Source organism: Hyperoodon ampullatus (genome assembly GCF_949752795.1).
Source record: "Hyperoodon ampullatus genome assembly, chromosome: 6".
Lineage (NCBI taxonomy): Eukaryota > Metazoa > Chordata > Mammalia > Artiodactyla > Ziphiidae > Hyperoodon > Hyperoodon ampullatus.
This window is the reverse complement of record NC_136919.1, coordinates 106,113,437-106,257,615: the sequence shown is the minus strand read 5'-3', so window position 1 is coordinate 106,257,615 and position 144,179 is coordinate 106,113,437. Positions and strand designations below refer to the sequence as shown.

The following is a 144,179-nucleotide window of genomic DNA, read 5'->3' as shown; positions in this document are numbered from 1 at the left end:
ATCTCAGACCTGCTTCTGGGTAACTTGCTGGAGACACTGTCATTCGTGATCTAGCTGAGCCTCTGCCTTTACATTGTGCTTTCCTAGGACAGAGTCAACTGGACATGAAAGTGCCCTCGAAACTGTTATGTCCTTAAAAGATGTGAATTGTTTCATAGATCAGAATCCTTTGTTGGGGGCCTCTGGTGTGCTTGGCATCGTGTGCACAGCCCTGCCCTCCAGCAGCCCATAGCCTGGCATGGGGTCCAAGAGATGAGCATTCGCACTTGGGGGGTGAGTTCCTGGTCAGTGGCTGACACAGGGCATCATGCAGAGACATAGTAGTGACCCAGCCTGGGAGGGACAGTAATGCCTTCATGGAGGAAGTGACATTGAGCCTGAAGAAGAGAGGTCTCCTTCTCTCTCTGTTCAATCCCCCGTTGATTCCCTTCAGAACCCCTGTCAATTCCCAGCACTATATTGTTTGTTCTATGTTGTGATCTGTCTCCCCACTGGAACGTAAACTCACTGAGGGCCTTGACTGTCTTGGTCATCATTGTATCACCTGTGCCTCCCAGGAAGGACCTGGTTCATGTGCATGATCCACAGATAACTGCTGGGTCAGCAAATGGATGAGTCACATCAGCAACATTTGATGTCATGACCTGCATTATCTTCTCCTCCTCCTCCCCCTCCTCTATCACCACCATCGTCATCATCACCATCATCATCATCACCACATAAGTCTTACCCAGGCCCCTGAACACAGCAGGGTGTGTAGGTTCATTCTTGGGGCTCTGCCTCCTTGGCCTCAACCAGGGACCATTCAAAACAGAATCAGACCTGATTAGAAATACACTTGTTTTCAAAGTACTTTTTGGAGGATATGCCACTGGGGTCTCTCCTATTTTAGTTGCTTTATAATGAGGATATATGTAAACACTTTGATTAAAGATCTTCTGGATCCACCTTAAACTGGAGACATATACTCTTCTCTGGTAAAATATTAAAGGTAGACATTTCATCCTGAAAAATTCAAAATCAAAAGACAGATTTGTGTGTACGGAAATGATGACAGGAAGGAAGTGAGGTATGTTTACAAAATGGGATAGGATGCTATCCAAAAATTAACTTGGAGTAATATTTACATTTAACTGATGATTTGGGTAGGATGAGATGGCACTAAAAGTGATGTAGAATTTAATTTTCATTATTCTGTGGATTTCCTTCCACTTTGTATGATGGGAGAACTGTCTCTGAGAATCCGACTTCTTTTTCTCAAAAAACCTCTTCACTTATCTTCTTTGTGCAGGTCTTGGGTTTATGGTCAAGGATGTGTGCACTGAAAAGGCACAATAAAGAGATAAATATACCTCAGGTTGGGACGCATTACCACAACCGGGCCTGCTCTTTCCTTTGAGTGAGGTAAATATAGAATATCTTAGAACTTATTTTTTTCTGCCTCAACACAACACAAGTTTATTTCTGCTGATACTGTATATCCAACGTGGGTGAGATGGAGGCTCCCTCTTGGCAGATGCGTCCACAGTCATGGTGGCAGAGAGAAGTGGCAATTTGTACCTGGGCTCTTTTTTTAATATTTTAATTTTATTGGAGTATAGTTGATTTACAATGTTGTGTTAGTTTCAGGTGTACAGCAAAGTGATTCAGTTATACATATACATATATTCAGAATATCTTAGAATTGAGGTGTTTGAGCTGTGTTTCAGTAACAGTTTGGGGATGTTAGGAAAATGAGCACCAACGAGAAACACTTTGCAGTTCATTCTCTTGTGGGTTGCCTCCCAAGCTGTTATCTCAAACAAGCAATAGAAACTATCTTTCTATTTCATTGCTGCACATTCAGGATTCCAACAGGCTGAAATGACAGTGTTTTCTCCAAATTCACTCTGTTATTAGACTCACTGACCTGACAGTGAATAACATGGGTGAGAACAGTGAACTTCCTGTGATGAGCTCTTGAATGAAGATGCCCTGTGGGCAGGACTACAGTCCCGACTGCACACCTGTCTAAATCAGGAAAGCCTGTGAGCTGTACTGATTCTTCTCAGCTTTGTCACTGGGCCTGCCATCCCTCCCCCTACACTTCAGGCCAGGGTTTCAGAACCAGTGCACGTGTGTGATAACCAGCCCCCTCGGCTTTCAGCCCCTGCTCTGGGCTTGGCCTGTGGGCTGTTGGCACAGCTGTGTCCAGTGACTGGAGCCATGTGACAACTGTCACAGTCTAGCATCCAGAAAGAGAGAGGTGTTTGCTCCATCTCTACCCTCTGCTGTCAGGATCTGAAAACTGCAGGAGCCTGGAGGCCAGCTCATGACCAACTCTCTCAGTAGGAGGAAGGGGCTTCAGAGGTGGGCCAGCACAGGCCATGACGGGGGCTAAGCGGGCCGCAAGGGGGGCAGTTCGGGGAGACAGCAGGGGTCTGCGCCCTGCCCCTTTGTTTGCTCTTCTCACCCTTATGAGCGGGTCATTTCCTCTGCTCTGATGATTTGAAGTCTCTGCCGGCACCCACAGGATGGTGACTGAGGCCTCCACAATCCTAAGCATGGATCCCAGCTCCCACCCAGATCTGGGGCCACAGACACCTCTCCCCCACCCCTGCTGCCCCTGTGAGCAAGCTGTTCTTGTGAAACGCAGTCATAGTTTGTTAGGAGGAACTGTTTTATATGGGAATACAAGCCAGTGTTGATACCGATACACACACATGTCCAGTCATGGGTGGAAAGGGAAGGGACAGTAGTTCTGGGGTGTCTTTGCAGACCCGTAGGCCCCTAAGGCCAGTCCCCACAGCCACAGCCAGATGGGTCCTCCTCCCTCAGTTGAATGAGATGCTCCTGCAAAGAAATCCCACAAGTTCCACCAAGGGGCCCAACTCTCATTTCCCTTATACACACCTTTCGCGGGTGCCCCATGAACTTCCCTGCACCCATTCCCCTTGCTCCATCCTCAGTGGGATTAAGAGGTAGCTGCCTCCACCACTCTCCACACTGCAATAATCCCAGTGGGACTAGAGGATGCTCCCGCTACGATGAGGCAGACAGTCCTGTCCCCATGGCAGGCCCTGCGTGCACTGCATCCACTGCAACTGCTGAATCTGCATCTCCTCCTCTGCCTCAAATTCCATGAACCTAGGGTGTGACGGAGGCACAGCCACCCTGAGAAAATGGCCTGGGTTCGGGAGCCCAACAAAGGGAGCCAAGGATGAGGGATTGGGAGAGGATGTGCCTTGGGGCTGTCAAGGCCCTGTGAGGTGCTGTCCACAGCAGAGAGCTGCTCCTGGAACTGATACAAGATCTGGGACCCTTCCTGCCTCACCAGCACTAGAGAGCATTCAACAGCATAGACCCAGGTCGCTGCATTGAACCAGGTCAACGGGACACATGGCTGAACCAGGGGGCACCCTCCTCATGCCCCCCATCCAGAGCCACATGAAGGGCTGACAGTCAGAGGATGGAACAGGCATGTGTTCCCCACAGGGGTCCTTGCCCGAATCCAGGACCCTGGGTTGGGACTGAGAGTTCTGGAACGTAGACCTGGAGACAGGGCTCAGGAGAGGCTGGACGATGTGGATGCTGAGCTTAGAGCACAGGCCTTCCTTTCCTCTGAGAGGCGCTTGTTTGTTTGGTTTTGTTTCTTAAACCAAGGGGATTAGCGTGGAGCAAACACTGGAAGGGCCAGAGACCCTTGGGCTGATGACAGCTGGCTTCCACAGCCTCTTCAGGGATGCCAGGGTACCCACTCAGGCCACTTTTCATGAGGAGAGGGTGTCCCAAATCTATGTCAGTGGTCGCCAGCCAGCCACCACTAAGGAAGCAGCAGGCTGGCGGGTGGAGCTCTTTCCCCGGCCCAGCCCATATGGCCGGAGTTGGACGCCTACTGGACTCACAGCTTCACCCTGCCCCGTCCTGAGACCTTCATGTCAGGGCAAGGGTAGGTCATAATCAGGGGTGGGCAGAGCTCCTGGTGGAGGAAGGACAGAAGACCCAAACTCTCAAGGTGAGGGAGGGGCTTCTGGAGGACTGTAGGGCAGTCCTTCTCCTTTGACCTCTCTGATGAGCACCCGCACGGCCAGACCCTGCCGTCACCCACTCGCCTCACCCTCCATGCAGCCCCTGGGCCCAGGACGCTGACTCACTTTTGCGCCATCTCGTAGTAGATCATCCGGTCAGAGTTGCTAATGTGCTGCCATTCCTGCACGGCCCTGCACAGTCCCTCCTCCAGTGTCATGGTGGGCTTCAGGCAGGCCAGGGATCGAAGCACTGGGCTGTAAGCACTCGGGGTCAGTCTCCGTGCCCAGACCAGCCCCCAACTGCCTGACCCCACCCACCAATGTGGACCACAGATCAACACAGCATGACTGAGCAACAGGAGGGTGAGAGGCAGGTGTCTAGGAGAGCAGAGACAAGCCTTCCCGGCTACTGCTGTCACCGCCTCACACTCACTCGAGGATGACCATCCACTCCCAGGCTAGAGCTGGGACACTGTGCCTTGGGGAGCTCTTTTCCTCTTCAAGGCTGCCTTTTCATAATAAAAATCACCATCATCAATGAGGCGTGGCATGTGCCAGGCAATCTGCTGACACTTCATAGATTAGCCCAAGGAGTCTTCTGCACGGTCCTCTGAGTGAAGTGTGATTGTCCCCTTTTTACGAGGGACCGGAGGTTTAGGATGGAAATGCCTGCCAGGCTCACAACTCTAGTGGGAGAGAGCCCATGCCCTTAGGAGAGCTCTACCATCACCCTATTCCTACTGGAATTCTCCACATCAATGAAGTTGAGGCGTGCATTGAGCGCTCTCCTGGGCCCCGCGCTCCTCCTCCTCCTCCGAAGTGACCTCCCTCGGCCATGTACACTCAAGTGCTGTATGAAAGGAGACGGCAGCACAGGAGAGTGTGGCATCCACTCCTTGGCTCCTCAACTTACACCACGACCCTCTGTGACTGCAAGTCTTCAGGCCATATTACCATGAGAATCAGGAAAAGGAGGACTGAGGAGGAGGTGGGGCCCTAATATTTTACACAGTGCCTGTCCACAAAGGGCCTTTCGGTGCCTAGAACTTACCTTGCAGCAAGCTGGCTAGACTCACAGGGCGGTGGGGTCAGTTGAGATAAGGCACATTTCAGTCATGATGTCATGGACTGGCAGGCTCACCTGTATGACCGACAATGTGCCTTCTCATGGCATGGACGTCGCCCTCACACCTTGCTTCCAGCGTCCCTAGAAACCTAACCTGCGAGTCCATCCCCAGTTCCTCTTTATCTAAAAGCTCCGATAAGCTCACGACCCCGTGAGCATTCACTCACATGAGAAAGCAGGAAAGAGCTTCTGCATCAGGACTCTGGGGAAGGTGTCTCCGGGCCAGCGGCTTGAGGCGCTGCCACCGTCGGAAGTTACTGTACACGCTCTGGTGGTTAGAGCAGTCATCCTGCGAGGCATAGGACTGTTTGGTGTCCAGACTGCCCTCCCTGGAAGTGCCATGTGGCCATGGCCCAGAGTTCACTGGGCGAATGATAGGGACCATCTGGGCAGCTGCTGGTGGAGCTTGAGGAGGAAAGCCTGGGGTCCAGCCTCCCCTGCCAGCCTGAGTAACTCCAACAGCTGGAGCAGTCACAATGGTCTCCATCGCAGGGGTTGCTAAGAATATGGGTGCAGGACATGCTGCACTCCTGCTGAGGGCCCCTGGAGCGCTCCAGCTGAGGGGGCCCTGAGGAACGATAAAGGTCTGAGTCTGGAGGGCCTGCACTGGCCTCCCTTGTGACCTGACTTGGAAAGTGAGGTTGCATGTCCCAGGGGCACTGGGGCCACGGCCACCATTAGCCACCAAAGGCATCCTGGGGAAAGCTGGCTCCTGCAGGCTGCTGCCAGGAGGGAATGCGGGGGTGATGAGAGGTGGCAGGTGCTGCTCCCAGGGTGGCCGGTGCTGGGCGCCAGGAATGGGTGGAGGAAAGGACACTGCCATGAAAGTAGACAAGGAGGCACCGGGGTTCATGGTGACATCCGTTCCCAGCACTGCAGATGCTGTTGAGGCAAAGGAAAGGAGTGAATGGAGGAGGAGAATGGGCAAGTGGGACTGAGGCTTTCTGTGGCATCAGAGTGTAAATCTCCACAGATGAGAGACACTTGGACAAGGGAAACTGCAGTGTGCAAATGTCTTCAAGTGATTTTCATGCCCTGACCTCCAGTTGAGAATTATTCCACTGGTGACCCCACGCCCACCCACCAAGGTCCCTGACCCCTGCCTGCCGAGAAGAAATTGCCTCAGCAAGCACTCACTTGGAGAGCCTCCCTAAGGCACACCCTGGCACCTAAGCCTCACAGGCTGTCTCCCAAGACCTGGAGCTGTGTGGACATCCGCTCTGTGAGAAATGCCCCTCAGCCGGCGTACTAGCAGGTAGGGACCTTCTGCAAGGTAAGTTCTAGGCACCGAAAGGCCCTTTGTGGACAGGCACTGTGTAAAATATTAGGGCCCCACCTCCTCCTCAGTCCTCCTTTTCCTGATGCTCAGTATAAATCCCCTCTTTCTTTCCTAGCCTCACAAAACAAAACAAAATGCTGGAAAATATCTCTAATGGAATCCTGATACAAACCCATAACACTGGCCCAGAAAGCACCTGCATCTCAGAACAACCCACAGCAGATACGTAACATGGGCCAGGTCCTGCCACCCCCTCCCCAGTGCCCAGAGTCACTGTCATCAGTCAGGAGTTCTGTTCCTAGGGGCTTGGGGTGGTCTGAGAAGTAGGCTCGTGTCCCTTAGATTCTGTCATTTCACAGCCAGTGATGGCTGCAGAGGATTAAACAAGGGCCAGGGAATTGTCATGTTACATTGGTCGTGGGAGTATAGGCTGCCTGTGGTCCTTCCCCTTCCAGCTCCCAATAACGGAGAGACAGTCCGAGATGCAGGCATAAGCCAGATGCCATGGTGATCAAGTTGTCTGAAACACATCCCCGTTCAGGAGAACAAGGTACACACCACGGTGCACCTAACTAACCAGAACAGATGTCATAGGATGTTTAATAGTAACACAGAAGATCATCTTCCTGATCCTGGGCTACACTCCTTCCCCCTTTAAAAGAGGAAGCAGCCTTCATAGACATTCCACCCGAAACAACCCCACTCCATACCTGTTCCCTGTCCATGAAGGAGTGACATGAAATAGGAACAAACTCTTCCTCTCAAGGCAGCCTGAGGGGCCACCATGAGATACTGGACAAGATGAAGTAGATCTGAAGTACTGCCATTCCACAAAAGGAAGAACAATTCAGAGCAACTCAGGACCCTGAGCCCTCTCTTGGCTGAAGTTACACGGTTGCCCATCCCCTGTTGAATCCAAGGCAACAGTTACCTGAACTGACAAGTGAGCTCTGGGCTGGGAGGAGTGGACGAGGTGTGGGCTGTGGCAGTTAGAGTAGCCTGCCTAGCTCTCGGAGAGGACACTTCACTGCAGGTGTGGCCACACACAGCCCCATTGAATAGTTTTCTCACCAAGAACATCTCTCCCCACGGCCCCCTGAGATACAGTATGCTCCTGTTTAAATCCCTTTGAAAGATATGGTGAGGCAAGCTTCAGGTACCTCAGGAACACAATACAGGTCTAGGCTTTCCTCATGACCCTCCTTGTGTCACCACCAGGACATCACACACATCCTTACACACACGTTTCAAAGTGGCTTGTCTCCATTCTAGAAAGAATCAGACTGTCTGCTGCCATCCTTTCTCCATAGCCAGGGCAATTCCTCCTGATCCACCTCCAAAGACCCCTCCTCCCCAGGGCAGTCTCAGGTTTCTTCAGGCTCCCCAGTCTCCCCAGGTGAAATGTCCTTGTGCGTCCAGTGCTCTCTTCTCCCTCTACTTCAGTCCAACTATGTGCCCACAGTTAAGTGTAACGTGTGAACCCGAAGGATGTGAGGATGGCAGGGTCTCTGAGAACACACCCCCAGCCTATAGGCTTACCTCCTATTGACGCCATCCTGCAGGCTTGGGCACGGACTACTGCTGCCTGGTAGCCTCAATGAGAAAAGTCAAGACCAGGAGCCAGAGAGCGACCTGCTTCAGCAAACGCTCGGGATCCAAGTCAACGAGGGACACGTTTGAAAGTAAACAGGAAAATGCGGGCTGAACCGTTCTGCGGTGGGGGAGGGGCAGAGGGCACGTGGGTCGGGGTGGCGTGCGCTGGGGGGACATTCCACGAGGGCTCTGGCAGGTAGGCAAGAACCGGAAGTTCCTTCCACCTCCCACAGTGGCAACACAATTGGCGTGTGCCTCTTTAGGCAGTTTATAAACTGTTGTTTTGATTCACGGCACCGAGGTTGAACATGACAGTCCCTTCCTTTCACGTCTTTATCCATCAACCTAGGTTTTTTTTTTTTTTTTTTTTTTTTTTTGCGGCACGCGGGCCTCTCACCGTTGTGGCCTCTCCCGTTGCGGAGCACAGGCTCCAGACGCGCAGGCTCAGCGGCCATGGCTCACGTGCTCAGCCGCTCCGCGGCATGTGGGATCTTCCTAGACCGGGGCACGAACCCGTGTCCCCTGCATCGGCAGGCGGACTCTCAACCACTGCGCCACCAGGGAAGCCCTGGAGCTTTTATAATGAAGGAAAACTTAAATGATTTGCAACCAATAACTTCATACTAGAGGAATGGTGAGGCAAAATATTGTACCCAGGCACTCGAGAAAGGCAGCCTTCCTTGTTGCTTCCTCCCTTTGTTCAGTCATTCAACCAATTATTTACAAGATTCTCACTCATAATTCTGATACAGTATTTGAAGGACTCTTCTCAAGGCTACTGATACAAAAATTGCACTGTGCAAAAACTAGCCAGTCCCAATTCTGCAATCACTTTTGTAATACTTCAAAATCCTACACCCCACAGACAGAGATAATCAAATTAGCCCAAATGTAATTTGGGAAGACCAGTCACAGAAGGGAGTATCTAAAAGTCCTTTGGATCATGATCTCTGACTATTCCTGCACAGAGGCTGGGGGCAGGAATTGACTACTGAGAAAAAACATCTCCGGACATGCATCATAAGCCTCAGAAGACATTTCATCTTCCACTCAATCACGAAACATTAAAGAAACCAAGAGATACCATGTTTGTGTCTTGTGGAGTTTTCAAGTCTGTGCACTTGGAGGCGCTTAGTGCTGTTACATGTGAGGGGTCTTCAGAGGCATCCTGTTGAGTGAGAAATGCTCTAATCTTGCATTTGACCAGAAAGCGGATCTGATGATTGAAGTTTCTTTGGGAAGTATTACAAAGTCAGGTCAGTAAGTTGATCCCGCTACTCTTTTTGTTGTTGTTGTTGTTTTTATTGTCAACTGAAATTCTGCAAGATATTATAAAAAAGGAGGGAGGGAAAGTCAAATTGTTCCCATACTGCCTGTTGAAATTGACCCTGATTGTCAACTCTTTCTCAAAATTATTTTTTAAAAAACCCCAAAACCGTACAAAGGAAACACCTGTGAACACTGAGAAAAAATATTCTAGTAGAGTAAATGCGTTGGAAAAACTCTAGGAACGGAGTCAGGAGACAGTATCTTAAGAGTGCTTCCCAGGTCTGAAATTCTTTGCTAGCATTGTTCTTTAACGGAAACTTCAGGTGTGCTAGGAAAAAGGACCTACTGTTTTTTGAAAGGCATTAACAAGAACCAAGGAACTGCAGTCCAAAGGGCATGAAAGTACTTGCCCCAATTTGAGGCTACTGTGCTTACAGCGGAGCTCTCCAGAACTCTTTGTAGCTAAGTGCATGGGTTTCACGAGTGCAATATAAAACTCACGAGTGCACATCTCACAAGAGCTGGTTTTAAGAAGAGACCGTCACGAAGGTTCCCAGCGAGGAGCGTCGCCAGAGAAGTTCCGCAGCGTGCCCGACCCTCCATTTCTCTCCTCTCCTGCAGAGACCTCCTAGGCCCGCGCACCCCGCGCCTGCACGACCGCGCACGCCTGCGCACGCCCACTGGGGCGGGGCTCTCGGGCACGCAGACCGCCGTCCTCCAAGGGCTCCCGGCGTCTGCTGGGGCAGTTTGCTCCGGAAGACAGGAGCGCATGCGCGAGCGCGGAGGGTGGGGCCCCAATGGCCGTCCGGCGGGGGAGGGGCCTGTCATGGCGGCCTCTAGAGTCAATTATAGGAATCCTGAGGTAAGGGGTACGGGGACTTTTCACCCCTCAGGTGTCACCGCTCTCCGCTGTTGTTCACCCTGTGGGTTATTTGTGCCCTTGTCCGTGTAAGGAGACTCCCCACAATGTGGATTCACGCCCCCATAGAGCTCGATTCCCTTGAGATGTTTACCCCAGGATTATTGGCACCACTGGGGAGCCGGCTGCATGAAGGGTTCAGTGATTGCGGGGCCTACAGTGGGGGCTAAATAGTGTGTGCGAGCTATTAAACAGGTGCCGTTCTAGTCTGTGCGTTGTGAAGAGTACAAAAGCTAGAGGGAAGTTCTTGCGAGTTGAAAACCCTCATCTGGTTCCGAAGGTGTAGCTCAGGTGATTGGAACATGAGTGAAGCTGGAAGGAACACACTCACCGTTTCACTAGTGTCTTCCTTCTTATCATAAAAACATCAGTCACCACTTATGTTCAAACTGCATTCTTTTGTCGGTGATGCAAGCAACTTTGCTGAATGTGGTAATAAACATGTATTTGTAGCCTGGTGTCAAATCATGATTGATTTGCAAGCGTAGATGGGGTCTGTACATATTTCGTTGGTTGGTGGGAATCTGATATGTAGTCAAATGTGTGGGTTGGTTTTGTCTGTGGATATTTGTGTTTGAAGGGAGGTCATGCCTGTGTTTTTGTGAGAGTGTGTAAGAGTGAGTGTTGTATTTGGAGGGTGTTGGGATGTGACGCAGGCCTACTCAAGGAGTTGGTGGTTAGGTGTTTGTAATTTGGTGTTTGGGGAATATGTTTGCATGTGTTTTTTTCACCCATGAATTTGGGGATTTGTGTGTGTCTAATGGTGGATTTGGAAGGATTATCTGCATATGCATAAGGGCAATGTCAGGAAAAGTAGTGGTGTATATTACTTTGGGTGTCCAGTCTGTTAATTTTGTATATTTGGGGAATGTAGGCTGATCATTTGTGTATTCAGGGCATGTTGTATGGTTATGGGGTGTTTGTGGGTGTGCATTTTCAGGAGCTGTCTATGTATATTTGGATGTGTAGAGGGCAAGTCTGTGACTATTTTATGGGGCTGGTGGATGTTGTATAGGTAGGTATGTTATGTTTGTATGATTCTGTATTCTGCAAGATGGCAGAGTTAATTCTGTGTGAGAGGTTGGGAATGTGGGGTTATGTATACGCCAGTAGTGTGGTACTGTATGTGTATTTGGAACAAAGGGCGTATAGGGTGACATTATTGCCTATTTGTAGTGTACTGGGTAATTGTGGTTCTATTTGGGACTTGTGGAGAGTTGTGTGTTAAATGAGTTTGTGTGTGTATTCAAGGGGCATGGCCACTTGGAGGAATATTTGCTGAGGCTGTGCATTTGTAATTTTCAGTAGGAGCCTCTTAGGCTTATGTATTTTGGGAAGTGAGTATATGTGTATCTGATAGAGAGGTGGGGTTCTATGTTTCTACAGGGAAGATGGATAATTGCATTTGTATGTATTAGAAATATGTGATATGGGTATTTGTTAGTACTTGCATATGTGTGAGCTGGCTCCTGATAGCTAGGGATAATTTGATATATGGAAGTTGTTTCATAAATGGTTTGCTGGAGATATTTCCATGTATCTTACTTGTGTATTCTAATCCGTGTGCGTGTCCATCATCAGGTGCATGCATTATCAAAGTTTGTTCATAAAGTATGGAGTTGTTAGGAGTATTCAAAGTGTATTTCTGTGGAGAACGCTAGGGTGTTTATACATGTGTTTGGTAGGAGTAAGAGGTGGTCTGTCTATATATTCAGGGTGAGGGTAGAAATATATATATATATACACACACACACACATATACAGTTTATATGTTGGAGTAGTGGTGGGGAGCTTGTATTCTGGAGAGGTAGCATAATGTATAGTGTTTGGGAGGGGATCCATATGTTCAGGGGTTAGGAATATTTGCATGTGTGTGTCCATAGGTGTGTGAGAATTGTGTATGTATATTAGGAAGACTGCAGAGGTTGTTGCTGTTTTTCTGTTTTGAGTGTGTCTGAGCATTTGGGGTGTATACTCATGAGTAGTTTGTGGGTGTGTGTATTTGTGATTTGTGAGTGTATCAGGAGGCTTAGAGTCCTCTATGTGTCTATTTCAAAATGTAATGCCTGAAGAATTTAGTGGTGTTGCTTGTATGTGTGTTCTCAGTATTAGTGAGGTGGACTTATATGTACAGTTGATCCTTGAACAACACGGGTTTGAACCACACGGGTCCACTTATAGTGGATTTCTTTTTCAGTAAATACTACAGGACTACTACAGGATCCATGGATGCAGAGCCACTGCATGGAGGGTTGGCGCCCTAGCCCCCAAGTTGTTCAAGGGTCAGCTGTATTTGATAAGTATAGATTATTTGTGTCTGTGTGTGTTTTTGAGTTCCTGGGGCTTCTGGGGTATGTATTCTGTGGGATGTGAGAGTTTAGTTTGTTTGTTTGGAAACCAGTAGACTGTGTAGGTTATGTGTGTGTACAGGAATCCTGGAGTATATGTATTTTAGGGCTGTGGGATTGCATATGGGTCTTTTTTGGGGTTGCACATGAGACAGTTGTGTACTTGGTGAGCCTGTGTGTTTAAGTACTCAGTGTGTACATCTGGATGGCATATTGGTTGCACATGTTTGTTTTCAGGCCCATGTTGTGTGTGTATATATAGTTGTGAGAGTGGATTGTGAATATTCAGGGTGAGTAAGGTTTCATCTGTAAAAATTTAGGTAGTAAGAGGTGGTCTGTTTGTGTATTTATTCAGGGTGAAGGTAGAAATGTACGTGTGTGTTCAGGATATATATATATATATATGTATGTATATGTACAAACACATATGTATATGTGGTATCCTTTTGGTTATATATCTGTGGTGGGAGTTGAGGGTTCTACTTGGGGTGTAAGTGGATTCTGTGCACATATTCACAGGAAAAGGTATGGGATGTGCTGGAACTGGTTCCTACTATCTTGGGAGAGTCAATGGTGCATATCTCTTCCCAGCTCTGTGTTTAGTGATGTCAGGTGGGTAGCTTGAAATTGGTCATGCTGGGAATATTTATACCATGTAGATACCATAAGTGAAGTCTTTCCCGCCTTTCTCGGAGAGCGTTTTATCAAGCACTTACCAGCGTACCACTGCTGTGCGTGTTTGCATTATGTATGTATGAAGCAAGGATGTTTGGGCATCGGTGGGTACGTATGGGACACTCATGTGAATTGTGAGTGGGGCTTCTGGGGCTATGGGCCCTTGTATATGTGCATTGACCCTGGTAATTGTGAATCATTGCATTGCTCCTATCAGGTTTGTCTGTTCTTTAGGGCCAGAGAATCCCCATAAATGTTGTTGATTCCCAGTAGAAATCATGCAGATGGATACAGGGGTGTCTGTACCTTAGGCAGGTGGACACTCCTTCAGCATTTGTGTGGTCCTAGCATCTGGGTCCCTAGAAGGGGGGGCCTGGTGGACAGATGGCCATGCAGAGCAGAACCTTCACAGGTGTGTTGTTGGCGTGACAGGCAGCAATCAGAAAGTCATGGGGCTTCCTGGATAGGAGGTCAGATGACCAAGGGCTCTCCCAGGAAAACCCCCTGAGAATCAGTTGGACAGCTACAGGCGTTACTGGCTCTTCTGTGGCACAGTTGACGTGCAAGGACACCCTCCACATGGGGTCCAGAGCCATGTGTCCCTGAGCCCAGCTGCCCCAGGGTGGTGGGAACTGTTGCATATCAGGCTGGTCAACTGTATCACTAGGTCTCAACCAACCTGTCTCATGGAAACCTAAGTCCTCACGGATAGGCAGGACCTCTAGGGATCACTGAGCTGACAAGGACAGAGGTAGGGAGGCTTTGTCACTGAGGGAGAGTTGGGGACTGAGACCTGGAGAGCCTAGGGAGTCCCACTCTGAGGAGATACGGCTCTGATGTTCCCAAACCCTTTAGACATGTTCTCTGTTCTTTTCTGAAGGCTCAAGATGCTTCTAGCAGTGGGAAGCTTATCTCAGTTTCATGTTTCTCTGATAGGATGAACTGACCCTTTTATTCACTCTTCCACATCCAGCTGCAAACCCATCAGAGGGAACCATGTGATCATTGTAGCCACCAGCTGACCCCACAGCCACCTTGTGCCTCCCTTGGACCCACCCAAGCATTACTGAGCCTTCTTTATGGTGAGTCTTGTGGCCTTTTCTCCCTCATTGTGACTCCTCCTGCCAATAAAACATGCTGTGAATGTTAACAAAAGGAAGCCTCCACTAGAATTGGAGTCTGGAAGGCCCGTAGAGGGAGCTCTCTTGCCGTGTCCCTCATCATCAATTACCCCAACAGGAAGAGGTCATTTACTGACCCCAAAGAGGAAGTGCAACCACTTTACTACCCCAGCTGGAGGAGGGAAGCCTTCCTTCCTGGCCAGCAACAAGAAATAGAAAATAGAAATAGCTAATAGAAAATTCCGCAGTTTAGCCAATGAGACGCCGTTGTCACCTGAAGTTTTACTTTCCTCCAGTGAACTTTCATTTTTTCCCTTGATGATGACTTTCTTTCCTTGTCCCACCCTCCTTACTATACAAGTCTTCTGGGACTTCTCTGGTGGTCCAGCAGCTAAGACTCCGCACTTCCAATGCACGGGGCATGGGTTTGATCTCTGGTCGGGGAACTAAGGTTTCCACATGCCATGTGGCATGGCCAAAAAAAAGAAAGCCTTCCATGTTGTGTAACCCGTTGGAGTATCTCCCTTTCTATCAGATGAGATGCTGCCTGATTCATGAATCGTTTAATAAGGCCAATTTATTCAAAATTCAAAGTAAGTCTTCCAATTTACTCAGTTAAATTTTGTTTTTTAATACATTGGTAGCATGCAGAGGTGGCCACTAACAGTTTAATATGTATCCCTCCAGAAATGTTCTGTATAAAAATATGTATGTGCACCTTTCTAAAATCCACTCTTATGATTGCTACTGCTAGCAAGATGATTTTATGATTAAATGCTTATCTTTTTAAAAAGAAAAAGGTAAATATATTGGTGGCAGTGATGGGATGTGAAGCAAATTTCTGATAACATTTGGGACAAGGAGAAACAGGTGTGGTGCCCACAACTCCTCTGAGTTCACTGTGTTTCTGGCCATTCCTGAAGGTTGTTGGTAAGCTCCTCTTGGTTTGAGTTCCATTCTCTTTGCGTTTGTGCTCCCACTCTAATTGGCTTTCCTTTACAGGGCAGGTCAGTTTGGCTGGTAGAGGATTCTCCCTGAGGCCAAACCCCTAGCCTTTCAGATGGAAATTCCCAGGACACAGTAACATCTCTTGGTTATTGCCAGTATATTTTTGAGTGGTAAACCCTAGCCCCTAATTTTGTTCCCTGGATTCCACACTGGGCACTGCTGACAGTGTAGTCTGCACTTGCCCATCTGTTTGGAATCAGCCCCCAGTTTCCATGCTTGGAGCTGTTGGTGGCAGCTATAGTTCTCCATTTTGTTTGGAATCAGTTTGCAGTCCCCATTCCTTGGGATTTGCCGGTTGGATCTTTTTCCTCAGTCCAAGGATCCCTGGAAATTGGTGGTGGTGCATACCAGGCCTTCTTTTGTCCAGGACATAGTAACATCTCTTTGTTACTGCTGACATATTAAGGCGCAGTTTTTGTGTGTGTTCTTTTGGGTTGACAAAGGCTAGCTAAGGAAATGAGCTCTTTTATCGCCAAAGAGTTGAGAATGCCAGCTTCTGGCACACCTGCTTATTTTATATTTAAGAACTATGGTCCTGGAGGTTGTAGATATTTAGAAAGATGGCAAAATTATACTAATATTGATCTAGAATTACAGTGGTCATTGTGGGGCGTGTTCCAGTTAGACAAGATTGTTCATTTAAGGAAAACATAGAGAGCAAAGGTTCACAGATTGCACAGGGAGAATGAGATGCCTGCTTTACTTGGTATGTAAAAGTTTACAGAAGGTTTCAAGATTCCAAAATAGCTTCGTTTAGAGACTTAGAACAAAAAGCTGATGAAAAATTAAAGAGACAAAAGGTACCTGAAACAAAAGACCATAGGACGGATGTGACTGCAGATTTAACTCCTACTGTCCCCCCCTTTCTTTTTTCACCTGAGTACTCTTGTTTTACTCATTTTCTGTCTGAAATACTTTTCTATTCCAAAGAGAATATTTAACAATTGCCATTTAAAGTAAAACTACCTGAGGTTGCAGGTGAGCCCCCTCAGGTGTCCTTTACCCCTTGGTCAAAGACTGAACTGAGAGCTGTAGTCAAAGAATTCTCTAAGCCTAGGGAGGAGCCCCCAACATTTTTTGAAGAATTTAGAGTCACTGTCAGGGCGTATGTCCCCGAACTGTTAGATCTTTATCCGCTTGTACACATGTTGGTAGGACTGGGGGAAGCCCCAGAATGGATGTGGGAAGCAAAATGACATAATCCCTAGGATGATATTCAAGATCCTCAACCTAAAAAGGCTTGCAGAATAACAACTAACCTTTTATAAGCTATTCCTAAAATCTTCCCTGCTCACACTTGGTCTATTATTAATTGGCCTAATAATGATTGATCTATTATTCACTCGTACAAACAAAAGAGGGGTGAATCTGAGGAATACTTTAGAGCCAGTTTGGAAGCTCTCTTTTTACAGCAGTTGGTGTTCCAAGGAATAAAAAGGCCACTCAGCCTGCTTTAACTGCCCTCTTTGTAAATGGATTATCTTCTGAGGTTAGTGGATTGATAAAAGGGCAGAAAAGAGGGTGGGAGGCTGTAGGCCTGACTGAACTCGTGACTATAGCTGAGCATTTTGAAAGGACCCTGGAGCAAGATCACAAACAGAAATCCACCAAGCTCATAGCCTTACAGTTACAACAGCTCTAAGGCAAGAGACACAAAATAACACCTGGCCTCCCCCATTACAACCTCCTAGGGGTCCATGATCAATTCGATGACCCAAAGTTGATGTTTCATTTGTAATCAGTGAGGACACTGGAAAAAGAGGTGTCCTCAAAGGTCCTATGCAAACTCTTCACAAATGCTCTCATATCTGTCTCAAAGCAAGGGCCCCCCATGACCCTATCCCATAGTTAGCAGAAGTCCAGAGGTTCTCTGGTAAACTATTACCAGCAATGACCTTAAACAGCCCAGAGGAGAATATAATGAAAAACTGCCAAATTTTAGTTGATACTGGAGCTATGCTTTCTACTTTAAACCCCACTCTCATATTTTACTTTGAAATCTACATTAAACTCTAACCCTAACTGTAAACATAATTACCTAACCCTTTAACATCCTACCCCTAGCCCTAACCAGAGCTGTGCTTTCTACTCTAAATCCCACTCTCAAAGAACAACAGGTCCCTCTGAGTAAAGAGGATGTTTCCATAGTGGGAGTACCTAATACAGTTCAGAGAGAATTTTTATCTCAACCAAGATTCCTTTTTGCTATGCAATATAGCCCCAGTTAATCTATTCGGTAGAGATCTCTTTTCTAACTTAAAAGGGCCAGTACATTTTGCCTCCAGTGGAGATCTCACCTTAAAATTTCCTGATCAGCCTGAACCTGATCATTTATGTTCCTTACAATCTGTCCTGGACATAAAAGCGGAAGTTCAACAAAAGTTCCCTAATTGGATGGAGATGCCTGCAAATCTGGGGGCTACTTCTGACAGTGTTAACATGAGAAGAATAAAAAAATGTAAACCTATAAAGATTCAGATAGATGTCGCTAAACCTCTCCCTAGGTTTCCTCAACAGCTATTAAAGCCTGCGGTCATACAAGGTCTCATAGCTATTGTAGAAGACTTAATTGCCCAGGAGGTAATCATTCCTGTACTCGTCCCTGCAGCATGCCAATCTTGCCTGGTTGGAAACCTGGCAGGATGGCGATTTGTCCAGGACTTGGGAGCTGTTAATAAAAATAGTTTTTCCCTGTTTTCCTGTTGTTCCAAACCTAGCCACCCTTCTGTCACAAGCTTCAACTGACTTGAAATGGTTTACAGTTGGAGACCTTTGTTCACCTTTCTTCAGCATCCCGGAGACCCAACAGCCAATATCTACATGCCTTTACTTGGAACAATCAACAATATACCTGCACTTTTATGCCTCAAGGGTTCACTGCGACCCCTTCTTTTTTCTCCCAAGTACTTCACCAAGATTTAAGTACCTTCTAGTTCCCTGAGAAATCAGCCTTTTTGCCCTATGGAGATAACCTCCTGCTGTACTCAGCTACTGTAAAGATTCCATAAGGCATTCATAAAAGATTCCATTTATTTGCTGCAACAGTTAGCTGAGAAAGAACGCAAAGGAAAAACTACAATTATCCATAGACGCTGTTCATTACCTAGGACGTAATCTAAGCACTGAAGGAATTCAGCTATCTCCAGAGAGCATTAGGCTGATACAGGAACTTCCTAGACTCACAACTAAGTGCTAGCATTGTGGATTTCTAGGTTTAACTGGTTATTGCAAACTCTGGGTTCCAAATTTTTCTGTTACCTCTTCCACTCTATGAACTTATTAAAGATTTAGTTCCTGAATCCTTTGCTTGGGAAGATAAACATAAGCAGGTTTTTATAAGGCTAAAACAGGCACTGCAAGAGCTGCCTGCCTTAGGGTTACCCAAATGATCAGGTTCAGGTTGATCCGGAAATATTTTTTTTTTTTTTTTTTTTTTTTGCGGTACGCGGGCCTCTCACTGTTGTGGCCTCTCCCGTTGTGGAGCACAGGCTCCGGACGTGCAGGCTCAGCGGCCATGGCTCACGGGCCCAGCCGCTCCGCGGCATGTGGGGTCTTCCCGGACCCGGGCACGAACCCATGTCCCCTGCATCGGCAGGTGGACTCTCAACCACTGCGCCGCCAGGGAAGCCCGATCCGGATACTTTAAGGTGAGATCTCCACTGGAGGCAAAATATATTAGCCCTTTTAAGTTCAAAAAGTGATTTCTACTTAATAGATTAACTTTAGGTTATTCAAAACCTTTCACTTTATTTGTGCATGAAAGGCATAATCAGGCTGCGCAGAACTGTGTGAGCATGGTAGTAAACATAGGCCTATTGTCTGTTATAGCATACAACTTGATTCAGTTGCTTTTGCCTATCTCAGTTGTCTTAAGGTTATAGCCACAACTGCAAATTTAGTGGCAGCCTTGGCAGATTTGACTCTAGAAAATGAAGTTTATTTGCAAACTCCACACACTGTCCACAGTCTTCTTAACGCTGAATTGACAACATTTCACTGCAAGTATCACTAGATTAACTTCCTGTGAAATCCTGCTTTCACCACGTAATCTTTAAACTTTACAACGTTCTCAATCCTGCTACACTACTACCTCTGTCTCACAAAGGTGAGGGCCATGACTGCAAGGTAACAGTGTCCCATGGGAATTCCCTGGTAGTCCATTGGTTAGGACTCCAAGCTTCCACTGCAGGGAGCGCGGGTTCGATCTCTGGTCGAGGAACTAAGATCCCACAAGCCACATGGCGCGGCCCAAAACAAAAACAAAACAAACAAACAGAAAACAGTGTCCCATTTTGTGACACCGTGTCCTGAGTAAAGATGTTACCAAGTCCAAGCTTGCTCTGCTTGCCGCACAACAGGCCATAAATCGGAGATGAGGTGTTGAGGCAAGGAATATGACTCTATTTGGAAAGCCAGCAGACCGAGAAGATGGCGGAGTAAAGTCTCAAAATAACCATCTTATCGGGGTTTGGGTGCCAGTTTCTTTTATAGCACAGAGATGGGGAGGAGATGAGGAGGTAAAGTAAGAAGGCCATAAGTTTTGCGAATAGCCCCTGGAATGGCCAGCCTCGGGGAGGAGATGTGTTAATTTCTTCTTAATTGTAGCCATCCACAGGTGGACGGAGTCCATATGTTTCCCTGAACAAAGGCACTTTGGTTTAACATTCAGACAGAGGGACAGGGTTCCCCGAGGCAGGCCATTATGTACAGGTACAGACAGTATCCTTTTAGTGAGCAAAAGCAGAGGAAGGCAAAGGTTAAAGTAAAAGGAACAGATCCAATGTGTCGTTAGATTTGGCTCTTCCCTGTTACAATTCCCTACTGTCAATGTCCATTCCACAGCCTTGTGGAAAAAAGGGGGTGACGGCCCTTCTAATTGCTTTGTCAGATGGATCTTTCCGGGAGTGTCCACCATTCGTGCCAGTGTTCCAAACGTTGGGTTTTTTTTTTTTTTCTTCCTCTCTGGAAAGTGTCTCCTTTACACCTGTAGCCTTAAAAAAATATTCTCAACCTAAAAGTTGCGAGTTATGGTCTATTTGATGGGAATTTTGAGGGCTTCAAGCCTGGGAGGCAGCATCTCAAGTTAAGGAATTTAGCACTTTTCTATGTATGGGAAGATGCAAGAGTCTGGGCTCACTGAAATCATTCATTTGATATGTACCTCAGCTATCCGGGGCCTGTGTCCTATATTCTCATATCCTGAGTTTCGTCAGGGCTCACCGGCTCACGTTGGAGAGCTGCAGTCGCTAATGACTGATGTGTCAGGAAATATTCCGTTTCTCAGATCCTCTCCTCTTGGTCAGGATTTTGACCAATATTTGGGAGACATTTCAGGATCAAATTTTGTCCCACGGCGCTGGGAGGCTCATCCCAGGTCAGGGGAGAATTCTTGATATGCCACTCCAGGTGCTAGTTTTTGGATTAGGCCCTATTGATAATTAAAGATCTTCTGGATCCTCTATCTAATTATGATCCAGGCAACATTTTCCCTTGTTGCTTCCTCCCGTACCTAGAATCACACTATTACAATTATTTCATGTTATAAATGTGGTCTATTTCCTCAAGATGTTTATCCATAGAAGTATTGTTGGAGGCCTGGTTACATAGTGGGTACTGTAAGAGACACCAATCTTATAAAGTAGACAGGATATAAGTGATGCAGCTAGTAACGTTAACAAAGACACAGCGCAGCAGGGAGACACAAAGAGCAAACAATCTGGAAACAAAGAACAATGATCAGTATAACTACTTGTAATCCAATTGCAATAGCGAGCGACCAGAGGTACCATAACTGACTTAGTGAGCCATCCGCTGTTTCAGTGTACCAGCAGTGCTTACTTAGACATGCATGGCTTAATCTTTGAGACAAGTATATGCTACCGGCAGGATCACCCAGGTAGAGAGAAAAAGATAAATGTTTCAATTCTGCTTACAGGTGTATAATTTAACAAATTACTGTAAGTCATAATTAGTTTAAGGGGAGAGTTTTGCTTACACCTGGAAAACACAGATTTAAAACAGTCATTTTTCAGATAGAAACCATAAAAATTATAACCATAGTCACCCGTTTACCCAGGCATGTGCAACTAATCGTTTTTGTTAACAGCTTTATGAAGCCATCAGGTTTCCCATTAGAATTCTTCAAGTTCTTACCCAGTTCACCTTTATGGTTTGAAAATCAGAAACTTGTATTTATCCAAGGGTCCCTTCTATAAATCTTCTTGAGCATTTTGCAAAGGCATCAGAGTGAAACCATAACTGTGTACAATGGCGAAAGACTTAAGAAGGCACGTTTAAATCTGATTACAGTGCAATTGACAAAGTAACGTGGTTACTGCGGTGACATGCAACACTTTCAGATAATAAAGAGAATTCTGACTGGTAACATTTTACCAGGACATACCAAATTTTAGGAACTCCATATAATCTGTAGAATACCTCTGTCATTTGGCATACAATATAACCTAAGAAGATTTATTGCTTATTTGACAACACTTCTCGTGTAATTCAACCTAATTAGTTAATATCTCTCTTTGGGGTGTCTCAGGGGCCCTTTGAAGCACCCCAAAGTTAGCTAGAGGTCAAAGGAACTTCATTATAATTTGATTTGGGAAGTTTTGTCAAAAAAATAAGAAAAGAGTTTAAAACAGTCAGATAGGATCACATGTCACTGTGAAACAATAGTTATTCACTTAGCCAAAGTAACAATAAAAGATTTCAAAGGCAAGTACAGAACAGATCTCTTAAAAGGTAGAAAAACTTAAAATCTGGTATCAAAGGCAGTCCAAAATCTTAAGAAACCTTGTCTTCTTAACAGAGAGAAAAGCGAAATTCAAGTTGTGCACCGGCTTACTTTTAAAATTTATTTACTCAATTAAACTTATTTTAAACTTAGTCCTGACCACGTACAGAACTCTTTTTTTCAGGGTCCACTTTCCATAAACGTTCTGTCACTTACTTTAGCACAATTCTGACTTTCAAGTGGTCAAATATCTGGAGGGATTAATTTTAGATAGACCTTCCTAAAAGATAAGTATTTTTAAAAGTTCACCTAAAGCTCTTATCTCATTTGCATTTTCTTTCCTTAAAAGTTTCTTCACATCAAGTTATTTCCTTGCTGACAAATTTGCAACAGATATAACAAGATTTTTTTTAGCTTATATTAAACCTAGGCACAATAAAAGTATTATACTTAATGTTGATGACTCTAACAGCATGTCTATATTAATTAGATCAACAAACGAACGTTAATACCAGGTCTTAATTACTTCCCAGTTCACATGAACCTGAAGCTCATTTAGCTCAGTTTCTCTTGTATTTAGAATAGTTTGGCGTGTAAGTGCTTACTTTTCTTTAAGCCAATTAAATAGAGCTCATCCACAAATCAACCTCAGCAATGTTATCCAAAGACAAAGACACATACAAGGACACAAACATACAGAGACGTCATGGTTGTCATTTCAGAATTTCAGCACTGAGTCAGGTACAGCCATGTGAAGCCCGTCAGTTTACAAAAAGAGGTTGGATTCTAATTAGGTTTCTGGCAGATGGAACAAATCGAACTCACTTGTCTAGATGGCTGAATTTTTACAGAAAAGACACTTAGGTTTTTTATTTATCCTTGATAAGTCAGTTTCTAAATTACTTTACCCTCTTTCAAAAAGATGCATTTTAAAAAGATGGCAGAGATGAGAGTTCCTGAGAAGACCAGAAAGGACATTTGCATCTCAAAGATACAGGCAAGTTTTTCCTAGGATGACTTTTTTCCCCTTTGTTTAATATTTACAAGCCTCTTAAGATAAACAGGGAGGGTTTGGGGAGTGGTATCTATTGGAGAGTCAATCAACTCGTTCCCCACTGTCAAAGTTCCCTGGGGCTCCTGTGGGGAAATTAGAATCGGACGCCTCAAGTCCAGGGGAGTCCCCTGCCCTCTTATAGGATGTCAGCACAAGGGAACTTGCCCTGCTGTGGAAGTGGCTCCCGGTCCAAATTGGGTGGCCTGTGGAGTCTTAGATGGTGATACTAAATCAGGCTCCTGTGCTCTGGAGGTTAACACAGAAACTTCTATTTGATCCCCGTGGGTAGGGGAAACAGGAGGTGGTGAATATGATGGCGGCATGGGGGGAGGGTGGGCAGGTGGAACAACTGCCGGTGCAGCTTGCTGTTTTGCAAAACACTTCTAACTGCGAGATCCTATAAAAATTGAGTGAGCCATTTAGGGGCTACCACCCTTCTGATCCTATATTTTGGGTCTGCACCCTATTACAATAGTATACCATGTCTTCCTTAGTCATAGGCTCAGGGCTATCTTATACCCATTTATCTACTATAGGCCCCAAAGGGCTCTCCTTCAGGGTAGATGGAGTATTTCCCATTTTGTACACCAAAACTCAAAAGACGCAAATTCTGGCATCAGTGCACACAAAACCAAGACCAAAACCAACGAACCAGTTCCCAAATCGGTTCTGAGGGGGTGTAGTGGTGTAGAGAGCAGCCGTCTGGTGCAGAAGCCCACAGGCAGCTAGGAGGAGCTGTGTTAGTCCAAAGGCTCCGGGACACATAGTCCATTCTCAGCCCAGAAGGAGCAGCCAGGGGGAACCAGTGGGAGGGCTTGACTAATTGAGCTTTGTGCCTGCTATAAAGCTTATTGTTTAGCTCTTCGCCAGTAAACTATGGAGGGTTTGTACGTGGCTGCATAAATGGGTCTAAGAATGATGGACAAGTGTGGTATTTTTGCCTCCAAAGTGTGGAGAGACCTAAGTAAGACATGTTGGGCTTGCTATAGTGTGTTGGTGGGCTGAATAGTTAACAGCTGAGGTTTAGCTGCAAGAGGAATTTCCTGGCTTTTAGAGGATCAGTTAATGCCCAGAAATTTAATAGTCGTGGACAGCCCTTGAATTTTATGTGGGGCAATAAATAGCCCACCTGTATGTTATAGATGGGTCACCAGCCATGTTAGGGCCTTGTGCACCAGTCTCCTGAGGGGCTGTGGATTAGAACATCAGTATAGTGCCAGATGGTGCAAGGGGACACCAGGTCTTGCCAGCAAAGACTGTGGGCAATAGCTGGGCTGTTAAGATAGTCAGTAGGCAGACATGTTAAAACATACTGGGTGTCTTCTGAAGTAAAAGTAGACTGCAGCTGGGACTCCTTAATAACTGGTACTGAATAGAACATAATAGCTAGATTGTCACAGCAAAGTAATTCCCTGGAGCCCTTTGGATATCCTTAATGAACTGGACAATGTTGGAAATGGGAGCCTTAATAGTGGGGATCAGCATTTATATTTCAGTAGCTGATTATAAGGCGCCACTCGTTAATAGCAGGCTTTAATAGCGGCCAAATGGGGGAATTGAAAAGGAGAAATGGTGTGTTTAATGACTTCTTCTTTTCATAAATTCTGAATTATGGGCTGCAATCCCACAGCCCCCTGTCATACATGTTATTGGGGGATATTTACTGTCTTAGATGGCAGTCTTATGGGCTCCCAATATTCAGCTTCCACCAGGAAGGCCAGGAATTTGGGTTTGTTCCAAATGGCATTGCAGTACATCGAGGCATCCATAGCTGTAACAGGAAAGGGTAGGGCCAAAGGGGCTACCACCACTAAAAGATTTTTAATAAAGATTGTTTCAATAGTGACATTCAATGGAAGTTGAATGCTTTCCACTCCCCTGACTACTATGCCTTGTAATCTAAATTGTGGCCCTTGCTTATAATTGGAGGGGTTCCCAGGAGGCACTGTAATTCGAGCCCCAGTTCTCAATGAGAGCCATAAGAAAAGTTGTTTATGTGTGTCCCAAGGATAATTAGAGAAGTATATGGGCAAGTGTCCCAGAGGAGGGCCACGCTCCAGGGATCTGCCAGGTCCCTAAGGCAGAGGCCTTGGCAGAGGTCAGGGTACAGGATTCGGAGAGGTGACAGCTGCCCATCACTCCAGTCTCCTGAAGAGTCTGCAGCGCCTGAGCAAAAGTTTCTAACTTGTGCTTGGGCGGTCTCAAGTTTACGTCATTAGGGACCCCCGATCTCCAGAGCTGCCAATACAGGGAGGTCTGTTAGTTATCTCATGAAGGATGGAGCTGTGTGATGGCACCACCCCTTGGTGGAGACCAGTAAGGGTCCCAGAAGTCACTATATCCCTTAAGCGTCCTCTGTTGGGTTCCTGGCCAATGGGGCAGCGGGGCCCATGTGCCTTTACTGGCAACTGAGATTTGGGGCTTCAGAAAAATTATCTTTTTCATAGCCAGCTACAACATGGATGCAGTCCCACGCCTGTTGGACTGTATCTGACGTTTCTTTGAATTGTGACAGCCTGGCTTTATAATTAGGGGGAACACCCTTCTCCCCCTTCCCTTGGACAAATTTTTCCTAGAAAAATTGGCCTTTCTATCATGGTATAGTTACATGTCTCTGTTTCTTGTTCATGCTGGTCATCCGATGTTTCGGTGCAATGGATAGTGACAGGGAACACCTGGAATGGGAGTTTTCCTCTTCCCTGACTCATATGCTGCCACTTCCTGTTCAGGGTGTCCCAGTCAGCCTGGGTGGGGTCAAGGGATGATTTGCAACAGCAGCAAGAAATGCAGCAACATAGGAGGCACTTACCTCAGTGGCATTTGCCTGCTTGGGGTGCCATGATGCCCTTGGTAGAGCTGCCTCTGTCACGGGTTAGGGCTGTGTGGGGAACTCATGGATGTATGTTTGGGGTATAGGATGGTTTGGGGTAATAGGAAAGCTGTGTAGAGACTGTATGTGTGATCTGGGGAGAGATGAGGGGCATGAGTGCCTTTGTGAGTGTACGGTTGGTGTAGCATGGTGTGGCTGGGCGGTGGGCTGGTTCTGGGTGTTTTGAGGCTGTGTGTGCAGGCATTTGAGAAGAGGTAGGGGTATGCATTTTAATGCTTTGTGTGTTGGATCTGTGTGTATTCAGAGTGCAGGGGTTCTACACATGCTCATCCTGTAGGGTAAGAGTTCAGGGAGTGTATTTTTGGTGTGGAGGAATTTGCAAAGATTGGGGTTGTCAGTGTAAATTGGGGTTGCTAGCTATGTGTGTATAATCAGGGGATGTGACAGAGGCTGTTTATAGTATCTCAAGAGGGAGATGGGTGTATGTTTGTATTGGGGGTGTGAGGTCATGATGTGTTCTGGGGGGAGTATTTAGGAGAAGGTTGGAAACATTGTGTCTCTCTGATGGTATTTTGTGTTTGTCTCAGCTTCTGAGGCATTGTACATACGTGGATGTTGACAGCTGTGTGGGGGCTGTATGTGTTCTATTTGGATTTTGGGGGTTGTGTCTTATATTAAGAAGTATGTGAGTTTGGTTTGAATATATTTGGCTATTGTTGAAGGGTTTATGTGTTTGCATTGAGGGGTTATATGGGGTTGGGTGGATTTTTGTGGGGTATGAGGATTTAGGTGTTTGATTATCAGGGGCCGTTGGGGGTGTGTTTTTGTATTCAGGACTGTGGCTGTGATTTTATTGGGGTTTGTAGTGCATGTATATTGGAGCAGGAGTGTTCTGGGCACACAGTCAGGCATCTGCTTATAAGTAGGGAGTTTGTGTGTTTGAGGATGTTTGGAGCTCTGTGGGGCTGTGTGATGGTGGCACAGGTGACAGTGGGCAGGTGGCGTGTGTGCTGGGCTGGAAGGGAAACTCGAGGGCATGTTGGGGACTGTGAGGCACCCATGTGAACTCCCACGTGGACGGACCTTTGTTCCTTCTGATCTTCTATGGCTTGTACGCATCCTGATCTTCTGTGGCAGCTACTCCCCTGGGATGGTCAGCGATACTCTGCTCATTCTTAGCCAGATGAGTCAGGAAATGTCACTTCCTCTGGCAGCTGGATGTGCTTGCAAGTGAGTGGTCCTGGAGTCCAGGGTGCAGGACTGGTGGACAGATGCAGAGTGAGGCTGATTCCCCCATGAGCCCTCTCCTCAGTGAGGTGGCCAGGAGGTCAGGGCTGTATCTCCAGAAGGTCAGACATGGCCAGTCCTCTCTAGAATGTGCTGGAGGGGCCAACTCATTGAACGGACCCTTCCAAGAGATAAACAGACCCCGAGGACAATTCCTAAGGGAGAAGTCTATACCTACCCATCTTCCACTTTCTCCTTTGGATGGCCTCTACCAAAAGATAAAAGCTAAGCCCCCTCACATGGCCCTTGTTGGCCTGGTCTTACTGAGCGGCCAGTCTCTCCCCACATCCTGGCGCACTATGGGCCCTCCTGTGATACCAGCAAGAGGGCCCCCTGCATGTCAGTTCTCACCTCCTTCCCTTGGCCCATGCTGCCCTTGCTGTTTGTCCTGCTCTTCCTCCCCCAAGGCTGTGAGTCACCCTGTCCAGGTGGGAAGGATCCACTGAAAATGCACATTTGAGTAATTACTGCATCACCTGAGTCTCTAGCATGTGCCAGGCACTATGACGCTTGCCAAATCCATAAGAACCCCACAAAGTGGATATTCTGTTAGTTGCACTTTGCAGGTGATGAAGCTGAGGTTCAGAGGTGAGCAACCATGACCAAGTACCCTGTATGTACCAGAATATCAATCAGACTGGTCAATGTATCCAATAATGCCAAACATTAGTCTGATCACTACGCCTAGATGCCAGACTGTAAAGGCACAAAACATGTCCCAGCACGAGAAGGAGCAGTGCCAAGTACCCCAGAAAAGAAGCAGTGTTCATATCTTGCTTTCTTAATCACAGTAACTGGAAATCAACCCACAATTTCCTACCCTGTTAATAGGAGAAAAATACCAATGTGCGTTGTCCTATGAAATTACCTGAAAAGAATATGTATGATCCTGAGTGCTTTGGTAATGACCCCAAATGATCATCATGAAGTTGGGATACTTCTTAAAACACTGCAAGTCTTACACACTGGCATATAGAATCTGTAAAGTCCGTTCTTTGGGTAATGATGGTAGATTGAAGTGGCCCAGAAGGACAGAGACAGCAAATAGAGCAGAAGCTATTTGTCCAGAGATGGCAATGGGTCATAGCCAATGTTCAAGCATTACTAGGGAGGTCATGAAAATAGTAATGGGCATAGAGTGTAATAAGTCAAGGATATCTAATGTAGTTTCCGATGAAAGTTTGTGAAAGACATATAACTAAAAAGATAATAGGCTGGGAGGTGAAATAATACAGAACATTTGATATATTTTTTTAAGGATAGAAGATAGAAATGAACATTAAAGAAGTAGGTCAAATAGAAAAACTGTAAGATGGTAATAACCTCACAATATGATGAGGCAACTTAGATGTATTTTGTTTAAATACATTGGTAAACTATATTTAGAGTAGTTTTACGTTTAAAGAGAATTTGAGCAGGGTATAGAGTTCCCATACACCCCCTCACATCTATTCCCCAAACCAAAGTTTCCCCTATTATTAACGTCTTGCATTAGTGTGGGGCATTTTTTACAATTGATGAGCCAACGTTCATACATTATTATTAACTAATATCCATAGTTTACATTACAGTTTACTCTGTTGGATATCCTATGGGTTTTGATGAATGTATGACAAGCATTGACCATTACAGTATCATACAGAATAGTTTAAGTGCCCTACCTTTTCCAGGATGTCATATAGCTGAAATCATACAGTATGTATCCATTTCAGTTTGGCATCTTTCATTTAGCAATATGCGTTTAGGGTTCCTCCGTGTCTCTTCCATTTAGTACTCTTACAGCTCAAGCTGCCATAACATAATATTATAGGCTTGGTGACTTTAACAACTCACAGTTCTAGAGGCTTGGAAGTCTAAGATCACGGTGCTGGCCAATTCAGTGCCTGGTGAGGGCTCTCTTCCTGGCTTGCAGACAACTGTCTTTTCACTGTGTCCTCACATGGTGGAGAGAGACAGAAAAAACTCTCTGGTTTCTTCTTATAGGGGCACTAATAGAGCCTAATCCTCATGACATCATTTAATCTAATTACCTGCCAAAGGCATCATCTCCAAATACCATCACTTTGTTAGAACTTGAGTTTTGGGGGGACAGAATTCAATTGATAGCCTCATTCTTCTAACAGTATAAAATATGACTAATAAAGAAAGCTCAACATTCAAGTATCTCTTTTCTAGCAATGCATAGATATTTACTTGCTTTTTATAAACCATTTACATATTTTAAGATAAGTGAATGAAAGATTTGAAAAAGTCAGGTAGAACAAGATAAGAAATTGTGGGTACAAGCATGTTGAAACAAAAACACATAAACTCCCCAGTTGCATTGTCTCAAAAATTCAGTTAGAGTTCTAAGGTCTGATTTAGGTTCTCCTACATCCAGCCTTTCCACCTCTGGTTCATGCCATTTGCTCTACCACAACTATAGGAAGGGGTAGTATGCTAAAATTAGGGTATTAAAAAAAAACATTAGAAAACAGATACCTTGCTAAACTGAATGTTTATTTGGTGTGAATTGAGGCTGTTTTTTCTTTAAGATATGATTCATATTAAAACTTGTCAGGACACAGTAAATTAACTAAAAGTAACTTGGGGAGAAGTTTTATTTTTTACTGAGATAAAATTACCCATTTTAACTTGTACAATTCAATAACATTTAGTACATTCACAATGTTGTGCAACCCTTACTTCTATGTGGTTCAAAAATATTTTTAACGCTTTAAAGGGAAACCCTACCTATGCCTTCTTCTACCTAACCCCTGGGCAATCACCAGTCTGCTTTCTGTCTCTATAGATATATCTATTTCGATATTTCATATAAGTGTAAATTATACAGTATGTTACCATTTGTGTCTGGCTTCTTTCACATAGCATAATTTTCAAGGTTCACCCATATTGTACTATGTATCATTACCTCATTTCTTTTTTCTTCCCATCTTTAATGAGGTATAGTAGAGAAATAAAAATATATATGTAAGATATACAACTTGATGTTTTCATATACATATACATTTTTGAAATAATTGCCACAATCAAGCCAATTAACATATCCATCACCTCATATACTTAACATTTTCTTTTTTCTTTCTGTATGGTGAGAACACTTCAGATCTACCCTCTTAGCAAATTACAAGTACACAATACAGCATTGTTAACTATATGCATATTGTTGTACACTAGATTTCCAGAAATTAGTCACCTTGCATAACTGAAACTTTGTACTTCTTGATCAATACCTGCCAATTTTTCCATCCCCTCATCTCCTGTCAACCACTGTTCTGCACCCCACTTCTATGACTATTTTAGAGTCTACATAAAAGTAGATACGAAGTGTCTGTAGCTGTCTTTCTGTATCTGGTTTATTTCACTTAGCATAATCTCTTTCAGGTTCATCCATGTTGTCACGAATAGTAGCATTTCCCTCATTTTAAAGGCTGAATAATATTCCATTGTATACAGGTATACCCTGGAGATATTACAGGTTTGGTTCCAGACCACCAAAATAAAGCAAATATTGCAACAAAACAAGCCACATGAATTTTTTGGTTTACTAATGCATATAAAAGTTATGTGTATGCTATATTACAGTCTGTTAAGGTGCGATAGCATTCTGTCTAAAAAACCAATGTACCTTAATTTTAAAGTAATGCTAATTGGGAAAATTGCACCAGTGGACTTCCTCAATGCAGGATTGCCACAAACCTTCAATCTGTAGACAACGTAGTATCTGCAGAGCACAATAAAACGAGATATGCCTGTTTATATACCACACTCTATTTATCCATTCATGAATCTACAGACACTTAGGTTGATTCAATATCTTGGCTACTGTGAAAAGTAAACATGGAGGTTCATATGTCTATTCACAATACCAATTTCATTTCCTTTTGCTGTATACCCAGAAGTGGGATTGCTGAATTATAAGGTAGTTGTATTCTTAATTTTTTGAGGCACTTCAATACTGTTTTCCTTAGTGGCTGTATCAATTTATGTACCCAGCCAAAGTGTCGAGGGTTCCCTTTTCTCTGCATCCTCATCAACACTTGTTATCTTTTGTCTTTTTGATAATTGCCACTCAAACAAGTGTGAGGTGATATCTCATTGTGGTTTGACGTACATTTCTCTGACAGTTAGTGATGTTGAGCACCTTTTCATACATCTGTTGGGCATTTATATGCCTCCTTTGGAGAAATGTCTATTCAAGTCCTTTGCCCATTTTTAAAAATAAATTTATTTTATTTGTTTATTTATTTTTGGCTGCGTTGTGTCTTTGTCGCTGAGCATGGGCTTTCTCTAGTTGAGGCGAGTGGGTGCTACTCTGTTGTGGTGCATAGGCTTCTCATTGTAGTGGCTTCTCTCATTGCAGAGCACGGTCTCTAGGTGCGCGGGCTTCAGGTGTTGTGGCTCCCAGACTCTAGAGCGCAGGCTCAGTAGTTGTGGTGTGTGGGCTTAGTTGCTCCACGGCATGTGGGATCTTTCCAAACCAGGGCTCAAACCCATGTTCCCTGTATTGGCAGGCAGAATCTTAACCACTGCACCACCAGGGAAGTCCCCCATTGGGATTTTAATAGGGATTGCATTGAATGTGTGGATCACTTTGGGTAGTATGAATATTTTAATGATAGTAAATCCTCCAGTTCATGAACATGGGATGTCTTTCCATATTATCAGTGTCTTCTTTAATTTTCCTCATCAAATTTTTATACTTTTCAGTGTATAGATCTTTCACCTCTTTGGCTAAATTTATTCTTAAGTATTTTATTCTTTGTACTGAAATTAAGAATGGGGTTGTTTTCTTAATTTCCTTTTTTGGGTAGGTCATTCCTCTTGTATAATGACTTCTATGTGGTGATTTTATGTGCTGCAACTTTACTAAGCTCACTTATGAGTTCTCACAGTTTTTATTGCTGTTGTGGAATCTTTAGGATTTTCTACATGTATGATCATGTCATCTGCAAACAGAGGTCATTTTACTTCTTCCTTTCTACGTTAGATGCATTTTATTTCTTTTTCTTGCCTAATTCCTCAGTCTTCCAGTGGTATGTTGAATAGAAGTGGTAAGTGTGGACATTCTTGTGCTCTTCCTGATATTAGAGGGACAGCTTTCAGTTTTTCACTGTTGAGTAAGATGTTTGCTGTGGTCTTTTTTCATATGCCTTTATTGTGTTGAGGTATATTCCTTCTACACCTAAGTTGTTTAGAGTTTTTATCATGACAGGATGTTGAATTTTGTCAAATCCTTTTCTGCCTCTATTGAGATGATCATATGATTTTTCCTTCATTTTGTTAATGTGGTGTATCACATTGGTTGATTTGTGTATGTTGAATCATCCTTGCATCCCAGGAATAAATTTGACTTGAGCATGGGGTATGATAATTTTAATTTATTTGTTGAAATGGGTTTGCTAATATTTTGTCGAGGATTTTTCCATCTATGTTTATCAAAGTTATTGTCTGTAATTTTCTTTTCTTGTAGTATCTGTGTCTGGCTTTGGTATCAGGGTAATGCTAGCCTTGTAAAATTAGTTTGAAAGTGTTCCATCCTATCCAATTTTTTGGATGAGTTTGAAAAGGATTGGTATTAATTCTTTTTCAAACATTTGGCAAAATTCACCAGGGAAGCCATCTGGTCCTGGATTTTCTATCTTGTTTTTTTTTTAATTATTGATTCAATCTCCTTATTTGTTATTGGACTGTTGAGACTTTCTATGTTATCTTGATTCAGTGTTGGTAGGTTGTATGTTTCTAGGAATTTATCCATTTCTTCTAGATTATCCCATTTGATGGCATAATTGATAATGGACCCTTATGATTCCTTTATTTCTGAGGCATCACTTGTATTGTCTCCTTTTTCATTTCAGATTTTATTGAGTTATCTTCTGTATTTTTTTCTTAGTTTGTCTAGCCAAGTGTCTTTCAAATTTATCTTTTCAGAAAACACCACTTAGTTTTGTTTCTATTTTCTATTGTTTTTCTATTCTCTATTTGATTTATTTCTGCTCTAATCTTTACAGTTTCCTTCCTTCTGCAAATTTGAGATGACTTTTTTCTTCTTTTTCTAGTTGCTTGAGGCATAAAGTTAGATTGTTTATTTGAGGTTTTACTTCTCCTTCAATGTATGCATTTATCACTATAAATTTCTCTTGTAGTACTGCTATTGCTGCATCCCATAAGTCTTGGTGTGTTGTGTTCATTTTACTTTGTCTCAAGATTCTGTTTAAATTCCCCTTTGATTTTCTCTTTGACCCAATGGTTGCTCAAGAGTGTATTATTCAACATGATAAATATAGTTAAATTGCTGTTTGTTATATGTGAAGGTTAAGAGAGTAAATCCTAAGAGTACTCATCATGAGGAAAACATTTTTTCTTTTTCTTTTATTTTCTGCCCATATGAGATGATGTTCACTAAACTTACTTTGGTAATCATTTCTTGATGTACATAAGTCAAATCTTTATGCTGTACACCTTAAACTTATGCAGGGCTCTATGCAGTTATATCTCAATAAAACTGGAAGGGGGGGAAAGCGTATATAGTTTAGTTTCCACATATTAGTAAATTTTCTCTTTTTCTTTTTCTTTTTTAAATTTTTATTTTTTGGCTGCATTGGGTTTTCGTTGCTGCCTGCGGGCTTTCTCTAGTTGTCGTGAGCGGGGGCTACTCTTTTCTTCGGTGCATGGCCTTCTCATTGCTGTGGCTTCTCTTGTTGCGGAGCACAGGCTTTAGGCATGCAAGCTTCAGTAGTTGCAGCACTCGGGTTCAGTAGTTGCGGCACGTGGGCCCTAGAATGCAGGCTCAGTAGTTGTGATGCATGGGCTTAGTTGCTCTGCATCATGTGAGATCTTTGCAGACCAGGGATTGAACCCATGTCCCCTGGATTGGCAGGCAGATTCTTAACCACTGTGCCACCAGGGAAGTCCACATTTTCCTGTTTTGTTACTATTATGGCATTTCTAGTTTCATACCATTTTGGTCAGATAAGGTACTTGAAATTATTTCAGACTTTTTAAATTTGTTAAGACTTGATTTTGGACTAACATCTTATCTATCCTGGAGAATGTTGTGTGTGTACTTGAAATGAAGTGTATGTTGGAAGAAATGTTTTGTATATGTCTGTAAGGACCATGTGGTCCATAGTGTTGTTCAAGTCATGTTTGTTTACTAATTTTCTGTCAGGGTGTTCTATCCATTATTGTAAGTGGGTTATTGAAGTCCCTTACTATTCTTGTACTGCAATCAATTTCTCCATTTAATTTCGATATTTGCTTTAGACCTTTAGGTGCTCTGATGGTGGATGCATATATAATTGTTATAATTGTTATATCCTCCTGTTGAGTTGACTCTTTTATTATCATATAGAAACCTTCTTTGTCTATACAGACAATTTTTGACTTAATGTCTATTTTCTCTGTTATGCATATAGGAACTCCCACTTTGTTTTGGTTGCCATTTGCATGGAGTATCTTTTTCCATCCCTTCACTTTAGCCTATATGTATCTTTAAATCTAAAATGAGTCTCTTGGACATGTACCAAAATGTTCATTGCAGCTCTATTCACAATAGCCCAGAGATGGAAACAACCTAAGTGTCCATCATTGGATGAATGGATAAAGAAGATGTGGCACATATATACAATGGAATATTACTCAGCCATAAAAAGAAACAAAACTGAGCTATTTGTAATGAGGTGGATAGACCTAGAGTCTGTCATACAGAGTGAAGTAAGTCAGAAAGAGAAAGACAAATACCGTATGCTAACACATATATATGGAATTTAAGAAAAAAAATGTCATGAAGAACCTAGGGGTAAAACAGGAATAAAGACACAGACCTACTTGAGAATGGACTTGAGGATATGGGGAGGGGGAAGGGTAAGCTGTGACAAAGCGAGAGAGAGGCATGGACATATATACAGTACCAAACGTAAGGTAGATAGATAGTGGGAAGCAGCCTCATAGCACAGGGAGATCAGCTCGGTGCTTGGTGACCGCCTGGAGGGGTGGGATAGGGAGGGTGGGAGGGAGGGAGATGCAAGAGGGAAGGGATGTGGGAACAGATGTATATGTATGACTGATTCACTTTGTTATAAAGCAGAAACTAATTTAAAAAAACAATAAAAAAAATAAAATGAGTCTCTTGTAGACAGCATAGGGTTGGATATTGTTTTTTTTTAATCCATTCAGCCACTCTATGCCTTTTGATTGGGAAGATTAATCCACTTATATTAAACTAGTTACCCATCAGTTAGGACTTACTATTGCTATTTTGTTAATTGTCTTATGTCTCTTTTGCAGCTGCTTTGTCCTCTTTCTCTCTAGCTTTATTTCATTGTTGTTTGATTACTTTTTGGAGTGATTTACTTTGATCCTTTTCTCTTTATCTTTTGTTTATTTATAATAGGTCTTTTCTTTGTGGTTAGCTCAAGGCCACCTAGAAATCGTGTAGTTCTAAACATCTATTCTTTTACTCTCACCCAAATTGTGTGTCCTTATAGTCAGTTCCCTTCTTCTTATATTGTTAAAAATTTTAACTTTTATATCAGGGTTAAAGTACTTTATACACCACCATTACAGTGTAATTATGCTATATTTGTGTGTGTGTGTGTGTGTGTGTGTATGAGTTTACCAGTGAAATTTATGTTTTTGTTTGCTTTTGCATTTCTGTTAACATGTTTTCATTTCAAAGTGATCTCTCTTAAGCATTTCTTATTAGGCAGGTCTGGTAGTGATGAACTCTCTTAGATTTTGTTGACTGTATCTCTCCTTTATTTTTAAAGCATAATTTTGCTAGGTATGGTCATTTTTGCTCACAGCGTTTTTTTTTTTTCAGTACTTTGAATATATCATCCAACTCTCTCCTGGCTTGTAAGGATTCTGCTGAGACATTCAAAAATTGTTTTCTGGGAGTTCCCTCATATGTGCCAAGTCACTTTTCTCCTGTTCCTTTAAATATTCTCTCTTTCTACTTCACATTTAACAATTTGATTATAACGTGATTGGGTGTAGTCTTCTTTGTGTTGATTCTATGCTGAGTCCTTTGAACTTACTTCTACTTCTACACTATTTATTTTCTAGATATCTTATATCCTTTTTGTTCTTCAGTTCCTTCATTATTACATTCTTTTCTGATTGACATTTTTCCTAGTTTACCATTCTGATTCTCTTCTCATTTCTTTTCTGTATATTTTTTTTTTTTTTTTTTTTTTTTTATTAGTTTCTGCTTTATAACAAAGTGAATCAGTCATACATATACATCTGTTCCCACATCCCTTCCCTCATGCATCTCCCTCCCTCCCACCCTCCCCATCCCACCCCTCCAGGCGGTCACAAAGCACCGAGCTGATCTCCCTGTGCTCTGTGGCTGCTTCCCACTATCTATCTACCTTACGTTTGGTAGTGTATATATGTCCATGCCTCTCTTTCCCTTTGTCACAGCTTACCCTTCCCCTTCCCCATATCCTCAAGTCCATTCTCAAGTAGGTCTGTGTCTTTATTCCTGTTTTACCCCTAGGTTCTTCATGACATTTTTTTTTTTTTAAATTCCATATATATGTGTTAGCATACGGTATTTGTCTTTCTCTTTCTGACTTACTTCACTCTGTATGACAGACTCTAGGTCTATCCACCTCATTACAAATAGCTCAGTTTCGTTTCTTTTTATGGCTGAGTAATATTCCATTGTATATATGTGCCACATCTTCTTTATCCATTCATCCGATGATGGACACTTAGGTTGTTTCCAGCTCCGGGCTATTGTGAATAGAGCTGCAATGAACATTTTGGTACATGTCTCTTTTTGAATTATCGTTTTCTCAGGGTATATGCCTAGTAGTGGGATTGCTGGGTCATATGGTAGTTCTATTTTTAGTTTTTTAAGGAACCTCCATACTGTTCTCCATAGTGGCTGTACCAATTCACATTCCCACCAGCAGTGCAAGAGTGTTCCCTTTTCTCCACACCCTCTCCAGCATTTATTGTTTCTAGATTTCTTGATGATGGCCATTCTGACTGGTGTGAGATGATATCTCATTGTAGTTTTGATTTGCATTTCTCTAATGATTAATGATGTTGAGCATTCTTTCATGTGTTTGTTGGCAGTCTGTATATCTTCTTTGGAGAAATGCCTATTTAAGTCTTCTGCCCATTTTTGGATTGGGTTGTTTGTTTTTTTGCTATTGAGCTGCATGAGCTGTTTATAAATTTTGGAGATTAATCCTTTGTCAGTTGCTTCATTTGCAAATATTTTCTCCCATTCTGAGGGTTGTCTTTTGGTCTTGTTTATGGTTTCCTTTGCTGTGCAAAAGCTTTGAAGTTTCATTAGGTCCCATTTGTTTATCTTTGTTTTTAGTTCCATTTCTCTAGGAGGTGGGTCCAAAAGGATCTTGCTGTGATTTATGTCACAGAGTGTTCTACCTATGTTTTCCTCTAAGAGTTTGATAGTTTCTGGCCTTACATTTAGGTCTTTAATCCATTTTGAGCTTATTTTTGTGTATGGTGTTAGGGAATGATCTAATCTCATACTTTTACATGTCCCTGTCCAGTTTTCCCAGCACCACTTATTGAAGAGGCTGTCCTTTCTCCACTGTACATTCCTGCCTCCTTTATCAAAGATAAGTTGGCCATATGTGCGTGGGTTTATCTCTGGGCTTTCTATCCTGATCCACTGATCTATCTTTCTGTTTTTATGCCAGTACCACACTGTCTTAATTACTGTAGCTTTGTAGTATAGTCTGAAGTCAGGCAGCCTGATTCCTCCAGCTCCGTTTTTCGTTCTCAAGATTGCTTTGGCTATTCGGGGTCTTTTGTTTTTCCAAACAAATTTTGAAATTTTTTGTTCTACTTCTGTGAAAAATGCCAGTGGTAGTTTGATAGGGATTGCATTGAATCTGTAGATTGCTTTGGGTAGTAGAGTCATTTTCACAATATTGATTCTTCCAATCCAGGAGCATGGTATATCTCTCCATCTATTTATATCATCTTTAATTTCTTTCATCAGTGTCTTATAATTTTCTGCATACAGGTCTTTTGTCTCCTTAGGTAGGTTTATTCCTAGATATTTTATTCTTTTTGTTGCAATGGTAAATGGGAGTGTTTTCTTGATTTCATTTTCAGATTTTTCATCATTAGTGTACAGGAATGCCAGAGATTTCTGTGCATTAATTTTGTATCCTGCTACTTTACCAAATTCATTGATTAGCTCTAGTAGTTTTTCGGTAGCATCTTTAGGATTCTCTATGTATAGTATCATGTCATCTGCAAACAGTGACAGCTTTACTTCTTCTTTTCCAATTTGGATTCCTTTTATTTCCTTTTCTTCTCTGATTGCTGTGGCTAAAACTTCCAAAACTATGTTGAATAAGAGTGGTGAGAGTGGGCAGCCTTGTCTTGTTCCTGATCTTAGTGGAAATGGTTTCAGTTTTTCACCATTGAGGACAATGTTGGCTGTGGGTTTGTCATATATGGCCTTTATTATGTTGAGGAAAGTTCCCTCTATGCCTACTTTCTGCAGGGTTTTTATCATAAATGGGTGTTGAATTTTGTCGAAAGCTTTCTCTGCATCTATTGAGATGATCATATGGTTTTTCTCCTTCAACTTGTTAATATGGTGTATCACATTGATTGATTTGCGTATATTGAAGAATCCTTGCATTCCTGGAATAAACCCCACTTGATCATGGTGTATGATCCTTTTAATGTGCTGTTGGATTCTGTTTGCTAGTATTTTGTTGAGGATTTTTGCATCTATGTTCATCAGTGATATTGGCCTGTAGTTTTCTTTCTTTGTGACATCCTTGCCTGGTTTTGGTATCAAGGTGATGGTGGCCTCGTAGAATGAGTTTGGGAGTGTTCCTTCCTCTGATATTGTTTGGAAGAGTTTGAGAAGGATGGGTGTTAGCTCTTCTCTAAATGTTTGATAGAATTCGCCTGTGAAGCCATCTGGTCCTGGGCTTTTGTTTGATGGAAGATTTTTAATCACAGTTTCAATTTCAGTGCTTGTGATTGGTCTATTCATATTTTCTATTTCTTCCTGAGTCAGTCTTGGTAGGTTGTGCATTTCTAAGAATTTGTCCATTTCTTCCAGGTTGTCCATTTTATTGGCATAGAGTTGCTTATAGTAATCTCTCATGATCTTTTGTATTTCTGCAGTGTCAGTTGTTACTTCTCCTTTTTCATTTCTAATTCTACTGATTTGAGTCTTCTCCCTTCTTTTCTTGATGAGTCTGGCTAATGGTTTGTCAATTTTGTTTATCTTCTCAAAGAACCAGCTTTTAGTTTGGTTGATCTTTGCTATCGTTTCCTTCATTTCTTTTTCATTTATTTCTGATCTGATCTTTATGATTTCTTTCCTTCTGCTAACTTTGGGGGTTTTTTGTTCTTCTTTCTCTAATTGCTTTAGGTGCAGGGTCAGGTTGTTTACTCGAAATGTTTCCTGTTTCTTAAGGTGGGATTGTATTGCTATAAACTTCCCCCTTAGAACTGCTTTTGCTGCGTCCCATAGGTTTTGGGTCGTCGTGTCTCCATTGTCATTTGTTTCTAAGTATTTCTTAATTTCCTCTTTGATTTCTTCAGCGATCACTTCATTATTGAGTAGTGTATTGTTTAGCCTCCATGTGTTTGTATTTTTTACAGATCTTTTCCTGTAATTGATGTCTAGTCTCATAGCATTGTGGTCGGAAAAGATACTTGATACAATTTCAATTTTCTTAAATTTACCAAGGCTTGATTTGTGACCCAAGATATGATCTATCCTGGAGAATGTTCCATGAGCACTTGAGAAGAATGTGTATTCTGTTGTTTTTGGGTGGAATGTCCTATAAATATCAATTAAGTCCATCTTGTTTAATGTATCATTTAAAGCTTGTGTTTCCTTATTTATTTTCATTTTGGATGATCTGTCCATTGGTGAAAGTGGGGTGTTAAAGTCCCCTACTATGATTGTGTTACTGTCGATTTCCCCTTTTATGGCTGTTAGTATTTGCCTTATGTATTGAGGTGCTCCTATGTTGGGTGCATAAATATTTACAATTGTTATATCTTCTTCTTGGATCGATCCCTTTATCGTTATGTAGTGTCCTTCTTTGTCTCTTCTAATAGTCTTTATTTTAAAGTCTATTTTGTCTGATATAAGAATTGCTACTCCAGCTTTCTTTTGATTTCCATTTGCATGGAATATCTTTTTCCATCCCCTTACTTTCAATCTGTATGTGTCTCTAGGTCTGAAGTGGGTCTCTTGTAGACAGCATATATATGGGTCTTGTTTTTGTATCCATTCAGCCACTCTGTGTCTTTTGGTGGGAGCATTTAGTCCATTTACATTTAAGGTAATTATTGATATGTATGTTCCTATTCCCATTTCCTTAATGGCTTTGGGTTCGTTATTGTAGGTATAGTCCTTCTGTTGTGTTTCTTGCCTAGAGAAGTTCCTTTAGCATTTGTTGTAAAGCTGGTTTGGTGGTGCTGAACTCTCTCAGCTTTTGCTTGTCTGTAAAGGTTTTAATTTCTCCATCAAATCTGAATGAGATCCTTGCTGGGTAGAGTAATCTTGGTTGCAGGTTTCTCTCCTTCATCACTTTAATTATGTCCTGCCACTCCCTTCTGGCTTGTAGAGTTTCTGCTGAGAGATCAGCTGTTAACCTGATGGGGATTCCCTTGTGTGTTATTTGTTGTTTTTCCCTTGCTGCTTTTAATATGATTTCTTTGTGTTTAATTTTTGACAGTTTGATTAATATGTGTCTTGGCGTATTTCTTCTTGGATTTATTCTGTATGGGACTCTCTGTGCCTCCTGGACTTGATTAACTATTTCCTTTCCCATATTAGGGAAGTTTTCAACTATAATCTCTTCAAATATTTTCTCAGTCCCTTTCTTTTTCTCTTCTTCTTCTGGAACCCCTATAATTCGAATGTTGGTGCGTTTAATGTTGTCCCAGAGGTCTCTGAGACTGTCCTCTGTTCTTTTCATTCTTTTTTCTTTATTTTTCTCTGCATCAGTTATTTCCACTATTTTATCTTCCACCTCACTTATCCGTTCTTCTGCCTCAGTTATTCTGCTATTGATCCCATCTAGAGTATTTTTCATTTCATTTATTGTGTTTTTAATCGATGCTTGATTCATCTTTAGTTCTTCTAGGTCCTTGTTAACTGTTTCTTGCATATTGTCTATTCTATTTCCAAGATTTTGGATCTGGGAAATAGAATCTTGGATCAGCTTTACTATCATTATTCTGAATTCTTTTTCAGGTAGACTGCCTATTACCTCTTCATTTGTTAGGTCTGGTAGGTTTTTATCTTGCTCCTTCACCTGCTGTGTGTTTTTCTGCTTTCTCATTTTGCTTATGTTACTGTGTTTGGGGTCTCCTTTTTGCAGGCTGCAGATTCGCAGTTCCCGTTGTTTTTGGTGTCTGTCCCCCGTGGCTAAGGTTGTTTCAGTAGGTTGTGTAGGCTTCCTGGTGGGGGGGACTAATGCCTGTGTTCTGGTGGTTGAAGCTCGATCTTGTCTTTCTGGTGGACAGGTCCACGTCTGGTGGTGTGTTTTGGGGTGCCTGTGGCCTTATTATGTTTTTAGGTATCCTCTCTGCTAATGGGTGGGGTTGTGTTCCTGCCTTGCTAGTTGCTTGGCATAGGGTGACCAGCACTGTAGCTTGCTGGTCGTTGACTGAAGCTGGGTGCTGGTGTTGAGATGGAGATCCCTGGGAGATTTTCGCTGCTTGATATTATGTGGAGCTGGGAGGTCTCTTGTGGACCCGTGTCCTGAAGTTGGCTCTCCCACTTCAGAGGCACAGCACTGACTCCTGGCTGCAGCACCAAGAGCCTTTCATCCACCCGGCTCAGAATAACAGTGAGAAAAAGTAGAAAGAAATAATTAGTAGAAGAAAGAAAGAGAGATTGAAAGAAAGGAAGAAGGGAAGTAAGGAAGGAAGGAAGAAAGAAAGAAAGGAGGGAGGGAGGAAGGATGGAAAGAAAGGGAAGAAAGGAGGGAGGGAGGGAGGAATGAAAGCAAAAGGAAGAGTGAATGGAAGAAGAGAGGGAGGGAGGGAGGAAGGAAAGAAAGAAAGAAAGACAGGAGGGAGGGAGGGAGGGAGGAAGGAAAGAAAAAGAAAGTGGAAAGAAGAAGGGTGGGAGGGAGGGAGGGATGGAGGAAAGAAAAAGAAAGAAGGAAAGGAGGAGCGGAGGGAGGGAGGGAGGAAGGGAAGGGAGGAAAAAAAGAAAGAGCAGGTAAAGTAAAATAGAATAAAGTATGAAATATAGTAGCGTTATTAAAATTAAAAAGTAATTATTGAAAAACAACACGGACCGAAAGAACCCTGGGACATATGGTGGAAGCAAAGCTATACAGAGAGAATCTTACACAGAAGATTACACATACACATTCACAAAAAGAGAGCAGGGGGAAAAATCAAAAATCTTGCTCTCCAAGTCCACCTCCTCGATTTGGGATAATTCGTTGTAAAAAGAGGAAAAGGGCGAAAAGTCCGAAATCTTGCTAAGTCCACCTCCTTAATTTGAGATAATTCGTTGTAAAAAGAGGAAAAAAGGGGGGGGGAAAGTCTTAAATCTTGTCCTCAAGGTCCACTTCCTCAATTTGGGATGATTCGCTGTCCATTCATGCACTCCACAGACGCAGGGCACATCAAATGGACCGTGGAGCTTTAATCCGCTGCCTCGGAGGCTGCACAGAGAGATTTCCCTGTCTCTGCTCTCACAGCTCCCGGGTCTCAGCCTTGGACCTGGCCCCGCCTCTGCGCGTAGGTCGCCGGAGGGCGTCCGTTCTTCGCTCAGACAGGACGGGTTTAAAGGAGCCGCTGATTCGGGGGCTCTGGCTCACTCAGGCAGAGGGGAGGGAGGGGAATGCCCTCTCCTCGCGCACCAGGCAACAAAAGGGAAAAAAAGTCTCTTGCCTCTCCGGTAGCTCCAGACCCTTTCCCCGGACTCCCTCCGGGCTAGCACTAACCCCTTCAGGCTCTCTTCCTGCCGCCAGCCCCAGACCTCTCCCTGCGCTCCGACTGAAAGCCGATACCCGGGCCTCAGCTCCCAGCCCCGCCCGCTCTGGCGGCCGAGCAGACAAGTCTCTCGGGCTGGTGTGTGCCTGAGGGCACCGATCCTCTGTGCCAAAATCTCTCTGCTTTGCCCTCCACACCCCTGTTGCTGTGCTCTCCTCCGCTACTCCGAAGCTTTCCCCCTCCGCCACCTGCAGTCTCCGCCCTCGAAGGGGCTTGTAGTGTGTAGAAACCTTCCCTCCTTCACGGCTCCCTCCCACTGGTGCAGGTCCCGTCCATATCCTATTGTCTCTGTTTATTCTTTTTTTCTTTTGACCTACCCAGGTATGTGGGGAGTTTCTTGCCTTTTGGGGGGTCTGAGGTCTTCTGTCAGCGTTCAGTAGGTGTTCTGTTGGAGTCGTTCCACGTGTAGATGAATTTCTGATGTATCTGTGGGGAGGAAGGTGATCTCCGCGTCTTACTCTTCCGCCATCTTCCTCCGGCTCCTCTTTTCTGTATATTTTTGAGGTATTTTTCTTAGTGCTTATTCTAGGGGTTGAAGTAAACATTTTAATTTTATGAAAAAACAGATTTGAATTAATAACATTTTCATTTGATAATAACAAAAATTCTGCTTATTTACATCCCGCATCCTTGTTTACACTGCACTTGTCACAAATTACATCCTCATGTATTGTGTGCCCATTAATATCCTTATAATTACTATTTTATATATTTGTCTTTTAAATCAACTTTTGAAACGAGGTGTTACAAACCCTAAATGCAAATATGTTGGCCTTTTAAACTTAGTGGAGTTACCTTTACCATTATTCTTTAATTCTTCATATGGTTTCAAGTTACATTTCATTTCAGCCTGAAGGATTCCTTTAACAGTTCTTATTGAGCTATCTACTAGTAATGAACTTCTTCAGTGTTTCTTTATATGAATGTCTTAATTTTCCTTTATTTAAAAAAATTCTGGTAAAATATACATAACATAAAATTTATCATCTTAACAATCTAAGAGTGCAGGCCAGAGGCATGAAATATATTTACACTGCTGTGCTATCATTACCATCATCCATCCACAGAACTTTTCATCTTGCAAAACTATAATAGTCTGTACTCATTAAACAACAACTCTCCATTTCCCTTGCCCCCACACCCCTGGAAACCACCATTGTACTTTCTGTGTCTGTGAATTTGATTACTCTATGTATTTCATATAAGTGGAATCATACGGTATTTGTCCTTTTATGACTGGCTTATTTTACTTTGCATAATGCCTGAAGGTTGATCCATGTTGTAGCATGTGGCAGAATTCCCTTCCTTTTTAAGACTGAATATTAATTTATTGTTTGTATATACCACATTTTGTATATCCATTCATCCCTCAATGGACCCTTGAGTTTTTTCACCTTTTGCCTATAGTGAATAATTCTGCTATGAACATGGGTGAACACATAACTCTTTGAGTTCATAATTTCAATTCTTTTTGGGTATTTAATAGGAACTCAAATTATGGGATCATATGGTAATTCTATTTCTAATGTTGTGAGGAACCACCATAATGTTTTCCTTTCTGTGTGCACCATTTCACATACCCACCAGCAGTGTACAAGCGTTTTTGCCAATGCTTGGTATTTTCTGTTTTTGTTTGTTTGTTTTTTAATAGTAGCCAGTGGGTGTGAGGTGGTTTTTGTTTGTGGCTTTGACTTACATTTTCCTAATAATTACTAATGTTGAGAATCTTTTCATGTGCTTATTCACCATTTAATATACCTTCTTCAGAGAAACATCTGTTGAACTCCTTAGCGAAAGTTTTAAATAGACTTTTTTTTAAATATTGTTGAGATGAAGCAGTTATTTATATATACTGGATATTAACCTTATCAGCTATAGGATTTACAAATATTTTCTCCCATTCAGCAGGTTGGTTTTATCCTTTGATGAAAGATGTATTTTAAAATTTTGAATAGGCAAGTTTATCTATTTCTTTTATTACCTCCACTTTTGGTGCCATATTCAAGAACTCTTTGCCAAATTTCATGTCATGGTTTTCTTCCCAACACTTTCTTCAAAGAGTTTTATAGTTTGAGGTCTCACATTTAGGTCTTTGATTCACTGAGTTAATTTCTGTATGTTGTGTAAGGTAAGGATCTACCTTCATTCTTTTGAGTGTGGATATTGTTTTTCCAGTACCATTTATTGAAATTGCTATTGTTTCCCCATTGGGTGGTCTTGGCACTCTTGTTGAAAATCATTTGGTGATGTATATACGGCTTTACTTCTGGGTTTCTATTTTATTCCACTGGCCTATTCTCCTTCCTATATGTGTGTTTATGCCAATACTATTTTGATTACTGTGATTTTGTAGTAAGTTTTGAAATCAAAAAATGTGAAACTTCAAATTTTGTTCTTTTTCCGCATTATTTTGACTATTCAGGCCTTTTAAATTCCATATGAACTTTAGGAAGAATTTTTCTATGTCTCAAAAAACCCCACTCTGATGTTTAAAGAGATTGCATTTAATCTGTACATCACTTTAGGTTGTATTGACATATTAACAACATTAAGTCTTTCAATCTGTGAACACAAGATGCCTTTACATTTATTGGTGTCTTCATTAATTTCTTTCAGCAAAGTTTTCTAGTTTCAATGTACATGTCTTTTATCCCCCTGGTTAACTTATTCCTAGTATTTTACTATATTTCATGATATTTCAAATGGTATTATTTTTTTTCCTTTCCTTTTCAAACTTTTCATTGTTAGTGTATAGAGACATAACGGATTTTTGAGTGTTGATTTTATATCTGGCAACTTGTCTAAATTCATTTATTAATTCTAACAGGGTTTTTTTGGTGCATGTGTGTGGTCTGTGAACAAATATAATTTTATTTCTTCTTTTTCCGATTTAGATGCCTTTAATTTTTTATCTTGCCTTATTTATTTAGCTAGGAATTCCAGTACTGTGCTGAATAGAAGTGATGAAAACAGGCATCCTTCCTTTGTTCCTGATCTTAGGGAGAAAGATTTCCCCACTGAATATAATAGCTGTGGGTTTTCCGTCTGTGACCTTTATTATGTTGAAGTCATCAACTTTTATTCCTGGTTTGTTGAGTTTTTTTTTAATCATAAAATGGCATTGAATTTTGTCAAATGTTTTTTCTGCATCAATTAATAGGATCACATGGAGTTTAGTCCCTTCAATCTGTTTACATGCTATACCACATTGATTGATTTTCATATGTTGAACCAACCTTACATTGCAAGAATAAATCCCATTTGGTCATGATGTATAATCCTTTTAATGGGCTGTTTCGTCTCTTATTATTTTTTAAAGGATTTTTGCATCAGTATTCATAAGGGATATTGGCCTGTAGTGTATGTTTCTTGTAGTGGCTTTGGCTTTGTCATTGATGTAATGTTAACCTCATATAATGAGTGAGGGTACATTCTCTCCTCTTACATTGTTTGGAATAACTTGAGAAGGATTGGTATTAATTCTTCTTTAAATAGTTGGTAAAATTCACCATGAAGGTAACTGGTGCTGGGCGTTCAGCTGTTGGGAGATTTTTGATAACTGATTCAACATCTTAACTTCTAAATCTGTTCAGATTTTGTATTTCTTGGTAGGATGTGTGTTTCTAGGAATGTGTTCATTTCATCTAAGTTATCAAATTAGTTGGTATACAACTGTTAATAGTACTCTATTTTAAGCCTTTTAACCTCTATAAAATTGGTAGTAACGCCCCTTTCTTCATTTCTGATTTTACATATTTTGCTCTTATCTCTTTTTTTAATAGTCAGTCTAACTAGTTTTGTCAATTTTGTTTATCGTCTTCCTCTTTTTACAGCTATTTTGAGGCATAACTGACAAAACTGTAATATGTCTAAAACATATAACGTGATTATTTGATATACGTATATGTTGTAAAAGGATTCTCACAATCAAGTTAATTAACATACCCATCACCTGTCATATATTTACTTTTTGTGTGTGAGGACACAAATTCTATTCTCTCAGAAATTTTCAGTTACAGAATACAGCATCATCAGTTAGTCACCATGTTATACATTAGCTCCTCAGACCTTATTCCTTCATTTTATCCCTCATCTTACAACTGAAAATTTGTAACCATTTACCAACGTGTTCCCATTTCCCCCCATGCCCAACTGCAGGCAACAATTTCTACTCTCTGTTTCTATGATTCCACCTTTTTTTTTAAGATTCCACACATAAGTGATACCATGCGGTATTTGTCTTTTCTCCATCAGGCTTGTTTCACTTAGCATAATGTTCTCCAGGCTCATTCATGTTCTTGCAAGTGTCAAGATTTACTTTAAGGCTGAATAATATCCCACTGTGTATGTTATGTGTGTATATTTGTGTGTGTGTGTGTGTGTGTGTGTGTGTGTGTGTGTGTGTATCACATTTTGTTTATCCATTCATCTATGAGAGACAGGCAGGTTCTTTCCATACCATTAGTGTGAATAACATTTCAGAGGGTTTTTTTTGTTTTTGTTTTTGTTTTTTTCCCATACCACGTGGCCTGTGGGATCTTAGTTCCCCAACCACGGATTGAACCCAGGCCCTCCCCTCAGCACTGAGAGCATGAAGTCCTAACCACTGGACAGCCAGGGAATTCCTAAAAAATATTGTTTCTTTTTGCTATATGAGCAGAAGTGGAATTGCTGGATCACATGGTATTCTTTTTTTATGATTTACTTTATTTTATTAAATAATTATTCTCTTTCCTTTATTTGACATGGGCTTACCCAACATTTAAAAATGGTATTGCTCTTTTTTTTTTTTTTTTTTTTTTTTAGTTTCTGCTTTATAACAAAGTGAATCGGTCATACACACACATCCGTTCCCACATCCCCTCCCTCCTGCATCTCCCTCCCTCCCACCCTCCCCATCCCACCCCTCCAGGCGGTCACAAAGCACTGAGCCGATCTCCCTGCGCTATGCGGCTGCCCCCCACCATCTATCTACCCCACGTTTGGTACTGTATATATGTCCATGCCTCTCCTCCGCCTTGTCACAGCTTACCCTTCCCCCTCCCCATATCCTCAAGACCCTTCTCAAGTAGGTCTGTGTCTTTGTTCCTGTTTTAACCCTAGGTTCTTCATGACTTTTTTTTTTCTTAAATTCCATATATATGTGTTAGCATACGGTATTTGTCTTTCTCTTTCTGACTTACTTCACTCTGTATGACAGACTCTAGGTCTATCCACCTCATTACAAATAGCTCAGTATTCTAATTTTATTTTCCTGAGGAATCTCCATACTGTTTTCAGTGCTGGTTGTACCAATTTACATTCCCAACAAGAGTGCACACATATTTCCTTTTCTCCACATCCTCACCAGCATTTATTTTTTGTCTTTTTCATAATACACATACTAACAGGTGTGAGGTGATATCTCATTGTGGTTTTGATTTGCATTTCCCTGATGATTGGTGATGTCAATCAGCTTTTCATATACCTGTTGCCCAAATGTTTGTCATCTTTGGAAAAATGTCCTTTTAGGTCCTTTACCAAGTTTTAAATTGGGTTATCTGATATATTTACTGCTGAGTTTTATGAGCTCCTTGTATACTTTGGATATTAACTTCTTTTTAGATATGTGATTTGCAGATATTTTCTCACATTCCATAGGTTGCTTTTTTTGTTGTTAATGGTTACCTTTTCTGTTCAGAACCTTTTTAGTTTGATGTAGTCCCACTTGTACATTTTTGCTTTTGTTGCCTTTGCTTTCGGTATCAAATCCAAAAGAACATTGATGAGATTAATGTCAAGAAATAGAAATAGAAATAGAAAATCTAAATTTTCTATTAAGAATTTTAAGGATTCAGGTCCTATGTTCATGTCTTTAATTAATTTTGAGTTTATTTTTATGTCTGGCGTAATGTGGCTTTTGCATGAGGCTATGAAGTTTCCCCAAAAACCGTTTATTGAAGAGACTCTCCTTTTCCCATTGTTTATTCTTGACTTCCTTGCCGAAAACTAATTGACTATATATGCATGGGTTTATTTTTAAGATCTCTATTCCTTTTTGTTGATCTCTGTTATGCCAATACAGTACTTAATTGATTACTATAGCTTTGTATTTCAGTTTGAAGTCAGGAAGTGTGATATCTCCAGTTTTGTTCTTCTTTCTCAAGATTGCTTTGGCTTTTTGGAGTCTTCTGTGCTTTCATACGAGTTTTAGGATTTTTTTTTTCTATTACTCTAGAAAATGCATTGGAATTTTGATAGAGACCGCATTGAATCTGTAGATCATTTTGGATGGTATGGGCATTTTCACAATATTAATCCTTCCAATCCACGAACACAGAATATCTTTCCATTTGTTTGTATCTTCTTCAATTTCTTACATCAGTGTTTTATCTTTTTCAGTGTACAGATCTTTCACCCCATTAGATAAATTTATTCCTAAGTATTTTAGTCTTTTTGATGCTATTGAAAGTGAGATTATTTTCTTAATTTTTCTTTCTGATAACTCATTGTTAGTTGATATTCGTTGTTATACAAATGCAGCTGATTTTTGTATATTGATCCTGAAACTTTACAGAATTCAGTTATTAGTTCTAACAGTTTTTTTTTTTTGCAGTGTCTTTAGGGTTTTCCACATATAATATCATGTCACCTGCAAACAGAATCATTTTACTTATAACTTTACAATTTGGATGCCTTTTATTCATTTTTCTTGCCTAATTGCTCTGGCTAGGACTTACAGTCATATGGTGAATGAAAGTGGTGAGAGTTGCATCCTTTCTTGTTCCTGATCTTAGAGGATCCTATTCCTTGTTTCAGCTTCTCAGTGTTGCATTTGATGTTAACTGTAGTCTTGTCATATATGGCCCTTATTATAATAAATTACATTCCAGCTATACATAATTTGCTGAGTTTTTATCATGAAATAATGTTGAATTTTATCAAAAGCTTTTTCTGCATCCATTGCGATGATCATATGATTTTATCCCTCATTTTATGAATGTGCGATATCACAGTTATTGATTTTCATGTGATGAACCATCTTTGCATCCCAGGAATAAACCTGCTTCCTCATGGTGTATGATTCTTTCAAAGTGCTGTTGAAGTTTCTTTGCTAATATTTTGTTGAGGATTTTGGCATCTGTGTTCATCAAGGATGTTGCGTGTTAATTTTCTTTTCTTGTAGTGTGCTTGCCTGGCTTTGGTAATAGGGTAATACTGGCCTTGTAAAATGAGTTTGGAAGTTTTCCCTCCTGTTCAGTTTTTTGGAAGAGTTTGAGATAGAATGGTTAATTTCTTTAAAGTGCTGGTAGAATTTACCAGTGAAGCCATCTGGTCTTGGAACTATTTTTGGTTGAGAGGTTTTTTATTTACTGATTCAATCTCCTTACTAGTGATTTGTTCATATATTTTATTTGTTTATGATTCAGTCTTGGTAGGTTGTATGTTTGTAGGAATTTATCCATTTCTTCTAGGTTATCTAATTTGTTGGCATAAAATTGCTCATAGTAATTTCTTATGATTCTTTATCTTTGTGTTATCAGTGGTAATATATCCCCTTTCACTTCTGATAATATTGAGTCTTCTCTTTTTTGCCTAGTTAGTCTAGCTAAAGGCTTGCACATCTTTTTTTTTCTAATCTTTTAAAAAACAGCTCTTAGTTTCAGTGATCATCTCTTGTATTTCTAGTCCCTGTTTCATTTATATCTGCCCTAATTTTTATTTCTTTCCTTCAGATAACATTAGGCTTAGTATGTTGTTTAGTTCCTTGAGGTTTTTTAGTTGTTGTTTTTGTTAGGTTGTTTATTTGAAACCTTTCTTTTTTCTTAATGTAGACTTTTATCATTATAAACTTCCCTCTTAGAACTGTTTTTGCTGCACCTCATAAGTTTTAGTATGTTGTGTTTCATTTTCAGTTGTCTCAAAATATCTTGTCCGTTGCCATTTGATTTCTTCTTCAACCCTTTTGTTCAGGAGCCTGTTGTTTAACCTCCGCATATTTGTGATATTTCTGGTTTTCCTTCTATAATGGATTTTAGTGTCATACCATTGTAGTCGGAAAAGATACAGTGATTTCAGGTATATTATGACCTAAGACATGTTCTATCATGGAGAGTATTCCGTGTATGCTTGGGAAGAATGTGTATTCATCTCTTCTGCATATGCCTGTTTGGTCCATCTGGTATTATGTTTGGTTTAAGTCCAGTGTTTCCTTATTGATTTTCTTTATGGATGATTATCTATCCATTGTTGAAAATGGGGTATCGAAGTCCCGAAATACTGATTTGCTGCCTCTTCCTGGCTTCAGGTCAGTTACTGTTTGCTTTATATATTAGGGTGCTCTGATGTTGGAGGAATAAAAATGTCTAATTGTATGTCTTCTTTATAAATAAATTTATTCTTTATCTTTATATAATGACCTTCTTTGTCTCTTGTTACACTATTTGATTTCAAGTTTATATAAGTATAGCTACCACTGCTCTCTTTTGGTTTCCATTTGAATAGAATATCTTTTTCCATCCCTTTACTTTCAGTCTAAGTGTGTCATTAAAGATGAAATGAGACTCTTGTTATCAGGAGACAGTTGGGTCTTTTTTTAAATTCATAAAACCACTCTATATCTTTTAATGGGAGAATTTAATTCATTTGCATAGAGAGGAATCTTTGACAGGTAAGGCCTTACTAATTCCATCATATTAATTGTTTCCTGGCTTTTTTGTCATTCTTTTATTCCTTTCTTCTTTTCTTGCTGTCTTTCTTTGTGAATTGATAATTTTGTCATGGTATGCTTTGATTCTTGTTTCTGTCTTTTGGGTATCTACTAAAGGTTTTTGATTCTTTGTTATCGTGAGGCTTTCATACAACATCTTAGAGTTATGACAGACTATCTTAAGATGATAACTTAATTTTGAATACATACAAAAGCACTACAATTTTATCCTCTTCTTATTTTATGCTTTGAAATCACAATTCACATCTTTTTATATTGTGAATCCTTTAAGAAAATATGCAGTTATTTTTGTCTTTGAACTTTTATACTAAAGTTATAAGAGGTTTACACATCACCATCACAATATTAGAGTATTCTGAACTTAACTGTATTTTGGCCCATGAATTTTATACTTTCATGTGTTTTCATTTTCCTAATTAATTAACATGCTGTCATTTCAGATGGAAGAACTCCTCTGAACAACTTTTGTATAAACTCCTTCAGCTTTTGTTTGTCTATGAAAACTCTGTCTATCCAATTCTAAAGGACAAGTTTGCTGGATAGAGTATTCTTGGCAGTTTTTTTTTCTTTCCACACTTTGAATATATCATCCCAATCCCTTATGGCCTGCAACATTTTTGCTGAAAAATCTGTTAATCTTATGGGGATTCCCATGTATGAACAAGTTGCTTTTCTCTTGTTGCTTTTACGATTCTGTCTTCTGATAATTTCATTATAGTGTGTCTCTGTGTAGGTCTCTTTAGATTAAGCTTCTTTGGAGGCTTTTGGGCTTCCTCAATCTGCATATCTCTTTCCCCACATTAGGGATGTTTTTAGGCATTATTTCTTTGAATATGCTTTCTGCCCTTTCTTTCCTTCTCTTTCTTGAAGAACTGTAATGCATATATTGGTCCACTTAATAGTATCCCTTAAGTGATCTTCATGTTTTTCTATTCTTCTTTCTTTTTGCTCTTTTGATTGGATGACTTTGACTGCCTTGTCTGATTCTTGTCTGATTCCTTCTTCCATTTGGTCTCGTCTGCTGGCTAAGCCCTGTATTGAATTTTTCAGTTCATTTATTCCTCAAATCTATGATTTCTGTTTGGTACTTTTTAATATTTTCTGTCTCTTTGTTGAAACTCACACTTTGTTCATGCTTTATTCTCCTGACCTCAGTAAGCATCTTTATTTCCATTATTTTGAACTTGCTGTTGAGTAATTCACCTATTTCCACTTCATTAAGGTCAGCTCCTATAGATCTGTTTATTTGTTTGAAACATCCCCGTTTCTTTACTTTCCTTGACACTCTGTGTTGGTTTTTGTATAAAACAGCCACTTTTCCCAGTTTTGACAGATTGGCCTTGTGTAGGATATGAACCTCCTTAATCAGCCTGGCCTGGTTGTTGAAATCATTGTCTTTGTTCTTAGTGGCTTCCATAGTTGAGGGTGTTCTAAGACCCATCAGTGTCCTCAAAGATGTGGTTAATGCTCATATGCCTGTTTAGGCTCCTGGACAGCTGCTAGTTGCCTGCCGCTTTAACTCCCTGATGCAGGTTAATTGGAAGCCCAATTATCAGGCAGGAGCTGCAAAAGTCAGAATATGACATATGTAGTCTAGCCCCTATCAAGAATCCAGGAGCTGGATGTTTTTGCTTCCTCACTCTGTGCTGAGCCAAGGGAAATAGTTCTGTGTCCAAGTAAAACTGCCTTTGTTTTTAGTGGTCCCAGGGACTCGTGAATGCCGAGCCCTTTCAGCTCCCAGAGCTAGGTGATTTGGGGACTAGTCCCTTAGGTGGCAGTTGAAAACTGGGGTGCTAGATATGTGGACAAGCTCCTTCTGGGAGAGAAGATAAAAATTTGGTCTTACTTGGAGCTAGGGGAGATAGCAGGGAACATGCCCACCAGCTTTACCAGGCTCACAAAAGGATCCCAGTGAGCTTCCACATGCAGACTAACTGGAAGCCAGAACCACAGGCAGCAGCTAGGAAAATATACAGCTTCCTTCCAGGCAGAAATTGGGAGATGGGCATTTTTTTGTCCTCTCCCTCCATGCTGGGTCTGGGTGTATAGATATGGGTAGTCCTCACCCATTTAAAAACTCCTTCTTTGTTTGCTATAGTACTGTGGGACTCATGAATGCAAGACCAATTGACTTTCAGTGGTAGGTTATTTTGGGGTCCATCCCTCAGGTGGCAGTTCTTAAAGTCAGGGTTCTAAATGTGTAGACAAGCTCCTTCCAGGGCCATGCAGGAGACTTGGCTTTATTGTTGAAGCAGTTTAGAGGGAGAGTGCAGAGTAAGTACCCACTGGCTCTTTTGGGCTCTGGGCAGGATTCCAGTCAGCTGAAATGCAAGCTGATTAGAAGCTGGACCCTCAGACAGTAGCTGGGAAAGTATGTAGTCCCACACCTTCCAGGAAGAAATTGGGAGATAACCGTTTGTGTGTGTTCCCCCTGCTCTGGGCTTGGGGAGATAGCCAGAGGGAGTGCTCAAGCACCTTGTAAAAACTGCTTATTTGTTTGCTATAATACTATGGGACTTGTGAAGGGAAGCCCTTTTGGCTCTCAGAGCTAGATGATTTGTGGGCCCATCCCTCAGGCAGCAGCCTTAAAAGTTGGGACATTAGAAATACGGTCCAAACACTGCACTAATTGGGAAGAGGCTGGAGTTGGTGGTTTCAAAAAGATTTTAAGGCAGTGTTCTTGGGTGGGGTTTATAGTAAGAGTGTGTCTCATCCTTTCCTATACATTTCTGAGTGGGTATTTTCTCAGTTTCCCAATGTGTAGGAGTTACTAAAGTAGTTTCTTGATATATTTCAGAAGGAACTGATCTGTGTGTAGGTGTATATTCAGTGCATCCATGGAAGGAAGGAAATTCAGGAGTCTCTTGTGTGACCATCTTGAGATACCTGTTGATCTTTTCTAATAACAAGCTCTTGGTTTCATCAACTTTCCATACTGTTTTTCTGTTTTATTTATATATGGTGTAATATTTATTATTTTTCCCATCTGCTGTCCTTGGGTTAAGGTTTTTCTGCTTCCTTAAGGCAAAAAGTTAGATTGTTGATATGAGATCTTTATTCTTTTTTAATGTAAGCCTTTACAGCTATAAATTTCCTTCTCATCACTGCTTGTGCTGCATCCCGTATTTGTTTTCATTGGTCTCAAGGTATTTTGTAGTTTCTCTTGTAATTTCTTCCTCGACCCATTGGTTGTTTAAAAGCGTGCTGCTTAATTTCCACATATTTGTGAATTTTCGTTTCCCTTTTGTTACTGAGTTCTAGTTTTATTCCATTGTGATAGCAAAAGATTCATTGTGTGATTTCAGTAGTTTTTTTTGTTTTTTGGGGTACGCGGGCCTCTTACTGTTGTGGCCTCTCCCGTTGCAGAGCACAGGCTCTGGACTCACAGATTCAGCAGCCATGGCTCACGGACCTAGCCGCTCTGTGGCATGTGGGATCTTCCCGGACCAGGGCACAAACCTGTGTTCCATGCATCGGCAGGTGGACTCTCAACCACTGCGCCACCAGGGAAGCCCTGTGATTTCAGTAGTTTTAATGTTTATTAAGAATTGTTTTGGGCTTCCCTGGTGGCGCAGTGGTTGAGAGTCCGCCTGCTGATGCAGGGGACACGGGTTCGTGCCCCGGTCTGGGAAGATCCCACATGCCGCGGAGAGGCTGGGCCCGTGACCCATGGCCGCTGAGCCTGTGCGTCCAGAGCCTGTGCTCCGCAACGGGAGAGGCCACAACAGTGAGAGGCCCGCGTATTGCAAAAAAAAAAAAAAAAAAAAAAAAAGAATTGTTTTGTGGCCTAACATATGGTCTATTCTGGAAATGTTACATGTACACTTGAGAAAAATGTGTAATTTACTATCATTGGGTAGAGAGCTGTGTATATATGTGTCTGTTAGCTCCATTTGGTTTATACTGTTGTTTAAGTCTTCTGTTAACTTACTGATCTGTGTGGTTGTTCTCCACCATTTCTGAATGAAGGCTATCAAAGTCTCCAGCTCTCACTGTATCTCCCTTCTGTTACTGTTTGCTTCATCTATTAAGGAGCTCTGGTACAAATGTTTATAATTTTTATTTTTTCTTAGAGAATGGATCCTTTTCTCATTATATAAATTTGTTCTTTGTCCGTTGTAAGAGGTTTGACTTAAAGTCTAGTTTGTCTGATATTAGTATAGGCACCTTGTTCCCTTTTGGCTACTATTTGCATGTGATATTTTTCCATTCTTCACTTTCAAGCTCTGTATGTCCATAAATTGAAACTGAATCTCTTGCAGACATCATAGACAGCTTATAGTTGGATTCTGTTTTATATCCATTTTGCCAGCTTTTGCATTTTAATTGGTGAGTTTAATCCATTATACTTAAAATAATTACTGATAGGGAAGGACTTTTTTTGTCATTTGTGATATTTGTTTTCTGTATGTTTCATAAAATTTGGGGCCCTTCCTTATTGCCTTCTTTTGTGTTTATTTGATTTTTTTTTGTAGTGACACATTTTGATTCCTTTCTCACTTCCTTTTCTGTATACTTTGTAAATCTTTTCTTTGCAGTTATCACAGGGATTACATACAATATCCTAAAGTCATAACAATCTGTTTTAAACTGTCAACAACTTAACTTCAATATCATATAAAAATTCTCCTCCTTCACAGCACCACTCCTCCAGTCTGTCATTGATGTTAAAAAATACATCCTTATATATTGTGTACTGATTAACATAGAAATTATGTTAATTTTTAATTTTTATATTTTTAATCCTATAATATATAAACAGTGCGATTCCAAACCCAAGTTTCAGTACTCATGTTTTTTATATTTCCCTATGTATTTACCTTAACCAGAGAACTTTATATTTTCTTCTAGCTTTGAGCTACTTGTCTAGCATTTTTTCATTTCAGCTTGAAGGACTCCCTTTAGTATTTCTGGTAGGGAAGTTCTAATGATAATAACTCTCTCCAAGTTTTGTTTATCTTGGAATGCCTTAATTTCTCCTTTATTTTGAAGTACAGTTTTGCCGATATAGGATTTTCAATTTATAAGGTTTTTTTTTTCCCTTCAGTACTTTAAATACACATCCCAGTGCCTTCTGGACTGGAAGGTTTCTGCTGAAAAATCTGCTAAAAATTTTGTTTGGGATCATTAATACATGATGAGTCACTTGTCTATTGATTCTTTCAAGATTCTTTGTTTTTTTATATCCAAGTATTTCACAGTTTGGGAAGTTTTTGTCCATTATTCCTTCAGATGGGGTTTCTGCTGTTTCCTCGCTCTTTTTTCTTCCTGGATTCCCATAAAGTCTTTATGGATTCCCATAATTCCATTAGGCTCTGTTCACATTTCTTCATTCATTTTTCTTTTTGCTCTGAGAACTAATAATTTCAAATGATTTGTCTTCAAGTTTGCTGATGTCTTCCTCTGCCTGTCTTCTTTTGAACCCCCCTTGTGAAATTTTCAATTTAGTTATATTTTTAGCTCCACACTTGCTTTTTTAAAATAAATTCTGTCTCTTTGTTGATATTCTTTGTTGATACATCATCTTCCTGATTTCCTAGGCAGTTGTTTTCAAGAGTTCATCTAGCAACTCTGAAGCCTATGTTTCTTTAGGGTCATTTTCTAGAGATTTATTATGTTCCTTTGAATGGGCCACATTTCCCTGTTGTTTTCTGCGTTTTGTGAGCTTTTGTCAAAAATTGCATATTGAAAAAACCAGCAACCTCTCCCAGCCTTGTAGATTGGATACTTGCAGAGGAAGACCTTCACTCATCAGCCTAGTGTAAAGACTTAAGGTCTGCTCACATCTTTTCTGAGGATGTGCCTTCACTGGGCGTGTGTGTGAAGCCCAGCTGCAAGCCCCCTAATTCTGCCACACACACAGCTGGTTTAAAATGTTTCATTTCCCTAAGAGCCTCACCCCTGGCTTCTTGGCCCTTAAATGTTCTGTTGTATTCCTCTGTCAGTAATCTCTGCCCTCCAGGTGTGTGCAGGTGTACAGTTGCCATGAAATTTTCATGGGCCATTGATCCATCATTGCTTTCACAGCCACCAATCTGATATACAAAATATTCCACTATTCCTATCTCAGCTCTGAGTCATGTGAGGCAGAAGTCACACTCTCAGACATTGCCTGGCATGCCACACATTGCAATCAAATTGCACGCTTTTACTTTTCTCCCAGTGGAGGACCAGTAATTGGGCAGCTTTCACTCTACTGCACCATATTGAGTCAGGAATGGGTTAGGTTAAGAGTGAGCAAAAATGTCACGAAATTTGCTATCATTTTGAGAGGGACTCTTTCTTGATTGGGCATTCACTTTGTTGCTTCAGATTACTGACTGGTTTCTAGAGCTCCCACAAAGCTATTTGTATTCTATTGTTTAGTTCACTGTTTTCATGGGGTTACAGACCTGGAGCTTCCTACTCTGCCATCGTACCTATATCAGTGCTCTCCTTCACTTTTGGAAGATGGTTTTACCAGATAGAGAATTCTTAGTTAACAGTTTTTTTTCTTTCAACACTTAAATATGAAATCCACCAGCCTCTTCCCTTGACGCTTTCAAAATTCTCTTTGTTGTTAGTTTTTGCAATTTTAATATAGTGTTTTTGTGTAGATCTCATGTTGGAGTTCATTGAGCTTCTTGGATATGTACTTTCATTTATTTTATCATATTTGAGGAGTTTGGGGCAATTATCTGTTCAAATATTTTCCCTGACTTTCTATCCCTTTCTCTCCATTGCAGGATTCCTATTATGGATATGTTGTCATACTTGATGATGTCTTGTAGGTCTCTTACATTCTGCTCATTATTCTTCAGTCTTTCCTCTTTCCACCCCTCAGAGTGGATTGTCTCAATCAGTTCTTCTTCAAATGTGCCAATTCTTTATTCTGCCTGCTTAAATCTGCTAATGAATCCCCCTAATGACTTTCTTATTTCAGTTGTGGCACTTTTCAACTCTAGAATATATATTTGATTCCTTTTAGTAATTTCTTTCTCTTTATTAGTATTCGTCACTTGATGAGGCACCATTTTCCTGATTTCCTTTAGTTCTTTGTCCAAAATTTCATTTAGTTCTATGGGAATATTTAAGAGAGTGAGTTAAAGTCTTTTTAATGCCTGGACAGTGTGTATATGTGTATGTCCATGTTGTGTGGAAAATGTATATATATACACATATATATATATATATACACACACACATACATATATACATATGTATATATATATACACACACACTAATACATATATATACACACACACACACATACATTTTCTTCCTCATGCATGGATCATACTTTGTTGTTTATTTTCATACCTCATAACTCTTTGTTGAAAACTTATATGTTAAATAAGATAAAGTAGAAATTCTGGAAATCAGATTCTCCCTTCCCATCAGGATTTTCTCTTACAGCTGTTTGTTGCTGTTCTTGGTGGTGGTGGTGGTATTGCTCCTGTTTGTTTGAATCTAGCTTGCACTTGGGAAGATGTAATGGTTATTACAGGTTGGAAGTAACTTTTATGATATGAGAAGCCTATACCATTTTTTGTGACTTTATTTTAAATTAATATAAAATGGTGTTGCTTTTTTTGGATGTATTTTTATGTTTCATGCTACTAACGTTTAAGTTTCAAACATTTGACAAAAGTGTATTAAGGACTTTTCATAAGTATTTGATTGAGAGTATTCAGTGGTGATATTGTGTTTATTGTATATACATGGGTCTCTTCCTGGGCTCTCTATTTTGTTCCATTGGTCTATATTTTTGTATTTAACCCAATACTGTTCTGTTTTAGTTACTGTAGCTTGGTAATATGTTTTGAAAGCAGGAAGTGTGATCCCTTGAGCTTTATTCTTCTAAAGATTGTTTTGGCTATTTGGGGTCTTTTGTGGTTCTGTATGAATTTTTGGATTGCTTTTTCTATTTCTATATTGAACACCATTGGGATTTTAATAGGGACTTCATTGAATCTGTGGACCACTTTGGTAGTATGTACATTCTAACAATAGTAATCATGAATATGGGATGTCTTTCCATATTATCAGTGTCTTCTTTAATTTTCCTCATCATTTTTTTATACTTTTCACTGTACAGATCTTTTACCTCTGGTTAAGTTTATTTCTAAGTATTTTATTCTTTGTATTGAAGTTGATATTGGGATTGTGTTCTTAATTTACTTTGCAGATTTTTCTTTGTTAGTGAGTAGAAATGTAATTGATTTCTGTATGTTGGTTTTTATGTATTTCCACTTTAATGAATTCTTTTTTTGTGGAGTTTGTAGGACTTGCTACCAATAAAATTGTGTCATCTACAAAGATAATTTTATTTCTTCCTTTCTAATCTGAATGTCTTTTATTTCTTCTCCTTACTTAATTTATCTGTCTAGGACTTCCAGAACTATGCTGAATAAAAGTGGCAAGATTGGACATCCTTGCCTTCCTGTTCATAAAGGAAAGCTTTCACTTTTTCATTATTGAGTTTGATATTAGCTGTGGACTTTTCGTATTTGGCCTTCTTTATGTTAATTTCCTTCTATTCCTAGTTTATTGAGGATTTTTATCTGAAAGAATGTTGAGTTTTTTCCAAATCCTTTTTCTGCATCTGTTGAGATGATCATGTGGGGCTATTGTTTTTTTGTTTTTTTTTCATTCTGTTAATGTCATGTATCATATTGATTGATTTATGGATATTGAACCATCTTTGAATCCCAGGGTCATATGTATAATGCACTTGGTCATATGTATAATCCCACTTGGTCATGTGTATAATCCATTTAATGTGCTGTTTAATTTGGTTTGCTAGTATTTTGATGAGGTTTTTAACATCTGTGTGCATCAGGGATACTTTATCTTTTCTTGTAGTGTCTTTGTCTGGTTTTGGTATCAGGGTAATGCTGACCTTGTAAAATTAGTTTGTAAGAGTTCCCAGTTTTTCAGTATTTAGCAACAGTTTGCTCTGGTTTGAATATGGCCTTCCAAAATTCATATGTGAAAACCCTAATGCCTGATGTGATAGCAATAGTTGGTGGGGCCTTTGGGAGGTGCTTAGGTCATGAGGGCAGAACACTCATAAAGGGGATTAGTGCTTTTTTTTTTTTTTTAATAAAAGGCTCCAAAAATACCTCTAGCGCCTTCCATGATGTGAGAACACAGGGAGAAGTTACCGACTATGAATCAGAAAGAATACTCTTATCCAACTGTGATGATGCCATAATGTTAGACTTCCAGTCTCCAGAATGGTGAGCTATTATTTATAGGCTACTCAGTCAGTGTATTTTGTTATAGTATCCCAAATGGACAAAGCAAGAGTTTCAGAAAGATTGGCATTAATCTTCTTCAAATGATGATAGAATTCTTCTGTGAAGACATCTGATCTAGAATTCATCTGTGAAGACATCTGATCTTGGGCTTTCCTCTGTTGAGAGATTTTTGATTATTGATTCAATCTCCTTACTAGTTATAGATCTCTTTAGGTTTTCTATTTCTTCTTTACTTAATCTTTGCAGGTTGTGTGTTTCTAGGAATTATCCATTTCTTCTAGGTTATCCAATTTCATGGCATACAATTAATCATAACAGTCCCCTATAATCCTTTTTATCTCTGTGGAATCCATTTTATGTTTCCTTTCATACGTGTTTGATTTTATTCGGATCTTCTCTCTCTCTCTCTGTTAGACTAGCTAAAGATTTGTCAATTTTTCTTTTTCTTTTTAAAAAACTCAGCTCTTTGTTTCATTAATCTTTTCTATTGTTTTTCTAGTCTCTATTTCATTTATTTCTGCTCTGCTCTTTATTTCCTTCCCTCTGCCAACTTTGGGCTACTTTGGTCTTCTTTTTCTAGATTCTTGAGGTATGATGTTAGGTTGTTTATTTGAGATTTTTCTTTTATCTTAATCTAGGGATTTATGACTATAAACTTCCCTTATAGAACTGCTTTTGATGTATCCCATATGTTTTGGTATGCTGTTTTCATTTTAATTTTTCTTAAGATATTTTCTAATTTCTCCTTTGTTTTCATTTTTGAAAACAAAATAATCTTTCTCAAGATTATATTATTTAATTTCCACAGATTTGTGAATTTTCCAGCTTTTCTTATATTGGTTTTTAGTTACATTCCATGGTGGATAGAAAAGATACTTAGTATACTTCAGTCTTGCTAATTTTATTAAGACTTGTTTTGTGACCTAATATGTGATCTAGGAGAAAGTTCCATGTATAGTTGAGAATAATGTGTAACTACTGGGTGGGATTTTCTATATATGTCTATTAGGTCCATTTGGTTTATAGTGCTATTGAAAGTTAGCTGTTTCTTTATTGATTTTATGTCTGTATGTTCTATCCGTTATTGAAAATGTTCCTGTGACACTTCACAAATTCATATCAGGGATTTCTCATTGACTCCATACTGGTGCACAGTGAAGCTATAAATAGTATTTCCTCCAGGCATACTTTTTCTTTAAGCTACAATGCAAAGAGACAGAATGACAGGTGTTTCCCTTCAATTACTTAGAATTTGACACTCCCACCCTTTTGTTTCTGTTCTGTTTTTTTTTTAATATTTATTTATTTGGCTGTGCCAGGTCTTAGTTGTGGCACGTGGGATCTTTGTTGTGGCATGTGTAATCTAGTTCCCTGATCAGGGATCGAACCCAGGCCCCCTGAATTGAGAATGCAGAGTGGTTTTGTTTGTTTTTTTGGTTTTTTTGGAGTATAGTTGCTTTACAATGTTGTGTTAGTTTCTGTTGTACAGCAAAGTGAATCAGCTATACATATACATATATCCCCTCTTTATTGGATTTCCTTCCCATTTAGGTCACCACAGAGCACTGAGTAGAGTTCCCTGTGCTATAAAGTAGGCTCTCATTAGTTATGTATTTTATACATAGTATCAATAGTGTATATATATATCAATCCCAGTCTCCCAACTCATCCCACACCCCCTTTCTCCCTTGGTATCCTTACGTTTGCTCTCTACGTCTGTGGCTCTATTTCTGCTTTGTAAATAAGATCATCTATACCAATTTTTTTCAGATTCCACATATATGCATTAATATACGATACTCGTTTTTCTCTCTCTGACTTACTTCACTATGTATGACAGACTCTAGGTCTATCCACATCTCTACAAATGACCCAATTTTGTTGCTTTTTATGGCTAATATTCCACTATATATATGTAGCACATCTTCTTTATCCATTCCTCTGCTGATGTATATTTAGGTTGTTTTTATGCCCTGGTTATTGTGAATAGGGCTGCGGTGAACATTGGGGTGCACGTGTCTCTTCTTTCTCTTTAAGCTACAATGCAAAGAGACAGAATAACAGGTGTTTCCCTTCAATTACTTAGAGTTTGACACCGACCCCCCTTTGTTTCTGTTCTGAACACTGGCCACTAAATAGTTAGTTTGACACAATGCTTGCCAATGAAATACCACCTGAGAGTTTCTGAGAAAGTACTTGTTTTCCTGATCCAGCATGGCTACTTCCAACTTTTGTTGTCCTTTACAGGTCAGTCATGTACACTTGACAGCAAAAGAACAGTTTCCAAAGATGATATGGCAGGGCGATAAAAGTTACCTGGGTCCTTCATCACATCATTGAGCTGTCTCTCCAACCCTGGATTTCTTATTAGGTGAGAATAAAGTCCAATATATTTAAGCCACTGCCATATAATTTCCTCTATTCTTGGTGAAGAATGACCCACCTGGAAATGGCATTTCAAGGTGCAGACCCTAATATTTAAAATCGGCTGAATGGGGTAGAAGAGAATATTCAGTTATTCCAGGCAAGAAAATTGGAGATCTTTATTACAAGGTGATGAAAATGTGTGATCAAGCAGATACCTACGTATCCTGGGACACAAAATATAGGATAAGGAGAAAAAACCAAAAAGTCTAGAATTTTAACTTGGGTTTGTTATATTTTGCTACTTTCTATGCAGTCCTCAAAGGCAGGGATGATTTCAGACTTCAGCCAATCAGTCTGTCTAAGACATGGAAGAATGAAGTATAGCTTTGCTAAGAGAACATTCTCTAACTGCAGGCTGTAATGTATATTGACTCAAAGAGTCATGATTTGGAGTTCTGTGAGTTGAAATAATAACAGCTAACATTTATATGATACTTTCTTCATGCTAAACACTATTCTAACCACTTTACATTTATTAACATATTTAATCCTCACAACAGCCCTGTGAGATGGGTGCCATTATCTGCAACATCCTTCCCCTATTTACAGATTTCTAAATGGAGGCCCAGAGAGGTTAACTACCTTGCCCCTAAGGTCACACATATAAACTAGGATTTGAACGCTGGTTATCAGGCTGCAAATTCCATGATCGCCAAACCTACCCTATAGCACTTCTCTTCCCCAAACTGAAAAGCTTAAAGTGTGGCTACAACCCATATTTACAGGCTATAAGATGAGAATGCCCACCCATTCTTAAGCGAACACCTGGGACTGTTCATAATTACCTCAAGGCAATTCAGTTAAGGGAATAGGGGATGAATCATAGAGGCCAGCTGATAAATGCAAAATCTTAACAGGCTTAAAAATGTTTAGAAAAAAACAGTTGATGACTGTTACATGTGGGATGCACTAGAAATACAAACTGGGATCTGGCACATGAGTTTAACTCAGGTCACATTTGGCTTGATGTGAGGATGCTGAGAGCCTTGTGAGGGAGAAAAGTTTACCCCATGCTCCTACAGAGACCACACACTCTGAATTCTCCTGTAAGGGAGATTGGGGTTCATCATCTCCTCTACAGCAGCAGTGGCAGTAAGCTACAGCTACCTAATGCCATAGCTCTTGGTTACTCTTTTTTCAGGACTTCTCCAATGCTAGAGGTTGCACTGCCCAGTGCCTCCACTTCCTCATCAGCAGTCACTGCTGAAGCATACCAGGGATTAGGAATACTCCATCTAACACTACACGTGGGGTCATCCTTGCTTCTAGCTAAAAGGTGATTCATCTCTAGAATCTCATCTGTTTCTTAGGACTACTGCCAATACCAACTGCATTAGGTCAGGCTCACCAGAAGCAAAAGTTAGATGGGGACACATGGGACAATGATTGAGAGAATGCTCTCATAAACAGGGGAGTGGGGAAGACAGGATAAGGCATGGGGAAAAAACAAAACAAAGATGTGATCTGGAAAGTAACATCAGCTTGGTCCCCAAGGGACCTCTGGAACATGAATGGCAAACAGAGTTGGTCCCCCTGGAGAGAAGAGGGCTGTATTTGACACCCCCACCACACCACCAGTCACTAGTTTCTGGCTGATACCATAGATGTGTGAGTTACTGAGTGAGGCAGTATGTGCCTACTGAGGGGCAATTCCCTGAGAAGGCAGCAGCTGTGAACCATTAGTACCAACACTCACAGCCACCAGGGAAGAGGTGCCCCACCCCAGTGAAGGCACCTACGGGCCTCCAAGAGCCTCCACTACAGAGATTTAAAAGGAAGGACAAAAACCAGTGGAGCTCAAAGAACTTTAGAGGTAGGGCCAAGGGGCAAGCACTATCTCAAAGTTAGCCTAAGCTCCCCATTCTCAGTCCCCACTGTGGACCTGGGCCTCTCATGAACAGGAAAGGTCCAGGCCCTGCAGCCATTGGAGTAAGAGATTCATGGTCTAAAAGCATAACTGAGTATCCAGTTCTTTTTCCAAAGGCTCATATAACACACTATGTGGGAAACCCTATATCCTGGAGCCACATGTCCCTTTGTGCCACCTCCTCTCCTCCTGGACCATTTCTTCTGAGAGGGCTTTGCACACTTCAGTCTGGTTCCTTCTGTGATGGAACAGGGGTGAAGGGCAGGGTGGGTGCTGATTCCAAACCGCCACCCTTCTGGGAGACCCAGGAAGGAATAAACAGTGGCTTGGTGAGGAAACCCAGAAGCTTCCTAAGTAAGCTGAAAAGACCCTTTATCCTGTGCTTGGCTGGGCCCAACCATAGACCAGGCCTTACAGTGCCTCTAAGAGATTGTGAGTACTTAATAGAAAACAATTTCTTCCTCTCTTTCTACCATTTGAAAAAAGAAGTTGACTGGATTTTAGTTCATTTGTTTCCATACAGAAGAGAATCAGCACCATAGTTACTTAGAATAAGGAGGTGCCATTTTCTCTGTTTTGACCCCAGAACACAGCACACCCCACACACACTAGTACACACATGCATGTGTGCACATACACACACAACTTCCCTGTGTCTTAGCTCTGGCTCTGGGAGATGCAGCTAAGGCCAAGAGACTCTATTGTAAACATGGTGCTTTTAAGGCCCTGGTCCCCATCTCCAGGTGGTCCCAAGCTATCCCCACCAGAGCTGACCCAGGGTCCACTCAAGGTCTAGACACTGCCAGTTGAGCTGTTGGAGCCAGTGACCGTCTATTCTTCTTCCATCTATCCACTCAAGATTTTCTAATTTCCTAAAACTGAGAACTCTTTCCTTTTTTCCATGGAAATCCCCCTGAGCCAACAAAGCCTTCGGGCCTAGGGAGATTGACCCTGCATGATCACTCAGTGCCTGAGGCAAAGGGATATGGCCAGTCCTGGGCAGAGCCTTGTCAAGATTTGGGACATTGGGGCACTGGGGATTAGGGTGAGGGAGCAGGGCTAAAGAGACAGTGCCCTGGACTGGATATAAAGCTGGGTGCTCCAGATCTTCAGTCCATGACTAGAGGACTAGGGAGGGTGTGGCTGAAGGTCCTGAATCCTGGGGCTGGATCACTGGCACATAAGCATAGCGAACAGGGTGGGGCCAAGGGTTGCAGGGCTTGGGGGTGTGGGTGGGTGCCCTTCACTGGCATTCTGGAAAGCTGAGTGTGTGGCTCGGGGCTCTCATCCAGCTGTTGGAGGACTTAGGAAGTCTTGAGATTGAAGGCCATTATAATATTGCTCTCCCTTCCCACAGAACCAGAGTCCAGAACAAACACACACTGACTCCTCCCACGTCTCCCAAGAGGCTGACTACCATGGGGTTCTCAACATTTGAGTGAATGAGGTATAGCTGTCGAAAGAAGTGGAGAGAGAACCATGTGGGAAATGAACTGGAAGGCGTTTCCCCCATCCTAGACAAGTATTTCCTAGAGGATTATGTGTGGGTTCTCTATCACGATGTGTGCACTTGGCAGTAAAACACAAAGACATAGTCTAGGCCTGCAACCCCTTCAAGGATTTTGGCACCTGGTGACCCCAATCAATCCAAGACCTGCTTTTCACAGTTTTTTTAACTGTTGTAAATGGAAAAATTTCCACCTAAAATAGTTCTAACAGATGTCAAATTTGTATGCCTTCTTCCATTTCCTTGCTTCTGTCCACCTGAAGCTGATGGAAAATACCATGAACCTTAAATAAACACAGTATACCAGGCCTTTGCAGACCTACATGATTCTTTCTTCATCAATCAAAAATGAGATGTATTTTATGAACCGTCTATAACACTGGGCAGCAAACTACAGCCAACCAGGTGTTTTGTAAATAAAGGTCTATTAGACCACAGCCACACTCTGTCTTCATGCTGTGTCTGTGGAAGCTTTCACATACAACAACAAAGGTGAGTAGTTGCAACACAGAACATAAAGGCTACAAAGACTAAAATATTGACTACCTAACCCTTTTACAGAAAACTACTCATTCCATCTGGTCTAAGAGGCTAGCTTTCAATACTAACAAGAAGAGCTACCATGAAACCCCTTCCTAACACTTAAAACCCCTCAGCAAACTATTCAATAAATTTAATTTGTTCTGTGTGTGTGTGTGTGTGCATGTGTGTGTGTTGCTAGACCTAGAAGCTCCTGTGAAATGGCCTTGATAATCACTCACAAGTGCTGACCCTGCTGGACTTTCACTGTGAAAGTTTACATCCTTTCAGTCAGGGGTCCCACCATGGTTGGTCTCTAGTTCAACTCATTGAACTATCAGTCAGTTTATTTTGTTAAGCTAGGCTGTCCACGTTTTCAAAACTCGTGGCAGGTATGTACATTTCTGGCCTGCAGTTTCCAAGAAATATTTTGTTGTAATTCTAAAGTTCTGACAGCTGAGCTTTCAGTATTGCACTACTGTCTACTTGTCTGTGATTTGTCTGTGACGGGGAAAGAAAAGCAGCCACTGCCTTCTCCTTGGCCTGTTTATACTCCCGGCTAGGCATAAAGTCTAAGGCCAGTGGTAAACAACACATCATTACATGTGTGCCGTTCAGTATCTTCTGTATAAAATATGGTGAATGATTTAAATACAGTTAACGCTGCCCTTATGGGAGCCATAGCCTCTAATAAGACTATTCATTCATCATAATTTTTGTGCCTATCTAGTAATGTGGCAAATTTTAACTAAGCGTGGTTAAGGGGACTTACCTGGTGATGCACTGGTGAAGAATCCACCTGCCAATGCAGGGGACACGGGTTTGATCCCTGGTCCAGGAAGATCCCACATGCTGTGGAGCAACTAAGCCCATGTGCCACAACTACTGAGCCCGCATGCTACAAGTGCTGAAGCCTGTGCACCTAGAGACCGTGCTCCTCAGCAAGACAAGCCACTGCAATGAGATGCCCGTGCACCACAACGAAGAATAGCCCCCGCTTGCCACAACTAGAGAAAGCCCATGCACAGGAACAAACACCCAACACAGCCAAAAATAAATAAATAAATTTAAAAATAAAAAAAATAAAACCATGCTGTTGCTATAAAAAAATAATTTAAAAATAAGTAAATAAATAAAAGTGATTAAGAATTACAAAGTCCACTTTGGGAAACCCTAAACCTTAGCATGGTTTTTAACACCCAGAATTCCTCAATAAAAGGAAAAATAAAAAATAAAATGTTACCATAGTAATGCTTTTCAGTTAATCATAAAAATTTTCAGGACATAGAGTAGAATTAATCAGTTGGTAAATTCTTTTATAATCTACAGCTGCTCTTGTGCCAATTGATTTTTCAGACCAATAAGTACTTCAGTAATTGAACATGAACTCAAATGTTTCAAAGGAAAAAGGAAAAAAAATCCATGTCTAATGGCTCCTTAAAGAGGCTTTTCCTTCTGCATCTGCAGTTCTGAGGAATAAAAGTATAGCAGTGAGTTAAATGAATGACCATAGACAGTGGATTACCACAGAAGAAAGAATGCTATGCATTCACTGCTTTAAAACAATTTAAAGAATTTTAAGACTTGGTCCATAAATGTAAAAGGGAAGATATTTTTCATATTAGAAAACTTTCATAATATATTGTCTCCATGTTTTTATCACAATATACAAGTAATGTTAGCATAATGTACTTTATATAAATCTGGCATAGTTTCTCACAAAAAGCCTAATTAATTGAAATATCTTCAATTTCCTATGTATGTTGTTCTGGTCAAATAAAACAAAAAAATAAGTTTAAGATAAAAATATAAACATGAATTTTCAAACTAGTCAGAAAACCAGTGGTTTAGTGATTTGTACACAGTGCAACATATCATCTGAACCTATAGAGCTACTTTACAGAAAGTCTATGTAAATTTAAAAAATGTGTTCCTTGAAGATTTTAACATCAAGATTGACACATTGGTCTTTAAAATTTTTTGAATTTAACATCCAAGATCTTTTACTGAAACCTTGAAAATCACTAATGAACATGTTTTGGCTAAAGTTTCCTATGGCAATCAGAATTTTAACATTGAGTAAACAAACATACTTATTTACCATGCAATAATTTTACTTCTATTCTTTCCTACAAATATCAGGGGTCAGCAAACTTGTTCTGTAGAAGACCACACAGTAAATATTTTAGCCTTTAAGGACTATACCATTTCTGCTGCAAATAATCAACTCTGCTGTTGTAGGATGAAAGCAACCATAGACAACAAACAAACAAACAGGAGAGACCATGTAACAACAAAACTGTATTTACAAGGACAGGTAGTGGGCCAGACTGGACCCACAGGCAGGCACATGCCAACCCCTATAGGCATAATCTTTGATCTTTAAAGGCTTAAATTCTGAAATTTACATTATCAATGTAGAATTTACATTATCTTAATATAAGTTAATTTTATTCATGATTGAAAATTAAAGCTTTAACTATCTTACATTATGCATGATTATAGAATGTCTACATACATACATACACTGGAGTGATGATACTGAGAAGAAAAAAAGGTTAAATATGAAAAAAGGGAGGACATGAAAACTATGACTTTATGTACACTAGCTGTTCATCATATGAAGAATAAATAAATATTGTTGGCTTTTGTATACTCAGGAAAAAACAAGCTTAATTTTGTCTCACAAGAATACTTTCAATTTCCAAGAGTTCTTTTGTGCTTTGTTTCTTCCTATAACCATACTCCTCATGCTTTTTTCTTTTTTTTTAGGTTTTATTATATTCTACTTTGTAACGGCTGTGTTCCCGAACTATGAAGTACAATTTCAGTGATATACTACTATTGGCTTAGTTTTGCAGGATGAAGAACTGCAGACATGTCAAAATGATGGAAAACATCAAATTAACTGAAGTTTATTGGAGGGTCCTCTCATCATACCCATGTTCAAGAAAGGCAACTGATGTATGTTGTCGTGAAATGGTAAGTAATCCCCCACCTGTTGGGGCAGGGGGCAATGGTCAGAACATTCCGGCACACAACTGTTTAGTTACAAAGGGTCTCCATGTGTCTTCAGAATCTCTCAGGGTGATGACCTCTCTCCTTCCTGCTAGCTGAATTGTATAGGCTCCTATCCTAGCTTCAAACACTCCTTAGATTTGCACAAGCATACCAGCTATAAGATTACAATCAGTAGCCCATAGATTGTGGAGACAGCTCATTTGTGGAGAGAGAATTTCATTTGCTATCATCTATCTACATCCTTGAAATTTCCCTTTAGGATAATTCATAAACCTAACAAAAATCTCACCACCACCACCCATTTCCTTTCCTGCTCTTTCCCACAAATAAAAGAACATGGGACTAAAGAAGGTAAGGGAGGAGAGGGAGAGGGAGAGGGGGAGAGAGAGAGAGAGAGAGAGAGAGAGAGAGAGAGAGAGAGAGAGAAGCAGCAAACTCATAAGGCCCTAGAATATTACCTTGAAGCCAAAGCCGGCCATAGTGCATCCATATGCAGAGGGAGATAAAGTAATGAGGGTTTCCATAAGAGAAAGGAGGGGGAAAAGAGGGAAAGGATAGAAATATAAAGTGTATTAGTCAGTGTTCTCCAGAGAAATGCAACAACAGGATGTGTATATAGAGAAGAATTGATTCATTTAAGGAACTTCACTCGATTTTGGAGGCACGGTGAATCCAAAATCTGACGGGAGAGGCCAGCAAGCCTGGAAACTCAGGAAAGAGTTGTGGTTTGAGTCCAAAGGCAAAATTCCTTGTTGCTTGGGGAAGATCAGTCTTTGTTCTATTATGCCTTCAACTGATTTGATGAAGCCCACCCATATCCTAGAGGGTGAACTGCTTTACTCAAAGTCCAACAATTGAAATGTTAGTCTCCTACAAAACATACCTTCACAGAAACATCCAGAGTGTTTAATCACATATCTGGGCACTGTGCCCCAGCCTAAGTGACGTAAAATTAACCATTAGCAGTGAGGAGAAAGGCCTGTGCATTGGGAGACAGGAAGAATCTTTTGTTTCTGATTACTCTATTCCATTGTGCATTCCTACAACGTAGCAGGAATACGTGAATTCCAACTAACTCAAATACTGTAAAATTCATAAAAGAAAAAAGGCCTAAAATGTGTCCTAAAAATTCTTCTCTAACTCTAATGGGATGGAGTACATCCAGGATTAGAGCAGGAGTCTCTACAGAGTTTTGTGGCTTAAAATTTACCTTGGTTCTAGGGCTTCCCTGGTGGCGCAGTGGTTGAGAGTCCGCCTGCCGATGCAGGGGACACGGGCTTGTGCCCCGGTCTGGGAGGATCCCACATGCTGTGGAGCGGCTGGGCCCGTGCGTGTCCAGAGCCTGTGCTCCGCAACGGGAGAGGCCACTACAGTGAGAGACCCGTGTACCGCAAAAAAAAAAAAAAAAAACTTACCTTGGTTCTCTTTTAAAACTAAACTTTTAGTTTTGAGATAACTGTACATTCACATACAATTGTAAGAAATAAAATAGAGATCCTGTGTACCCTTCATGGTGTTCTCCAGTGGCAACATGTTGCAAAACTATAGGACAAGTATTTAACAAAAATATTCATATTTATACAATCCATCAATCATATTCAGGTTTCCAAGTTTCATATATAAGAATTTGTGTGTGTGCATGTGTATAGTTACCTCATGCAATTTTACCACATGCATATGTCCATATATTTACCACTAAATACACAACAGAGTTTCATTACCACAGAGATCCCTCATGTTGCCCTTTCAGTCACACCCACCTCTCTCCTGTCCCCCTAACCTCACCTTTAACCCATGTTAAACATTACTATTTTCTTCATAATTTTGTCACTTTAAAAAATATTATAAAAGTGGAATCATATAGTATGTAACCTACTGGGATTGGCTTTTTTCACTCAACGTAATTTTCTGGAAATTCATCCATGTTGTTGCTTTTATCAATAGTTCACTCTTTCATTGCTGAGTTCCTAATATTGAACCAGCTGTGCATATGTGGAATTAATTCTACTCGGTCATAAGATATCATGCTATTTATACATGGTTTGATTTAATTTGCTAACTTGTTTGAGAATTCTTGCTTGTATCTTCATGAGAGATACTGGTATGTACTTTTACAGTTTTGTACTTTGTCTGCTTTTGGCATCAAGATACAATGGCCTCATAAAATAAATTAGGAAATGTTCCCTCTTCTGTTTTCTGGAAGAGCCTGTATAAAATTAATCCTTCTTCAAATGTTTCATAGAATACTCCAGTGAAATCATCTGGGCCTGGATATTTCTCTTTCAGGAATTTTTAAATTATAAATTCAGTTTCCTTAGTGGTTATGTAACTATTCAGATAATCTATTTTATCTAGAATTTTGGAATGTGGTTTTTGAGGAATTGTTCCATTTTCTCTAGACACAGAATTCGTGAGTATAGTAAAACTGTTCATAGTAATTCCTTATTACCCTTTTAATAGCTACAGGGTCTATGGTGATATCCCATTTCATTCTTTCTTTTTTAACATCTTTATTGGAGTATAATTGCTTTACAATGGTGTGTTAGTTTCTGCTTTATAACAAAGTGAATGAGTTATACATATACATATGTTCCCATATCTCTTCTCTCTTGCATCTCCCTCCATCCCGCCCTCCCTATCCCACCCCTCTAGGTGGTCACAAACCACCCAGCTGATCTCCCTGTGCTATGCGGCTGCTTCCCACTAGCTATCTATCTACCGTATGTTTGGTAGTGTATATATGCCCATGCCACTCTCACTTTGTCACAGCTTACCCTTCCCCCTCCCCATATCCTCAAGTCCATTCTCTACTAGGTCTGTGTCTTTATTCCCGTCTTACCCCTAGGTTCTTCATGACGGTTTCTTTTCTTACATTCCATATATATGTGTTAGCATACGGTATTTGTTTTACTCTTTCTGACTTACTTCACTCTGTATGACAGACTCTGGGTCCATCCACCTCACTACAAATAACTCAATTTCGTTTCTTTTTATGGCTGAGTAATATTCCATTGTATATATGTGCCACATCTTCTTTATCCACTCATCTGCTTATGGACACTTAGGTTGCTTCCATGTCCTGGCTATTGTAAATAGAGCTGCAATGAACATATTGGTACATGACCTTGAATTATGGTTTGCTCAGGGTATATGCCCAGTAGTGGCATTGCTCGGTCATATGGTAGTTGTATTTGTAGTTTTTTAAGGAACCTCCATACTGTTCTCGACACTGATGATTTATATCTTCTCTCTTATTTTTGTCATAATTATAAGAGATTCATCCATTTTATTTTCCTTTTTGAAGAACCAACTTTTTGTTTCCTTACCTCTTGTTTTTCTGTATGAATGATATTGATTTGTTTCTATCTCTATTATTTCCATCCATCTGCTTCCTTTAGATTTATTTTGCACCACTTTTCCAAGTTTCTTCAGGTGTGAATTTAAACTACTGATTTGAAACATTTCTTAATGTATAATGTGAGCCTTTAGTGCTATATATTTCCCCTCTCATCCTGGCTGTAGCAGCATTCTACAAGTTTGATATGTTGTATTTTCATTCAGTGCTATGTCTTTTTAAATGATTTCCTTTGAAATGACTTCCTGTTTGACCCATGGTTTATTACTGTGTTGTTAAATTTCAGAGTCTTTGGAGGTTATCCTTTAGTCTGTTATTTATATCTAGTTTGATTCCATTGTGGTTAAAGAATATACCCTTTCATTTAAATTTGTTGAAGTGTGTTTTATGTCCCAGGATATGGACTGTCTTGGTGAATGTTTCATGGGTGCTGGAAAAACGAACATGTATTCTGCTATTCTTGGGTGGAATGATATACGTATGTTTGTGTGTGTGTGTGTGTATAAATTAGATCCTGGTGTTTCATTATGGTGTTCATGTCTACATCCTTGTTGATTTATTTTTTTGGTGATACACGGGCCGATCACTGTCGTGGCCTCTCCCGTTGCGGAGCACAGGCTCCGGACGGGCAGGCTCAGCAGCCATGGCTCATGGGCCCAGCCGCTCCGCGGCCTGTGGGATCTTCCCGGACCGGGGCACGAACCCATGTCCCCTCCATCGGCAGGCGGACTCTCAACCACTGCGCCACCAGGGAAGCCCATCCTTTTTGATTTTTGTTCCAGTAGTTCTGTCAATTGATAGAATACCAACAATTGTCAATAGTAATGAATTTTCTCATTTTCTCTTTCTGCTCTATCAGTTTTTGCTTCATGCATTCTGTCACTAGGTTCATATACATATAGGAATGTTACATCTTCCTGGTGGATTGATTCATGATTATTAAGTAATGTCCCTCTTTGTCTCTAATAAATTTCTTTGCTCTGAAATCTACTTGAGTATACTACTGATTTTTAAAATTGACTGCATGATATGTCTTTTTCCGCCCTTTTGCTTTCAATCTACCTATGTCATTGACTTTGATAAACAGCATATTATGATTTTTAATCCACCCTCACAATCTCTCTTTCAAATGGTGTAATGAGAACTGTTACTTGCTGATATGTTAGGGCTTATGTTAGCCATTTTGTTATTTAGTTTACATTTGTTTCCTCTGGTTCTCATTTTTCTGTTCACTTGTTTCTTGTTTTTCTGTGGGTTATTTGATTATTCTTTAAGATTCCATTTGGATTCATTCTTAATGTTTTTTAGTGCATCTCTTTGTAGTTTTCTTAGTGGTTGCTCTGAGTATTAGACAGTATACATACATGCCTTTTCACGGTATATTACCACTTGTAGTTAAGTGTGAAAACATTACTTTCATTTAGGTCCCTTTATCTTTCCCATTTTAAAATATCATTTTCTAGAGTACCAGTATTATAATTTTTGCTTCAGTCATCACATGTGATTTTAAAATCTTGTGGGTAGAAGGAAGATCTATTATATATACTCACATTTGTGTTCTTTTCATTTTTCTTCCTTCCTAATACTCCAGTATTTCTTCTTATCCTTTACTTCCATTTGAAGAACTTCTTTTAGACATTGTTTAAGGGTAGGTCTGCTAGCAACAAATTCTTTTATTCCTTCATCTAAAAACATGTTCATTGCACTTCGTTACTAAAGAATAGTTTTGCCAGATGCGCATTCATCAGTTGACAGTCTTTTCTTTCAGCACCTGAAGAAAAAGATTGTGCCATCTCCTTGTGAGCTCTAATGTTTCATGTGGTATCTGCTGTCATCTGAATTGGTGTGTTCCCCTCTCCCTTATGGGTAATGAGTCATTTCTTTCTGGCTGCTTTCAATATTTTTTTTGTCTTTAGTTTTCATAATTTTAAATATGATGTCTTAGTGTGGATGTATTAGGATTCACTTAATAGTCACTTGGCTTCTTGAACCTGCACACTTAGGTCTTTTGCCAAATATGGGAAGTTTTAAGCCATTATTTATTTAAATAGTTCTTCAGTCCCATTCTCTCTTTCTGGCACTCTGATAACATAAGTGTTAGCTTTTTTATTCTTGTCCCAGAGATTCTTTTTTTATCCCAGTCTGTTTACTCTCTCTTGTTCAGATTTGCTAAGTTCTATTGACCTGTCTTCAAATTCTCTGATTCCATTTTCTGTCATATCAACTCTACCATTGACCCACTCCAATGAGTTTTAAATTTTCTAATTTTTAGTTGTATCATTTCCACCTCACTTTTTGTATACCTTTTTTTTGTTGAAATTTTGTACTTTTTCCTTTGTTTCAAGAGAACTTACAATTGCTTGAAGCATTTTTATGATGGCTGCTTTGCTGTCCCATCACAGTGTTGGTGTCAGGTGATTATCTTTTCTAATTTGTGACTCCTGCTTCTTGGTATGATGGGTAATTTTCTATTGTATCCTGAACATTTAGCTATGATGTTAAGGGACTCTGCATCTTATTTAAATGTTTCATTTTAGCAGGAGGTCACTGTGTCTTTAGGTTTGGCTCCCAGGTCCCAGCCTAGCGCTATGGGCTGTGTCTGTTCCAATGACAGTTTTCAAAACTCTTGTGATACTATGAATGTGTTTGGTTTATTTGGTAACAGTGTTGCTCCCACTTTTCCCTGCTGGTATTTTTGGAGAGTGTGGATGGAGCTTCCCAAAACAGGCTTCTTTGTGTCTCTGGGTAGGGGATGCTGTGGCCCAAAATAGGAAATGTTTCACTGGCTGAGCCACTGATGTATCAGGGTCCCCCTTCCCAGTGTCTCCTGGCCACCCGGTATCTGTCAGTAGGGGAGGAGAATCTCTTCCTCTGCTGGGCAATTTAAGGTGGGGGAGAGGGGACATGTCCTTGCTGGTGCTGCCTAGCTGCCAGGTTTCTTGCATGTAGATGGGGAGTCTCAGGTATGTGGGGATAAAGAACACTTTGTGGGACAGGGGGACAGGTATTTCTTTGGCAGAATTGCCCTGGCTGCTACCAGCCAACTACCTAGTGTCTCTAGGGGAGGGGAGGGGAGTGTCAGTCCTGTGAGAAAAGAGAGCACCTCTCTTCACCATTTACTGTTATCAGGGGTCCTAACTGATACCACGTGCAGGTGCTGCTGGGCTCACCTGGTGTTGTAAGCAGGACTTCCGTTCCATCCAGGGAGAAATGAGCCTATTTGGGCTGTCTTTTGCTAGTTTTGGATCCAGGAAGTACTGGGCCACTTTCTTCTATAGGGTGGGGGAGTGTGAGAAGCACTGTCACTATGTTGTTATTCTAGTCACAAGGTCCATTCTCTAGGAAGTAGAGCTTAATTCCCCTCCCTAGGAGTATGAGCTGCACTTGCTAATTACTTTTAACAAACAGGGTATGCAAAGAGAAAAATGGTTGATTTTGTAGTGGAGAAACCTGTCCAACACTACCTTTATCAAGTGATCAAGGTTAACATCACCAGGATTATTAAATCATGTTGGCATCATGTACCCCTTGATATGGTACACTTCACTTCTGTGGCATTCTTGCAAAAAGTCCATGATGCAAATCTAAGGAGAAAACTTCAGAAAATCCCAAATTGAGGGGCATTCAATAAAATAGCTGACTAGCTCTTTTCAAGTGTCAAGGTCATGAAAGACAGAAACAGTGAAACTGTCACAGATTTGAGGAGACTAAAGAGACATGATGACTAAATGCGGTGTCACATCCTAGACTGGATCCTAGATCATAAAAAGGACAATAGTGGAAAATCTGATTACAGTGTGCAGTTCCTAATAGTGATGTCCCAATGTTACTTTCTTAGCTTTAATAAAGGTACTATGATTATATAAGCTGTTGATACTAAGAGGAAGAAGTGAAGTTACCAGTTGCCATTGGCATTCTACTATAAGCAATAGACTTCAGTGAGTTATATATTTATTGTTATAGACTTGTAAGTTTCTCTTTTTCTTCCCAGTGGTTTATAAGTGTACTCAAGTAGTTTGGTGCTCAAATCATCCCAGATTTGGCCAGTGGGTGGGAATCCCTTCAAATTGGCTCCCCAGTCCTAGTGTCATCCTCCAACATGTTTTTATCACTTTTTTACTTTCTGGATCCAGAATCATCTTGTACTTACCCTATCCTAACCCTGGAAGCAGCCAGTAAGCCAAGAAGCCAGGGTTTCCACTAATGGAAAATGGTGTTAGAGACTAAGATCTGGATGCTAGATGTGCTCACTGCTACTGGAGCATTCTTCTTGCACTTGTCAGTGGACATAGAAAATACATGGGTTTATACACACATATACAAATATATATGCATACAAATATGCATGGGCACATAAGCATGTACAGACACACATATACAAATCTTACCAAACCTTAAGTTCACACCAGTACTTCCCAATTCCCGCTCATCCTCATGGGATTCTTCCCTGCTTTGTCCCATTCCGTATTTGTATGACTTTTCTTCCACAGTGAAAACCCTGGCTCCCAACAACATAGACATATGTACTCATTTGCTGAATCCTATAATGCATCCAAAATAGTTTCAAAACTGCTTCACCATACTGCTATAAGAAACAAACCTACTGAAGAGTTTAAGATTTCTTTGTAATTCTAACACACATATAAAAATAAACTGCCCAAGACTGAGGATATATAGTCAAATACTATGTTCATTATTTTTCCTTCTTTCTAACACAAGAGGTAACAAACTATATATGCTTTTTCCCCTTTGTTCTTTTCACTTAATAACATTTCCTCCATAATATTTCATTAATATCTTCTTTCTCAGACTTTTTCTCACATGCGTTTTACTCCATTGTGTATATGCTGCAGTTGATAGAGCCTCCTATGCTTAAACATTCAAGCCATTTTCAATATTTTGCAACTGTAAATAATGCTGTGAAAAAGAACCATGTACATGTGTATATTCATAAAATTGCAAGTGACTCTTTAGATTCTTAGAAGTGTGCTTGCTCTGTCAATAGGTATGTATGTATATACAGTTTAAATATTGGCCAGTTCCCCTCTAAAAGGCTTCTATCATTCTGCATTCCCACCAACAATGTAGTAAAATGTCTATTTCCTAACAGCCTCACATATAACAGAGTACTGTCAAGCTTTTGAATTTTTGTCAAGCTGATGAGTGAGAAATGGTATCTCAGTGTAGTTATAATCTGCATTTCTCTTATCATGAGTGAAGTTGAACATCTTTTCATTTCTTTATACCTCTTTTGGTAAACTGTCTGATCATGTCTTTTATCCATTTTTCTATAGGACATCTGGTATTTTCCACTTGATTTTTAAAAGTTCTTATAAAGTGGGGATATTAACCCTTGAACTGTGAAGGATCTTGATTTATATGTTGATATACTTTTTTTCCAATCATTTGTCTTTTGATGATACTTACGGTATTTTTTTGCCATGTGAAAGGTTTTTGTTTTTTTTTGTTTTTGTGTTTTTTTGTATACTATACTTTATTAACCTTTTATTGCCTCTGGGCTTTAAGCCAGCAAAGCCATCTGGGCCTGGGAAAAATGACCCTGTAGTGACCATTCAGTGCCCAAGGCAAGGGCACACAGCCAGTCACAGACTGGGTATTTTTCAGACTCTGGATATTAGAGGAATTGAGAAACAGTGGTCAATGCCTGGATATAAAGCTGGGTGCTCCCATTCCTTAGCCCCTGACTGGAGGACTAGGGAGGGTTGTGACTGAAGGCCATGAGTCCTTGGGCTAAATCAGTGGCATGTATGCACAGCCAATGGGCCTTGGACTGCAGGGATGGGTATTAATGGATGCCTTTCAATCAGCTGTTGGGGGTGGTGCTGAGTGTATGGCTTGGAGATCTCATATGGTTTTGGAGGACTTAAGAAGGGTAAAGATGAAAGCTATTATAATATTGCTCTCCCTCTACAGAACTAGAGTCCAGAACAAAATAGACAGTGACTTTCTCATGTCTCCCAAGAGGTTAAATACCTGGGGCTCTTGAGAGGTGAGTGAATAAGGTACATAACCAGGTGTGCAACTTTGTAAAGAAGCAGTTTATTAAAACAAGAAGCCATAAAATATAGAGAAGGACTGCTGCTTAGAAAGTAAGTGATAGACCAACTAATAAACACTGAAAGAAAGCAACATTTTCCCCCTCCATTCCATTTCAGGAAAGCAGAACATTTCTTAGTGATTTCTGCCACGTTCACACTCACGGGGAAAGAAAAGCAAAGGTCAGAACACACCTTTATGGCATAGTTGTTGGCCAGATATAAATTTGGGGTATCCAGAAGGCAGTGTTATGAACTGAATTCTTCCCCCCGGAAGTCATAGGTTGAAGCCCTAATCCCCCAGTGTTTGGATGTAGGGCTTATAAGGAGGTAATTAAGATTAAATGGTGTAATCAACAACAACAAAAAAGGATTAAATGGTAGCATAAAGCTGGGGCCCTAATCCAATAGAGCTGGAGTCCTAATCCAATAGGGCTGGTGTCCTTGTAAGAGTAAGAGCCACCAGAGCTCACTCTCTCTCTCCAGCACATGTACAGAAGAAAGCCTATGTGAGGATGCAGCAAGAAGGCAGCCATCTGCAAGCCAAGAAGAGAGACTTCAATAGAAAATAACCCTGTTGACACCTTGATGTTGGACTTCCAGCTTCCAAAACTGAGAAAATAAATTTCTGTTGCTTAAGCCATCCAGCTTCTGGTTTTGTTATGGCAGCATTAGCAAAAGAATAGTTTTGGTACTGAGAGTTATATCTAAAAATATGGAATGGCTTTGGAAATGGGTGATAGATAGAGGCTGGAAGATATCTGAGGCACTTGTTATAAAAAGCCTGGATTGCCTCGAACAGACTGTTGGTAGGAATACAGACATTACAAGTGATTATGGTGCAGTCTCAGATAGAAATGAGGAACATGATACTGGAAACTGGAGGAAAGACAGTCCTTGTTATAAAGTGGTAAAGAACCTGGCTTGTGTTCCAGTATTTTGTGGAAAGTAGAAATTGTGACATGAGTGACAAATATTTAGCTGAGGAGATTTCTAAGCAAGGTGTTGAAGGTGCAACCTGGTTTCTCCTTCCTCCTTGTAGTAAAATGTGGGAGTACAGAGATAAATTGAAGGAAGTGTTAAGCAAAATTTTGAGAACCAGAATTTAGAGATTTGGAAATTTCTCAGCCTATCCATGTTGTAAAAAATGAGAAAGCATGTTCTGGAAAGAATACTATGGTGTGGCTAGACAATGTTTAGGGGACTTCCTTGGTGGCACAGTGGTTAAGAATCTGCCTGCCAGGGGAGAGTGTAGGAAGATGGTGGGAGAGTAAGACGCAGAGATCACCTTCCTCCCCACAGATTCATCAGAAATACATCTACACGTGGAACAACTCCTACAGAACACCTACTGAACGCTGGCAGAAGACCTCAGACCTCCCAAAAGGTAAGAAACTCCCCACGTACCTGGGTAGGGCAAAAGAAAAAAGAAAAAACAGAGAGAAAAGAATATGGACAGTACCTGCACCAGTGGGAGGGAGCTGTGAAAGAGGAAAGGTTTCCACACACTAGGAAGCCCCTTTGCGGGCAGAGACTGTGGATGGCGGAGGCGGGAAGCTGCGGAGGAGAGCATAGGAACAGGGGTGCGGAGGGCAAAGTGGAAAGATTCCCGCACAGAGGATCGGTGCTGACCAGCACTCACCAGCCCGAGGGGCTTGTCTGCTCACCCGCCGGGGCGGGCGGGGGCTGGGAGCTGAGGCTCGGGCTTTGGTTGGATCACAGGGAGAGGACTGGTGGCGTGAACACAGCCTGAAGGGGTTAGTGTACCACGGCTGGGCGGGAGGGAGTCCGGCAAAAAGTCTGGACAGGCCGAAGAGGCAAGAGACTTTTTCTTCCCTCTTTGTTTGCTGGTGCACGAGGAGAGGGGATTAAGAGTGCTGCTTCAAGGAGCTCCAGAGATGGGCGTGAGCTGCAGGATCAGCGCAGACACCAGAGACGGGCCTGAGAGGCTAAGCCTGCTGCTGCCGCCACCAAGAAGCCTGTGTGCAAGCACAGGTCACTATCCACACCTCCCCTCCCAGGAGCCTGTGCAGCCCGCCAGTGCCAGGGTCCCGTGATCCAGGGACAACTTCCCTGGAAGAACGCACGGCGCGCCTCAGGCTGATGAAACGTCATGCTGGCCTCTGCCGCCGCAGGCTCACCCCGCACTCCGTGCCCCTCCCTCCCGCAGCCTGAGTGAGCCAGAGCCCCCAAATCAGCTGCTCCTTTAACCCCATCCTGTCTGAGCGAAGAACAGATGCCCTCCAGCGACCTACATGCAGAGGCGGGGCCAAATCCAAAGCTGAACCCCGGGAGTTGTGCTGACAAAGAACAGGAAGGGAAATCTCCCAGCAGCCTCAGAAGCAGAGGATTAAATCTCCACAGTCAACTAGATGTACCCTGCAACTGTGGAATACCTGCATAGACAAAGAATCATCCCAAATTGAGGTGGACTTTGGGAACAACGATATATTATTTTTTCCCCTTTTCCTCTTTTTGTGACTGTGTATGTGTATGTTTCTGTGTGAGATTTTGTCTGTATAGTTTTGCTTTCACCATTTGTCCTAGGGTTCTGTCCGTCCATTTTCTTTTGGTTTTGTTTTGTTTTTTTCTTAAAACTTTTTCTTACTAATTATTTTTTATTTTAATAACTTTATTTTATCTTTATTTTATTTTATTCTCTTCCTTTCTTTCTTTCTTTCTTTCTCTCCCTCCCTCCCCCCCTTCTTTCTTTCTTTTTCTTTCTTCCTTCTGCCCTCCCTTCCTTGCTTCCTTCTTTCCTTCTTTCTTTCTTTCTCTCTCCTTCCTTCCTTCCTTCCTTCCTTCCTTCCTTCCTTTTCTCCCTTTTATTCTGAGCCCTGTGGATGAAAGGCTCTTGGTGCTGAAGCCAGGAGTCAGTGCTGTGCCTCTAAGGTGGGAGACCGAACTTCAGGACACTGGTCCACAAGAGACCTCCCAGCTCCACGTAATATCAAATGGTGAAAATCTCCCAGAGATCTCCATCTCAACGCCAACACCTAGCTTCATGCAACGACAAGCAAGCTACAGTGATGGACACCCTATGCCAAACAACTAGCAAGACAGGAACACAACCCCACCCATTAGCAGACAGGATGCCTAAAATCATAATAAGGCCACAGACACCCCGAAACACACCACCAGACGTGGACATGCCTAAAATCATAATAACGCCACAGACACCCCAAAACACACCACCAGACGTGGACCTGCCCACCAGAAAGACAAGATCCAGCCGCATCCACCAGAACACAGGCACTACTCCCCTCCACCAGGAAGCCTACACAACTCACTGAACCAACTTTAGCCACTGGGGACAGACACCAAAAACAACGGGAACTACAAACCTGAAGCCTGCAAAAAGGAAACCCCAAACACAGTAAGTTAAGCAAAATGAGAAGACAGAAAAACACACAGCAGATGAAGGAGCAAGAAAAAAACCCACCACACCTAACAAATGAAGAGGAAATAGGCAGTCTACCTGAAAAAGAATTCAGAATAATGATAGTAAAGATGATCCAAAATCTTGGAAATAGAATAGAGAAAATGCAAGAAACATTTAACAAGGACCTAGAAGAACTAAAGAGGAAACAAGCAACGATGAACAACACAATAAACGAAATTAAAAATACTCTAGAAGGGATGAATAGCAGAATAATGAGGCAGAAAAACAGATAAGTGATCTGGAAGATAAAATAGTGGAAATAGGGGGCTTTGCTAGTGGCACAGTGGTTGGGAGTCCGCCTGCCGATTCGGGGGATGCGGGTTCGTGCCCTGGTCCAGGAAGATTCATGCCCCGGTCCAGGAGGATCCCACGTGCCGCGGAGCGGCTGCACCAGTGAGCCATGGCCGCTGGGATTGCGCGTCTGGAGCCTGTGCTCTGTGACAGGAGAGGCCGCAGGGGTGAGAGGCCCACGTACCGCAAAAAAAAAAAAAAAAAAAAAGTGGAAATAACTACTGCAGAGCAGAATAAAGAACAAAGAATGAAAAGAACTGAGGACAGTCTCAGAGACCTCTGGGACAACATTAAACCACCAACATTTGAATTATACGGGTCCCAGAAGGAGAAGAAAAAAAGAAAGGGACTGAGAAAATATTTGAAGAGATTATAGTTGAAAACTTCCCTAATATGGGAAAACAAATAGTCAATCAAGTCCAGGAAGCACAGAGTCCCATACATGATAAATACAAGGAGAAACACGCTAAGACACATATTAATCAAAGTGTCAAAAATTAAATACAAAGAAAACATTAAAAGCAGCAAAGGAAAAACAACAAATAACACCCAAGGGACTCCCCATAAGGTTAACAGCTGACCTCTCAGCAGAAACTCTGCAAGCCAGAAGGGAGTAGCAGGACATATTTAAAGTGATGTAGAAAAACCTACAACCAAGATTACTCTACCCAGCAAGGATCTCATTCAGATTTGATGGAGAAATTAAAACCTTTACAGACAAACAAAAGCTGAGAGAGTTCAGCACCACCAAACCAGCTTTACAACAACTGCTAAAGGAACTTCTCTAGGCAAGAAACACAAGAGAAGGAAAAGACCTAAAATAACAAACCCAAAACAATTAAGAAAATGGTAATAGGAACATACATATCGATAATTACCTTAAATGTAAATGGATTAAATGCTCGCACCAAAAGACACAGACTGGCTGAATGGATACAAAAACAAGACCCATATATATGCTGTCTACAGGAGACCCACTTCACACCTAGGGACACATATAGAGACTGAAGGTGAGGGGATGAAAAAAGATATTCCATGCAAATGAAAATCAAAACAAAGCTGGAGTAGCAATTCTCATATCAGACAAAACAGACTTTAAAATAAAGACTATTACAAGAGACAAACAAGGACAATACATAAGGATCAAGGGATCAATCCAAGAAGAAGATATAACAACTGTAAATATTTATGCACCCAACATAGGAGCACCTCAATACATAAGGCAAATACTAAGAGCCATAAAACGGGAAATCGACAGTAACACATTCATAGTAGGGGACTTTATCACCCCACTTTCACCAATGGACAGATCATCCAAAATGATAATAAATAAGGAAACACAAGCTTTAAATGATACATTAAACAAGATGGACTTAACTGATATTTATAGGACATTGCATCCAAAACAACAGAATACACATTTTTCTCATGTGCTCATGGAATATTCTCCAGGATAAATCATAGCTTGGGTCACAAATCAAGCCTTGGTAAATTTAAGGAAATTGAAATCGTATCAAGTAACTTTTATGACGACAACACTATGAGACTAGATATCAATTACAGGAAAAGATCTGTAAAAAATACAAACACATGCAGGCTAAACAATACACTACTTAATAATGAAGTGATCACTGAAGAAATCAAAGAGGAAATCAAAAAATACCTAGAAACAAATGACAATGGAGACACGACAACACAAAACCTATGCGATGCAGCGAAAGCGGTTCTAAGAGGGAAGTTTATAGCAATACAATCCTACCTTAAGAAACAGGAAACATCTCGAATAAACAATGTAAACTTGCACCTAAAGCAATTAGAGAAAGAAGAACAAAAGAACCCCAAAGTTAGCAGAAGGAAAGAAATCATAAAGATCAGATCAGAAATAAAAGAAAAAGAAATGAAGGAAACGATAGCAAAGATCAATAAAACTAAAAGCTGGTTCTTTGAGAAGATAAACAAAATTGATAAACCATTAGCCACACTCATCAAGAAAAAAAAGGGAGAAGACTCAAATCAATGGAATTAGAAATGAAAAAGGAGAAGTACCAACTGACACTGCAGAAATAAAAAAGATCATGAGAGATTACTACAAGCAACTCTATGCCAATAAAATGAACAACCTGGAAGAAACAGACAAATTCTTAGAAATGCACAACCTGCCAAGACTGAATCAGGAAGAAACAGAAAATATGAACAGACCAATCACAAGCACTGAAATTGAAACTGTGATTAAAAATCTTCCATCAAACAAAAGCACAGGACCAGATGGCTTCACAGGCGAATTCTATCAAACATTTAGAGAAGAGCTAACACCTATCCTTTTCAAACTCTTCCAAAATACAGCAGATGGGGAAACACTCCCAAACTCATTATACGAGGCAACCATCACCCTGATACCAAAACCAGACAAAGATGTCACAAAGAAAGAAAACTACAGGCCAATATCACTGATGAACATAGATGCAAAAATCCTCAACAAAATACTAGCAAACAGAATCCAACAGCACATTAAAAGGATCATACACCATGATCAAGTGGGGTTTATTCCAGGAATGCAAGGATTCTTCAATATACACAAATCAATCAACGTGATACACCATATAAACAAATTGAAGGATAAAAACCATATGATCATCTCAATAGATGCAGAGAAAGCTTTTGACAAAATTCAACACCCATTTATGATAAAAACCCTCCAGAAAGTAGGCATAGAGGGAACTTTCCTCAACATAATAAAGGCCATATATGACAAACCCACAGCCAACATCGTCCTCAATGGTGACAAACTGAAAGCATTTCCACTAAGATCAGGAACAAGACAAGGTTGCCCACTCTCACCACTCTTATTCAACATAGTTTTGGAACTTTTAGCCACAGCAATCAGAGAAGAAAAGGAAATAAAAGGAATCCAAATCAGAAAAGAAGTAAAGCTGTCACTGTTTGCAGATGACATGATACTATACATAGAGAATCCTCAAGATGCTACCAGAAAACTACTAGAGCTAATCAATGAATTTGGTAAAGTAGCAGGATACAAAATTAATGCACAGAAATCTCTGGCATTCCTATACACTAATGAAGAAAAATCTGAAAGTGAAATTAAGAAAACACTCCCATTAACCATTGCAACAAAAAGAGGAAAATATCTAGGGATAAACCTACCTAAGGAGACAAAAGACCTGTGTGCAGAAAATTATAAGACACTGATGAAAAAATTAAAGATGATACAAATAGATGGAGAGATATACCATGTTCTTGGATTGGAAGAATCAATATTGTGAAAATGACTCTACTACCCAAAGCAATCTACAGCTTCAGTGCAATCCTTATCAAACTACCACTGGCATTTTTCACAGAACTAGAAGGAAAAAATTTCACAATTTGTATGGAGACACTAAAGACCCCAAAGAGCCAAAGCAATCTTGAGAATGAAAAACGGAGCTGGAGGAATCAGGCTCCCTGACTTCAGACTATACTACAAAGCTACAGTAATCAAGACAGTATGGTACTGGCACAAAAACAGAAAGATAGATCAATGGAACAGGATATAAAGCCCAGAGATAAACCCACGCACATATGGTCACCTTATCTTTGATAAACGAGGCAGGAATGTACAGTGGAGAAAGGACAGCCTCTTCAATGAGTGGTGCTGGGAAAACTGGACAGGTACATGTAAAAGTATGAGATTAGAACACTCCCTAACACCATACACAAAAATAAGCTCAAAATGGATTAAAGACCTAAATGTAAGGCCAGAAACTATCAAACTCTTAGAGGAAAGCATAGGCAGAACACTCTATGACATAAATCACAGCAAGATCCTTTTGGACCCACCTCCTAGAGAAATGGAAATAAAGACAAAAATAAACAAATGGGACCTAATGAAACTTCAAAGCTTTTGCACAGCAAAGGAAACCATGAACAAGACGAAAAGACAACCCTCAGAATGGGAGAAAATATTTGCAAATGAAGCAACTGACAAAGTATTAATCTCCAAAATTTACAAGCAGCTCATGCAGCTCAATAACAAAAAAACAAAGAACCCAATCCAAAAATGGGCAGAAGACCTAAATAGACATTTCTCCAAAGAAGATATACAGATTACCAACATGAAAGAATGCTCAACATCATTAATCATTAGAGAAATGCAAATCAAAACTACAATGAGATATCATCTCACACCAGTCAGAATGGCCATCATCAAAAAATCTAGAAACAATAAATGCTGGAGAGGGTGTGGAGAAAAGGGAATACTCTTGCACTGCTGGTGGGAATGTGAATTGGTACAGCCACTATGGAGAACAGTATGGAGGTTCCTTAAAAATCTACAAATAGAACTACCATATGACTCAGCAATCCCACTACTGGGCATATACCGTGAGAAAACCATAATTCAAAAGGAGTCATGTACCAAAATGTTCATTGCAGCTCTATTTACAATAGCCAGGAGATGGCAGCAACTTAAATGTCCATCATCGGATGAATGGATAAAGAAGATGTGGCACATACATACAATGGAATATTACTCAGCCATAAAAAGAAACGAAATTGAGTTATTTGTAGTGAGGTGGATGGACCTAGAGTCTGTCATACAGAGTGAAGTAAGTCAGAAAGAAAAAGACAAATACCGTATGCTAACACATATATATGGAATCTAAGAAAAAAAATGTCATGAAGAACCTAGGGGTAAGACGGGAATAAAGACACAGACCTACTAGAGAATGGACTTGAAGATATGGGGAAGGGGAAGGGGAAGCTGTGACAAAGTGAGAGAGTGGCATGGACATATATACACTACCAAACGTAAAATAGATAGCTAGTGGGAAGCAGCCGCATAGCACAGGGAGATCAGCTCGGTGCTTTGTGACCACCTAGAGGGGTGGGATAGGGAGGGTGGGAGGGAGGGAGACGCAAGAGGGAGGAGATATGGGAACATATGTATATGTATAACTGATTCACTTTGTTATAAAGCAGAAACTAACACACCATTGTAAAGCAATTATACTCCAATAAAGACGTTAAAAAAAAAAAAAAGAATCTGCCTGCCAATGCAGGGGACACGGGTTCGAGCCCTGGTCCAGAAAGATCCCACATGCCATGGAGCAATTAAGCCTGTGTGCCAGAGCTACTGAGCTTGCACTTTAGAGCCTGTGAGCCACAACTACTGAGCCCTCCTGCCACAACTACTGAAGCCCACATGCCAGAACTACTGAAGCCCATGTGCCTAAAGCCCATGCTCCACAACAAGAGAAGCCACCTCAATGAGAAGCATGGGCAACACAACGAAGAGTAGACCCCACTCGCCGCAACTTGAGAAAGCGCGCACGCAGTAAGGAAGACCAAACACAGCCAAAAAAAAAAAAAAAAAAAAGGTAAGTTTGGAACCAATCAACAATCTCAGTAGAACTAAAGGTGACCTAGATGGGACAAAATGAAGGCAGGCTGTCAGATTTCTGAGATTCTACGAGAAGGGAGAATAGAGCTATCTATCTGACTACAAAGACATTATCCATCAAGAAAAGGAAAGAATGACCCCAAAGGTGAAACAGCGACCAGCAGGTCTGCCATTTCCAAAACAGACCCAGAGAATAAAAGTCTGAGGAGCCGTATGGTTCTTCCATGGTTTCAGTGGGCCAGGTATCACTGCTGCCATCCCAGTGAGACCAGAAGGTGGGGCTACCACCCCAGTGGGACCAGAGGGCAGAGGACAGAGCCAAAGATTATTCTTAAGCCTTAAAAACTACCATAATTTGCCTTGCAAGGTTTTAAATGTGCTTGGGACCCAGAAATCCTTCTTTCCACTTTTAGAATGGAAATGTGAATTCTCTGCCTATCCCATCATTGTATTTTGGAAGCGAATAACTTGTCTGGTTCACAGGTTCACAGCTGGAAAGGAATTGTGCCAAAGGATGAAACGTACCTCTAGTCTCATCCACACTCAATTTAGAAGAGATTTAGGTGAGATTTTGAATTTAGAGTTGATACTGGAATGGGTTAAGATGTTTGCAGCTGTTAAGGTGGGGTGAATGTATTTTGTATGTGAAGAATGTGAATCTGGGGGGGTCCAGAGGGCTGAGTTGTTAAGACTGAATTGTTCCCCCAAATTCGTACATTGAAGCCATAACCTACAATGTGACTTTTAAAGGTAAATATTATGAAGTCATAGGGTGGAGCCCTAACCCAGTATGGCTGGTGTCCTCAGAAGAAGAGAGACACCAGGGAAGCACACACACAGAAAAAAGGCCATTCAGGACTCAGCAAGAATGCAATCATCTGCAAGCCAAGGGGCGAGACTTCAGTAAAAACCAAACTGCCTACACATTGATCTTAGACTTCCAGTCTCAAGAACTTTGAAAAAACAAACTCCTGTTCTTTAAGCCACCACGTCTGTGGTATTTTGTTATGGAAGCCCTAGCAAATTAAAACACATTACTAGTGCAAGAAGTAAACCATAAATCAACTATCTTAAGATCACTGAAAGAATGCAACATTTTTTTCCTTGACTAAATTTAAGGAAAGTGGAACATTTCCTAGTGATTTCTGCCATCTACACACTCATGGGGAAACGAAAGAAAACGTCAAGAGAACAGCTCTTGTGGCAGGAGGTGATGGCCAGACTTGGTCCTCTTATGTCTGTGGAGGTGAGACTTCTGGCTAAAGCCACGACCGCACTCCCTGCACACATACGGCTTCTCTCCTGAATGGGTCCTCTGGTGTCTGATGAGGGCTGACTTGAAGCCAAAGCCATGTCCACACTCATCACACACACACGGCTTTTCTCCTGAGTGTGTCCTCTGGTCAGAGGTGAGGTGGGTCTTCTGACCAAGTTTTTGCTCACATACTCCGTACACATCAGCCTCCTCCCCTAAATGTGTCCTCTGGTGTCTGGTGAGGAGTGACTTGAAGCCAAAGGTACGTCCACACTCAGAGCACAGATAAGGCTTCTCCCCAGTATGCGTCCTCTGGTGTCTGATGAGGGTGACCTTCTGACCAAAACCACGCCCACACTCAGGGCACACATAAGGCTTCTCCCCTGTGTGTGTCCTCTGGTGGCCCATGAGGGAGACTTTCTGGCTAAAGGCACGCCCACAGTCAGAACACATGTAAGGCTTCTCCCCTGTGTGTGTCCTCTGGTGTCTGATGAGAGTGACCTTTTGGCGAAAGCTGTGCCCACACTCGGCACAAACATAAGGCTTCTCCCCTGAGTGTGTGATCTGATGACTGAGGAGCAGCGACTGCTGCCTGAAGCCACGCCCACACTCAAGGCACAAGAAGGGCCTCTCAGCCGAATGTGAGCTACGGTGTTGGAGGAGTGATGCCTTCTGGCAAAAGCCTCTTCCACACTCTGGACACACAAAAGGCTTCTCCTCCAAGTGTGTCCTCTGGTGCAGGATGAGGGCAATCTTCTGGCGAAAGCCTCGCCCACACTCCTGACATACAAAGGGTCTCTCCCCAGAGTGTATCCTCTTATGGTTAGTTAGGGAGGATGTATACCTGAAGTGTCGCCCACACTCGCTACACATGTAGGGCTTCTCCCCTGAGTGTTTCCTCTGGTGTATGGTGAGGGAGGACTTCCGGTCAAAGCCTCGCCCACACTCCCTACAACTATAGGGCTTCTCCCCTGTGTGTGTCCTCTGGTGCTTGACGAGGTCTGACCTCTGGTAGAAGCTTCTGCCACATTCAGGGCACACATGAAGCTTCTGGAGGCTAAAGAGGCTTGACTCTGTGCTAAGTCCTAGTCTGTATTTTTCACATATGACTGCTCCAGATTCTGAGATGTCTGCCCCTGTCAACGTTGCATCTGTCTCCTCAGGGATCATCCCCTGATCTATTCCTCCACTGCTGTTGCCTTCCTGGTCTACTGGCTGACCTTGAGATGAGCTGAAGAATGCCCTTGAAGTCCCGCTCAGCCGCAGCCTCCCAAACACAGTGCAAGAGCCTTCTCTCTCTCCATCTTCTGCTTTGTCACTCGAGAAGCTTGGAGCTTCTAGTAGGAAGTGGCTTCCTGCAGATGAACGTGGGAAGATCTGAGGGGAGTGACCGCAGAGCACATATTGATGGAGGAACTGTGGACTGGAAAAACTCACTGGGCAGGAGAGATGGGGCTGGAATTCTGTTCTTGGTTCTGCTGGAGAGAAAGTGTCGGTCAGAATCACCACAGGTACCTTGCGGATGGTAACACTTGTCCAGCAGTCATTCCTCAGATGTTCCCACAACAAAGATTTCCTTCACAGATCTACCTTTCATCCCAGGGTGACATATTAATGTATATCCTTTTACAACACATAAAACCCACAAGATGAGCCAGCTCTAAATATCAGCCCAGCTTAAATAGTTTTAAGAAAGCATCACAGGCAGCTCTAGCCCTATAAATTGATGCCATTAAAGTTATACATCTGCCCCCAATACAATGATCTTGCAAGCCACAGTCATTAACACTGATGTAAACAATATCTACAAATATATGCTTTTACTGAGAGTTAAATTACATAACTTATTACAAATTTCTTTAGGGACATTTCCTACAAGAAAGGATGGAGTCAAAAAAGGGAGTCACTCCACCTAGAGGACCCATGGTGGAGGCAATAGAGAGGACAGGTCAGAGACCCATGTGGGAAATGAACTGGAAGGTGTTTCCCCCATCCTAAACAAGTATTTCCTAGAGCATTATGCAGTGGGTTCTCTATCTGGGAATTTGAATTCAGCAGTAAAACACAAAAACATAGTCTAGGCCTGCAACCCATTAAAGGATTTTGACTCCTCCAAGACCTGCTTTTCGCAGTGTTTTTTTTTTTAACTGTTGTAAATGGAAACATTTCCACCTAAAATAGCTCTAACAGATATCAAATTTGTATGCCTTGCTCCATTATTCTGCTTCTATCTGCTAGAAGCTGATGAAAAATACCATGAACCTTAAATAAACACAGTATACCAGGCCTTTGCAGACCTACCTGACTCTTTCTTCATCAATCAAAAGTGAGATGAATTTTATGACCCGTCTATAACACTGGGCAGCGAACTATAGCCAACCAGGTGTTTTGTAAATAAAGGTCTATTAGACCACAGCCACACTCTGTCTTCATGTTGTGTCTATGGAAGCTTTCACATACAACAACAGAGGTGAGTAGTTGCAACACAGAACATAAAGGTTAAAAAGATTAAATATGGGCTTCCCTGGTGGCGCAGTGGTTGAGAGTCCGCCTGCCGATGCAGGGGACATGGGTTCGTGCCCCGGTCCAGGAAGATCCCACATGCCGCGGAGCGGCTGGGCCCGTGAGCCATGGCCGCTGAGCCTGCGCGTCCGGAGCCTGTGCTCCGCAACGGGAGAGGCCACAGCAGTGAGAGGCCCGCGTACCGCAAAAAAAAAAAAAAAAAAAAAAAAAAGATTAAATATTTACGACCTGACCGTTTTACAGAAACTACTCATTCCATCTGGTCTAAGAGGCTAGCTTTCAATACTAACAAGAAGAGCTACCATGAAACCCCTTCCTAACACTTAAAAACCCCTCAGCAAACTATTCACTGAATTTAGTTCTGTGTGTGCGTGTGTGTGTGCATGTGTGTGTGTTGCTAGACCTAGAAGCTCCTGTGAAATGGCCTTGATAATCACTCACAAGTGCTTACCCTGCTGGACTTTCACTGTGAAAGTAAACATCCTTTCAGTCAGGGGTCCCACCATGGTTGGTCTCTACTTCAGCTCATTGAACTATCAGTCAGTTTATTTTGTTAAGCTAGGCTGTCCACATTTTCAAAACTCGTAGCATGTATGTACATTTCTGGCCTGCAGTTTCCAAGAAATACTTTGTTGTAATTCTAAAGTTCTGACAGCTGAGCCTTCAGTATTGCACTACTGTCTCCTTGTCTGTGATGGGGAGAGAAAAGCAGCACCTGCCTTCTCCTTGGCCTGTTTATACTCCTGGCTAGGCATAAAGTCTAAGGCCAGTGGTAAATGGCACATCATTACAGGTGTGCCGTTCAGTGTCTTCTGTATAAAATACGGTGACTGATTTAAATAGTTAACGCTGCCCTTATGGGAACCATAGCCTCTAATATGACTACTCATTCATCATTTTTCTGCCTACCTAGTAATGTGGCAAATTTTAGCTAAAAGTGATTAAGAATTACAAAGTCCACTTTGGTTTCAAACATCCAGAAGTTCCTCAATAGAAGGAGAAATAAAAAATAAAATGTTACCAAGGTAATGCTTTCCACTTAATCACAAAAATTTCCACTATGTAGAAAAAAGTTAATCAGTTTATAAATTCTTTTATAATCTACAGCTGCTCTCATGCCAATTGATTCTTCAGACCAGTAAGTACTTCAATAATTGTACATGAACTTAAACGTTCCAAAGGAAAAAGAAATCCATGTCTAATGGCTCCTTAAAGAAATTTTGCCTTCTGCTGCTGCAGTTGTGAGGAAGGAAAGTATAGGAGTGAGTTAAACAAATGACCATAGACACTGGATTACAGCAGAAGAAAGAATGCTGTGCATTCACTGCTTTTAAACAATTTAAAGAATTTTAAGACTTGGTCCACAAATGTAGAAAGGGAACATTTTCAATATTAATCAGAATTAATCCCTGGAAATTGGACAACGTTCATAAAATGCTATCTCCATGATTTTAAGAAAATATAAAAGAAATATTAGCATATGTGATGGTCAAATTTATGTATTAACTTCGCTGGTCACAGGTTGCCATGACAGAGGAAGATTAGACTTCCTCAATATTAAATATCTGCTCATCAGAAGTTATTGTTGAGAAAATGAACAGAAAAGTTTCAGACTGAGAGGATGTTTGCAAAATGTACAAATGACAATGGACTGGTATCCAGGATTAATAAAGAACTCATAGAACTCAATAATAAAAACAATGCAGAAAAATTGGAAAAAGATTTGAATGTATACCTCACAAAGTAAGGTATACGATACATATTAATGATCAGAAAGCATACAGAAGGGTTCACTGTCATTAACTGTCAGCAAAATGGAAACCCCCATGAGATAACTCTACACATCCATCACCAGAGATAAAATGAAAACTGTCGGGGAAGATGTGAAGTGACAGGAACTCTCATGTGTTTGTTGTTCATGGAAGTGACAAATTGTACAACCACTCTGGAAAAGTTCTAGTCGTTTCTTATAAAACTACACATACAGTTACCCTATGACTCAGTATACTGAGTTGAATATTATCCCACCAAAATTAATATCAACCTGGAACATGTGAATGTAGCCTTATTTTGAAATAGAGTCTTTGCAGATGTAATCAAGTTAAGATGAGGTTGGGGGGCCGGAGGAAGATGGCGGAAGAGTAAGATGCGGAGATCACCTTCCTCCCCACAGATACATCAGAAATTCATCTACACGTGGAACAACTCCAACAGAACACCTACTGAACGCTGACAGAAGACCTCAGACCCCCCAAAAGGCAAGAAACTCCCCACATACCTGGGTAGGTCAAAAGAAAAAAAGAATAAACAGAGACAATAGGATATGGACGGGACCTGCACCAGTGGGAGGGAGCCGTGAAGGAGGGAAGGTTTCTACACACTACAAGCCCCTTCGAGGGCGGAGACTGCAGGTGGCGGAGGGGGAAAGCTTCGGAGTAGCGGAGGAGAGCACAGCAACAGGGGTGTGGAGGGCAAAGCAGAGAGATTTTGGCACAGAGGATCGGTGCCCTCGGGCACACACCAGCCCGAGAGACTTGTCTGCTCGGCCGCCAGGGCGGGCGGGGCTGGGAGCTGAGGCTCGGGTATCGGCTTTCAGTCGGAGCGCAGGGAGAGGTCTGGGGCTGGCGGCAGGAAGAGACCCTGAAGGGGTTAGTGCTAGCCCGGAGGGAGTCCGGGGAAAGGGTCTGGAGCTACCAGAGAGGCAAGAGACTTTTTTCCCTTTTGTTGCCTGGTGCGCGAGGAGAGGGCATTCCCCTCCCTCCCCTCTGCCTGAGTGAGCCAGAGCCCCCGAATCAGCGGCTCCTTTAAACCCGTCCTGTCTGAGCGAAGAACGGACGCCCTCCGGCGACCTACGCGCAGAGGCGGGGCCAGGTCCAAGGCTGAGACCCGGGAGCTGTGAGAGCAGAGACAGGGAAATCTCTCTGTGCAGCCTCCGAGGCAGCGGATTAAAGCTCCACGGTCCATTTGATGTGCCCTGCGTCTGTGGAGTGCATGAATGGACAGCGAATCATCCCAAATTGAGGAAGTGGACCTTGAGGACAAGATTTAAGACTTTCCCCCCCTTTTTTTTCCTCTTTTTACAACGAATTATCCCAAATTAAGGAGGTGGACTTAGCAAGATTTCAGACTTTTCGCCCTTTTCCTCTTTTTACAACGAATTATCCCAAATCGAGGAGGTGGACTTGGAGAGCAAGATTTTTGATTTTTCCCCCTGCTCTCTTTTTGTGAATGTGTATGTGTAATCTTCTGTGTAAGATTCTCTCTGTATAGCTTTGCTTCCACCATATGTCCCAGGGTTCTTTCGGTCCGTGTTTTTTTTCAATAATTACTTTTTAATTTTAATAACGCTACTATATTTCATACTTTATTCTATTTTACTTTACCTGCTCTTTCTTTTTTTCCTCCCTTCCCTTCCTCCCTCCCTCCCTCCGCTCCTCCTTTCCTTCTTTCTTTTTCTTTCCTCCATCCCTCCCTCCCTCCCACCCTTCTTCTTTCCACTTTCTTTTTCTTTCCTTCCTCCCTCCCTCCCTCCCTCCTGTCTTTCTTTCTTTCTTTCCTTCCTCCCTCCCTCCCTCTCTTCTTCCATTCACTCTTCCTTTTGCTTTCATTCCTCCCTCCCTCCCTCCTTTCTTTCCTTTCTTTCCATCCTTCCTCCCTCCCTCCTTTCTTTCTTCCTTCCTTCCTTCCTTACTTCCCTTCTTCCTTTCTTTCAATCTCTCTTTCTTTCTTCTACTAATTATTTCTTTCTACTTTTTCTCACTGTTATTCTGAGCCGGGTGGATGAAAGGCTCTTGGTGCTGCAGCCATGAGTTAGTGCTGTGCCTCTGAAGTGGGAGAGCCAACTTCAGGACACGGGTCCACAAGAGACCTCCCAGCTCCACATAATATCAAGCAGCGAAAATCTCCCAGGGATCTCCATCTCAACACCAGCACCCAGCTTCAGTCAACGACCAGCAAGCTACAGTGCTGGTCACCCTATGCCAAGCAACTAGCAAGGCAGGAACACAACCCCACCCATTAGCAGAGAGGATACCTAAAAACATAATAAGGCCACAGGCACCCCAAAACACACCACCAGACGTGGACCTGTCCACCAGAAAGACAAGATCGAGCTTCAACCACCAGAACACAGGCATTAGTCCCCCCCACCAGGAAGCCTACACAACCTACTGAAACAACCTTAGCCACGGGGGACAGACACCAAAAACAACGGGAACTACGAATCTGCAGCCTGCAAAAAGGAGACCCCAAACACAGTAACATAAGCAAAATGAGAAAGCAGAAAAACACACAGCAGGTGAAGGAGCAAGATAAAAACCTACCAGACCTAACAAATGAAGAGGTAATAGGCAGTCTACCTGAAAAAGAATTCAGAATAATGATAGTAAAGCTGATCCAAGATTCTATTTCCCAGATCCAAAATCTTGGAAATAGAATAGACAATATGCAAGAAACAGTTAACAAGGACCTAGAAGAACTAAAGATGAATCAAGCATCGATTAAAAACACAATAAATGAAATGAAAAATACTCTAGATGGGATCAATAGCAGAATAACTGAGGCAGAAGAACGGATAAGTGAGGTGGAAGATAAAATAGTGGAAATAACTGATGCAGAGAAAAATAAAGAAAAAAGAATGAAAAGAACAGAGGACAGTCTCAGAGACCTCTGGGACAACATTAAACGCACCAACATTCGAATTATAGGGGTTCCAGAAGAAGAAGAGAAAAAGAAAGGGACTGAGAAAATATTTGAAGAGATTATAGTTGAAAACTTCCCTAATATGGGAAAGGAAATAGTTAATCAAGTCCAGGAGGCACAGAGAGTCCCATACAGAATAAATCCAAGAAGAAATACGCCAAGACACATATTAATCAAACTGTCAAAAATTAAACACAAAGAAATCATATTAAAAGCAGCAAGGGAAAAACAACAAATAACACACAAGGGAATCCCCATCAGGTTAACAGCTGATCTCTCAGCAGAAACTCTACAAGCCAGAAGGGAGTGGCAGGACATAATTAAAGTGATGAAGGAGAGAAACCTGCAACCAAGATTACTCTACCCAGCAAGGATCTCATTCAGATTTGATGGAGAAATTAAAACCTTTACAGACAAGCAAAAGCTGAGAGAGTTCAGCACCACCAAACCAGCTTTACAACAAATGCTAAAGGAACTTCTCTAGGCAAGAAACACAACAGAAGGACTATACCTACAATAACGAACCCAAAGCCATTAAGGAAATGGGAATAGGAACATACATATCAATAATTACCTTAAATGTAAATGGACTAAATGCTCCCACCAAAAGACACAGAGTGGCTGAATGGATACAAAAACAAGACCCATATATATGCTGTCTACAAGAGACCCACTTCAGACCTAGAGACACATACAGATTGAAAGTAAGGGGATGGAAAAAGATATTCCATGCAAATGGAAATCAAAAGAAAGCTGGAGTAGCAATTCTTATATCAGACAAAATAGACTTTAAAATAAAGACTATTAGAAGAGACAAAGAAGGACACTACATAACGATAAAGGGATCGATCCAAGAAGAAGAGATAACAATTGTAAATATTTATGCACCCAACATAGGAGCACCTCAATACATAAGGCAAATACTAACAGCCATAAAAGGGGAAATCGACAGTAACACAATCATAGTAGGGGACTTTAACACCCCACTTTCACCAATGGACAGATCATCCAAAATGAAAATAAATAAGGAAACACAAGCTTTAAATGATACATTAAACAACATGGACTTAATTGATATTTATAGGACATTCCACCCAAAAACAACAGAATACACATTTTTCTCAAGTGCTCATGGAACATTCTCCAGGATAGATCATATCTTGGGTCACAAATCAAGCCTTGGTAAATTTAAGAAAATTGAAATTGTATCAAGTATCTTTTCCGACCACAATGCTATGAGACTAGACATCAATTACAGGAAAAGATCTGTAAAAAATACAAACACATGGAGGCTAAACAATACACTACTCAATAATGAAGTGATCACTGAAGAAATCAAAGAGGAAATTAAGAAATACTTAGAAACAAATGACAATGGAGACACGACGACCCAAAACCTATGGGACGCAGCAAAAGCAGTTCTAAGGGGGAAGTTTATAGCGATACAATCCCACCTTAAGAAACAGGAAACATTTCGAGTAAACAACCTGACCCTGCACCTAAAGCAATTAGAGAAAGAAGAACAAAAAACCCCCAAAGTTAGCAGAAGGAAAGAAATCATAAAGATCAGATCAGAAATAAATGAAAAAGAAATGAAGGAAACGATAGCAAAGATCAACCAAACTAAAAGCTGGTTCTTTGAGAAGATAAACAAAATTGACAAACCATTAGCCAGACTCATCAAGAAAAGAAGGGAGAAGACTCAAATCAGTAGAATTAGAAATGAAAAAGGAGAAGTAACAACTGACACTGCAGAAATACAAAAGATCATGAGAGATTACTATAAGCAACTCTATGCCAATAAAATGGACAACCTGGAAGAAATGGACAAATTCTTAGAAATGCACAACCTACCAAGACTGACTCAGGAAGAAATAGAAAATATGAATAGACCAATCACAAGCACTGAAATTGAAACTGTGATTAAAAATCTTCCATCAAACAAAAGCCCAGGACCAGATGGCTTCACAGGCGAATTCTATCAAACATTTAGAGAAGAGCTAACACCCATCCTTCTCAAACTCTTCCAAACAATATCAGAGGAAGGAACACTCCCAAACTCATTCTACGAGGCCACCATCACCTTGATACCAAAACCAGGCAAGGATGTCACAAAGAAAGAAAACTACAGGCCAATATCACTGATGAACATAGATGCAAAAATCCTCAACAAAATACTAGCAAACAGAATCCAACAGCACATTAAAAGGATCATACACCATGATCAAGTGGGGTTTATTCCAGGAATGCAAGGATTCTTCAATATACGCAAATCAATCAATGTGATACACCATATTAACAAGTTGAAGGAGAAAAACCATATGATCATCTCAATAGATGCAGAGAAAGCTTTCGACAAAATTCAACACCCATTTATGATAAAAACCCTGCAGAAAGTAGGCATAGAGGGAACTTTCCTCAACATAATAAAGGCCATATATGACAAACCCACAGCCAACATTGTCCTCAATGGTGAAAAACTGAAACCATTTCCACTAAGATCAGGAACAAGACAAGGCTGCCCACTCTCACCACTCTTATTCAACATAGTTTTGGAAGTTTTAGCCACAGCAATCAGAGAAGAAAAGGAAATAAAAGGAATCCAAATTGGAAAAGAAGAAGTAAAGCTGTCACTGTTTGCAGATGACATGATACTATACATAGAGAATCCTAAAGATGCTACCGAAAAACTACTAGAGCTAATCAATGAATTTGGTAAAGTAGCAGGATACAAAATTAATGCACAGAAATCTCTGGCATTCCTGTACACTAATGATGAAAAATCTGAAAATGAAATCAAGAAAACACTCCCATTTACCATTGCAACAAAAAGAATAAAATATCTAGGAATAAACCTACCTAAGGAGACAAAAGACCTGTATGCAGAAAATTATAAGACACTGATGAAAGAAATTAAAGAGGATACAAATAGATGGAGAGATATACCATGCTCCTGGATTGGAAGAATCAATATTGTGAAAATGACTCTACTACCCAAAGCAATCTACAGATTCAATGCAATCCCTATCAAACTACCACTGGCATTTTTCACAGAAGTAGAACAAAAAATTTCAAAATTTGTTTGGAAAAACAAAAGACCCCAAATAGCCAAAGCAATCTTGAGAACGAAAAACGGAGCTGGAGGAATCAGGCTCCCTGACTTCAGACTATACTACAAAGCTACAGTAATTAAGACAGTGTGGTACTGGCATAAAAACAGAAAGATAGATCAGTGGATCAGGATAGAAAGCCCAGAGATAAACCCACGCACATATGGCCAACTTATCTTTGATAAAGGAGGCAGGAATGTACAGTGGAGAAAGGACAGCCTCTTCAATAAGTGGTGCTGGGAAAACTGGACAGGGACATGTAAAAGTATGAGATTAGATCATTCCCTAACACCATACACAAAAATAAGCTCAAAATGGATTAAAGACCTAAATGTAAGGCCAGAAACTATCAAACTCTTAGAGGAAAACATAGGTAGAACACTCTATGACATAAATCACAGCAAGATCCTTTTGGACCCACCTCCTAGAGAAATGGAACTAAAAACAAAGATAAACAAATGGGACCTAATGAAACTTCAAAGCTTTTGCACAGCAAAGGAAACCATAAACAAGACCAAAAGACAACCCTCAGAATGGGAGAAAATATTTGCAAATGAAGCAACTGACAAAGGATTAATCTCCAAAATTTATAAACAGCTCATGCAGCTCAATAGCAAAAAAACAAACAACCCAATCCAAAAATGGGCAGAAGACTTAAATAGGCATTTCTCCAAAGAAGATATACAGACTGCCAACAAACACATGAAAGAATGCTCAACATCATTAATCATTAGAGAAATGCAAATCAAAACTACAATGAGATATCATCTCACACCAGTCAGAATGGCCATCATCAAGAAATCTAGAAACAATAAATGCTGGAGAGGGTGTGGAGAAAAGGGAACACTCTTGCACTGCTGGTGGGAATGTGAATTGGTACAGCCACTATGGAGAACAGTATGGAGGTTCCTTAAAAAACTAAAAATAGAACTACCATATGACCCAGCAATCCCACTACTAGGCATATACCCTGAGAAGACCATAATTCAAAAAGAGACATGTACCAAAATGTTCATTGCAGCTCTATTCACAATAGCCCGGAGCTGGAAACAACCTAAGTGTCCATCATCGGATGAATGGATAAAGAAGATGTGGCACATATATACAATGGAATATTACTCAGCCATAAAAAGAAACGAAACTGAGCTATTTGTAATGAGGTGGATAGACCTAGAGTCTGTCATACAGAGTGAAGTAAGTCAGAAAGAGAAAGACAAATACCGTATGCTAACACATATATATGGAATTAAAAAAAAAAAAATGTCATGAAGAACCTAGGGGTAAAACGGGAATAAAGACACAGACCTATTTGAGAATGGACTTGAGGATATGGGGAAGGGGAAGGGTAAGCTGTGACAAAGGGAAAGAGAGGCATGGACATATATACACTACCAAACGTAAGGTAGATAGATAGTGGGAAGCAGCCGCAGAGCACAGGGAGATCAGCTCGGTGCTTTGTGACCGCCTGGAGGGGTGGGATGGGGAGGGTGGGAGGGAGGGAGATGCATGAGGGAGGGGATGTGGGAACAGATGTATATGTATGACTGATTCACTTTGTTATAAAGCAGAAACTAATAAAAAAAAAAAAAAAGATGAGGTTATACTGGATTAGAATGAGCTTTAATTCAATGACTGGAATCCTTACAAGGAGAGGGTGATTTGGATACAGAGACATATAGAAGGAAGAAGCCTATGTAACCACAGAGGCAGAGATGAGAGCGATACAGCTACAAGCCAAGGAATACTAGGGATTGCGAACAACCACCAGAAGCTAAAAGAGACAAAGAACAGACTCCATTTCAAAACCTCCAGAAGGAACCAGCCCCTCCAGTATGTTGATGTTGAACTGTGAAAGAATAAACTTCTTTGTTTTAAGCCTCTAAGTTTGTGGTAATTTATTACAGCAACCCTAGAAAACTAATATACCCAAGGTATTTATCCAAAGGAAATGAAAACAAAGGTTTACCAAAAACAAAAAATTCTCAGCATAAGAATGTAATAGCAACTTTTTTTTTTTTTTTTTTTTTTTTTTGCGGTACACAGGCCTTTCCCTGTTGTGGCCTCTCCCGTAGCAGAGCACAGGCTCCGGACGCACAGGCTCAGCGGCCATGGCTCACGGACCCAGCCACTCCGTGGCATGTGGAATCTTCCCGGACCGGGGCACGAATCCGTGTCCCCTGCATCGGCAGGCGGACTCTCAACCACTGCGCCACCAGGGATGCCTGAGTCAGTATAGTTTTTAAACTTCATCCATGTTGTTGCAACTAACCTTGCACCTAAATCAATTAGTGAAAGAAGAACAAAAAAACCCCAAAGTTAGCAGAAGGAAAGAAATCATAAAGATCAGATCAGAAATAAAAGAAAAAGAAATGAAGGAAACGATAGCAAAGATCAATAAAACTAAAAGCTGGTTCTTTGAGAAGATAAACAAAACTGATAAACCATTAGCCACACTCATCAAAAAAAAAGGGAGAACACTCAAATCAATAGAATTAGAAATGAAAAAGGAGAAGTAACAACTGACACTGCAGAAATACAAAAGATCATGAGAGATTACTATAAGCAACTCTATGCCAATAAAATGAACAACCTGGAAGAAATGGACAAATTCTTAGAAATGCACAACCTGCCAAGACTGAATCAGGAAGAAATAGAAAATATGAACAGACCAATCACAAGCACTGAAATTGAAACTGTGATTAAAAATCTTCCATCAAACAAAAGCCCAGGACCAGATGGCTTCACAGGCGAATTCTATCAAACATTTAGAGAAGAGCTAACACCTATCCTTTTCAAACTCTTCCAAAATACAGCAGAGGGGGAAACACTCCCAAACTCATTATACGAGGCAACCATCACCCTGATACCAAAACCAGACAAAGATGTCACAAAGAAAGAAAACTACAGGCCAATATCACTGATGAACATAGATGCAAAAATCCTCAACAAAATACTAGCAAACAGAATCCAACAGCACATTAAAAGGATCATACACCATGATCAAGTGGGGTTTATTCCAGGAATGCAAGGATTCTTCAATATACACAAATCAATCAACGTGATACACCATATAAACAAATTGAAGGATAAAAACCATATGATCATCTCAATAGATGCAGAGAAAGCTTTTGACAAAATTCAACACCCATTTATGATAAAAACCCTCCAGAAAGTAGGCATAGAGGGAACTTTCCTCAACATAATAAAGGCCATATATGACAAACCCACAGCCAACATCGTCCTCAATGGTGACAAACTGAAAGCATTTCCACTAAGATCAGGAACAAGACAAGGTTGCCCACTCTCACCACTCTTATTCAACATAGTTTTGGAAGTTTTAGCCACAGCAATCAGAGAAGAAAAGGAAATAAAAGGAATCCAAATCAGAAAAGAAGTAAAGCTGTCACTGTTTGCAGATGACATGATACTATACATAGAGAATCCTCAAGATGCTACCAGAAAACTACTAGAGCTAATCAATGAATTTGGTAAAGTAGCAGGATACAAAATTAATGCACAGAAATCTCTAGCATTCCTATACACTAATGAAGAAAAATCTGAAAGTGAAATTAGGAAAACACTCCCATTAACCATTGCAACAAAAAGAGGAAAATATCTAGGGATAAACCTACCTAAGGAGACAAAAGACCTGTATTCAGAAAATTATAAGACACTGATGAAAGAAATTAAAGATGATACAAATAGATGGAGAGATATACCATGTTCTTGGGTTGGTAGAATCAACATTGTGATAATGACTCTACTACCCAAAGCAATCTACAGATTCAATGCAATCCCTATCAAAATACCAATGGCCTTTTTCACAGAACTAGAACAAAAAAATTCACAATTTGTATGGGAACACAAAAGACCCCGAATAGCCAAAGCAAGCTTGAGAACAAAAAACGGAGCTGGAGGAATCAGGCTCCCTGACTTCAGACTATACTACAAAGCTACAGTAATCAAGACAGTATGGTACTGGCACAAAAACAGAAAGATAGATCAATGGAACAGGATATAAAGCCCAGAGATAAACCCACGCACATATGGTCACCTTATCTTTGATAAACGAGGCAGGAATGTACAGTGGAGAAAGGACAGCCTCTTCAATGAGTGGTGCTGGGAAAACTGGACAGGTACATGTAAAAGTATGAGATTAGAACACTCCCTAACACCATACACAAAAATAAGCTCAAAATGGATTAAAGACCTAAATGTAAGGCCAGAAACTATCAAACTCTTAGAGGAAAGCATAGGCAGAACACTCTATGACATAAATCACAGCAAGATCCTTTTGGACCCACCTCCTAGAGAAATGGAAATAAAGACAAAAATAAACAAATGGGACCTAATGAAACTTCAAAGCTTTTGCACAGCAAAGGAAACCATAAACAAGACGAAAAGACAACCCTCAGAATGGGAGAAAATATTTGCAAATGAAGCAACTGACAAAGTATTAATCTCCAAAATTTACAAGCAGCTCATGCAGCTCAATAACAAAAAAACAAAGAACCCAATCCAAAAATGGGCAGAAGACCTAAATAGACATTTCTCCAAAGAAGATATACAGATTACCAACATGAAAGAATGCTCAACATCATTAATCATTAGAGAAATGCAAATCAAAACTACAATGAGATATCATCTCATACCAGTCAGAATGGCCATCATGAAAAAATCTAGAAACAATAAATGCTGGAGAGGGTGTGGAGAAAAGAGAACACTGTTAAACTGCTGGTGGGAATGTGAATTGGTACAGCCACTATGGAGAACAGTATGGAGGTTCCTTAAAAATGTACAAGTAGAACTACCATATGACCCAGCAATCCCACTACTGGGCATATACCGTGAGAAAACCATAATTCAAAAGGAGTCATGTACCAAAATGTTCATTGCAGCTCTATTTGCAAAAGCCAGGAGATGGAAGCAACCTAAGTGTCCCTCATCTGATGAATGGATAAAGAAGATGTGGCACATATATACAATGGAATATTACTCAGCCATAAAAAGAAACGAAATTGAGTTATTTGTAGTGAGGTGGATGGACCTAGAGTCTGTCATACAGAGTGAAGTAAGTCAGAAAGAGAAAGACAAATAACGTATGCTAACACATATATACGGAATCTAAGAAAAAAAAATGTCATGAAGAACCTAGGGGTAAGACAGGAATAAAGACACAGACCTACTAGAGAATGGACTTGCGGATATGGGGAGGGGGAAGGGTAAGCTGTGACAAAGTGAGAGAATGGCATTGACATACATACAGTACCAAATGTAAAATAGATAGCTAGTGGGAAGCAGCCGCATAGCACAGGGAGATCAACTCTGTGGTTTGTGACCACCTAGAGGGGTGGGATAGGGAGGGTGGGCAGGAGGGAGACGCAAGAGGGAAGAGATATGGGAACATATGTATGTGTATAACTGATTCACTCTGTTATAAAGCAGAAACTAACACACCATTGTAAAGCAATTATACTCCAATAAAGATTAAAAAAAAAAGATTTCGAATTTCCTTGTAAGTTAATTCCACCTTAAACAAATAAACAACTCTAGGTAATGATATGCATGCCACCCATTACTCCTGGGTCCAACCACCTTTCATGGGGCCCACTAAGCTGAGATGAGCTGCCAGAAGTTGGCCCTTTTAAAAATGCAGTGTCTGGGGCCTCCCTGGTGGCGCAGTGGTTGAGAGTCCGCCTGCCGATGCAGGGGATACGGGTTCGTGCCCCGGTCTGGGAGGATCCCATATGCCGCGGAGCGGCTGGGCCCGTGAGCCATGGCTGCTGGGCCTGCGCGTCCGGAGCCTGTGCTCCGCAACGGGAGAGGCCACAACAGTGAGAGGCCCGCATACCACAAAAAAAAAATAAATAAATAAAAATAAAAAAAATAAAAATAAAAATGCAGTGTCTGGAGATGCTCAAGTGGACATCCTGGACCTGAGTCCATGGTCCCTTCCTGCCAACCACTCACATGAGCTAACCCAGGAGGAGACTCTGCCTTTCCTCTCAGCACTTATTAGATCGTCTTTGCCAGAACCATTTGCTGGTCAGATCAGATCTTAAGACACACTCATATCTGCCAGCCACCTGAGGATAAAGATCGTCTGAGCAGAATGAGTAGGTGCTAAGGACATGCCATGAAGACCTCACAAAATGACAGCAAAAGGCACCCATGAACAGGGACTCATAAGCTTTTTACCTACCCATGGGAGAACACAAGTCTATTTCTAATAATCGTAAAGCCTTGATACAGTGCACTTAACTCAGATATGCTCAGCTACTCAGCTCTCCCCAGAGAGGAACTGCTTGCACTAAACTACTTATTCTTAACAACTAAGGAGATATTGCTAGAAATCTATTAGAATGGCTAAAATAAAAAATAGTGCTGGGACTTCCCTGGTGGCACAGTGGTTAAGGCTCCGCACTCCGAATGCAAGGGGCCCGGGTTCGACCCCTGCTCAGAGAAACAGATCCCACATACATGCCACAATTAAGAGTTCGCATACTGCAACTAAGGAGCCCATGAGCCGCAACTAAGGAGCCCACTTGCTGCAACTAAGACCCGGTGTAACGAAATAAATAAATAATTTTTTTTTTTTTTTTTAAATAGTGCTAACACCAAATCCTGGCTAGAATGCAGACAAACTGGATCACTCAAACACTGCTGGTGCATAGCACAGGGAGATCAGCTCTGTGCTTTGTGACCGCCTGGAGGGGTGGGATAGGGAGGGTGGGAGGGAGGGAGACGCAAGAGGGAAGGGATATGGGAACAGATGTATATATATAACTGATTCACTTTGTTATAAAGCAGAAACTAATAAAAAAATTAAAAAAAAACACTGCTGGTGGGAATGTAAAATGGTTTAGCCATTGTGGAAATGAGTATGGCACTTTATTACAAAACTAAACATATTGATATATTTATATAAGCCAGAAACTTTCACTTTTGGGCATTTATGCCAGAAATGAGAACCTTACATTCACACAAAAACCTATACACAAATGTCCATAGCAGCTTTATTCATAATAGCCCAAAACTATACAGAACCCAGATGTCCTTCAATGTATGAATGGTTTAACAAACTGTGGTACATTCATACATTGGACTACTACTCAGCAATAAAAGGAATGGAATACTGATACATGCAACAATTTGGATGGATCTCAAAAGAAAATTATGCTGAGTGAAAAAAAGCAATCCTCAAAGGTAACATATGATATGACTTCTTTCATATAACATTCTTGAAATGACAAAGTTATAGAGACAAAGAACAGATAAGTGGTTGCCAGAAGAAGAGAAGGGGAGGAGTGAGGGAGTTGGCTGTGACTATAAAAGGGTAGCAGAAGGTATCCTCGTGATGGAACTGTCCTGTATCTTTGAATATAGTGGTAGTTACATGAATGTACATGTATAAAATTTCACAGAACTAAATAAACACACACATACACAAAAGTGAAGGTCAAACTGGTAAAATCTGAATAAGGTCAGTGCATTGCATTACAGAAATACAAGGTTGGTTTAACAAGAAAAAAAAAACAGTGTAATTTACCAAATTAAAAGACTAAAAAAGAAAAACACACATGATCATCTCTAAAGATGCAAAAAAAACTGGACAAAATCCAGCATCCATTCCCAATAAAAACTCATCAAACAAGGAATAGAAGGGAAGTTTGTCAAGCTGCTGAAAGGCAGCTATAAAACTTCCACTTAGGAGGAAAGTATTCCCCATAAGATCAGGAACAAGGAAAGGATGTCTACTCTCACCATTTAAATTCATCATTGCACTGATTTTCTTGCCGTACAATGAGGCAAGAAAAAGAAATTAAAGATGTAAAGAATGGAAAGACGTAAACTATACTTACTTACAAATAACTTAATCATCTATTTAGAAAATCCTATACAATCTACAAAACCTGCTAGGACTGAGAAGTAAGTTTTGCAAATTTACCAGATACAAGATCATTATACATAAATTAATTGTATTTCTATATACTATCAACAAACAATTGAAAACTGAAATTTTAAAGTACCTTAAATAGCATCAAAAATATGAAACACAGGGATAAATATGACAAGATGCATAAGAGCTGTGTACGAAAAACTACAAAACAATGCTGACAAAAATTAAGAAGTCCCATAAAAATAGAGATCGACTGTGTTCATATACTGGATGACAGAGTATTGTTTACATGTAAATTCTCCTCAAATTGATGTACATTCAACTCAATCCCAATCAAAATCCCAGCAGGCCTTTTTTTTTGTGAAAATTGCCAAGCTGAGTCTAAAATTCATGTGGAAATGCAAAGAATCTAGCACAACTTGAAAAAAGAAAAAATGTTAGAGGATTTATACTAAGTTCCAGACTTATTATAAAGCTTCAGTAATCAAGACTACATAGTATTGGGACTTCCCTGGTGGCACAGTGGTTAAGAATCTGCCTACCAATGCAGGGGAGATGGGTGTGAGCCCTGGTCCAGGAAGATCCCACATGCCACAGAGCAACTAAGCCCGTGCACCACAACTACTGAGCCTGCTCTCTAGAGACTGCAAGCCACAACTACTGAACCCACATGCTGCAACTACTGAAGCCCACGTGCCTAGAGCCTGTGCTCCGCAACAAGAGAAGCCACCGCAATGAGAAGCCCACACACTGCCCCTACTCGCCACAACTAGAGAAAGCCCGCACGCAGCAACAGAGACCCAATGCAGCCAAAAAATAAATAAAATAAATAAATAGGGCTTCCCTGGTAGCACAGTGGTTAAGAATCCGCCTGCCAATGCACGGTACATGGGTTCAAGCCCTGGGCTGTGAAGATCCCACATGCTGTGAAGCAACTAAGCCCGAGCACCACAACTACTGAGCCTGTGCTCTAGAGCCCGTGAGCCACAACTACTGAAGCCCGCATGCCCTAGAGCCCATGCTCTGCAACAAGAGAAGTCACCGTAATGAGAAGCCTGCACACCACAATGAAGAGTAGCCCCTGCTCGCTGCAACTAGAGAAAGCCCGCACGCTGCAACTAGAGAAAGCCTGCACACAGCAATGAAGACCCAATGTGGTCAAAAAATAAATAATAAAATAAAATAAATTAATTAATTAAAACAAATTAATTAATTAATAAATAAAAAGACTATGTGGTATTGACATCAAGATAGATAAAGAAAGGAGTGAAAAAGAGTCTGGACATAGACCCATACACAACTGATTTACCACAAAGGTGCACAGGAAATTCAGTAAAGAAAGGGTTGTCATTTCAATAAATGGTGCTGAAAAATTGGATATTTGTATACAAAAAAAAAGAAAGAAAGAAAAATTGTACTTAAATCCAGACCTGGTACCAAGTATAAAAACTTATTCAAGATATAGACCTAAATGTAAAGTAAAAATTATAAAACTTTTAGAAGAAAAAATATATGAAACTCTTTTGGGTCTTCATTTTGGGAAAGATTTCTTAAATATGTCACCAAAAGTGAAACTCATGAAAGAAAAAATTGAAACTTTGGACTTCACCAAAATTAAGAAATTCTAATTGAAAGACACTATTAAGAGAATAAAAAGCAAGCCACAGAGAAAAGATTTGTAAATCAAATATCTGATACTGGAGTTCTATACAGAATATATGAAGAACTTGCAAAATTCAATAATAAAAACATAAGAAACCAACTTTTCAAATGGGCCAAAGATTTGAGAAGACATTTCACCAAAGAAGATATACAGATAGCAAATAAGCACCTGAAAAGGTTCTCAGCATCACTAGTCATTAGAAAAATGTCAAGTAAAACCACACAAGATGCCACTACATAGCTATGAAAATGCTTAAAATTGAAATCATAATACCTAAGCACTGACAAATATGTGGAGCATCCAGAATTCTCATATACTGCTGGTGGAAATGTGAAATATGCAGCCACTTTGTGAGTTTCATAAAAAGTTAAATATACCCTGTATCATCCAACCCAGCCACTCCAGTCCCAGGTATTTATCCAAAAGAAGTAAAAGCGTATGTTCACACAAAGACTTTTCATGAATGTTCATACAGGCTTTATTTGTATTCATCAAAACTGGAGACTACTCAAATTTCTTTTAACAGGTGAGTGGCTAAATAAGTGTGATATCTATATTACTACTCAGCAATAAAAAGAAATGAAATATTGATACATGCAACATTATGGATAAAATTCAAAATAATTATGTTAAGTGAAAGAATCCAGTATGTATTCTATATGATTCAATTTATATGAATTCTAAAAATGCAAACAAATCTATGATGGAAAGCAGATCAGTGGTTGCCTGGGTATGGGAGGAAGGGGAGGACTAGGAAAGGCAGGAGACAGAGATTACAGTGAGGCACAAGGAAACTTTGGGGTGAAAGGTATGCTCAGGATATGGATCATGGCAACGGTTTCATGGCTGTGTAGATGTCAAAACTTACCAAATTCTACACTTTAAACATATGTAGTTTATTATACTTTGATAATATACCTTATAATTATCCCTTAACTATTATACCATAATAACGTTTTTCTATTATACTATAATTATAGTTTATATAATAGTTCTTTTTTAAAAAAGAAAAAAGCACTGAGTTTGCTGTAAAGTACAAGTACAGATATATGGTTGTATTTAGAAGCAAATAAATAAATAAATAACAAAACAAAAATAAAATGCCAGGGATGTTGAAAATAAAAGAGCGAAAAAAAAAAGTCAGGCAGAAATTTATCCTTACCTCCCAACGTTCACATAAAATTAATTCCACTTGGATAAAAGACCTAAATGTTCCCAGAATGTGTATGGAATTTCTACAACTCAATGACAGAAATGGCCCAAATCAAAGTAGGGAAATACCCTGAAGAGTCAGATCACAGAAAAGGGAACACCAATGGCCAATCAACACAGGAAGAGATGCTCATGCTCCATGGAAAGCAAAACCCATATGAGATTTCACCACAAACCTAACAGATGGGTGGAAAATGTGAGGATGTGGAAAAACAACTCATCACTGCTGCTGGGAGTATAAAGTGGTGTTGAACAGCTTCAGAACACAATGTGGCAATCTAATCAGGTTGAGGCTACCCATGCCCATGAACCAGCCACTGTGCTCCTAGGTATGCATCTTGAGAGAAACTCTCGCATGTGTTTCCAAGGAGGTAGCAAGAATATACAGCAACATTATTTCATAGCCAAAAACTGGAGGTAACTCAAATGTCCAAAAGAAGGGACAAGATAATTCATCTGCATTAAAATATTCATATAATAGAATCATATATAACCATTTTTAAAAGTATAAACTAAACCTACACATTTTAATATGAATCTCACATAAAACTGGTGAAAAGGCATGTTCCAGAAGGAGGTATACAATATGATACTATGTGCAGAGAAGTTTACAGACATGCAAAACAACTCTCTATATGGTTGAAAGACCTGCTGAATGGTTAAAAGGCTAGAGGCAATCATGGGCATGCTAATGCAGAAGTCGGATTCTCAGGGGCGGGAGGAATGGGACATAACCAGGGGGTTGTCACCTGGTCTTACAATGGTCTATTTCTTAGGCTGCAGGGAAGGCAGATTGGCACTCGTATAATTCTTCATACCCTGTTGTAATCTTAAATAACCCATCATTGAAGAAACAAAGTAATGGGAACTTACGGGGTAGAACCGATGCACAAAAACGTTACCAGGTTACTGGACAGAAATCTAGCAGGGTAGATGACTTAGTCTCAGAGGATAAGTGCTATGTTAAAGGTCAGGCCAACCAACAAAAGTTCAAGAATGGGGAGATCCTAGAAGTGCTGGACAAGGGACACCAAATGAGCAGAGTGTGGCTCTATGGGGAAGGAAAGAGGGAGTTGCCAGGGAAGCCCTCTCTGGGCTGAGTGGAATAGCATAGAAGGGAGGCCTGCAGAAGAGCTTTCTCCCCAGAAGCTCACAGATGCTCCTCTTTCCTCACCTGCTGAGCGCCTCACTGCCTTGTCTCCTTGTATGCCTGGTGTTTCCCACTTACCTGGACAAAGGTCCAGAAGACTTTCACTCTCCTTTCTGCAGGGCTCATCCCCTTGCTCCAGCTGTGTGATGAGTTTTGGTTTAGGAAAGGCAATTCCTACTCACAGGGGAAAAAAAAACAAGGTGATCTTGGGATAGTGACTTAAGAGGCTATCACAGAACTCGGACTCAGCTGGGGAATGCAATGACTAAGAGGGTAGGGAAGCATGGCAGGGCGGGTGGAGGGGGACAAAGTTTCTCTGAATGCTGAGAAAAGATGACTAAGGGGAGGGAGGAATCCTGGATCTAAAGGCAGTATATGATTCTCCCCTGTGCTTGAGTAAATACAAATATTCACCCATTTGAAGCAAGATCACTTTGGAGGAGGGCCCTCTTGGAAGAGGCCTGGAAATGCAACATCATACCCCCCCAGCAACACACACACACACATAACTTCACTATTTCCAACTCTATAGAATCCAGACATTCTCTGGGTGTAGGAGAAATATGTTTCTTTCTAAGCCCAAAGAATAGTGGCTGCTCCATAAAATCTTAAGATGCCCACAGGCAGTCTGAGACATGAGACAGGTCAACCTTACCCAGTGACACCATATGGCTGTAGTTCTCCAGCATTACATCCCGATACAGGGTCCTCTGAGCAGGACTCAGTAGCTTCCACTCCTTCTGGGTGAAGGCCACAGCCACATCCTTGAAGGCCATTGATGCCTGTAACACAAACACATCCCTGCTCACCCAGAAGCCACCCATGCCCACTAGTCAACTTAACCTAAGCCACTAACCAGAGCCACGGCAGCAATAAGGCTAGCGTGGGGCATGCGGGTGAGATAGATAGATCGATCCTGCTTTCAACCTGAACCCTTTTGCCATGTGTTCAAGACTACTAATCCTGCTCCCACATTGCTGGTGGCTCTATTCAGGGGTTCTCTATTCTATTGATCTTTATGTCTACGATGCTGTGAAAATCACAGTTTTACTGTGATTACTGTAGATATCCTGTAGGTCTTGAAATCAGGTAGAGTGATTTCTCCCCCTTTATTCTTCATTTTAAAGATATTTTACCTATTCTAGGGCATGTGCCTTTCCATATAAATTTTAGAATAATCTCATCTATATCTACCAAAAAACCCTGCTGGAATTTTGACAAGATTTGCATTAAACCTGTATATCAATTTAGGAAGAAATGACATCTTTACCATGTTGACTCTTCAAATCTATGAACATGAGATGTCTCTCCATTTACTGAGATGTTCTTTGATGTCTTTCATCAGCATGTTGTGGTTTTCAGCATACAAATCCTAAGTAGGTTTTGTTTAAAAACTGATCCCTAAAAATTCCTTCATTTTTCTTTTTTTTTAGTGATTTTAATGGTATTGTATTTTTAGTTCAGTTAAAAATGATATAGATTTTGTTCATTGCTATGATATAGAAATAAATTGTTTGTATGCTTATCTTGAATCCTGCAACATGACTGAACTCACTTATTAGCTCTAGGAGTTTTTTTCTCCTAGATTCCTTAAGATTTCCTATATAGACATTTCCTATATAGACAGGTATTTGCATATAGGGACAGATTTATTTCTTTCCTTATAATCTATATGTATTTTATTTCCTGTCTTGCCTTACTATAGAACTTCTAGCACAAAAGTGAATAAGAGTGGTGGGGGCTTCCCTGGTGGCGCAGTGGTTGAGAGTCCGCCTGCCGATGCAGGGGACACGGGTTCGTGCCCCTGTCCAGGAAGATCCCACATGCCGCGGAGTGGCTGGGCCCGTGAGCCATGGCCGCTGAGCCTGCGCATCCGGAGCCTGTGCTCTGCAACGGGAGAGGCCACAACAGTGAGAGGCCCGCGTACCACAAAAAAAAAAAAAAAAAAAAAAAGAGTGGTGGGAGCAGACATCCTTTCCTTGTTCTTCATATTTCATATGAGGAGGAAAACATAATGTCTCAAAGCATTAAGAATACTGTTCCACAAAGATACCACATCACACCCATTAGGATAACTATTACCAAAGAAACAGAAAAAAACAGGTTTGGGGAGGGAGTGGAGAAACTGGAACCTTTGTGAATTGTTGTGGAAAAAGTAAAATGGTATGGTTTCTGTGGAAAAAGTAAAATGGTATGGTTTCTGTGGAAAAGAGTTCAGCAGTTCCTCAAAAAGTTAAACATACAAAAAGCATACAATTTACCATATGATCCAGCAATTTTAATCCTCAGTATATATACCCCAAAGAATCAAAAGCAAGGGCTCAGATACTCATACACCAATGCTCATAACAGCATTATTCACAATAGCTCAAAGGTGGCAACAACCCAAATGTCCATCAACAGATAAACAGATAAGAAAATGTAGTACATATATACAAAAAAACTGTATATTATTCAGCCTTAAAAAGGAAGGAAATTCTGATACATGCTACATCAGAGATTAGCCTTGAAAACATTATGCTAAGTGAAATAAGCCAGTCACAAAGGACAAATATTGTTTGATTCCACTTATAGCAGGTACCTGGAATAGGCAAATTCATAGAGACAGAGTAAAATAGAGGTTACCAGGAGCTGGGGGGAGTGGGGGATGGGGAGTTATTATATAATGGATAGAGTTTCAGTCTAGGAAGACGAAAAAGTTTTAGAAATGAAGAAAGGTGATGACTGCACAATGGTGTGAATGAACTTAATGCCAATGAACTGTACATTTTAAAATGGTGAAAATTTTGTTATGTATATTTTATATTTAAAAAAATAATGCTACTTATACATTTTTTTTTTTTTTTTTTTTTTTCTTTTTGCGGTACGCAGGCCTCTCACTGTTGTGGCCTCTCCCGTTGTGGAGCACAGGCTCCAGACGTGCAGGCTCAGCGGCCATGGCTCACAGGCCCAGCTGCTCCGCAGCATGTGGGATCCTCCCGGACCGGGGCACGAACCCGCGTCCCCTGCATCGGCAGGCGGACTCTCAACCACTGCGCCACCAGGGAAGCCCTATAGATGTTTTTGTAGATGTCCCTAATCAAGTAGAGGAGTTCCCCTGTTTCTATTGTTCTAAGGTGTTTTTTTCCCCCACAAATGGTTACTGAATTCTGCCAAATGCTTGTACTGAATAAACTGATATTAATATAATCATGTGGTCTTTCTTCTTTAGCCTGTTAATATGGGGGATTACATTGATTGAGTTTCAAATATGAAACCACTCTTGTGTCCCTGGAATAAATCACACTTGATAATGGTGTACAGTTATTTTTATATATTGTTGAATTCAATCTGCTAATAATTTAAGGATTTTCATGTCTATATTCATGAGAGAGGTTGACCTGTAGTTTTCATTTTTTCTATTATCCTTGTCTGGTTTTATTACCAGCATAATATCCATAAAGTGAATTAGAAAGTGTTCCCTCCTATTTTCTGAAACAAAAATCATGTAGCATTGGTGTTTAAGTCTCCTTTACAAACTTGGCAGAATTCCACAGTAAAATCACCTGGGCCTATAAATTTCTTTTGTGGAGTTTTTAAATTATAAATTGGATTTTCTTAATAGTTATAGCCCTGTTCAAATTATCTACTCCATATTGGTCAAGTTAAAGTACAACAGTTTGTTTTTCAAGGAAACCAGTCCCGTTTCATTTAAGTTGTCAAATTTATGGGTAGATATTCTGTTGATGGCTACAGCGTATGTAGTAATACCCTTGTTTCATTCCTGATACTGGTAATTTGTGTCTATATTTTTTTTCTTAGTCTTGCTAAAGTTTAGTCAATTTATTGTTTTCAAAGAATCAGTTCTTTATTTCACTGATTTTCTCTATTCTTTTTATTTTCAATTTCATTGATTTCTGCCTTTATCACTATTATTTCCTTCCATTTTGTTCCTCTGAGTTTACTTTGCTCTTATTTTTCTAGGTTCTTGAGGCAGAAGCCTAGATTATTGACTTAAGACTTCCTGTTTTCTAACATATACATTTAATGCTACAGGTTTTTCTCTCAAGACTGCTTTAGCTGCATCCCACATACTTTGATATCTCATATTTTCCTTTTCATTCACTTTCTTTTTTTTTTGTTTGTTTGTTTTTGTTTTGTTTTTGTGGTACGCGGGCCTTTCACTGTTGTGGCCTCTCCCGTTGCGGAGCACAGGCTCCGGACGCGCAGGCTCAGCGGCCATGGCTCACGGGCCCAGCCGCTCCGCGGCATGTGGGATCTTCCCAGACCGGGGCACGAACCCGTGTCCCCTGCATCGGCAGGCGGACTCTCAACCACTGCACCACCAGGGAAGCCCTTCATTCACTTTCATGCAGGTTTTTATTTCCCTTGAGATGTCATTTTTAATGCCCAGATTATTTAGCAGTGTGTTATTTTCTACGTGCTTAGAGATTTTTCTGGTAACTTTCTCTTATTGATGTCAAGTTTGATTCCATTGTGGTCAGACAACATACTTTGCATGATTTAAATTTTTTTAAATTCATTAAGGTAAACCAATTTTTTTTGTTTCATGTGTTGTTCTATGGCCCAGAATATATCTATCTTCATACAGTCATCCCTCAGTATCCACAGAGGATTGGTTCCAGAACCCCCCTTCAGATACCAAAATCCACAGATGCTCAAGTCCTGTATATTAAATGGCATGGTATTTGTATATAACCTCATACATCCTCCTATATACTTTAAGTCATCTCTAGATTACTTATAATGCCTAATACAATGTAATGCCACGTAAATAGTTGTAAATATAATGTAAATGCTATGTAAATAGTTGCTGGCACACAGCAAATTCAAATTTTGCTTTTTGGAACTTTTGGAAAAAAATTTTTTTTTAATTTTTGATCTGCAGTTGGTTGAATCTGCAGATGTGGAACCCATGGATATGGAGGGCTGACTGTAAGAATATGCATTTTGCTATCGTTACGTGGAATGTTCTGTAAATGTTGATTAGATTCTGTTGGTTGATGGCGTTGTTGAGCTCCTACTGATTTGGGGTCTAATTATTCTATATAACATTGAGAGAAGGGTGTTGAAGTCTCAAATTGTTGATTTGTCTATTTCTCCTTTCAGTTTTCTCTTCTCATCTTTTGAAGCTCAGTTATTTGATGCATACACATTAAGGATCCTGTCTTGCTGACGAATTGACCAATTTATCACCCTCTGTATCTGGTAATTTTCTTTGAAGTCTATCTTACCTGATATTAATATAGCCCCTCTTGCTTTCCTTTGATTAATGTCTGCATGATGTATCTCTTTTTTATGATTCCTCTTCATTTGTGAAAAATATTTTCATTTCATACAGGATTTGGCGTTTACAATTCTTTTCCTTCAGTGCCTGAAAAAATCACACCACTTTCCATCTAGCCTCTCATTTCTGATGAGAAATTCACTACCATTCTAATAGTTTTCTTCCTCTGTAAGAAATGTGTTATTTTTCTCTAGCTGATTTCAAGATGTTTTCTTCACTTTTAGTGTTCAGGAGTTTCATTATAATGTATCCTGGTGTGGATTTCAGTGGGCTTATCATGTTTGGGATACACTCAGCTTTTTGAATCTGTAGGTTTAAATCTCTTGCCAAATTTAGGAACTTTTCAGCCATTAATTATTCTAATACTTTTTCAACCCTGCCCTTCTTTGCTTCTTCTTCCAGAACTGCAGTAACACAAATGTTAGATATTTTGTTATACTCTCACAATTCTTGAGACTCTGTTCATCTTTTTCCCAGTATATTTTCTCCTTGTTGCACAGATTGGGTAATTTCTATTATTCCATCTTATAGTTCAATAATTTCTCTGTTACCTCCAATCTGCTCTTAAGCCCATCTTCTGAACTTTTTCTTTCAGGTACATATTTCTCAGTTCTGAAATTTCCATATGCTTATTCATTACATCTTCTATTTCTTTGCAGAGGCTTTCTAATTTTTCATTTTTCTCAAGCATGTTCTTTTAGTTCTGGATATCCAGTTGTCCAAGCACCACATGTATAGACTGTTCTTTTTCAATTGAATAGTCTTGGTATCCTTGTCAAAAATCAATTGATCATATGTAAGAGGGATATTTTTCTGGGCTCTCAGTTCTATTCCACTGATCTATATGTTTATACTTATGGCAGTATAACACTGTTTTGCCGCTGTTTGCAGCTTGGAGCTAAGTATTGAAATCAAGCAGAGTGAGTCCTCCAAATTTCTTTTCCTTTTTCAAGATTGTTTTGACTATTCAGGGTCCTATGAGATTCCAAATGAATTTTAGGATAGGTTTTTCTATTTATATAAAACATGAATGGTACTTTGACAGGGACTGTATTGAATCCATAGATCACTTTGGATATTACTGTCATCTTAGCAATATTGTCTTCCAATCCATAAGCATGGGAAGTCTTTCCATTTATTTAGGTCTCCTTTAATTTCAGCAATGTTTTGCACTTTTCAGTGAACAAGGCTTTTGCCTGCTTGGCTTATTACTGAATATTTTATTATTTTTGATGCTACTGTAAGTGGGATTTTAAAAAATATTTCCTGTTTGAATAGTTCTTTGAAAACGTACATAAATACAACTGACTTTTGTGTCCTGAAACTTCGCTGAATTCATTTTTAGCTCTAATAATTTTTTTGTGGATTCTAGGGTTGTATAGATTTGAGATAATGTCTGGAGGAAAGAAATAATTTTACTTCTGTTTGAATGTGGGTGCCGTTTCTTTTTCTGCCTAATTATTCTGGCTAGAACTGCCAGTACTATGTTGAACAGAAGTGGCAAAAGCTGACATCCTTATCTTGTACTGTTTTTCAGGGAAAAGCTTTCAGTCTTTCACCATAAAGAACAACACTAGTGTGGCTTTTTCATATAAGGCCTTTATCATGTTCAAGAAGTTTTCATGTATTCCTGGTTTACTGAATGTTTTTACCATGAAAGAGTGCTGAATTTTGTCAAGTGCTTTTTCGTCATCAATTGAAATGATCATGCAGTTTTTATCCTTCATTCTATGAATGAAGTATATTACAGGATTTTAATATTTTGAAACATCATTGTAAATCTCACTTGGTCATGAGTTACAGCATTTTGGTGAGGATTTTTGCCCCTAAATTCATAAGGGATATTAGCCTGTAGTTTTCTTGTAGTGTCTTTGTCTGAGACCTCTGTAGTCAGAGCAATGTGTCACAGAATGAGACAGAAAGTGTCCTCTCCAGTATTTTGGAATAGTTTGAGAAAGATTTATGTTAACTCTTCTTTATATATTTAGTAGAATTAACAAGTAAAGCCATCTCATTGTGAGCTTTTCTCTGTTGGGAGGTTTTTTTAATGACTGCTCCAATATCCTCACTAGTTATAGATCTATCCATAATTTCTATTCTTTCCTGAGTCAGTTGAGATAAACTGTGCATGTCTCAAAATTTGTCCATTTCACCTTGGGTAGCAAATTTGTTGGCAAACAGCTGTTAATAGTATTCCCTTATAATCCTCTATATTTTTAAAAATTGATAATAAAGTTTCCAATTTCATTTCTGATTTTAGTAACTTGTCTTTTTTGTTAGTCAATTTAGATAAAGGTTTGTCAATTTTGTTAATCTTTTTAAGGAACCAACTTTAGGTTTTGTTGATTTCTCTATCATTTTTCTATTCTCTATTTTGTCTTTGCTCTTTTATTATTTCCTGCCTTCTGCTAGCTTGAGTTTAGTTGGTGCTTCTTTTCCTAGTTACATAGGTTATACAGTTAGGTTATTAATTTGAGTTCTCCCTTAATACATGCATTTACAGCTATAAATTTCCCTCTAAGCACTGTTTTTACTATATTCCGTAAGTTTTGGTATGTCATGTTTTCATTTCCATTTGTCTCCCAAAGTATTTTCTACTTTGTGATTTTTCTTCTTGACATATTAGTTGTTTAAGAGTGTCCTACTTAGTTTCCACAAATTTGTGAATTTTCCGAAGTTCTGTTATTCATTTCTAGTTTCATTCCAGAAAGTGAACAGAAAAGTTACTTTGTAAGATTTCAGTCATTTCAAACTTAAGACTTACCTGTGGCCTAACATATGGTCTATCCTGGAGAACGTTCCATGTGCACTTGAGTGGAATATATATTTTGCTGTTGTTGGGTGGTGTGTTCTGTACATATGTTAGGTGAAACTGATTTACAGTGTAGTTCAAGTTCTATATTTCCTTGTTGATCTCCTGTCTGGCTGCCCTATGCAGTATAGAAAGCTGGGTACTGAAGTCACCAACCATTATTGCAGACCTATTTTTCTCTCAATTCTGTCCATTTTTATTCCATATATTTTGGGACTATATTGCTAGGTTATGTTCATATTTATAATTGCTATATATTATTTCTGTAATGAACCTTTTATCAATATATGTCTTTCTTCATTTTATTATCTTTTCCTAATTTAAAATCTGTTTTGTCTCATGATACAGCCATCCCAACTCTCTTTTGATTACTATTTGTATGAAATATCTTTTTCCATCCTTTTACGTTCAACCTCTTTATGTCCATGTTATCTAAAGTGAGTCTCTTGTAGGCAGTATATGTATAGATCTTGGGGTTTTTTTAATCCAAACTGCTAACCTAGGCCTTTTTTGATTGGGGCATTTATTCCATTTATATTTAATGTGATTAATGAAAAGGAAGGATTTACTTTTGCCATTTAGCCTTTTGTTTTCTGTATATATCTTTTGTTCTCAGTTCCTCCATTACTGCCTTTTAAAATATTTATTGATTTTTTTCTTGTGTTTTTTTCACTTTTATCATTTCTTTCATTTTCTGTATATTTTTAAGTATTTTCTTAGTGGTTACCATGTTAACATGTTAAGCTTGTAAAAATCTACTAACTTAGTCTCAATAGCATACAAACACTCTGCTCCTATACTTTTCCATCCCTCTCCCTTATTTTGTAATTGTCCAAGATTACATCTTTATAAAGTGTATGCCCATTAACATAGATGTATATTTTTTGTGTTTGCCTGAAATCATACAGAAAAAGCAGAAGTTATAAACCAAACAAAAAGCACAATAATACTGGCTTTTATACAAGCCTCTGTACTAGTGTTCACTTTTCTTTCTTATGGTTTAGAGTTACTATCTAGTGTCCTTTTCAAATCAGCTTGAATTTTTTGTTTTGTTTTGTTTTGGTTTTTGGGTTTTTGTAGAGCAGGTCTACTGTTAATGAGCTCTCTCAGATTTTATCTGGTAACATCTTAATTTCTCCCTCATTCTTCAAGAATAATTTGCCAGATATAGAATTCTTAGTTGACGGTTTTTCTTCCAAGACTTAAAATGTGTTGTCTCTCTGACTGGTGGCCTCCATGGTTTCTGATGAGAAATTGCCTGTTAATCTATTTGAGGGTCACTTGTAGGTAACAAACAACTTCTCACTTGCTGCTTTCAAAATTCTGTCTTTGGGTTTTGACAATTTGGTGTGGATCTTTTTGATTTTATCCTACTTGGAGTCTGTTGAGTGTCAGGGATGTATAGATTTATTCTTTTATCAAATTTGGGAAGTTTCTGGATATTATTTCTTGAAATTTTCTCTCCCCTTTCCTTCTGCAATTCCCATTATGTGTATGTAAGTAAACCTGATGGTGTCACACAGGTCTTTCAAGCTCTGTTCATCTTTTATCGATCTTTTCTTTCTGTTCCTCACAATGGGTAACCTCAGTTGAAATATTTCCAAGTGCACAGACTTAATTTTACCTGTTTAAATATGCTGTTGAACTCCTATAATGAATTTTTCCCTTCAGTTATTGTACTTTGCAGCTCCAAGATTCCTATATGGTTCCCTTCTATAATTTCTCTTTACTGATAATCTCTATTTGTTCAAACATTGTTGACCTAGTTCCTTTCGTTCCATGTCCATGGTTTCTTTTAGCTCTTTATGCATATTTAAGATAGTTGATTTAAAGTCTTTGTGCTGGGGCTTCCTCATGGATAGTTAGTAGGCAAGCAGTTTAAAATGCCACAGTACTCTCCTGCCACAAACAAAGGAGCTTCTTTCTTCACCAAATCTTCCAGTTTTGACTAGATTCCAAAGTTTTACAAAAGTTAATTCTGACAGTTTCTGGCAGCCCATTAGTTGCTTTTGAGCAGGTACGATCATGGATATCCCTTACTCTGTCATTTTTCATATCACAAAGTTTTTTTTTTAATTGTATGATTCCACTTATATGAAATATCCACAACAGTTAAAACCACAGAGACACAAGAGGGTTAGTGGTTGTCAGTATCTGGGAAGAGGAGCAAATAGGGAGTGACTGCTTAATGATAAAAACGCTGCAACTAGATAGAGGTGATGGTTGCACAACACTGTGAATGTACTAAATGCCACTGAATTGTACATATTAAAATGGCTAACTGGGCTTCCCTGGTGGTGCAGTGGTTGAGAGTCCGCCTGCCGATGCAAGGGACATGGGTTCGTGCCCCGGCCCGGGAAGATCCCACATGCCGTGGAGCAGCTGGGCCCGTGAGCCATGGCTGCTGAGCCTGCGTGTCCGGAGCCTGTGCTCCGCAACGGGAGAGGCCACAACAGTGAGAGGCCTGCGTACTGCAAAAAAAAAAAATGGCTAACTTTATGTTATGTGAATTTCACATCAACAAAAAATTTTAAAGTCACTTTTAAGGAGATGTGTTTCCAAGGGCACTTTACATATCCTAGTAGATGGCCCAGACTAATACTTTCAACAAATTGGAAAGAGATTATTCACAGGGCTCTCATGATCTTACATACACTGAGTATCATCAGAATCTTCCTCATGTTCCTTCACTTCCTGGTGTCAACACTCTGATGTGGGGTCAGGCTCCACGTGGGCTTAGCATGTTGAAGCTTCCTACATGTCACTTGTATCTATGGCCTTTCTCCCTCTATCAGTCTTCTTGACACTGAACAAATCCAGAATTTCACATTCACTGTATTTAAGGGTTCTCTCCACCCCTGTGAATTTTTACTTGTGTACTCTCTGATGCTTGTTGTGAATTTTGACTAAAGGTTTTTCCACACTCATAACATTTGTGGGGTGCTATGGACTAAATTGTGTCCTCTCAAAATTCATGTTGACCCCTTATTCTCAGTGTGTCTACATTTGGAGATATGGCATGCAAGGGATAAGGTTAAATGAGGTCAGAAAGGTAGGGCCCTCATAGGGTTTGTACTTTATAAGAAGAAGAGACCAGAGCTTACTCTCTTTCTGATGCTGCTGTGTGAGCACACAGCAAGAAGGCAGCAGTATGAAAGCCAGGAAGAGAGCCCTCACCAGGAACCAAATCAGCCAGTACCCTAATTTTAACTTCCCAGCTTTGAAAACTGTGAGAAATAAATTTCTGTTGTTTTAAGTCACCAGTCGATGGTATTTTGTTATGGCAGCCCTAGCAGACTAATACAGATTTTGGTACTGACAGTGGGGTGCTGCTGTAACAAATTCCTAAAACTGTGGACATGGCTTTGAAACTGTATGATGGGTAGAGATTGGAAGAATTTTGTGGTGCATGCTAGAAAAATCTGAGATTGACATGAAGGGACTGTTGGTAGAAATACAAACATTAACGGTGATTTTTATGAGGGCTCAGAAAGAGAAGAGCTGAAAAGAAAAGTTCCATCTTCTTAGAGAATACATAAATAATCATGGAAAAAATGACAGCAGAAATATAGATGTTAAAGGACATTCTGGTGATGTCTCAGATGGAAATGAGGAACAGGTTACTGGAAACTGGAGGAAAGGTGAACCTTGCTATAAAGTGGCAAAGAACTCGAGTGAACTGTGTTCTAGTGTTCTGTGGAAGGTTGAACTTGTGAGTGATGACACTGGATATTTAACTGAGATTTCAAAGTAGTGTTAAGGAGTGGCTTGGTTCCTCCTGACTACTTATGGTAAAATGTGAAAGAAGAGAGATGAATTGAAGAAGGAATTGTTAAGTAAAAATGAACCCATACTGAAGATTGGAAAATTCTTAACTTATCTACATTGTAAAAAAAGAGAGAGAAAACTTGTTCTGAGGAGAACACTGAGGGCATGTCTGAACAATTTGATAAGATAATTAGTATGGGTGTGAACCATGAATTTAATCAGCCATCTCAGCAGAAGCCAGGAAGAGATGGAAGTATACCCACAAAAACACTGCAGCTGGGACTAAAGTAGGCACAGAAAATGGGATGAAACAGGAAGAGTGTGAATATGTATTATCCTTCAAGGAAAGAGAGGCTATTTGTAAGTTGTCAGGTCCTCTAATCCCACCACAGGCCCAGGGGGCAAGGCTGCCACTCCTTGCTTACAGCATGGCCCTCTCAGAAAGCCACAGAGGCAGGGTCACACCTCTGGGCCGAAGGGGTACTGCCAATCTAGTGGGCCTGGAGAGTAGAACATCAATCCAGAGGGTTATTCTCCAGCCTTAGGATCTAATACAATTTACCTTGCTAGGTTTGGACTTATTTAGAATCCTTCACCCTATCTTCCTTCTGATTTCTCCCTTTTAGAATGGGAATGTGTATCCTACTCCTGTCCATTTTATTTTGCAAGTACATAACTTACCTGGTTTCACAGGTTCACAACTGGAGAGGAATTTTACCTTAGGGAAATGGTACCTTTACTCATGTCTCACCTGTATCTGATTTAGATATTTAGATGAGACTTTGGGCTTTAAATTTGATTCTGGTATGAGTTAAGATCTGGGGGGCTGTTAAGATGAAATAATGTATGTTCATGTCAGAAGGACATGAATTTTGAAGGGCCGGGGGTGGAATGCCATGGAGTGAATTATGTCCCACAAAATTATGTTGAAGCCTTAAACCCCAATTTGGTTGTATTTAGAGATGGGGCCTCTAAGAAAGTATTGAGGCTAAGTGAGGTCATAAGGGTGGGGCCCTGATCCAATAGGAATGGTGCCTCATAAGAGGAAGAGATACCAGAACTCTGTCTCTGCCATACGAACACACAGCAAGAAGCCAGCCATCTACAAGCCAGGAAGCATCCCACCAGGAACTGAATTGGCTACACCTGGATCTTAGATTTTTCCAGCCCCCAGAACTGTGATAAAATAAAATTTCTGTTGTTTAGGTCAACTAGTGTGTGATACTCTTTTATGGCAGCCCTAGCAGTCTAATACAGAGGGTTTCTCTCCAGTATAAACTTCCTGATGCTGAATAAGATTTGCAATTTGACAAAAGGCTTTCCCACACTTATCACATCCATAGAGTTTCTCACCAGTGGGGATTCTGTGGTGGTAATGATGGTAGAAGCTCTGGCGGAAGCACTCCCTATAGATACTACATTTGTATGACTTCTTTCCCATGCTGTAACTTCTTTGGTGCTGGCCAAGTTGTGAGTTCAAACAGAAGCCCCTCCCACATTTATCACATCTGTAGGGCTTCTCTCTGAAGTAGATTCTTTGGTGTTGGGTTAGATATAAGCTACAGATTTCCCACACACCTTACACTAATAGGGCTTCTCCCTATGAGTTTGTAAGTTTGCCTATTGGAACAAGGTATGAGTTCTAACTAAAGGCTATCTATCTCACATTTACCAGATTTTTAAGTTTCTCTCCCAAATGAATGCTCTGGTGCTGAAAGAGATTTGAGATGGATTTAAATCCTTTCTTTTCCTATACTGTTACATCCATAGGGTTTCTCTCCAGTGTGAAATCTCTAATGCTGAAGATTAGAATTTTGACTGAAGCTTTTAAAATATTCAATACACTTGTAAAGTTTCTCTCCAGTATGAATCCTCTGATACTAAGTAAGTTTTGAGCTTTCAATGAAGCATTTACTTCCATTATCACACACATAGGGTTTCTCACCAAAATGAATTTTCTGATGTTGCCCGAGTTCATAATTGAATCTGAAGCCTCTGCCATAAATGACACAATTGTGGGTTCTTCTTCCTGGAGTATCACTCTCCTTGTAGGAAAGTCTGAGTTTAGACTGATGTTGCTCCTACACTCATCAAATCCCTTGGTTCTTTTCCTGCAGAATTTGGGGAGGCATGGTCACTTGCCAGAAATACAAGAGAATTACTCAGGGAGGGTCTTGGAGGAATGTAACCTGAGCCAATGTTACAAGCTTTCCCCAAACCAGGCTCCCAAGGACCATGCCTCAAGACCATCCCCAGTACCAAGAAGGGACCATTATCTGAGATTTCTTTCACAAAATAAGATGGTTTGTCTCCATCTTTATTGCAGAATTGCCTGTTTTGATTTAGGTTGTATACATGAATTTTCTCCTATTCAACATTAGTCCACTGAAGGCAGAGCCTATGATGTTTCTGTCCTGAAGTTCTTTCTCATTAGGCAAAGGAGATCTTGCTTTTGGGTGCAATGTGCCTGATACCAAAGTAATTCAGATAAAGTCCAGAGTGGCTCATCAGCCGATTGGCAAGCTAGCACTGTGGCCACATGTAGCTGCCTCTATCCCAGTCTAAGAAAGTAAGCAGGTGATGGCTCTGGGGTGTTCATTCCAGTCACTTCCCAACTGCTAATCCTTGTAACCTCATCATCAAATCACAGACCATGAGCTTCCCCAACAAGGAAGAGAAAGTCAAGTGAGAGAGAGAACATGGGGGCCCAATCAGCAATACTCTGTCTTCCTCTCAGTTCCTCTGGGGACACTGCATGGGTCTCCAAGTTGGATGCCAGGGGTGAGGCTAGCACAGAGACCCTAGCCCCAGAAGTGGTGGAGGGCACTGCTAGAGGGCTGGCAAGGGAGAACTACCCAGGTTAGCCTCCCACAAGCTTTGATATGTTGTATTTCCATCATCACTCTGTTCTAATTTCTCTTACAATTTCTTCTTTGATGTAAGGATTAGTAAAGAGTGTGTTGTTTAATTTCCAATATTTTAAATTTATATTATTGTTGACTTCTAATACAATTCTCTTAAGAGTCATAGAATATACTTTGTATTCTTTAACTCTTTTTAAATTTATTAAGACTTCCTTTATAGACCCCCCATGTAGTCTGTCTTGGTGAGCATACCAAATGTACTTGAAAAGAATGTGTATTCTACAGTTGTAGGGTGCAGTGTTCTACAATTATCAACCAGGATAACACAGTCGTTAGTTTTCTTCAGATCATCTATGTCTTTACTAATTTTTTACCTAGTTGTTCTATCAATTACTCAAAAGGGGGCCTTTTTCTCCCTTTAATTCTGACAATTATTTTGAAGCTTTGTTATTTTGAACAGTTATATACACACATAACTCTTATGTCTTCCTGATGAAGTGACTCCTTTATCATTCCGAAATGGTCTTCTTTCCCTCTGTCTTGAAGTTGATTTTATCTGATAGCTGATAGTGAGTGCTATGTTTTCCTTTCCTCATTGGGCATAGTTAATGTAGAGACTTTAAAGTCCTTGTCTGATAATTTCATCCACAGGGTGAATTATGTTATGTAAACTATATATCAAAAAATATTAAATTTTATAAGATGAGTAAGATTCAGAATAGTTGAGGAAAAAGCAGAGGGTTAAGAATCAAGATGAGGCATGTAGGGAGGAAGGGAACACAGATGCCATGAGCAGAAGAGGGAGAAAGCCTATGATATGGGTAGGGTAAAACATCTGGCAGGAGGGAAAGGTAAACTAGTGGTAGAATAGAGAGCAGAGGTGTTAGAACATCTTGTGGATGGTTTTGAAAGCAGACAAAAGAACATAGATACTCTACTATAGAGTTGTAGCTCATATGATTTAAAACACTCATGTCTCTTCACTTGGCCATATTTTGTGGTAAGTCCAAAATTCATTTCATGAACAAAATTTCCTAAAGAAATAGGTTCTCAAACATTGAGAACAGGTTAAATTTCCAGTGACTGAGAAACAGTGGGATGGAATAGTGAAAATCTGTGAATACTTTTAACCTGTAGAGTCATTGATTTCAATATGAATGTTTGTGGTTTCTTCACTTTAAAGGTATGACAGTAGGGTAGTCACTAGTTTTAATACACTACAATTTTATCATTAAAATCACTCAGATGCACACAGACCAAAAATATTAATTAAATTCAAGTGATAGGAATAATTGAAATGTCTATCAATAGATAAATGAATAAACAAAATGTCTCATAGCCATACAATGGAATACTATTCAACCTTAAAGCAGAATGAATTACTGATTTGGGCTACAATGCGGATGAATCTTGAAAATATTATGCTAAGTGAAAGAAAACAGACACAAAAGACCACATATTATGTGAGTCCATTTATATGAAATATCCAGAACAACCAAATCTATAAAAATAGTTTAGTGGTTGTCAAGAGCTGGGGGAGGGGAGAATGGAGAGTGACTCCTAATGCGTGCAGGGTTTCTTTGGGGTGGGGGTGGGTCTGAAAACATTATGGAATTAGACAGTGGTGAATGTTGCACAACTTTGTGAATATATTAAAATCTACTGAATTGTACCCTTTAAAAGGGCAAATTTTATTGGAAATGAATTATATGTCAATGAAAACTTTTCAAAATATTTAATTCCAGTGATAGGTAAACCCCTAAAAAAGTTGGAAGTCTTATAAGAATGTAGGCTGTGCTATAGGTAACACTGTCTGTAAACCATCAAAGTCTCCTGCACACAGCAGACATTCAAAAAATTTTGAGATTAAATAAAAAAGTGCTAATTTCCTACTAGTTAATGTACTCTAGGTACAACCCCCTTCTATGTCACAACTCTAATGCATATTCCAATTTCTCCTCTCAGGTAAAAGCCCTTAGGAAAAAATGCCTAAATGTCATGATGTATATATAGGTCAGAATATTCTATATAATTCAGAACTGACATATAACAAAGTACCTGAAAATGCAATTTAAAGAACCCTAAAATATATAATTTCTATTCCTCAAATAACAAACATAAAAACAAGCAAACCCCTTTGTTCTGTTGTACTTTCAAAGTAAGTTAAGATTGGGTCCATTTATGAAACAGCTATGTTATAAGTGTCTTACATTTGCAGGTACGGAAACTTCATCTTAAAAAACAAACCTACTCAGATACTCGTGCCCTGGAATCAATTTTTCATGAATGAATAAAAGAAAAAAGTGTATACTGAGAAATGTTGGTCATAGATAGGATAAGGTTCAGGGTGTGCTAAGGATCCCACAGGAAGTGGCAGAATAGGGACAGGAAAAGTAATGCTCCATTTTGGCCAAGAATGCTTCTATATTAACATCAGAAATGGTAAAGTGAAACATACAAAAGAAAAGCCACCCCCCCACCCCGGGAACATTCTGAATTGCATACACTACATAAACATTTTCTCTCAAAGGTATAAAAGATTTGACAACTGAGGGACATACAGCCCTCAACGATATCTGATAACATCAAAACCAATCATTTTTAACTGATACAGTAACAGACAAATATCCACTATATGAGCTCAGTATTAAGATCAAGTTCAGATCTTACAGAAAAATTCTACACTTGTCATATTTTTAGGACAGGCAAAGCAAAACTTAATTAGCCCAACTGACACTATTTTTGGTAATTGATATAATCAGCATAAGCATCCCACCTGGCATCTGTTTAGGTGGTCAGTAAACGTTAACTCCGTTTGATTACATCAAGTTCACAATATGCCTAGTCTCAGGGATTAGAAAATCTTCCCTTCGGGACATACATTCATTCGATTACTATTTATGGCAAATTCCTTCTCAGAATCCTTCAAAACCGAACTTGTTCCAGGTTCAAGTCCACACTCCTCAGCCTGGCTTTCAGGATTCTGGCTGAACTACTTCCATCCAGGTTCAGAGGGGGTGAAAGCAAAGCCTTGAAGGGCAAGGCAAGTAATGAATGAATCAGGCACCTCAGCCGTGGGGTTAAGGGGCACAAGGGGGTGTGACTACACCACGGAGAAGCCGTTTGGCTCCAGCTACTTGTCATACACACCAAGAGTGTGGACTCAGGACTTAGGTGTAATCTTCCAATTTTTAAGTGTGGAAAACCCAAATATAATGCATGGGGTCAGCCAAACTAAGTCTACCCATGAATCACCAGCAGACAGCAGATGAGCATCCTCACCTCTAAACAGAGAAAAATGATGTGATGAAAGGCCACTGACTGCTCCAAGCTTCCCATATGATGAGGGACAGCCTGCAGGTCACCTGCTCTCTGAGACATGCTAGGATTCCAGCCACATTCCCACAGGAATGCATTCCCTCAGCTCTTTAACTTGTCAAATCTGTCAGGGGCAGCTCAGGTGGCTCCTTCCTTGAAAGCCTTCCTTCACTTTTTTAGGCCTTGGGAACCACTGGGCACATAAGCATGATTGTGTTTTAACTGTGTTGATAATACTTGATGAATGCATAGGTCATGAATGGAGCAAGAGTCTGAGAAAAGGCTCCAGGTAAGATGAACCACACCTCCAAGATCAGGGCTAGGTGCCAACAAGGCAGCTCCAAGACAAGAAAAGGCAATGGGTCCATCCTGCAAGAGCTAGGAAGAAATTTCAGGACTCACCTCATCCCTGGTTGTCAGGAGCCCTGGGGCCATAGTCTTGGTCTGCTGAGTGCTCTTCCTAGAGAAGAGTCAAGTTGCAGAGGCAGAGCTGGGGAAAGAGAAGAGAAGTGAGGGGGTGCTTGGGAGAAGTACCCTTCTATCCAGCCTCCCAGTTCAGCAGAGGCAAGAAGGAGATAGGAAGGCAGGTTGCAGAGGGCATCAGAGCCATCCATTCTTAACCAGTGTGTCCTGTAAATAAGGCTCCCAGAGCTGGGCCAGCAGCAGGTTTAGTCCCAATCTCCAGTTGGGAAATGAAGTCCACAGCCCCAGCAGTTGGATGAGACTCCATTAAGTCACTGTGTGGACTCTTATTAAGAGAAAAGGGCCTCACAGTGCCCACAGATGAGCATTCACGTTGAGAAATAAAGTGACCTATCATAGTGAAAATAGAAGCTCCCCATCCACATCAGCCCTGAGGCCAAAGGACAAGGCCTAGGAAATTCAAAACAGAAAGACCACTACAGCTCAGGACAGAATGTAGATTTGGGGGACGGGGGGACTTGAAGCACGGTAGAAGCCATAACCTGGCTGCACCTTCCCCTTCACTTATATACCCAAGATTTGAAATGTGACTTGAAATTTAAGAATGGGCAGTCATAAAATACCCTAGGTCTTTAACAAGTCAATTTCATGACAAAATTTTTAAGAGGAGAGATTGTCCTTAATGCAAATCCACTTAAGAGATAAACCATTCTTCAGATGTCATCTATTGGTCTTGACTGACTAGTCTGCACAAATGAACTGAAAAACATTTTAGGGACTATGAAGGCCAATTCAAATGAACTGGGTATTAGATGATGTTAGATAATTATTGTGAATATTGTTAGGTAGGATCATGAGATTCTGGATATAGAGAAAAACAAGTCACAATTAAGAAATGATGCTGAAGTACTGAGGGTGAACTGACATAATTTGCAATTTTTTAAAAACATGAAGATTTCAACAAGTTAATAGCATAAAAAGAGGGAGGTCTTATGGAATAAAAGGAAGACTTAAGTGACACAGCAATCAAATACAATGTGTGGACCTTGTTTAGACATTTTGGAGGCAATCAAGGAAATAAGAACACTGATAAGATATTAGATGACATTAAAGAATCAATATTAATTTTGTTAGGATTAGGCTAAAAATGGGCTGTGCTGATACTCTCTGCAAATAATTGTGGTTATGCTTAAATAAAAAGTGCAAAATCTACAACTAGCATCATATTTAATGCTGAGAAACTAGATGCTATCCACTAAGATCAAAAACAAGGCAAGAATGTCACCTTTCACCACTCCTATTCAACACCATGCTGGAATTCCAAGCTAATGTAAGAAGATAAGAAAGGGAAATAAAAGGTATACTGATTGGGAAGGAAGAAATAAAACTGTCTTTGTCTGCAGATGACCTGATTGTCTATGCAGAAAATCCCAAAGAATCAACAAGAAATTTCTAGAACAAGTGATATATCAAAGCTGCAGGATACAAGGTTAATATACAAAAATCAACTGCTTTCCTATACCAGCCATGAACAGATGGATTTTAAAATCAACAACATTAGCACCCAGAAAAATGAAATACTTAGGTAGAAATTTTAAAAAATTTTTCATATAAGATCTATATGAGGAAAACTACAAAACTCTGCTGAAAAAAAATCAAAGATCTAATAAAATGGATAGTCCATATTATGGATAGGGAGACCTGATATTGTTAAGATGTCAGTTCTTCCCAACTTTATCTATACATTCAATCCATTAAAATCCCAGCAAGTTACTTTGAAGATATCAACAAACTGGTTCTAAAGTTTATACAGAAAGGCAAGGGCCCAGAAGAGCCAACACAATACTGAAGAACAACAAAGTCAGAAGACTGACGTGACCAGATTTTGCAACTTACTATAAAGCTACAGGAATTAAGAAAGTGTGGTATTGGCAAAAAATAAACTTAAAAAATAGACAAATGGATCAATGGAACAGAATAGAGAGCATAGAAATAGACTCACATAAATAAAGTCAACTGAGCAAGGAAAAATTAATGGAGAAAGGACTATCTTTTCAATAAATGGCAGTACTGGAACAACTGAACATCCACATACACAGACCTTGTACCTTCCACAAAAATTAACTCAAAATGGATAGCAGGGACTTCCCTGGTGGCGCAGTGGTTAAGAATCCTCCTGCCAATGCAGGAGACACGGGTTCGAGCCCTGGTCTAGGAAGATCCCACATGCTGCGGAGCAACAAAGCCCGTGCGCCACAACTACTGAGCCTGCGCTCTAGAGCCCACGAGCCACAACTACTGAGCCTGCGTGCCACAACTACTGAAGCCTGTGTGCCTAGAGCCTGTGCTCCAGAACAAGAGAAGCCACCACCATAAGAAGCCTGCACACTGCAACAAAAACCCAACACAGCCATTAATTAATTAATTAATTGATTGATTTGTTTAAAAATGGATAGCAGAGCTAAAGGTAAAATATGAAACTATAAAACTCCTAGAAAATAACATGGGAGAAAATTTAGGTGACCAGGGACTCGGCAGTGTCTCTTCAGATATAACACCAGAAACACAACCAATGAAAGAAAAATATTGATAAGGTGGATTCTGTTAGGATTAAAAGACTTCTGTTCCACAAAAGATACTGGCAAGAAAATAAAAAGTCAAGTCATAGACTGGAAAAAATACAGGAAGGAAAAAAAATGAGAGTGGAAAAGAGAAACAATCATAATCACAGTTAAAAAAAACTTGATACACCTCTCAGTAAATGAAAAAGCAAACTAACAGTAAAGAAGAAAAACAGAAGGTTTAAAAAATACTATCAGGCAGTATTGATCAAATTGACATTTATAGAATGCTAAACCCTCCAAGTATAAAAGGGGCACAAAGAATATTAACCAAGGAAAATGAAATTCCAAGGCATATAAAACAAGTCACCAATTTCAAAGGACTGAAACTTAAAAAGAGTATGTTCTTTGCCCAAGATGGAATTAAAGTAGGAATCAGTAAAGCAACACTGGTCTAAAGGAGATATGGATGAAAGAAAAAATTCCATGGGACATTTAGAAATATTTTTAACTGAATGATTTAATAAACACAACATATCGAAACATATGACAACTAACCAAATTTGTGATATAGATCTATTACAGGTGTATTGTGTCTCCTATGAAATTCATATGTGAATTCATAACCTCCAGTGCCTTAGAATGTGATTGTATTTTTAGATAGGTCTTCAAAGAGGTAATTAGGTTAAAATGGCATTATTAGGGTGGGCCCTAATCCAATATAACTGGTGTCCTTATAAGAGGAAATTTGAACACAGACAGGTCCAGAGGGAAGCCCATGTAAACAGGGAGAAGACAGCCAGCTACAAGCCAAAGGGCCTCAGAAGAAACCAACACTGCCAACACCTTGATCTTTAACTTCTAGCCTCCAGAATTGAGAGAAAATCAATCTCTGTCGTTTAAGCTACCCAGTCTGTGGTGATTATGGCAATTCTAGCAAAAAACACAACAGCTAAGGCAGTTCTTAAAGGGAAACTTATAGCTTTAAATGAATACACCAGAAAAGTTTTAATTTAAAAAAATAACTCCAGCTCCCACCTTAAGACGCTAGGAAATGAAAAGAAAAAAAAGAAGGAACTAATAAAGAGGAAAAAATATCAATGAAATATAAATGAAACTCCAAAGAAAATTAAAAAGCCAAAGGTTGATTATTTGCAAATATTAAAATTGCTAAACCCCAGGCCTGAAACTATATAACTCCTAGAAGGAAACATAGGGGAGAAGCTTCATGACATTGGAATAGGCAATAATTTCTTGGATATAACATGAAAAGCACAAGCAACAAAAGCAAAAATAGACAAATGAGACTACATTAAACTTAAAAACTTCTGTGCAGCAAGGGAACAAACAACAAAGTGAAAAGGCAATTTATGGAATGAAAGAAAATAGATGCAAACCATGTATCAGATAAAGGGTTAATATCCCGAATATATAAAGAACTCCAGCTCACTAACAAAAAACATATATCCAGACTAAAAAATGGACTAAGGACTTAAATAAACAGCATATGGCCAACAGCATATGAAAAGACGCTAAGCATTACAAATTATCAGGGAAATACAAATCAATACCACAATGAGATAACACCTCTACCCATTAAAATGGCCATTATTTAAAAAACTAAAAACAGAGACAGAGGAAGATGGCGGAAGAGTAAGACGCGGAGATCACCTTCCTCCCCACAGATACATCAGAAATTCATCTACACGTGGAACAACTCCAACAGAACACCTACTGAACGCTGACAGAAGACCTCAGACCCCCCAAAAGGCAAGAAACTCCCCACATACCTGGGTAGGTCAAAAGAAAAAAAGAATAAACAGAGACAATAGGATATGGACGGGACCTGCACCAGTGGGAGGGAGCCGTGAAGGAGGGAAGGTTTCTACACACTACAAGCCCCTTCGCGGGCGGAGACTGCAGGTGGCGGAGGGGGAAAGCTTCGGAGTAGCGGAGGAGAGCACAGCAACAGGGGTGTGGAGGGCAAAGCAGAGAGATTTTGGCACAGAGGATCGGTGCCCTCAGGCACACACCAGCCCGAGAGACTTGTCTGCTCGGCCCACGGGGCGGGCGGGGCTGGGAGCTGAGGCTCGGGTATCGGCTTTCAGTCGGAGCGCAGGGAGAGGACTGGGGCTGGCGGTAGGAAGAGAGCCTGAAGGGGTTAGTGCTAGCCCGGAGGGAGTCCGGGGAAAGGGTCTGGAGCTACCGGAGAGGCAAGAGACTTTTTTCCCTTTTGTTGCCCGGTGCGCGAGGAGAGGGCATTCCCCTCCCCCCCCCCCCCCGCCTGAGTGAGCCAGAGCCCCCGAATCAGCAGCTCCTTTAAACCCGTCCTGTCTGAGCGAAGAACGGACGCCCTCCGGCGACCTACGCGCAGAGGCGGGGCCAGGTCCAAGGCTGAGACCCGGGAGTTGTGAGAGCAGAGACAGGGAAATCTCTCTGTGCAGCCTCGGAGGCAGCGGATTAAAGCTCCACGGTCCATTTGATGTGCCCTGCGTCTGTGGAGTGTATGAATGGACAGCGAATCATCCCAAATTGAGGAAGTGGATTTTGAGGACAAGATTTAAGACTTTCCCCCCTTTTTTACAACAAATTATCCCAAATTAAGGAGGTGGACTTAGCAAGATTTCAGACTTCTCGCCCTTTTCCTCTTTCTACAACGAATTATCCCAAATCGAGGAGGTGGTCTTGGAGAGCAGGATTTTTTATTTTTCCCCCGGCTCTCTTTTTGTGAATGTGTATGTGTAATCTTCTGTGTAAGATTCTCTCTGTATAGCTTTGCTTCCACCATATGTCCCAGGGTTCTATCGGTCCGTGTTTTTTTTTTTTTCAATAATTACTTTTTAATTTTAATAACGCTACTATATTTCATACTTATTCTATTTTACTTTACCTGCTCTTTCTTTTTTTCCTACCTTCCCTTCCTCCCTCCCTCCCTCCGCTCCTCCTTTCCTTCTTTCTTTTTCTTTCCTCCCTCCCTCCCTCCCACCCTTCTTCTTTCAACTTTCTTTTTCTTTCGTTCCTCCCTCCCTCCCTCCTGTATTTCTTTCTTTCTTCCCTTCCTCCCTCCCTCCCTCCCTTCTTCCACTCACTCTTCCTTTTGCTTTCATTCCTCCCTCCCTCCCTCCTTTCTTTCCTTCTGTCTTTCCATCCTCCCTCCCTCCCTCCCTCCTTTCTTTCTTTCTTCCTTCCTTTCTTCCCTTCTTCCTTTCTTTCCCTTTCTCTTTCTTTCTTCTACTAATTCTTTCTTTCTACTTTTTCTCACTGTTATTCTGAGCCGGGTGGATGAAAGGCTCGTGGTGCTGCAGCCAGGAGTCAGTGCTGTGCCTCTGAAGTGGGAGAGCCAACCTCAGGACACTGGTCCACAAGAGACCTCCCAGCTCCACATAATATCAAGCAGCGAAAATCTCCCAGGGATCTCCATCTCAACACCAGCACACAGCTTCAGTCAACGACCAGCAAGCTACAGTGCTGGTCACCCTATGCCAAACAACTAGCAAGGCAGGAACACAACCCCACCCATTAGCAGAGAGGCTACCTAAAAACATAATAAGGCCACAGGCACCCCAAAACACACCACCAGACGTGGACCTGTCCACCAGAAAGACAAGATCGAGCCTCAACCACCAGAACACAGGCATTAGTCCCCCCCACCAGGAAGCCTACACAACCTACTGAAACAACCTTAGCCACGGGGGACAGATACCAAAAACAACGGGAACTACGAATCTGCAGCCTGCAAAAAGGAGACCCCAAACACAGTAACATAAGCAAAAGGAGAAAGCAGAAAAACACACAGCAGGTGAAGGAGCAAGATAAAAACCTACCAGACCTAACAAATGAAGAGGTAATAGGCAGTCTACCTGAAAAAGAATTCAGAATAATGATAGTAAAGATGATCCAAAATCTTGGAAATAGGATAGACAAAATGCAAGAAACAGTTAACAAGGACCTAGAAGAACTAAGATGAATCAAGCATCGATTAAAAACACAATAAATGAAATGAAAAATACTCTAGATGGGATCAATAGCAGAATAACTGAGGCAGAAGAACGGATAAGTGAGGTGGAAGATAAAATAGTGGAAATAACTGATGCAGAGCAAAATAAAGAAAAAAGAATGAAAAGAATAGAGGACAGTCTCAGAGACCTCTGGGACAACATTAAACGCACCAACATTCGAATTATAGGGGTTCCAGAAGAAGAAGAGAAAAAGAAAGGGACTGAGAAAATATTTGAAGAGATTATAGTTGAAAACTTCCCTAATATGGGAAAGGAAATAGTTAACCAAGTCCAGGAGGCACAGAGAGTCCCATACAGGATACATCCAAGGAGAAATACGCCAAGACACATATTAATCAAACTGTCAAAAATTAAACACAAAGAAATCATATTAAAAGCAGCAAGGGAAAAACAACAAATAACACACAAGGGAATCCCCATCAGGTTAACAGCTGATCTCTCAGCAGAAACTCTACAAGCCAGAAGGGAGTGGCAGGACATAATTAAAGTGATGAAGGAGAGAAACCTGCAACCAAGATTACTCTACCCAGCAAGGATCTCATTCAGATTTGATGGAGAAATTAAAACCTTTACAGACAAGCAAAAGCTGAGAGAGTTCAGCACCACCAAACCAGCTTTACAACAAATGCTAAAGGAACTTCTCTAGGCAAGAAACACAACAGAAGGAATATACCTACAATAACGAACCCAAAGCAATTAAGGAAATGGGAATAGAAACATACATATCAATAATTACCTTAAATGTAAATGGACTAAATGCTCCCACCAAAAGACACAGAGTGGCTGAATGGATACAAAAACAAGACCCATATATATGCTGTCTACAAGAGACCCACTTCAGACCTAGAGACACATACAGATTGAAAGTAAGGGGATGGAAAAGATATTCCATGCAAATGGAAATCAAAAGAAAGCTGGAGTAGCAATTCTTATATCAGACAAAATAGACTTTAAAATAAAGACTATTAGAAGAGACAAAGAAGGACACTACATAATGATAAAGGGATCGATCCAAGAAGAAGATATAACAATTGTAAATATTTATGCACCCAACATAGGAGCACCTCAATACATAAGGCAAATACTAACAGCCATAAAAGGGGAAATCGAGAGTAACACAATCATAGTAGGAGACTTTAACACCCCACTTTCACCAATGGACAGATCATCCAAAATGAAAATAAATAAGGAAACACAAGCTTTAAATGATACATTAAACAAGATGGACTTAGTTGATATTTATAGGACATTCCATCCAAAAACAACAGAATACACATTTTTCTCAAGTGCTCATGGAACATTCTCCAGGATAGATCATATCTTGGGTCACAAATCAAGCCTTGGTAAATTTAAGAAAATTGAAATTGTATCAAGTATCTTTTCCGACCACAATGCTATGAGACTAGACATCAATTACAGGAAAAGATCTGTAAAAAATACAAACACATGGAGGCTAAACAATACACTACTCAATAACGAAGTGATCACTGAAGAAATCAAAGAGGAAATTAAAAAATACCTACAAACAAATGACAATGGAGACACGACGACCCAAAACCTATGGGACGCAGCAAAAGCAGTTCTAAGGGGGAAGTTTATAGCAATACAATCCCACCTTAAGAAACAGGAAACATTTCGAGTAAACAACCTGACCCTGCACCTAAAGCAATTAGAGAAAGAAGAACAAAAAACCCCCAAAGTTAGCAGAAGGAAAGAAATCATAAAGATCAGATCAGAAATAAATGAAAAAGAAATGAAGGAAACAATAGCAAAGATCAACCAAACTAAAAGCTGGTTCTTTGAGAAGATAAACAAAATTGACAAACCATTAGCCAGACTCATCAAGAAAAGAAGGGAGAAGACTCAAATCAATAGAATTAGAAATGAAAAAGGAGAAGTAACGACTGACACTGCAGAAATACAAAAGATCATGAGAGATTACTATAAGCAACTCTATGCCAATAAAATGGACAACCTGGAAGAAATGGACAAATTCTTAGAAATGCACAACCTACCAAGACTGACTCAGGAAGAAATAGAAAATATGAATAGACCAATCACAAGCACTGAAATTGAAACTGTGACTAAAAATCTTCCATCAAACAAAAGCCCAGGACCAGATGGCTTCACAGGCGAATTCTATCAAACATTTAGAGAAGAGCTAACACCCATCCTTCTCAAACTCTTCCAAACAATATCAGAGGAAGGAACACTCCCAAACTCATTCTACGAGGCCACCATCACCTTGATACCAAAACCAGGCAAGGATGTCACAAAGAAAGAAAACTACAGGCCAATATCACTGATGAACATAGATGCAAAAATCCTCAACAAAATACTAGCAAACAGAATGCAACAGCACATTAAAAGGATCATACACCATGATCAAGTGGGGTTTATTCCAGGAATGCAAGGATTCTTCAATATACGCAAATCAATCAATGTGATACACCATATTAACAAGTTGAAGGAGAAAAACCATATGATCATCTCAATAGATGCAGAGAAAGCTTTCGACAAAATTCAACACCCATTTATGATAAAAACCCTGCAGAAAGTAGGCATAGAGGGAACTTTCCTCAACATAATAAAGGCCATATATGACAAACCCACAGCCAACATTGTCCTCAATGGTGAAAAACTGAAACCATTTCCACTTAAATCAGGAACAAGACAAGGCTGCCCACTCTCACCACTCTTATTCAACCTAGTTTTGGAAGTTTTAGCCACAGCAATCAGAGAAGAAAAGGAAATAAAAGGAATCCAAATTGGAAAAGAAGAAGTAAAGCTGTCACTGTTTGCAGATGACATGATACTATACATAGAGAATCCTAAAGATGCTACCAAAAAACTACTAGAGCTAATCAATGAATTTGGTAAAGTAGCAGGATACAAAATTAATGCACAGAAATCTCTGGCATTCCTGTACACTAATGATGAAAAATCTGAAAATGAAATCAAGAAAACACTCCCATTTACCATTGCAACAAAAAGAATAAAATATCTAGGAATAAACCTACCTAAGGAGACAAAAGACCTGTATGCAGAAAATTATAAGACACTGATGAAAGAAATTAAAGAGGATACAAATAGATGGAGAGATATACCATGCTCCTGGATTGGAAGAATCAATATTGTGAAAATGACTCTACTACCCAAAGCAATCTACAGATTCAATGCAATCCCTATCAAACTACCACTGGCATTTTTCACAGAAGTAGAACAAAAAATTTCAAAATTTGTTTGGAAAAACAAAAGACCCCGAATAGCCAAAGCAATCTTGAGAACGAAAAACGGAGCTGGAGGAATCAGGCTCCCTGACTTCAGACTATACTACAAAGCTACAGTAATTAAGACAGTGTGGTACTGGCATAAAAACAGAAAGATAGATCAGTGGATCAGGATAGAAAGCCCAGAGATAAACCCACGCACATATGGCCAACTTATCTTTGATAAAGGAGGCAGGAATGTACAGTGGAGAAAGGACAGCCTCTTCAATAAGTGGTGCTGGGAAAACTGGACAGGGACATGTAAAAGTATGAGATTAGATCATTCCCTAACACCATACACAAAAATAAGCTCAAAATGGATTAAAGACCTAAATGTAAGGCCAGAAACTATCAAACTCTTAGAGGAAAACATAGGTAGAACACTCTATGACATAAATCACAGCAAGATCCTTTTGGACCCACCTCCTAGAGAAATGGAACTAAAAACAAAGATAAACAAATGGGACCTAATGAAACTTCAAAGCTTTTGCACAGCAAAGGAAACCATAAACAAGACCAAAAGACAACCCTCAGAATGGGAGAAAATATTTGCAAATGAAGCAACTGACAAAGGATTAATCTCCAAAATTTATAAACAGCTCATGCAGCTCAATAGCAAAAAAACAAACAAGCCAATCCAAAAATGGGCAGAAGACTTAAATAGGCATTTCTCCAAAGAAGATATACAGACTGCCAACAAACACATGAAAGAATGCTCAACATCATTAATCATTAGAGAAATGCAAATCAAAACTACAATGAGATATCATCTCACACCAGTCAGAATGGCCATCATCAAGAAATCTAGAAACAATAAATACTGGAGAGGGTGTGGAGAAAAGGGAACACTGTTGCACTGCTGGTGGGAATGTGAATTGGTACAGCCACTATGGAGAACAGTATGGAGGTTCCTTAAAAAACTAAAAATAGAACTACCATATGACCCAGCAATCCCACTACTAGGCATATACCCTGAGAAGACCATAATTCAAAAAGAGACATGTACCAAAATGTTCATTGCAGCTCTATTCACAATAGCCCGGAGCTGGAAACAACCTAAGTGTCCATCATCGGATGAATGGATAAAGAAGATGTGGCACATATATACAATGGAATATTACTCAGCCATAAAAAGAAACGAAACTGAGCTATTTGTAATGAGGTGGATAGACCTAGAGTCTGTCATACAGAGTGAAGTAAGTCAGAAAGAGAAAGACAAATACCGTATGCTAACACATATATATGGAATTAAAAAAAAAAAAATGTCATGAAGAACCTAGGGGTAAAACGGGAATAAAGACACAGACCTACTTGAGAACGGACTTGAGGATATGGGGAGGGTGAAGGGTAAGCTGTGACAAAGCGAAAGAGAGGCATGGACATATATACACTACCAAACGTAAGGTAGATAGATAGTGGGAAGCAGCCGCAGAGCACAGGGAGATCAGCTCGGTGCTTTGTGACCGCCTGGAGGGGTGGGATAGGGAGGGTGGGAGGGAGGGAGACGCAATAGGGAAGGGATGTGGGAACAGATGTGTATGTATGACTGATTCACTTTGTTATAAAGCAGAAACTAATACAAAAAACAAACTAAAAACAACCACACACACAGACAAAATAACAAGTTTTGGCGAGGATGTGGAGAAACTGAAACCCTAGTGCACTGTATAGACACTGTGGAAAACACTATGAAGGTTCTTTGACTTGAATGGAATTGAATAAGAGATCAGTAACAATAAATTATCTAAAAACATCCCAAATAGCTGGAAATTAATTAGAGATTGGGCAGAAAAAAACTGGATTATCAAACATAGAAAACTCTCTTGATGATTTCCATTATAAAGGAGAACACAGAGATGAGGTAATAACTGAAGGAGGAAATGATGAGCCTTCTCTGCTCAAAACCCTGCAGTGGGTCCCAATGACCACAAAAATAGGTCCACACCTATTATCTTGGCACCCACGGTCTACCTCAATAATAGCCTAACCCCCTTTTCCACTTGAGTTTCCATCAGTCCTCCTACAAACCTTTCCAGGCAGAAAGGACAACCCCTCATATCCTCACAGTTGGGTGCCAATCAGTGACCTATGAGGAGCACACAAGGTTCCCGTCCCTCAAAGCACCATCTCAAAACCAGTGGGACAAACAGGATGTACAATGCAAGCACTGGAGTCCTCATGTATAAGGTGTTCTGGGCCTAAAGGGAGCAATAGGAGTAATTCTGCCAGAGAACATTCAGAAATCTTTGCACTGGAGAAACATCTGAGCTACTTAGATAACAAAAGTAAATTTGTGAAGCATAAAGGCATGAAGGAAGAGATTGGTGCAAGATGGCAGAGTAGAAGGACATGCTCTCACTCCCTGTTGCGAGAGCACTGGAATCACAACTAACTGCTGAACAATCATTGACAGGAAGACACTGGGACTCACCAAAATAGATACCCCACATCCAAAGACAAGGAGAAGCCACAATGAGATGGTAGGAGAGGCGCAATCACAATAAAATCAAATCCCATAACTGCTGGGTGGGTGACTCACAAACTGGAGAACACTTATGCCACAGAAGTCCACCCATTGGAGTGAAGGTTCTGAGACACACGTCAGGTTTCCCAAGCTGGGGGTCCAGCAACGGGAGGAGGAATTCCTAGAGAATCAGACTTTGAAGGCTAGCGGGATTTGATTGCAGGACTTCGACAGGACTGGGTGGAATAGAAACTCCACTCTTAAAGGGCACACACAAAGTAGTGTGCGCATTGGGACCCAGGGGAAGGAGCAGTGACCACATAGGAGACTGAACCAGACCTACCTGCTAGTGTTAGAGGGCCTCCTGCAGAGGCAGGCAGTGGCTGTGTCTCACCATGAGGACAAGGACACTGGCAGCAAAAGTTCTCGGAAGTACTGCTTGGCATGAGCCATCCCAGAGTCCGCCATTAGCCCCACCAAAGAGCCCAGGTAGGCTCCAGTGTTGGGTCGCCTCAGGCCAAACAACCAACAGGGAGGGAATCCAGCCCCACCCATCAGCAGACAAGCGGATTAAAGTTTTACTGAGCTCTGCCCACCAGAGCAACAGCCAGCTCTACCCACCACCAGTCCCTCCCATCAGGAAACCTTCACAAGCCTCTTAGATAGCCTCATCCACCAGAGGGCAGACAGCAGAAGCAAGGAGAACTACAACCCTGCAGTCTGTGGAACAAAAACCACATTCACAGAAAGATAGGCAAGATGAAAAGACAGAGGGCTATGTACCTGATGAAGGAAC

The 144,179-nt window shown here is 40.5% G+C and overlaps 1 protein-coding gene across 1 annotated transcript; it reads right to left on the bottom strand.

Annotated features, from left to right (window-relative positions):
* Window positions 1–43,587: 43,587 nt before the first annotated feature.
* ZNF169 (zinc finger protein 169) lies at window positions 43,588–131,082 on the bottom strand (the record flags this gene model as incomplete). The annotated part of the gene is made up of 4 exons (XM_079706144.1): window positions 43,588–43,776; window positions 112,677–112,772; window positions 113,254–113,380; window positions 131,050–131,082. 4 exons carry the CDS (start codon window positions 131,080–131,082, stop codon window positions 43,772–43,774), a joined length of 261 nt encoding a protein of 86 aa, XP_079562270.1. The 3' UTR covers window positions 43,588–43,771.
* Window positions 131,083–144,179: the final 13,097 nt, after the last annotated feature.